Genomic DNA, 144179 nt, shown 5'->3' with positions numbered 1-144179 from the left:
GACTTTCTACAGACAACGGGGATCCCCAAGGACGTTTCTGTCATCTACTACAGACGTGCCGAGAGGACCAGGAAAGAAGAAGACATTGTTCTTTAATTGTTTTGTCTCCTTAGGGTTGCATGTGGCACCCGGAAGGGGAAAATGTGTCCCATGAAGGACGAGATGTATTTTGTGTTATTGAAAACAAAAATCATTTTCTAAGCCAGCTGACACAGAGCTAGGAATGGGGGGTATTTTAGTTATGGTGTGAAAATGACCCACAAAAGGGAAATGTTTGAAAGAAAATGTTTTGTAGCTTGTCTAGGAGGCAGGGGTGTCAAATAACAGGGAATGTCTCACAATTTCTAGGGAATAAGGTATAAGAGCAAATGCGAAAAGAGGTTTTAAGGAAATGGGTTGGTAGGAAATGTGTTAAACAGTAGAGACCTGTTATTTTACAAAAGAAACTCATTCCGTTTTATATTACAGGTATACGTCGAGGGACCTGTATGCCTTGGGAAATTAACATTGAACCGCATGAGGAGAGAGAGAGGTTGTAGAGAAACCCAGTGAAAGCCTGATGCTGAATTGCGTCTGCAAAAAGACTCCCCTAACCCTGCATCCCCATGCTGAACCATCCCCTCTTGTGGACCCGTTGAACAATTAACCCTTTGTTGAAAGAGAGACACTCTGGGAGGAAAAAAAACGGCATGTCTTGTCAAAAGGAAACAACAATGGACTTCTGACCTAAGCATCAAAAGAACCTGGGAGACTGACTGTGAAAACAGCACAATGAAAAGGAAAAAGCGACAGGACACAGACGGTCCACTAACGCCAAACAAAAGACGAATAAAATGGAAGATATGGAAAAGGAAAGAGTGTGGAAAAGAGGGAAGGACAAAGTGAAAACAATATGCGTGGGCAGAAGAAGGTGATCAAGGAGAGACTGTACTTTGTTGGGGTGGGAGTTGCAGACAAGGTGTGACATACGAAGAGACAATGGGCTAATGGGTTGCCTCAAAGCTTGACCAAACCTCTCGACTCTCACAATGGCTGTGAATCGTCCAAGGCATACAGTTAGATTAGAGGCACACAATTACAGGAAGTAGGGCTTGCATGGAAGGAGATGACATGCACATGTTTGTTTTAAGAATGATATTACATTAGTATGTGCCAAATTATAAGATCGTGTTAAGATGTGTTTCGATAAATATTAAGGAGAATGGACATCGAATATGGTTCAAAGTTGTTGTTTTACAAACAAAAAACTTTCAAGACGGGGGGGTGTAATGGAGGACCCGAATTAAAAGATATATTGAATCAACAGCTGAATAAAGTGGAGGGCACCTCCCCACTTAAACCTAAGCAAAGAAATTCATATGGACTAATGTGGTTTTGTAATTATGTGAAAATGGTATCCATAATATTAGTATATACAAGTAGTCAAAACGCATCATGGTTATAATGTCGAAAATGTCCTTATCATGATGTGGTAAGGTGGCAAGGCACAGAATGGACAATAGGATTTTCTGTATACAGACAGATAATAGCGCTGCCTAATGCCTTTCATGAAAATGCATGTAACTGAAAATGTGGCCAAAATGAGCAGAGTATGTATGAGGTAATTTTAAAGTTGAAACATTCAAAGGTAGCATGCAGTCAGACCCTTGACGAATGTGCAGAACCTAGACTCTTAATTAGGCCCTGTCTGGAACCTTATCTGAAGAATCCAGCTGCACCAATTATAGTTGAGCAGAGCACCGAAGAAGAGTCAGGAATGCATGCTATAGCGTATTTCATTCTGAAGGTTTAGTTCGCTTAAAAAACTAATTGCCCAGTGAGCTAATGCTAATGAAGAAGTTGTCTAAGACTGTGCATGAAAGGTGAGGGCAAAGTGCTCCCTCACATTTGGCTATAAAAATGAGCTCTGTGTAATGCTGGGGTTTGGTTGAGGCTGGGAGCTCGACACAGCACTGAGGCTGCTCTGTGTCAGCAGTGGCATGAAACAAACCGTTATGAACTTAACAGTCTCTTTGCCAAATCCTTGAGTTGTCCTTATTGAATTGTGTTGGAGTATGTGAATCCGGCACCCTCACCTCCTCAAGGTGCAGCTGTCTTGTCTTAAGGTATTCGAGGGCGAGCTCTGATTCTATGGGCCCGTCACAGGTCACTCGGTCCTCGTTTACACCAGATCGACACATGATGCCATGGTGCTGCGTAACTCCACGCTACTCCGTCACATGGAGCGACATGCAGGACGACGTGCCTGGCTGCTTGGTGAGTTGCCTGACTGGCCCATGACAGTGCATCAGGGTTGTGATGTGGGGGGATGCAAACTCCACCTGGATGGGAATGGGTGGTGAGTGGACAATGCATTCAGAGCTAAACACTTCTGACCTGAACCTCCCAACCCAAACATGACACATCACTGCCACACATTGGACCAATGCCCTACATCAATGACAACATGTAAGACGCACAACCAGGCCACCATGGGTATGTCAAGCGACGCATGACTAAACATGATTACAACTGTGCCAATGTCGCTAGTGTGATTAGGCACTGTTCTGCATCCACAGTACATCCGCATCAGCATGCAAGTGAACACCCTGCATCATCTGTACAATGCCATTCAGACTAGCAGACCATGCATCCAAATAATCTTTGTGCATACGTACAGGGACATGTGCATGTCAATAGAAAATAGCTGCGGCCATGGCTGTGAATCATGAAGATGGCAGCTGAGAATGACTCACACAGACGTCTTTGTACTCCCATGCAGGGGATGGAGCATATCCCCTGAAGCTGTGGCTACTTGCCCCTGTCCGGAACCCGCTTAACAGGCATGAAGAGGAGTACAATCGGGTTCATTCCCGTACCCGTGTCATGATTAAGCAGACCTTTGGCCTGTTGAAGGTGTGGTTCCGCTGCCTAAGCAGGTCTGGTGGAGCACTCCATTATAGGCCTGAGAAGGTGGCAAAGATCAACATGGCTTGTGTCATGCTGCACAACATGTGCATCCGTAGAAATGTACCGCTACCACCTGACATTGACATGCATGCACCGGGTGAGGATGATGAGGATGAAGATGGAGGAGAAGCAGCACTGTACGTGATGCACAAGATGGCCGTGCTGCATGCCAATCACTGATTGACGAATACTTCTGAACCACATGGATGTTGATGGATATGTGTCAGTGCTACACTGAGCACTGGTTGCATGTGGACATGCACACAGGGTATGTGGGGAGTTGGGCACTGTGCACTGTCATGAATAAAATGAATACACACGAAATTAACAATGTCCAGGCATTAAATGATTTTTTACACAATGGGTGTATTAATGAAAACTACAGAAAAGTGCCTCACCCCTCCCCTTTCTTCCTCCCCCAACACACCAAAACTCCCCATTCCCCCAATGAACTCCCCATTCCCCCAATGAACTCCCCATTCCCCCAATGAACACCCCCTTATTCCCCTATACACCACGACACCACCTCCCCCACTCCCATTGTTGTCCAACACTATTTGTGTGACTTCTTTGTGTCCGGGGGCAGCATTTCGGACTGCCTCACACTCCGCCTTGTCAGTCGCACAAGGCTGAACGGTGCAGAGGATGCGGGTGTGGAGGATGGGGTGGATGCCGTAGGGATTGGCACAGCTGGCGCAGTTTGTTGTTGCTGCATGTGTTGCAGTATGCCGGTCAGGACCTGTGTGACTGCCCCCAAACTGTCACAGATAATTGCAGCACAGGCATTGATTGCGGCAGTGTTCCCTGCAATGGCCTGATGGATCTCCCGCCTTGTCTCCTCCCCGTCATCCACATATTGGCGCACTATGTCAATCATGCTCTCCTGCCTTGCCTCCACCCTGGGCAGCCTTGCCTCCAAGTCAGTGGGAGCAGCAGAGGTTGATGGTGTTGAAGCAGGGCGTGGCATTGCAGGGCTGGCCTCTGGGGTGGTACTGAGTTCGGGGATGTGCAGCAGAACTGCAGATCCCAGCATGTGGCTTGTGAGTGAGGCCTGAGTGGCATGTTGGGGGATGGACGGGGGGCTTGGGTGTGTGGACATGCCACTTGGATTTGCGCCTTCTTGGTCCACGTACTCCTCCGCTCCAATGTCAACGTCACTCAGTGGGGCTGTGGCTGCTGCCTCACCCACTGAACTAGTTGCAGCAGAATGGGTGCCACTGGCCTCCCCTTCCACTGTTTTTGGCAGCTCTGTGCTTGCAGTCTGATCCACAGCTGTCAGTCCCTCATGTGCTGGCATGGCCTGTGCACTCGCCCTGGCTTGTACTGCGGGCCGTGATGCTGCCCTGTAGGTGGTTTTGCCAGTGCCAGGTGGTTTGGCCGGGGACGTGGATAGCCTTGTGGCTGGGTCTTCACTGCCATCTTCTCCATCGGTGCCTGGGGAGGAGGGGGGAGAGATGCAGACCATCAGTGATGGTGTTACATGCAGGATGCATGAAATAGTGCTATGGAGTTTTTCATTTCTCATGCATTTATATCTTAAAGGTGTGTCACACAGGGTAGTATGAAAGGGGGGGCATTTTGGCATTAGCCGTGACATATTGATTCGGCAATGCTGAATGCCATGTGGCATGCTGTTGTATTGGGGTTTGTGTGATGTATGACATGGGAATGGTCCCTGTGTTGGCTGTATGTTGGTAATGGGATTGGCACTCAGCATGCATTTCAGTGTGGCAGGGTTTGGGCGTCCATCTGGACATGGATAGGTTAATGAGTGTGGGATGGGACATGCATTGCCTTTCCTAGGCTCTATTCCACATCACTTGTGCTACGTCATGGTTTGCCCTACTGGGGTTTGCACGGTCACTCACCTCCATCTCCAGATGTTGCGGCACCCGTCTCCATCTACCCGAAGCCCTCTAACGACTCCATCTGGATAGTAGCGCTGCATGTCTCCTCCCAGCACTTGAGTTTGACCGGGGAGTGGGCACCCCCACCTGTGGCCATGGCCTCCCGATGATTGCTGGCTAGGATGTTGCGGACCCTGAGGCGGAGGTCATCCCACCTTTTCTTGCAGTCTTTGACTGTCCGTGGGGTGGTGCTGACTGCAGACACCTTGCGGGCTCCCTCCTCCCATATCTCCTTCTTCCTCTGCTGCGCCTCCCTTTTAAGGTTATTGGTGTTGATCTCATCAGAATGGGCAGCAAGGATGTCTGCCAACATGTTCAATTCCTCATCTGAGAAATGCTTCTTGCGCAGGTGGGGGTTGGTTTTTCGGGTTGCCTTAGACATGTTCTTTTCAATGGCCCTGGTCTCTCCTATGCAACACTGGTGGTTTGGGAGGATTGCAATGGATTGTGTTTTTAAAGATGGTCGCCGGCGCATTACCCGTTCCGATGCGATGACGTTACTTCCGGGTCCGGTATTACGAGCACAGTATTTACATGGTGTTATTACTGGGTCGGTATTACGGGGTGTCTCCAGGGTGGAGGCGGTATCGGCGGGTCCCGTGATGCCGCTATCGGGGGGTTGGAGGGCCTTTTGTGGCATGGCGGCATGGCCATTACGGGCATGGGGGTTCGCGTGAAGCTCGCGCACTCGTAATCAGCCGCTATTAGCAGCATCAAATGAGCACGGACCCGCTACTTCCTTCCCGTTTTTAGCACACTTCTCATAATGAGCCCCCATATGTTCAGGAGAAGAAGATACGTACTTCGATCATAGCGAATTATCATGAGTCATTGGTGGAAGGACACCCAGGGATCGCCAAAACCAGAGCCAAAATCCATAAGAATTATTGGTGGCCCTCTTGGAGGAAGGATGTTGCTCAGTTCATTACCACGTGTGGTGTCTGCGCACAAAACAAATCCCAAAAGCTAAATCTTGCAGGACTATTGAGACCATTGGAAGTACCACCAATGCCATGGCACACATTGTCCATGGACTTCATCACCGATCTACCACCCTGAGATGGGTTTAATACAATCCTCGTCGTGGTAGACCTATTCTCCAAAATGGCACATTTTATCCCACTGAAGGGGCTTCCCACCACTGATACTTTGGCCACAGTATTTTTGGAACCGATAGTCCGACTGCATAGTTTCCCATCCGTATTGGTTTCTGACAGGGGAACTCAGTTCGTTTCAACCTTCTGGAAAAGATGTTGTAAGCTCGCGCAAATTGACCTTCGGCTTTCTACGAGTCACCATCGTCAAACCGATGGCCAAACGGAGAGGACGAACCAGAAGCTCGAACAATATCTGAGATGCATGCTACAACAAAGAGGGGGCTCCTGGAAAATCATTCTCTGGTTAAGTGAGCTCGCCTACAATAACTCTATTCATACCAGCACTGGACAAACCCCGTTTTACACTATGAACAGTCGACACCCAAGAACATCTTCCTTTGACCCCCTGGACGAATTGGAGATGCCAGCTGTTACATAGTTGCACAAAATAATCACTCAATCTCTTAAAGAAGCCAGCGAAAACTTAAATCGAGCTAAAGAGCAACAAAAGAAATTTGCAGACCGACACAGGAGAGAGGCTCCACAATATCACGTCGTGGATAAAGTATGGTTGGCGTCCAAAAACATTCCGTTAAAAGGACCTTGTGCCTTTCGGCCACGATACTTGGGACCATATCAAATTAAAGCCATCATAAATCCTGCGTCCATGAAATTGGATTTACCAACCAACAAATCCACCCAGTTTTTCACATCTCTCTTCTAAAGCCAGTGAAACAGGACACTCGAATTTCAACACCACCAGAACCAGAGATCATCACAGGTGAACTTGAGTATGAAGTAAAGAACATCCTGGAATCCAAAAAATACGCTCAAATCTTTATTATCTCATTGATTGGGAGGGCTCTGGGCCCCAGGATCGTACATGGGAACTCGCTGAATTTGTCCATTCCCCACGAATTCTCAAACAATTTCACTGGAACAAACCCACCAAACGGGACCGGAGGGAAGGTCCACCGTGAGACGGGCCTTGAGGGGGAGTGCTTTCATGGCTACTGGGCAAGGGCCCAGTACTTCACTTCTTGCAGGGTCTTGCAGGGTCCCAATTGACCCAGTCTTGGCGCCTATGGCACCAAGCTGATTACAAAGTGTGCTTAGCACACAGGACACAGAAGGCACGTGCAACAAGGCCGGGCGGGGCCCTTTTAGCACTAGTCAAGGCTGTATGTAATTTTCATATATTTTTCACTCATTTTGATTTTCTAACTTTATTCTTTTGTTGGAAATTTGTATTCATTTGTACACAAATGGATGATGTATTCTATCTATGGGTAATTATATTTTATCACTATGTGTAATATGGGACTAATACAGCCTTGAGAATGACCCGTTGATCGAAACACGTGTCGGCTGTCTAACTATCTGAATAAATATCTTCATTGATAAAACTCTTGCTTGATTGGGACAATACGTACTGGCCACTGAATGACTCTTTTTGTAGCTTGAGTGCGACTCTGTCAAGACTTGATGGTCGTGTAGCCGATGAAACCTCCGTCCCCAAGTACCACTCGAGCAAACAAGAAATTACTGCCCGAGCGGTCCTTGAGGCCACAGGTGGTGAATTTTCGTCAGCCGGAACCAGGAATGCCGGAAGATGCCCCCTATGACCACTGCAAGGCAAACACAAAGTTAGGTCATAAACACAGAACCCTAGACTTGTATATGAATATGTAATAAGTCTACAATAGGGCTTACCTTTAGGAGTTGGTCGGGACCCAATATTGGTGTAAGTATGTTTATCGGAGGCAGCCGGCAAGGGCGACGACCAGATGACAGTTTGGTAATGCACTTAGTAGGATGAAATCACCACCTGACGTAGAAGCCAGAAGCTGTAAGTCAATCAGTTGAAAAGTGCGTAATCCAAGAACAGAGTTCATAACAAAAGGGCAATCCAAAAGCAGTCCGGGGACGGAAATGTGGTCCAGTCCAGGAGAGAACAGTTCCAGCAGTATAGCAAAGGAGTAAGTTCCAGGCAAAGGTACCGTGAAGGAAGAAGCCAAATCAGAGTCCAAGATCAATCTGAGGTCAGTGGTAGTAGTCTGTAATCCGTAATCCGTAATGCGCCCAACAGGATCAGCTGTGAAGCGCTGAAGGGCAGTCAGCGCGCCGCTTTTGAACGCTGACTAATGATCACGTGACTCTCATCATCCGTCACGTGATTGAACGTGCTGAAGGAGGAGCTCCCAGGTGCCGGCAACAGAGACGTTGTAGAATGCCCGTGGCGCGTCTCCATGGCAACTGCCAACGCTGGAATAGAAACCAACGCCGGGATGGCAAAAACCGGCGTTGCTCACCTTGTCCCATTCCTTGCCGGCAGGCCTGCAGGGGAGAGTATGTCCTGGCATGTATTTTGGTGGTGATAGTGGGGGCTGGATTATGGGATGTGTCCACGGAACGCGTTGATGAAGATGAGGGCGTGACAGACTCCCCTTCCCATACAAACTACTTTGACAATTATAGATTATGCTAGTGTGGATTTCCTTTATTATAATAAAGTGAATTCCTTCCAAATCATAGAGGTCTAAGAGCGATCACAGTCCTCTGACAATTGATTGGCAGTTATACGACATTAAGGTATCATGCACTCAGCAACATCCCAGACTTGTCAGTATTGATAGAACAGGGAAAGCAGGGTTGGAGGAGCTAGCCATTATTTTACCGAGCTCAGAAGTGCAAAAGCTGAGCATGCTGATCCTGAACAATATGGATCAAAATCAGATAATATCCCACTTCGAAAGCCTTATAGGTTACATTTGAAGCAAATGAATGGTCCCAGGCATTGTGATAAGGAAAAATGGGGGACAGAAGATGAACATTGGTTTGACAGATGGAAGACAGAGACAACGATCTTGCTAGGCCAGGTGACATTGACATTGCACAAGGGGGAACGGGGGAAAGGAACTGCAGTACATAGGACAGCAGTAAATAAATAGAAACAATAGAACAATAAGAAGTGCAGACAGCTGGTGGCAGGAGCAAGGGTAAATGTAGACAACAGGTGACAAGTGCTGGTAGGGGGCTGCTGGGATACAGAAAGCAGCCCCTAGTGCAAGGGTTGCCAGGAGGGCAGTGCAGATGTGCAACTGGTGGGGAGAGGCCAGTTCAGTTTCAGTTTCAGCCAGGAGTTCAGCACGGGAGAGGAGGAGAGAAAGCAGAAGAAAAGAGGAAGGTCTTGAAGTGCTTCCGGAACCGGAAATGGTTACTCATCAATTTTCAGAGAGGAAGGGGAGCTGTTCCAGAGGGAAGCCCCAGCCAAATAAAGAGATCTACCACCAACTCGTTGCTTGGAGAGGTGACTGACCCCGAGGGATTTGGTGGCGGATGAGCGAAGAGGTCGAGAAGGAAGATATTTAGGAAGAGGGAGTTGAAGGTATTCAGGCCTCAGGCCCCAGAAGGCCTTGTAGACAATGCAGAGGGTTTTGAACGTAATCCTCACCGCCACTGGGAGCCAGTGCAGAGATTTCAGTCCTGGAGAGATACGATCCCTGGGTTTTAGGCCAAGGACAAATCTTGTAGTCCTGTTTTTGGATGAGTTGCAGATGGCAGAGAGTAGAGGCAGGCAGATTTAGAAAGAGGCTGTTGCAGTAGTCCAGCCTAGAGAGAACCAGAGCTCTGGAGACAGGGAGTTTCTGGGGGAAGGAGAGGAAAGAAAGAATACCTCTGAGGAGGTGCAGCTGGTAGTGTGACTTTTTAGAGATATCAGAGCTGGGAGGAGAGAAGGAGAGTGTGGAGTCGAAGCTGACCCCGAGGTTTTTAGCCTCACAGGTGGGAGCAGGAAGAGGGCCAAGAGATGCCGCCCAGAGAGCGACAGGAAAGGACGGAGTGTGTGTGCCGATGAGGAGAATCTCAGTCTTACTGTCATTAAGACTGAGATTCTCCTCATCAGCACACCTGCTCCCTCTTGGCGTGGTGTTCTTGAGGGAAGAGCGATGGACAGACCATGTCACAAGGATAGCTAAACAGATGGAAACAAGTTTAAGGGGACTCCAGAAATTCTACCATATGTATGAGGGAAAAAGATTAGATAAATGCATTGAAGTGTTGAATGTAAAGATAAACACAGAAACCCTGTATGGAAGTGACCTCTAGGGTTTTACCCCTTGCCCAAAATTGAAAACCATACAGAATGTCTTTCTGTGTAGGGTGGTGGGCTTGACCCCAGCCACCCCAGGAGCTACATTAAGGAATGAGCTTCGGATTCATAGTCTGGGAAGCCCGGCCTGTATACGCTCGGTGCAGTTTGTTTTAAGAGTCCAGTTGGACCCCCCCACGAATTCCAACATAAAGAATGCTCTGATGGAGAAGAGAGGTTGCACCATGAGGGTCAAATATCGCTGGCTGTCAGAAGGAGTGACATTGTTAGAAAAGTGGGTGCTAGGCAATCAAGAGTACTTAAGATCATTGTCTAATGGACAGCGGAGAAGGTTGATCGCAGAGCAGGCTAGTAAAAAAGAACAGATTAATGTAAGGAAGGACCACTCGAGACGTCCATCCATGGAAATGGAAACAGAGTATTGTACCATGGAAGCCCACTGTAATTTTATCACCAAGATTAATTCAAATGTGTACAGGAGAATTATTCTAATGATTAGAACCTTTCCAGGAGATTCCTTACCCCTAAAGACTGTATCACCCTAGCTAGAGCCATCATAGACAGCAAACTGGACTACTGCAATGCCGTCCTAGCAGGGACCTCAACTAAAACCATCAACAAACTCCAACGGCTCCAAAATAACGCTCTCATAGCAGTATGGGGCATGAAACACTCCGATCACATCCCACAAAGCAGACGGGAGGCTCACTGGCTCCCCATCAAAGCATGTATCAAATTCTAACTCCTCACTATCACCTACCGCTGCTTACACAACACTGCCCCTACCCCACAAACCGTATCACCAAGAAACACAACACGTGAATTTCTGTTTCTCCACCACATCGGCCTTGCGGGTACCAAGATTTGACAGAAAGAGAGCGGGGGCTCCTGCTTTAATAGCAATGCTCTCCTTCAGCATATCCAAGACTCTTACGAAAGAAAGTAAAAACTTCACTGTTCAACAAATATGTGTAACTTGTACAGCCTGCTGTCCACTTTGAACATGACTATCTATCTCTGATGAAATGTAATGACCTTACTGTTTCCAACCATCTTGTACTGGACTATGTACCACCTTCTTAGCGCTGTGATATCTCTGGGTCTGGGTGCTACCAACAAATACAATAAATACAAATAAATAAAATAAATGAGGTTGAATGTTTTCCGGGTATGCACAAGAACACCATGGCTGGCACTGGACAGGCTATGCCCTTGTGGGATACGAAAACAGGGAAATCTCGTACACTTTTTATTGATCTGCAAATTTATGAGATAGCTGAGGCCACACTTTTTAAAGAACAATATCAGATATTGTGCTGAGGCTATGTCCCTAATAATGCATTCAACAGATGAAGATTTTATGTTTGACATGTTCTTGTTTGTGAAGGACTCCGCGGGGGAGATACATATTTTCTGAATAGATGGACAATATATTCAAACCTTTTACCAATTGCAGACAGAGCACACTTTGATGTTTTTGTTGGGTTACCTTAAGTTTAATTGATGTTTATGTAATTTATGTAATTTTAATGGAAAATGGCGAATAAACGTTGACTTCCGGCACGCTCATGTCACGGCCGCATCAAGTGTAGCAACGGCGTTGCACACTGTTCCAGCCTTGGTAGTTCTGCCAAAGGTGTGGCATTACATGCTTTAAGGAATGTTTTCAGGCGATCAGAAATAAGTTGAACCCAGTTGTCATATATGATGTTCTCAGCGAGCCCTTCAACTTCTGAGGAGGTCCTTCAGAATGTTGATGACTGTTTCCACAAATTTCACTTCTGAGAAATTATCTATGACAACGATGGCCAATGTGCTAGCTCCGGGAAGAGTGCTTTAAGTGCATACCAGATCTAAAGTGAGTGGGCGCCAGGCTCCCTCTGCAATGGGGATGGGCATGAGTGGTGACTAGTGTCTTATCTGAGCCAGTGCAAATCAGGCACTTTTTGACACAATGCTCTGTATCAAGGTTAACAGCTGGCCAGACGTGTTCCCTGTTGATGGATTTCTTAGTAAAGGTAATGCCTAAGTGACCCTGGTGCGTGCTTGCAACACTATTTTGTCTGCTCGGAACAGAAGGTCATCATATAAGGAGAACTCACACTGAAACTCAGATATGGAAGGATAGAGTCATGTGGCCACCCAACCTTCATGTAATTCATCATCCCTTGCAGGTGGTGGTCCTAGCTCTGGGTCAATAGCCAATCCACTTTGGTGACACAACCCTGAGAAAAAGAGTTAATTTCACCAATGGTCGCAATGGCATCAATTCGAGGGTCAGCAGTGGAAGACTGTTTGGCATCTTTTTGCAGAAATCGTGAAAAGCAATCAGTGAATACCTTGCTTCTTCTGTGTTTATAGTCTGTGTCATAATTGCATTCCTGCAGGAGAGTCAACAATCTGGCCAGATGTGGAAACACTTTTGAAGTACATGTGCTGCTAAAACCACTTCTAGAGGAGGACTTTGATACATCCTGAGTTTGAAAGGGCGCTCACAAGATATTGTTTGGCATGCTGGATGGCCCAGATACAAGCCAAGGCTTTCCTTTTGGTCACAGAGTAATTGGTCACTGATGGGGGAAAGGCGCTGGAGGCAAACATCAATGGGCTTTCTTGATCTCACGAAAGCACGGCCTTAAGCCCTTGTTGCTAGTGTCCACTGTAAGGATGTACTGTCATTTGTGGAAAAGGGATCAGTGCTGGTGCTTGAGTTGTAAGGCGTGGACTGTTCAAAGACAACTTCTTGTTCCATGGAGAAGGAAAAGTGCATCCCTTTCCTAATTGTTGCAATAAAGTTTTATGTGAATTTTGCATAACATTCCCAGATCCCTAAGAATGATATGAACTCCTCCTTGGCGGCAGGATTGGGATTATGACAATAATTGTGTATCCCTTGATGGGATTAAAATAATTGAGTTTGGGTCAGTCCCATTCCTATGAGAGTGTGTGTACCAAGTAATCCACTTCTGGAAGAATTAACCAGCATTTGTAGGTCTTGAGAGTAAGGCAGTGATCATTAATTGATATTGATATTGATATTTTATTTCTATCGCACTCGTACACAAGTGTTTCAGAGCGCGACAAGGCAAGGGAGGGGAACAGGGGAGAAAAAAACGGCGCTCTCACTAGGCCCAGTGACATTGAGAACGTGCAAGTGCATGGGAGAGAGGGAGGGGAAAAGTGCATGGAAGAGGGCAGAAGTGGAGAGTGTGAAGCAGAGGAGGAACAGATAAATAACAATAAATAAATAATAGAATCTAATTAAAGAAAACAAACAGTGGTAGTGCAGCCAGCAATTTGCAAGTGCTAGGTTTAAGGCAGCAGACAGGGTAGGTCTGATACGTGCAGGAAGAAAAAATGGGGCGGCTGTATGGGTACAGATACAGACCCCAGTGCGAGGGGTGGCCCGGAGGCAGTGCGGGAGGGTAGCAGGGTGAGCAGGTACCTGGGCCCGCAGGACAATAAAGCTGATGACTTGGTGAAGGACAGTAATGTGTCTTTCTGGGGTGCTGGTATAGATGAGAAGGTCATCATAGAAGTTGACGACTCCCTAAATGTCTTGAACATTTTGCCCATCACGCATTTGTAAGACTGCTGCTGTGGAGGCCAAGCCAAATGGGCTTATGAAAGCAGCAAGTTCCCGGTAATCTTCCGTCGGGTCCATCTGGTGGAGGGGCAGAGCAGCGGTCCAGTGTGTAAATAATCGTGACACTGCTTATCCACCAGGCCATGGCTGAAATGTTGGGAAGGGGAGGGTCCACTTTGATGTTGCGCTTTAGGCTGCGCAGGTCCACACACCTCCTGATGTCCCCCTCTGAACCTTTTGTACTAAGACAATTGGGGCAAGCCATTTGGTATCCTCCACTCTCTCTATAATGCCTGCTTCTGTCATATAGGTTCTCCTATTTCCATTGTAAATGAAATTAGACTTTGCGTACTTGATGTTTAATGGGTTGTGCCAACTGCTTACGTACAATCTGATGGCAAACTAGTACTTGACTTTACAAGCTCATCTCATTACTTGCACCAAAAGAAAGCAGGCCCATTGTCAAAGGGCATCTGAAGGAGCGCATCTTGGATCTCCTCTTTCAGACACCGGTTTTCGCCCCTTTGCGCATTTGCGCACATCAGGGGGCGTTTCTGTGCATTCAAAAGAGCATCCTGAATTCACAAATGGGATGCGCTTTATAATGTGCAGGAAGAGCTTTGCGTACTTGATGCTTGATGGGTTGTGCCACCTACTTACGTACAATCTGATGGCAGGCTAGTGCTTGACTTTCCTAGCTCATCTCATTGCTTGCCCCCCAACCCCAAAAGAAGGCCCATTCTTAAAGGGCATCTAAATTGGCATATCTTGGATCTCATTATTCAGGTGGTCTTTTTCTCACCTTCGCTCATTTGTGTATATCAGGAAGCATTTCTTTACATTCAAAAGAGCATCCCAAATTCACAAACGGTGTGCACTTTTAAATGCGCAGAAATTAGTGTCACCCTCCTGCACCAGGAGAGGAGGGGCAAATCATGACAGTATCATTTTTGACCCTGTCATTATTTTTGTATCTGTGACAGCCGCCGTTCAAACAGTGACTGTCACATTTTGTATTCCATCCCCCAAACAGGGATGGAAATGTTATAGAGCATTTTACCTAGACGGGCCCTTTAAGGGACCATGTGGTTGATGATGTAGACAAAACCAGAGTGAAATAGGCAATACGGTGATAAGAGAGTTACTGGATATCATAGAGGTCTGAGGAAGGTGACGGCCTGAAGGGCTCAAATAAATAGAGCCTGTAACGTGCACACTGTGAAGTGGACATTTAAAGACCTGATTTAAAGGATTATGTTGTGATTTTATTGAACAGATGACTGCCAACATAGAAACATATACTGGGGGCCCACCTGAGGCTTGAACCCCTTTCAACTGAAGAAGTTGAAAGGCCCTGCTGCCGTCCCTGGTTATTTGACCAGAGTCGCACAACTTTTCACGAAGTGGAAAAGGTGGGATTGACACTCAGCACCTATCATCAGAACTTCAGCCACTGGACCCTATTGCCTCCATTTTATGAACCCCCTGAACATTCACTTTAAGCCAGTCCTTTAAATGGGATGCAAATGTGAAGGTAGCTAAAATGTCACAATAAATATTAAATTGGGGCATAGCTGTGAGTAATTCGACCATCCGCACGGAGGGTGTGTGCGCTCACCGGGTATTTTTTGAAATGTTGTATGAAATAGAATGATGAGAGATCAACCTCAGAAAATGTGTGGGGCTAATCTGCACACATTTTCCTATGCTTGCTGTACAACAAACACATAGTCAAGTGTACTCCGGGGGGGACACAGCTTACAGGCCCAGTCCTCCCTGTCACATTTAGCTGGACTGTGACAGCCACAGATACATCAAAGTGTCTCAGGAAGGGGGAAGGCAACACCTTCCTACTGCCATGGCCAGCCCAAATAAATATCAAAGGCTCAATGAATCCACCCTGTTCTATTGTCTAAGTTCTGTGTGGTGGCAGTGCATACTGATAAGAGTTAAGTGAAAGCAGGCCTGCGAAGAGGACTGTTCACAGAACTAACAAAGGGCAGGAAACCCCAACACCTTTTTGATATGCAATGTGTCAGCTTGAAGCTAGCTCCCACCCGCTGTATGAAGGGCAGTGAATGTTATGTCTGGGACAACTGTTTATAGTAGGCAGCCCCTGCGCGGCGGCCTCCTTGCAGAGGGAAGTAGCATGTCATTTGAGGGAGACAGAAAGTCTGTTCTCGCCACAATCTTCAAGGGAGAACTGTGCTTTGATCCGGAGTCAGAGAGAGCTCAATGAATCAGAGAGACACTTTGATCCACAACAGACACGAAGATGGGTGGCACATAGAAGTACATGCTATGACCCCTTACCTTTCCTGTTGCAAAGCACTCTGGGTATGACTTCATGCATAACAGAAGATTGATGGTGGGGTCCCAGGATTGGTTCAATAAGGTAGGCTTAGCCTGCACCAATCACTGGGGCCCATTTGGCTTTAAAAGAGGGTTATGCCCCTCTCTTTTGGCAGATTATCCAACTTTCAAAGGAGTAAAAAGAAGGCTCATTTGGACCCTGGCTGAAGGTACAGTTTGCCTTACAGCTTCCGCCAGTGAAGGAAGGGCAGTATTTCAAAGAGGGAAGCAAGATCCCTCCCCTAAACATCTCTGAGGGAACAAAGCCAGATACCAGAATCAGAGAATGTATCCAGCAGCTCCAAAACCGGTACACAGCTAGCACACAGTGTGCCCTAATAGGATCTGCCAGCAAGCTTCCTAGGTGGGAAGTCCCACAGAGTCTCTGAACAAAGGACAAGGCTGTTGCTTGCAAACACTCTCCTCAGCTTTGGGCAGTCTGCCTTAAAGGACAACACGAGCCCTGCAAAGAAGCTAGGAGGAGTGCCACAACAAGCATCAACCAGTATCCAACTACTTTTAAGGAAATTTCGAGGCAGTCGAGCCCTCAAACCGCGACAGGCTGCACCACTGACTGTTGTCATGCTGCAGTCACTAAAGTCGTCCGAGACGCCTAGACCAGCATCCCAGATCTGTCAACAAGCGCAGAAGCAAAACTTCTTTACCCTGAGCTGCTGTGTAGGCTAGCCTGCAGCATTCCATCCAGCCTCACTTGCCGAACTGCCTGCCACCTGATACCTGCAGCAGTCTCCTGTCTTGAACTCTGTTGCAGGAGCTGCAAAGCGTCCTGCAACTGACTCGGCGCTGTCGAGCATCAAGATCTTCTCAAGCACCAGGTACATTGTGATTTTGTCCCCCTGGTCCTTCTCTGAAAGCACCTAGTGACATTTACTACCCCTTGCTCCCTTGCTGCTGAAACCAAATAACCTTAACAGTTTAGACTGATTGCTTTACTGACTACCCTCCTGTCAGGACCCAGAGTGCATCTTTTTTCTTCATGAAACTGTCCTCTGTGCTCCTTTACATGGTGGGCTGTATTTTGTAGTGTTGCTGGAACTGTCTGTTATAATAATTATAAACTAGACATTCTTATAAAACCTTGACTGGACAGTCCTTTTTATCATTGGGTAATAATTGTATTTTTGCTGTGTTGCAACTAACCAATGATCCACAACCTTGCGGAGATAAGCCTGCCATTCCGTGCACGTTATCAAAATTGGACAAGGAGGTTTATAATTTGCTTGTGTTCCAATCTGTTCGGATCCCGTCTGGTGTACTGGAGGTGTGGGGCTGATTGATGGTTTAGAAACCGATATTCATCTCTGTACCACTGGTGCCCCGGAAGTTGATTCGTCACAGTAACCCAAGACGGGTAACTAACGAACCTTTAAAGGTGTAGTGGCCTCTTACAGACACTGTTGAGGTTTCTGTATATTACCAAATATGCCTGGTGTTAAAAGGAAGAGAGGTTGATTTTTTTAAAGATGTGTTACATTTAGTACAATTTATGGACGGTATTGTCCAAAACAAACATTTTTTAATGATAAGAAGATGATATACTATAATCAATCAGCAGACAAAAAAAATCTACTGATACAAAAATATTAAAATTTAAAAATGAAAGGTCACTGCAGGTTCCAATCCACGTAAGAAAGCTCATTGTATATAAGAGGGGGAATGCGGCACGGTTGCGTACTTGCACCCCTACTTTTTAACCTATATATTAATAATTAAGAGGGTAACTAGAGCTGCGTCCATGATGTCCCTATCCTTTCTGTACATTGCTTTCCAAAACTATTATACGTGACGTGGCGCATTACTGCTTGCTCGAACCCCAAAAGCCCTACAAAGACTGGGCACCAACTCTTCCGTACCTTCCCCTGGGGGACGCCGGCAATCCCTTAGTGTCGGGCAGCGGTTCACCTGCTCCTCCCCTTAACCAGACTTTGCCTTTCCTCAAGCTTCTTCCTTCGTGTCAGGTATCTCTCTCTCTCTCCTGCATCAATTGTATGGGATTTAAAAGTCCCGGCATTGCGTGTCTCCTTCTAACACCTAATACCTACTGAGCTGCGACCTGTTGCAGGCTTCTACCTGGTTTGGAGAAAAAAATTTCACTCCTGCTCACTTATAACAAAATGAAATGTGCATATTCTCCCATTAAAGACTTTCTCAAGTAAATCGAATGGGGTTGCAATGACTGGAGATAAATGTATATGTGGGTCAGGCGCAATCGGAGATATAATGCACTTCATGTTGTATTGTACAATATATAATTCCCTACGCAGTAGGACACTTATGCCATTATTACAAACAATGCACTTTAGGCAATGTGGCCCTGCTTTGATATTCTTAGCAATGTGCTTTAATTTACTTTACTTTATTACATTTATATAGCGCGTCCATGGACCCTAAGGCATGAGGGCGCTACAAGACATATATGACAAATAACAAAAATAATGGGAGAAAAGGTGTGAAAGCTGAAAAGGAGAAGTACTCCGGTAAAAAATGTACATAAATTAGTTAAAAAGATAAGTCTTCAATCTTTTCTTAAAAGTTTCAAGTGACTCGATGCATCTCATGTCCAATGGTAGTGCGTTCCAGGCCTTCGGTCCCATGGAGAAGAAAGCTGAGTTAGCCACTCTGGTGGTTAGGCATTTCGGTTCAGATAAGAGGTGCAGATTATTAGACCTTAATGTTCTAGTGTTGTTTCTCATGGTAAGGAGCTGTTGCAGATATTCAGGCATGTTACCAGATCTGCATTTATGTACTAGAGTCAACGTCCTGAATAAAATTCTGGACTCTACGGGCAGCCAGTGGAGTTCGATTCTTGCCATCGAGACGTGATCTCTATATTTAAGTTTCATAACGGCTCTAGGTGCCCCGTTTTGGCATATTTGCAGTCTGTTACAATCAGACTTGTTAAATCCCATAAGGAGACTAGAGCAATAGTCTATTTTTGAGCCTATTATTGCTCTAGCAATGGTCTCTGCGTTATCTTGGGATATAAGGTGCGCTAAGAGTTTGATATAATAGGCACATGATGATACCAGACTACTAACGTGTTGTTTCATAGTCATATGTTGGTCGAAGGTCACTCCCAATGTTTTCACCTTTTTTAAAGGCATGATAGATTCATCTCCCATCTGAAAGCCAGCATATTGTGGGCCGAGTTTATTTATGATGTGTGGGGCTCCTATGACCAGTAGCTCAGTTTTTGATATATTCAGGGCCAACTTGTTGTGGACCATCCAAGTTTCGAATAGGGTAAAAACTCTATTGATGGCAAGTTTGTCTCCACCAAGAGAATCAGAGAGCGGGATGACACATTGAGTGTCATCCGCATAGTTGGTGGATATTATGTTCTCATGGTCAATAATTGCGAACAGAGCAGCTGTGAAGATATTATAAAAACAGTGGGCGGTACAGGCACCCTGGGGAACGCGGCAAGTGAATGTAACAGATTCAGCTTCTTCTGTGCTGCAAAAGACTCTGCTATCACGGTTGTTAAGGAAGGATGAGACCCATTTACATGCAAGGGGGGAGAAGTTAGCTACTTCAGGCAACTTGGTGGCCATGATGTCATGGTCCACCAGGTCGAAAGCCGCCGAGAGATGAAGTAGCATAAGTAATGAGGCTTCCTTACGATCCATACGGGACATTAGCTTGGATTTGAGTTCTAAAAGCGCGGTCTCGGTTCCAAAGCCAACTCAGAATCCCAACTGATGATCGTTTAAAATAGGATATTTTTTTAGATGATCTGCAATTTGAATGTAGGCCACACGATCAAGGATTTTAAGGAGGAATGCTGTGTTAGTAATCAGACGATAGTTGTTTGGCACATTAACTGAAAGGCCGGCTTTTTCAAGATAGGCATAACCCATGCCTTCTTAAGATCCTGAGGGACCGTGCCAGTGTTTATGGCGGTCTTAACAAATTGACAGATGGAGGTGATTAGGGAGGGGGCACAAGTTTTAATTAACATGGTAGTTCTTACATTTTGTGGGCTTTAGTTGGTTGATAATTATTTCTAGTTCCTTTTTCGTTACCGGAAGCAGATTAAATGTTGGAATAAGCGGTGACCTATCTGCAGTCTGCAGGCTTGGTCTCAGTACATTTTAGGTTATTACTTTTTTCCATAATATTTTTCTTGATGATATCTAGTTTTTTATGCATGGCTTGTTGCATTACATTACACCAAGAAGCATCATCTTTGATGGATCTCTCTGGGATGGTATGATTGGTTCTTTCTTGTTCTTTTAATATGTGAAAGAGCTCTTTTGTGTTCTGCTGAGCGTTTTGAATTCTATTGTTGAAGAAACTATATTTGGCTTTAATGATGGCCTTTTTGTAGATGGATACCGAGGCTTTATATTTGCTAAGAAGCAGTGGCGTGTTAAATTTTTTTCATGTATGATAGGATTTAAGGGTTAGTGACTTCAGAGATTGAAGCTCTGATGTCAACCATAGGTTGTGTTTAGTTTCAGGTTTTATCGACTTCATTTTGATAGGTGCCAGAATATTAGCAACAATTTCTAAGTTAGTAGAGATCAATTTTGCTAGGTCTTCCGGATCGTCCGTTTTAGAGGTAGGTATGGTGTCAAGTATTGATTGTACTTTGTTCATATTAATATTTTTTAGGTTTCGGTACGATGTTTTACTTGAAGTTTGACATTTGGGCTTGGTGGGGGGATCTGCCACCAAAGTTCACAAAAAATGATCCGACCATGGACATGGTGATACTAATATATTATTGATATTAATTTCGTGTCTGGCTACCCAATCCAGGGTATGGCCCATGATGTGTGTGGACTCTTGAATGAGTTCTATAAAACCCAGTTCAAGCAGAACTTTTTGTAGTTCAAATGTGGTCTTATCATCCTTGTGGTTAAACCATAAGTTAAAGTCTCCCAAAAGCAAGTATTTTGTATTTGCCTTAAGAGATGAGAGCAGACAGCTAGACATATTTTTCACGAAGTCAGCCATTATTTGGGTTTTTTTATATATTAAGAGTATATTTAGGGGGCTCTCCGCATTCAGACTAGTTTTGATACAAAGAGAGTCAACACCTTCCATTGAAAATTCCCTACTTTTCCCAAATATTAATACCCTATTGATGTTCAATAGGGTGGAAAATGTGTTTATTGGAAAGTGTTTAGAATATGGGAAAGGATTCAAATCACCAGACATGGCTGCAGCAACTAATTTGGCAGCCTTCGACCTTGTTGACCACAAGATCCTCACGGAACATCTGACAGCGTCAGTGGCATTCTCCAGTCAGGCGACTGCCTGGGTCCAATCCTTTCTAGCCGACCGAATCACCCGGGTCTTCTCGCCGGGGGCTGCAGCCCACCCCATCCTATGTGGCTTCCCGCAAGCTTTGTGCGTCTCACCGACCTTATACAATATCTTCAAAAAGCTATTGTTCGACCGCCTTGATAACCTGGGTGTCACATACACAAACTATGCTGACGATACCCAGGTCCTAATCATCCTATCAAGTTGCTATGAAGAGGACTCCACACGGATTAACAACCTCTACCTGGAGATCCAAGCCTGGATGGCAGAACATGGCTTATGCCTCAACGACAAGTCTACTGAGCTCCTTCTCGTTGGCTCCCAACCAAGTCTAAACAAACTAGACCCCCGTTACACCTCTATCAACATAGATGGTAACCTAATCACAGTGGCCAAAGAAATCAAAACCCTAAGGGGTTATTTGGGTACCACACTCTCGCTCAAAAAACAAGTAAACGCTACAGCCTCCTCCACAGCCTACACTAATAAGCTCATCAATGCCTGCAAAGCCTTCCTCTCACCTTCCAGCTGCAATACACTAGCCAGAGTGCTAGTGCTCTCAAAAATCAACTATTGCAATACTCTCTTCCTTGGCACATCAGAGCGCAATTTGAACAAACTGCAGGTGCTTCAAAATAATGCCCTCAGAGCGGCTCTGAGTATCCCACGGCACGCACACATCTCCAGCTTTAGACAAGATGCCCATTGGCTCTCTGTACGAGACAGAATCACCCTTGGATCACTCGTCATCATCCACAAATGCCTCTCTAATGACGCCCCCAAGTACCTGGCAGACAAGTTCAACAAACACACTTCAGCCAGACCAACAAAACGCTGTATTTTCATTGCCTATCCATCCCAAATTCTCCCTAAAAAAAGTGGGTGGCTCCAACTTCCCAGTCCTAGCGGCCAAACAATGGAACGCTATACCTTTGAACCTTAGAGCAGAACCATCCTTTTGGACCTTCAGAGCAAGAACGAAGTCTTGGCTCGCAAACAAGAACTCTCCCATTGTCTGATATACTAACCAATGTCCCACAACTGTATTTTTTCCTGTGTCTGCCCCTCGACCACCATGTAACCTGGTCATTTGCACTTACTGTTATTATCTTGTATGTCTTTCATCTGTTGTAACCTGCTTCTAAGTCTCTGGCTTCCAGTTATCTCAGGGTTCGGCGCGCAGTAAAAATAAAGAAACTAAACTAAATTAAACTAAACCCTTAAACTAATTAGACAGAGCAGTGTGTTTTATTCATTGATTGGTTGATGTATTCTACGTAGTTGCTATTTATGCATTTTGTGTGTTTATTGCATATATGGAAATTAAATTTTCGAAAATACAGCTACCTGAACTGTTAGCTCAGTGTATTCATGCGCCTGCTGCAGACCGTTCTTTTACCCTACTGGTCAGAAATTCCCATCCAAGTAAAGCAACTCACGAGGTTCAAGCGCCTGCTGCAGGTCGATCCTGTACTCCACTGGTCAGAAATTCCCATCCAAGTATATCAGCACATGAGGTTAATGTGCGTCGGCAATGTAACCTGCAGGAATGATGTCCCTCTATAAAAATATCAGGCGACCAATGGTTCCAGGCCATCTGTCCTAGCCCATCCCCCAAAAAGTGAACAACTTACAATCCACCTAGTTACTTGTAAAAATAAGTCTTCTTTTATGTCGAAAATGAAAAAGTCACGTTGCAGCAAAACAACGGTTTGCCTTCTAGCTGCACCCTGCAGTGATCAGTGACCGTGGGGCATAATTTGACACGTTTTGCACCTCCGTACACCAAAGGATAAGCCCTGCCACATGAGAGGCAGCAGCAAGTCAGGAGAGGAGGGAGGCTTTTGCTCTTGGTAAGAGGCCTCAAAGCCACATATCCAGACCAATTTGCTGAAAGTCCTGCTTTAAGCTGACTGGTGGTAGTACTGTCCTGATGTGCACACCCTCCTCTTGATCCCACGCGCCCCACCCTCAAACTCCAGTCAATCACACGAACAACAAACCCAAACGCTGGCACAAAACGCTGACAATGTGTCAGGACCATTAGGCTCCTAACAATGGCTCTTCCTCTTGAGGCTGCCTCGGGAAACAGTGGTTTCCGGTCCAACAGGAAGGAGCCAAGGCGACAAGGAAGCACTCAGTCCAGCAATATAAACCCCAGGCGAGAGGAACAAAAGTGATGAGTGTCGACGCGGAGCTCAACCCTCGCAATATTTCACGCCACGGCCAGTTGTAGGGAGTCCACAGAGCGCCATCAGGCGAGCTACAAGGCAGCATGGACAGGAGCCCCTACGCCATGAACAAGTTTGGCCTGGAGTCCAAGGACATTCTGCACTCCAGGCAGAAGGGCTGCTGGTCCTACCTCAAGTACTTCTTCTTCTTCACCTCAGTGATCCAGTCCCTCATCATCCTCGGCCTGGTGCTCTTCATGGTGTATGGTAACCCGCAGGCGAGCAATGAGTCCCACCTGCGCGAGATGGAGAGGAGCAACGTGGACATGCACGGCCGTCTCATGCACCTCAACAGCGAAAAGCAGAACCTGACACGCATCATAAACCGCACAGCCGTTGAGTTTGCCCGCTACCAGCAATTCTACGAGAAGACCAGGATGGAGATGAGAGCCCTGAACCAGAGCAACCAGAACTACCGCAACGAGAATGTGAGTGTCTGGGCGACAGGCGTGGGGTGGCAGTGCAGTCGAGAAGGTCGGGCCCTGTACTTGAGATGTGCTGCAGTGATTGAAATGTGTTCTGGGCTAGTGGAAGATATGGGCTCTAATAAAGGGTTTTGGTCTAGTGGTGGAGAGCTGGTCTAGTGAAGGAAGTCAGGTCTCGCACAGTGGAAGTATTATCGTGAAGTACAGTAGTCGACTAGTAAATGAGACCTGGTCTAGTGGAGGAGAACTCATCTAGGTGGGGTGATATGGTCTAGTACAGGAGATGTGGTCTAAAGAGGGGGGAGTCTAGTGGAGGAGGTAAGGTTCAGCAAAGAAAATGTTGTCTAGTGGAGTAGATGGGGTCTGGTCGGTGAAGGGGAATGGCTCTAGTAAAGGGGGCATTGCCCAGAGCCGGAGACCTGGTCTCATGGATATGGGCAGGTCTTGTACTGGAGATGTGGTTTGGTGAAGTAGATGAGGTCTGGTCAAGTGTAATAGATTGGCTCTAATGAAGGAATTCTGGCCTAGTGGAGAAGAAATGGTCTAGTGTAGGAGGTCGGGTTTAGTAATGGAGAAGTGGTCTGATGAAGAAAATGTGGTCGGGTGGAGGAGATGTGGCCTGGTCTACTGGAGGAGATGGGCTCTAGTAAAGGGGGTCTGGTCTAGTGGGCAGGAGCAAGTCTTGCACAAGAGATTTGATCAAGTACATGATATGTGGTCTGGCCGAGATATGGACCACTGAAGGAGATGTGGTCTGATCTAACAGAGGAGGTGGGGTCTGGAAGGAAAAATAATGTGTAGTTTAGGAGATGTGATTTTATGGATGGGGGCTATCTAGTGCAGTGGAGGGATACTTATCTAGTAGAGATCTGCTCTAGTACAGGAAATGCGGTCTTGTTTTGGGAGACCTGGTCTGCTGAAGATGAGTGTTGGTCTGATGACAGGGATGGGATCTAGAGGGTGAGGTGATGTGTAGAGGGAAGGTGTGGTCTGATCTGGTCTATTGGGGGAAGGGTTATCTAGTGGGGGAATTGGTGTCTGTGGATTAACTTTCCACCTTGCAGACTTGGCTTTCTCACGTCATCAAACGGTGTGATCCTTGGCATATCACTCTAACTCCTGCTGGAGCATTTCCCCTATTAGTCTAAATTCGAGAAAGGTCATGTGCCATTAATAAGCAATCAGGTGTTTGTCCTGTGGTTTGCATGATTTAAATGGACACACGTGTACTCACTCGCTCTCTTATCCAGAAGCCGTTTTCCTGGATGATGACATGGATGCGATACGTTTTAATCTCCTTTTTCTTTAACAATAAACGCTTTTTGTATTTGCTCAGAGTTGCGATGGGGGACGGTCCCAGCCTTTGAGCCAAGGCAGGAGATCATTTCATCTCTTACCACAGATGGGGATTTGTGGTCGTTTCTGGTTATTATTTGGAGTAGTTTCTGGGTATTATGCGTCAATAATAACTTCCTGAAAAACAGATTCTCTAAAACAAGTGCAGGCTGATGTTGTGATCAGTACGTCGTGCTCTCCCGGGCTATACATTCAGAGTCGGGGAGTGGGGATACGTGCCTATCAGTCATTATTACACAGGGCGCGCTGGCACATTGTTAATGCTCACATGTGTAACATGTCGATGCTGCTACAGAAGCAATGCCATCCAGGGGTCCCTGTACGCTGTACGAGTCGTGTGCGCGGAGGGAAGGCAGCCCCTGATAAGAACCCAGTGGGAGGTTGCCAATGCAGGGAGTGTCAGCAGAGAGGCCATTCATTGCATGGGCATGGAGTATGAGCTTCCCCTCGCACACTATAACGAGCCAGGCCAAGGACTTATCTACGGCATGTATAGAGCACACGGTGATGGAATGGACTGTCTCGAGGCATTGCTCACTGACACGCAGTGTGAGGAGCTGGCGTTACTAGGCAGTGTGAGCATATTGCATTGACGAGCAGTGTGACGAGCTAGTAAACTGGTGGGCAGTGTGAGAAGCTGGCCTTTCTGATCAGTGCGGGGACACTGCTCGGGCAGCTTGAAGTGGCCGGGCCGCTGTCAGTTTCTGGACAATGTGAAACGTTTTCACGTGTTAGCAGTGTCGGGTGTTTGCAGAAGCAGGAGATGAGAGGAGTTGGCCCTGGGGTAGTCTGTCACAGATGCTACCTGGCAAAAACTTAAAATGTAATTTACACGCCATCGTTTCTGCAGAACCTTCTGTGCAAAAGACAGAGACACCAAGCACTGGCAATGCCAACAGTTTGAGGGTACTGCCGTAGTAGAATTAACCGGGCATTGATGGTAGCAGGGGTGCAACGTGGTGCCAATACCAGGCATCTAATTGCAGTGGACGGCAAATGCGAGGCGAAGCTGTTGGCTTTGCCAATGCTTATTTTTAACGGGACTTCAGTGAAGGGCCTTCATAGTGCTCATAAAATGAGTTGCAGACATTTAAGACATTTTTATTACACCAGGAGCCGGTTTACAGCTCCAATTAAGACATTAACTCTCAGAAGACTGCTTTGAAACAACACTGGCCTGCACTTCAAGTACAACGTTTGATGGTAAGGTTTGACTAAAGCATCTTAAAGAGTTCTCACGAGGCTGTGTTTAGGGCGAGGGGGGACGGGAAGTGGTTGGGAATGTCCATTTGCATTAGCATGCCCATGGCAGTCAATGGGTGGGCAAACATCCAAACAATACCCACCAGCTACATACCCCACCTAATATGGCATTCCTCCCTATCTCTACTCTATCGCAATCGTTTTGGCTTATAGGAGACGAAAGCAAGGAGTCAAAGTTATACTGTATAGGAAACAAGGCACATTAAAAAGGGGGTCCGAAGAATCAGCCCGGATCGTGTCGGTGGTGAAAGCTGTTTTTTCCCCACCTTGAACTTTTGTGCAGAATCTTTACTGTTTAAACGATTATTGGAAACCGGCTGCTTTACCCCCTGGCTGGGTTAATGCAATGCGCTCCATCAATGCCTTCTTGAGGCAGCCCGTCACAGCTCCAACGGGTTCAAAATCTGCCGCCCGTCTACTATCTGTCTCGGGAGGATAGCTCAGAGGCAATGTGCTCACCTTGGAAGCAAGACGACACGGAGCTCCACAGGACGATCCCGAGGTCCGCTTAGAATCCTCTCGGTATAAATATATTATAAAAGACCTATCATATCATATCTGTGCAAGATGGGATCTGGTGATGACGTGTTAGTGTCACCTGCCTTTCTCCATCACTGGCAACTGGTGTAGCCATGAGGCTATCTACAGAGCTAATTTCATCACGCTGTGTGTGCGCCCCCTCCAATGACGAGTAATTGACATTCCCTGGAGGCTGGAGATTCTCGAAGCAGGCTTCCAAATGAAGGGGCTCGCTCCCCCTGTATGCTCTCGTAGCTTCTGATCTTGATTACAATGAATATATTTCTCAGATCTTTGATTTAGAAGTTGATTGCAAGTATGTTCTCTCTGCTTCATCGCATTAGCGCCAAGATACTGGATGGAGGATGTCCCACCTTATAGGTGTGGCCAAAGTCGGAATGCATCAGAAATAAATCCCCCAACAGAAATAAAAGGGCACCAAGAGGGTCCTCCAGACCCTTCCTGGGCAGGGTTGGACTGGGGCGCATAATTGGCTCGGGCAATTCAAAAGTGGCCCACTGTTGAAAACGGCAATTCATACCTTTTGTGACAGACTGCTTGAATAGTATCCAAAGGGTTTTTGATCAAATGTGATGCAAATTGTGCATTTGAATATTTATTCAGTAACACTGGTCAAAACTACTAGCCGCTTGATGAAGTAACTCATCGAAACTGGCCCACATTGGCCAAAGTGTCCCACTTTGACCCCAAAAATGTGCCCCATACTAGCATTTTGCGTTTTGGGTTCGGGCATTGCCCTATGGACCAGTATGGGCCTGGCATTATGGATAACCTTGCTGCAGTGCAGACGCACACCTAACTTTCCAGTTTGCACCTCCCACAGTGCCGATACAAGCCAGACACGCTCTTCCACTTTCCAAGTCCAAGCCTGTCCCTGGGACAACATGTGCTGCCTTGTTTTTCTCTTTCACGCTTTTATGTCGGTCAGAGCAGAGCGCGCAAGGCCATCTGTTATTAGTGGGTCACAGCTACACATACCTAGTGACCCTCCTTCATATCCCAGTGGCAGACAGTTGCATCTTGCCCGGGCAAGCAGACACCAATTTCTCGTGTGGATCGCCCAGCGTTTTCACGTGCGCGAACGCTGCACTGCGCACAGTGTGAGTGGGCTTCCTCCGTGGCGGAGCTCCTTTCACAGTCTCCGCGGGCAGGCCGCTGCGAGAGTTCCTAGGCCTCATATTGCCAGATGCGGTCTGCGTGAAACAATGTGCACTCTTTCCTGGCCCATCTCTGAGCTGTGTGGACGGCTGCGTGCGCAGGTGCCGCTCCCTCCATGACCCATGATTGGGCAGTTTTGTAGGGACAGTTGACGCTTCATGATGGCACCTTTTGGCTTACTGCACAAAAACCCAGACTCATTTAAAGTGGAAAAGGTTGCTTTAATGTGACAGGCCAAAGCTTACAATTAAACGCTTACCTGGCTCCATGGCCTTACAGACTAACAAAATATTTTAAACAACCCATTAAATAATTAAACATTTTAATTTTCCCCAACAATTAAATAATTAAATAAATCCACTTCCTCCCTAACTATCCCTTGGACCCTACCGTCTCCTTACCCCTTCTCCAGGCATCCCGCTTTCTCCCCGGGGCCATGCCCCTCCAGGTTCAATACTTGTTCCCCCTGTGTAGCCCGCTTGTGCAAACAGCACCACCACATCCTTTTCCGTGCCATTCCCCCATTGTGCCTCCCTCCCCCCACATCTAAAGGGACCAGGCCCCGGCACTAGAAAAACCCTCCAATGAGGTGTTCTTTCTGCCCCACCCCCCCACCAGTTCTCTTTACCTCCAACTCCATAACAAATCTCCCAGCCAAGAACTCAAGTCCGCCAGATAATGATTATTCCCACAAACCGACAAGTGTACACCATCCTCTCTCAATCTCATGAATCCTTCCTAAACTATCTCCTTATGGTCCAAAACCTGTACCGCCACCGATGCACAAAATTCTACCATCCCTCTGTTTATCCCCTTCCTTGCCCGCTCTATCACTCCCTCATTTCTCACTCCCCTCCAAACTCTCTGCGGCAACCACTTAGTCCCCACTACAGATGCTTGAGGCCACACTTCTCGTACCCATAACAAAATCCCTTTTTATTTTCCTAAGAAGAGCCACACCCGTATCCCTTACCGGATAATTTTCCCCAGCATGAATAATCACCCCATCTGGAGGCCCGTAACTTTCCCTCAACCCAGTCAACATAGGAAACAACTGATCCCAGCGCCGCCCTCCAAACCTGGACCATCTTACACAACATCTTTATAGCTGCAACCCCGTTGTCTTCCAAAAACCCTTCTCTCAGCTTCTTTCCCCACCCACTTAACCATAGAATGTCCCACAAACCAGATTTTTGACATCTGGCCCGGCCTCCTAGCAGCATCTGAAAAAGAAATTACAAAATCACATACAAATCAACAACATTCTACTAAATGCAACACTCCTGCTACCTACTGAAAAATTCTTTAAAAACATCCCGTTTGTCCCGGTCCCTGACATACCATTGTTTATCTCCCTTACTTCCAGCGTCCCAAACTTTTCAGCTACTCCTCTGAATAGCCCAGCCTGCTACCTTCAGATGCTGTACCCCTCCTAAATTAATGAGTTCCGACCTCCTCACCTTACCCACACCCCTAGTAACACCTTCCTCAGGAACCTATCCTTTCCTGGCCATCTCCTTATCCCTCTCCGGAAACACCCCCGGTCCTCTCCTACCTGTCCCCCTATATTTCGCACCTTTCACCTAAACTTTTAAACAATAAACCTAATCCCACTTATACCCCCTTTCTCCTCCAACCTATTACCCTCCTGTTCACCCTTGCCCCCACCTTCCCTCACCTTACTAATATGGCCCTGCGTTGCCCACCCTGCACCGGGGGCTCCAGTGCACCCCCGTCCATGCAGGCCCCCTTTTCTGCCTTACTCCTCTCCACCGCTGCACCAGGGGCCCAACCTGCGCCCCCACCCATGCAGTCTGTTCCATATAAATTCCTCTTCCAGCACCTTGCTTTGTTGCTCCATTTTTTCCCCCAGGTGCACCAGGGGCCCTAGTGCACCCCCGTCCATGCAGACCCATCTCATCACTTCCCCCTGCTGCACCAGAAGGGCTCCCACACCCCCGTCCATGCAGCCTAAAGCTTACTCACCTTGTCGTGCGGCAAGCGTGAGGGCTTCGCCACCGTCCTCCATGCCCTCCAAACGACGGCCACCACCCCTTAACAATTTCCACAGTTACATCCCCCCTGCGGCCCTCCCCTGCCCTACCTAAGTGTCTTCCTCCTCACCCCATTCCTACCCCCTTTGGATCACCCCCAAAACCTCCCATCAAACCTTGTGCCCCCCTCCTTTTCCGATAAACTGAGCCTGACCTACCAGAACACCCCAATATACCTGGCATGCGGTCCTTCACCCCACATCCTTGCTCCGCTCCTCGCCCTGACCCACTGTCCCCTGCCTGAAAACAATCTGTAACCAGATGCCGACCCGCACACCTGTTGCACTCGTGTTTAAATTTGCACATCCACCTCGTGCAGCCTTCTTTATTGAACACCCAACATGCTGCTGAGGGCTGACCTCTGCCTCCTACCCCCACCCCTCCTTGGGCAGGGCGACCAAGAAAGGGCGGTAAGGCACGGGTAAACCACTTGCCGTGTGTACCGTTGGAGCTGGCCTCGTCGGCGCCATCCACTGCAACCAGAGATCCATATCTATCTCCCCCCAAACCGCCTGACTGTCCTGCGCCAACCTTGCTCTAAACTTCTCGTCATACCGCACCCAAGCGAAGCCCCCAAAACTCGTAAATGCCTTCCTAATTATATCCATATATTTTAGCAGAGCCACGCATCGCTCCGGGAATTTCTCGCAATATACGCCGGCGTAAATGATAAATGCTGACGTCCAATTCTCTATAGTCACTGGGACCCTTGGGCGCGAAGCCAGTTCCCTCTCTTGTTCCTTAGACTTCTCCTTTGCTCTCACTTCCGTATGGAGCAGCTTAAAAACATCCACAAATTCCCCCGCCTGAATTTTTTCCCTGGTCGCTGCCATCAAGTGCGCCCCCAAAGGTTTAGTGATCCCCATGTACGGAAGTTTTTTCTCCTTGCCTTTCACTTCAACCTCCTTTTCTTTTGCAACCTGTACCTCGAGTGCTGATGGCTCCACCACCTTGTCCGTTTAAACCTCTACTGAGCAATTGCCCTTCTCATCCCCTGAGGCTCAAATAGCATGTAAACTAACCTCTCTCCTTACCCCTTGCAGACCAGCTCCTTCATTTCCCATCCCCATTCTCGTTTCCCCCCTCTGCCACGCAGATGACCATTCCCTGTCCCGCTCACCTCTTTCCACACAGCCCGTCTGCAGTCTGGCCTCCACTCCAATGCTCCTCATCTCTTTTCTTAACGGGCTCCTACTGTGGGTACAAAACATGTCAGCAGTCTCACCCAGCCAATTGTTTCCCCAACCTCTTGCCACCCGACCGCCCTGCACCTGTCTTTCCCAATCCCACCTCAAACTCCTTCTCTCCTCTCCCCTCTTTCTTACAGCCCTATAAACGTCTTCCTCCCACTGCCCCACATAATCCTCCAAACCAACTTCATCACCCCTTGAATACCATTGTTGATGCAGGCTCATGCTCGGGTTGAGTCGGTCCTCTTCTTGCGAGCCCGGGGCGTCCGCCCCGCCACTCCTTTGACGTCTTCTCTCGGGCGAGGCGTGCCGTCCTCCACCCTGGAATCCTCCTCGCTAGGGGCCGTGCTGCACCCTCTAGACTCTTCTCGCGCCGACCGAGGAGGGGCCTTTCCTGAACCCTCTCCATCCTCTTGAACAGCGCGGGCTGCGCAGCGCCCTCTGCCCCCATTCCTCTTAACCGGGGGGGCCGTTCCGCGCCCCTCCCTAACCTCCTCAATTGATGGGGACCTCTCTCTCCTCCCACCTGCACTCTTCCGCAGGTCTTCACCCCTTTTTTGCTATGCCCAGTCACCCCTTTCCGCACCCCATCACCCCCCACCGTGGTTCCCTTGACCTACCCCTTTTTGCGCACTCCTAACATCCCCTAGCTCCCCTTGGCCCTCATTGACTCCATCCCCATCTGGCTCCCCACCCGAAATCATTTCTCCCCTGGATGCTCTCCTGGCTATCTCCCTCCTCATCTTCCTGCCCTTGGATTCCCAAACCTCCCCTCTCCCCGCCACGGGGGTGCACGCCACCACTGCCGCGAGAGCCCCATCTGCTGCAGCTCTACGCTGCGGCCTACCACCACCTAACTCCACCTCACCCGTGACCTCCACCACCGCCCCGTCCAGCTGGGCCTTAGGTGCCCTGCTGATAATTTCCAGGTCCCCCCTTAGAGCCCTAGCATCCACCAAACCCGTTTTAGCTCCCTGGCCCACCATCGTGCACAAATACTCTTAATGTGAACTACAAATATGCCCCTTGACAGCTCCACTAGCTAAGCAAAGCCCCCGAGCCAGCACCTACCCGTGGACAAATACCCCTAGGGATGTGACACCCAGCCAAAAAAAATTAGCTCTAACAGATAATCTCCCTGATAAGAGACTTAAACTCTAAAATTCCCAAAAATATATATATCTTTTTATTTATTTTTATTTACCCCTACCAAACTTACCCCTGTCTTCAAACAGCCCCCTCTGCTTCTGACCTGCCCCTAGAGAAGAAACACTCAAACCAGAAGCCCACACTCACATGGGGCCAAAAAACGAAAATATCACACTTCCCCCTAGTGGCTTGCCGGCCGCACCGCACTATTAAAGAAATGCAGCTGTCCCTTTAAGGGAACTGCAATGCCCCCTCTGCCGACACGCCGGCTACTGCAAAAAAATGTATTAAATTCCACTACCTTTTTTTTTTTTAAATGCCCCCCCACAACAGTGCCCTTGCCCTGTTAAAACCCCCTGCCCTATCTCCTAGACTACCCCAGGCGCCAGAACACCCAAAAACAGAAGCCCAGTATCACTTTAGGCAAGTAAAACGGCCGAAACACACTGCCCCCTATCGTGCGGGCCGACCGCACTTAAAGGCACCGATAACTGCAGCGGTCCCTTTAAGGCTCTCACACTGCCCCCTCTGTCCTTCTTCCACTACCGCACCAGAGCCACGAAGCCCGCAGCAACTCCCCACGGGCCCCCAAACAGAGGCTGAAATAACACCCACACCCACCGGCAAAATGAGGACCCGGGTCAGGGAGATGAAGGCTCAGGCTAAAACTGAACGTGAGCCGCTCCTGCTGAAACCCACGTTCCCGTACTTTCTGCGTTCTACAGGCGGCCACAACACTTCTAGCCTGTCATGAGAGACCCCGCACCCCCGACCACGGCCACTACCTGAGAATGGATGGATGAGGTAAGAAGGGGTACCTTATCTATGGTACCCCCGACTATGATGAAATTTTTTAAAAATGTTTAAATATGCTATTATAATTAAAGTATAATAACTATGCCTAACCTCCCGCCAATGAAACACTCTAACCCCACCTCACCTACACTATCTCCAGCAACAAAGGTCCAGCTACAGGGAAGGCTCGGGAGCAGGTGTCCCGGACTGATCAATCTCACGTCCAACCGTCGCCTGCCTCCCGAACCTTCCCTGACATCTTAAATACCCCCTTGGAGACGCTCTCCCCCCACGGCCAACTCGCTGGCCGTGTGCAGCGCCAAAATACAACCCGGGGGGGAACACTTTGCGTTCCCCACGGTACCCCCCTTCTAGTGCAGAGCTCTGCAACCTTTGGCTCTCCAGATGTATTGGACAACAGCTCCCATTAGCCCTAGCCCTTATAGTCAATGGCGAGAAATAATGGGAGTTGACGTCCAAATCATCGCGAGAGCCACAGGTTGCAGACCCCTGTTGTAGGAGCCTTTTTGCTCTTTTCACTGATGGAATTGGCTGCCAGAAAGTCAGAAGGCAGATCCTGAGTGGGAGGCTTCTGGGAAGTAGCAGTAACTCTTTCCACAAAGCATGCTGCATGATGTTAAAGGATTTTTCCTGCAAGTTGTTTCCCAGATTTCTGTGCCATAAAATCTGGTACTGCCATTGTGGAGGGTGCGGGGTTGCCCCACATCAGGGCTGTCCCTCCATTCGCAGCACCAGTCTCCTCACACACGGACACTTTAGAAACAGAAATAATTATACTCCTAGACTAATAGAGATGCACTAGTTTGGATTAGGTTTAAAATAGGCTGCAACCAGCCCATTATTATTAAAGTTGGAAGGCCAAATTAATAGAGGGGAAAGACCCTTTGAAGAGAATACCTGCTTTCGCCTGCCGCCAGGATTGTTGCTCCCGTGAAGAAATTCACAGGGCCTTTAGCATTTCTGAGATGAATCTCCCCTTCCAATCCAGGAGTGTGTTCAGCGACTGCCCCCAGGCTCTGATCAGAGTCGGTGCTCATCATATCACCATACTATATAATAAAAGGTCAGATGTATGTTTGTCCGAAGCCGTCATTCTCAGTAGAGGCTGCCCGAATACACAGAATGCTCTGCTAGAGGGAGCTGTTGCCTAAAGTTATACAGTTGTCCAATTGGCAAATCTTCACCTGTTGTCACTGCTAGAGGGAGCCGTAGGCTTAAGATCTATAGCTTTCTTACTGTGTTTATGAAAACCAGCTCTTTGACCCGTGTACACAGGCCTGTACACTAGTTACTTAATAAATTGGTTTATGTTCACTCGACGGTGCAATCCATAGGAGGTGGCCAAATAGGAGTTTGCCAACCTATCTTGGTTGTGGTTCACTCGATGGGCACACTGTAGTGATTGGACAAATAGGATCTGACAGACTCAGTGTTGCTTGACCCTGACATCTTGGTTCCGTTAGCTCATCATGTCTTAACCTGGCCAAGTATGAGCTCGCTGACTTTGGAGAAGTTGGTGTCAGATTGTACCACCAGTTCCCCTTTTCTGATTAGGAAATGGAACTCACTGCTGAGCACTACTGCGTCCTAAGGGAGGTGGGCGAGAAAGTAACTGGTTCCAGCGCACGCCATCACCTGGAAGACTTTGGTGGTACTCAGCATGCATCATACCGTTACCTTCCTTATGTCTCTCTGCTGCGCAAGGTGACAGCAAGGCAGCCCTGAGGGGCGAGGTCCTGGTACCAGGCTGCTTGTTGCCTCCACAGTTCCTCCCAAACTAGAGGCCTAGGTCCAGGGGACGCATTGTGCCTGTAGGACTGTGATAACCCGAACATATCCTGCTTCCATATCCCCTTACTAGGCAAGTAATAGCATTTAGTGCAGCTCCAGGCTTTTAGTTGTCTTGGTGGTATGTGAGCTCCAGACCAAAGGTTGCCAACTATCGCAGCCAGACCACGGTCCGCAAAGGTTATGACAACTTCTAGACTTCTGGCCTCAAATCTGAACGTTCCAGAAGTTCAGAAATGGCAACTATGCCTGCAAGGCTTTTATTGTGTGGGCACTGTGTGGGCACTGAGTGCGGAAGGGTTGAGATGCATTTTTTAATGGGGGGTTCGCCCCAACCCCCGTTTTTTTACCCCTTAAAACTCATTATAGTAAAGAAAAACCTTTACATTTTTTCGATGCATTTTTTTTTAGAAACTTTGGCATTCGAAACTATATATTCGAAGCAATGCCTGGATACCGACTGGGCACTGATGGGTACTGGTAGGCAGTCAGAAGCTTAGACTGGTGGGAAGACTTCTGGCAGCAGTGCTCTAAAAGCTATACTCTCCCCCCACCCCCAAAGTCACACACGGACCCAGTGCCAAGTCAGGTGGCGTTTATGAAGGGTTTTATACTGCAACGATCGCCAGTGCATCCGCGCACAGCGCAAACACATTGGAAGACACAATGGGATTCTGGTAGAGGGAATATGATTCCATTCTTAGGGTAGGAAGTCGACCAGGCGCAATGCTGATCTAGAAAGAGGGGAACTAAGAACACACAAGGTAAGGAGCATTTTCCAGTGATTGTGTTCTCTGGTATCATGAAAGGAAGGAGCACTTGGATTAGTGGAATCATGTCTGTACAGTAATGAAGTGAAAGAGGGGAAGACACCGGGAAAGGCAGGCAGATACAGTGCCATGCAAAGCAGTGCGAGTGTTCCTCGCTCATAGAACAGGTACAACACAGACATCAGAATTACAAGTGTAATGTACACACATAACGGGTACAGGGACGACAACAGCAGTGCAATATTCCCTCAAGCACAGAAATAGTACAGCACAGGCAGCAGCAGTGCGAGCTTCCCTTGCACACAGACCAGGAACAGCAGAGGCAGCAGCAGTGCAAGCTTCCCCCCTTGCACACAGACCTGAAACAGCACAGGCAGCAGCAGTGCAAGATTCCCTCAAGCACAGAAATGGTACAGTACAGGCAGCAGCAGTGCAAGCTTCCCCTGCACACAAACCAGGAACAGCAGAGGCAGCAGCAGTGCAAGCTTCCCCTGCACACAGACCAGGAACAGCAGAGGCAGCAGCAGTGCAAGCTTCCCTTGCACACAGACCAGGAACAGCAGAGGCAGCATTAGTGCAAGCTAACCTTGTACACAGACCAGGAACAGCAAAGGCAAAAGCTGGCCCTTCCGATGCAACAGCAACAAGGGGAGCATGTGCAGCAGTTGTCCAATCTTCACTGTAACATAGAACATGCACAGCACAAGTAGCATCCATGCAATTTTCCATTCCCGGCACATGGAGGTAGAGGACAGGCACAGCACAGGGATCAGATGTGTAATGGACAACGGATTCAGCAGCAGTGGCACCTTGTCATGCACATACCACATAGGTTCCAGCATATCTCTTAAAATCCTAAACCATTGTATGGGTCTATAGATGTCCCACTAACAAATTAACATCTCACGCTCCATCAATAAGCTGATGACTCCCAACCAGTGGTGGCTGGTGATTCCTTTAACTGGAAGGGTGTAAATGTATGTGCCTAATATGCAGGAGCGAAAAAGTGCAGCAAGGGAGCTCAAGCCAAACAAGGGAGGCTCGGCTGGTGGTCCTCCAGAGAACGTGTTTAAAATATTGGGTTTATATGGGCATTTTACAGCACTTCCGTGAAAAACTGGGTGCAAACCCACACAGTTTGAAATCGTTTTTATAATGTAGCACAGGAAAAATACCAATAGATCCAAGTCACCAACAGTGCACAGGACCATTTTACAATGCATATTCATCATGCCTTTGCCCACAACGTATGCAGTGTATAACATTTTTTTTGCTGGCTGTACCGATAGATGTCCATGAAGGCTGCACCAATATATGACATTATCACTATATAATAATAACTAGTTTTTATATAGCGCTACAAACGCGCAGGTATCTGAGCGCTGCAGTAACAGTTGTTACTAGGATTCCCATGCCAAAGAAAGAAAGTATATTCAGACTGGCTATACCAACATAGGCCAGAGTACCATGTAGTCATAACTAGGTTTGCTTTCACCCTTGATGCACAAGTGTAATAATGCAATGACACACAAAGTATATAAGGCCTGACTGGAGCCACCAATATAGGAGAGTCTAGCTGCGCAATGGCACTTGTCAGTTTGCTTTATCTTGGCTTTACCCTTGATGCCAAGTAAAAGTGACAAATGCCATGCCATGGTAACAAAGTAAATGCACACTGACACCATAGGCCTGGCTAGCCACGTAATAACACATATCATGTTTGCTCTACCTTTGATGACAAGCTAAAAATACCATGCCACAGTAAGAAAGTATATATTAGTGTGCATCAATGGTAAAGCAATCTAGATGCCTGTTATTACGTGGCTAGACCGGCCTACATTGAACGTAAGACATTCTAGACACACAATAACACTTGTGTTTGCTTTACCCTTGATGCACAGTTTCTGTGCATCAAGGGTAAAGCAAAAATGATAGGTTTTATTACATGGCTAGACCTGTCCAGCCACGTAATAACACGCCACTTATCTTGTTTGTTTTATCCTTGATGCACTGTGCATCAAGGGTAAGCAAAAAATAATGCCATGTCCCGAGCAGTCATCACCCCTAAATTTAGGGAAAGAGCTGAGCAAGTTGCTAAAGTTACAAACTCCTAAATTCAGAGATTTTAATTTCATTAATTAACATCTTATTTCTTTATGTTATTATTTAATCTACAGATGTTATGCCTTATTTACAAAACCTATTATAGTGCTGATGAAAATGTTGACTGGATTGTAGAGGGTAGATAACAATATATGATACACTCAGGGCCCGATTCTCATCTTGGCGCAGTGAGCATGCTAAATAGCACGACTCACTGCGCCATTTCTTGATGCCCAGACACCACTGCTATTCTCATGTGGGCCTGGGCGTCTTCGCAAAGCATGACAGTGCTTTTGCTGTAATTCACCAGTTTCTAATGGAAACAGGCGGATTGCAGAATCTCAGCAGCATGCTACCGAGATGAAAACAAAAATGCACGTGCAGGACCCACCTGTTAGCATCTGCACACCCAAACAGCCGCATGCTACTTGTGGCACTCCTTCTTTGCGTGTGCTTCTTGTGGCACTCCTCCTGTACAACACCAATTTGGTACCGTACTTCAGCTCTAAATTCAAGCGCTTACAAAATTGGAGTGCCACAGGAATAACCATGCAAAGGGAGAGATAACGAAAGTGCCAGTTGCTAGGTCTGTTTCCAGCCCTTCCTAGCAACCGGCACCCATATTCCGAAAGTGGCGCAATCAGTCCGACTTTGGAAGATTGCGCCACCTTCAGGATAAGTCGTAAATACTGAAAATGTTGTTAGCACTTTTTATGACATTTTCGGTAATTAGCACCAACTTGAGAATCGGGCCCGCAGTGTACATTTGAATACTAAAATATGCTCCTGATTACTTTATGTTACTGAGTCTTGCTACAATGCGTTTTTTTCCATTTTGGGGACGTCTTAGTGCTTCAAGTCCTGCAATAAGTTGGGGTTATGAGTGGGTTAGCGAGAGCAGAGGGAGCACAGCAAACGTTGCCCGTGCAGAGCAAGCTAAGCGTTACTGTTATCTTGGAGTATAGCGAGCCTCTGTGTACGGGTTATTGTAAGGGTGTGCTGAGGCAGAACAAGTGGCTGACAGAGTTGAGAGATGTAGAGAGCGCGTGACGTGTGGGGGATACATACATGGAGGCAGGTAGAGGATGTTGCTGTAGACTTGCGTGGGGGTCGGCTAGGGTAGGAGGTTGAGAGTTACATAGTATGGATCTAGGTTAGTCACAGATTACAGGACTGCCATATACTATCCAGTCCTGGACTGGCCTACCGGGACACCGGGACTTTCCCCGGTGGGCCTTGGGGTCATAGGGCCTCTTTTGGGGGAAGGATACATAAATAAATGACTGGGAATGAACATCCAGGACAGCCTGAATAGTTCGCTATCCACTGGCTGCAGCATTTCTTTTCTGCCCTGTGGCTTGCGCCTGTCCCTTTGTGAGGGGAATCGACTGCACGTGCCCTCTGCTGCGCTCGTATCACATGAGCAGGTGCAGCGCAGTCCGGGCCGACCTGACCTCAGTGCTGACTCAGTGCCTCTGCTGCTGGTGAGTGTTGCATGGCCCGTCCGCCAGCCCACGAGGGAGGGGAGCAGTAAGCGACATTAGGCGCTGCCATTTCAGGTGCGATTACTATTAGAAAAAGTTTTTATTTTTTTATTTTGGAACTGGAACTCACGCACGTTACCAATCTTTCCAGAAGTCCATAACGCCGAACGTGCATCACCGAGTCCTCGCTTGCGCAAATTAGGGCCCTCTTTATGTTGCTCAGCCATGTAAATAACGTTTAGCTGTGTACAAGACTAGGGGGATGTACCGTGTAGGGGTAACTGTCAAAGGTGCGCAACATGTGTTGGCCTGAAATGGATCACAGTGGCTGTGACACACTGAGTGCTCTCCAGTTCCCCCTTTTCAAAATGACTTGTACAAAGTGGGAGCCACAAGTAAAACATGCAGCAGGGCGCGCTGCATCCAGGGACACAGGGAAATGAAGCGTGTTCCTCAATCTGGATTTCTATCTTCAGAACTATTATTACTTTAGGAGTTGTGCATGTCTGCATACTCTCAGTGAGTGTTCAATTCTGTTTGCTTAAGTGACTTTCTCATGGCTTGTTGGCGATGCATCATGGAATGGGTCATTTTGTGCCATAAAACGGTATTTTTGCAGGATTTTGGTTGCACGTCGTTCATGGAGTCGATGATGCGATAGTGAGCCAGGGTGCAAGAGAGAGGGTGGCAGTGTGCGAGAAAAAGAGGGTGCACGAAGGTGGGAGAGAGCCAGGGTGCAACAAAGAGGGTGTATGTGCAAAGGTGCAAGAGAGCCAAGGTGCAAGAGAGAAAGACAGGGTGTGAGAAAAAGAGTGTGTGCAAAAAAAGGATGTGCATAAAGGTGGTAGAGAGCCAGGGTGCAGCAAAAAGGGTGTGTGGTAAGGTGCAAGAGAGCCAGGGAGCAAGAGAGAAAGACAGGACGCAAGGAAAAGAGTGTGTCCACGAAGGTGCAAGAGAGCCAGGGGCCAACAAAGAGGGTGTGTGTGCAAAGGTGCAAGAGAGCCAGGGTGCAAGAGAGAAAGACAGGGCGCAAGGAAAAGAGGGTGTGCCTGAAGGTAGAAGAGAGCCAGGTGCAACAAAGAGGGTATGAGACAAATGTGCAAGAGAGCCAGGGAGCAAGACAGGGTGCAAGGAAAAGAGTGTGTCCACGAAGGTGCAAGAGAGCCAGGGTGCAACAAAGAGGGTGTGTGTGCAAAGGTGCAAGAGAGCCAAGGTGCAAGAGAGAAAGACAGGGCGTGAGAAAAAGAGTGTGTGCATGAAGGTGGAAGAGAGCCAGGGTGCAACAAAGAGGGTGTGTGTGCAAAGGTACAAGAGAGCCAGGTTGCAAGATAGAGAAAGACAGTGGGCAAGGAAAAGAGGGTGTGCACGAAGGTGGAAGAGAGCCAGGGTGCAACAAAGAGGGTGTGTGTGCAAAGGTGCAAGAGAGCCAGGATGCACGAGAGAAAGACAGGGTGCAAGGAAACAAGGGTGTGCACGAAGGTGGAAGAGAGCCAAGGTGCAACAAAGAGGGGGTGTATGCAAAGGTGCAATAGAGCCAGGGTGCAAGAGAGAAAGACAGGGCACAAGGAAAAGAGTGTGTGCATGAAGGTGGAAGAGAGCCAGGGTGCAACAGAGAGGGTGTGTGTGCAAAGGTGCAAGAGAGCTAAGGTGCAAGAGAGGAAGACAGGGCGTGAGGAAAAGAGTGTGTGCATGAAGGTGGAAGAGAGCCAGGGTGCAACAAAGAGGGTGTGTGTGCAAAGGTGCAAGAGAGCCAGGGTGCAAGAGAGAAAGACAGGACACAAGGAAAAGAGGGTGTGCACGAAGGTGGAAGAGAGCCAGGGTGCAACAAAGAGGGTGTGTATGCAAAGGTGCAAGAGAGCCAGGGTGAAAGAGAGAAAGACAGGGCGCAAGTAAAAGAGGGTGTGCACGAAGGTGGAAGAGAGCCAGGGTGCAACAAAGAAGGTGTGTGTGCAAAGGTGCAATAGAGCCAGGGTGCAAGAGAGGAAGACGGGGCACAAGTAAAAGAGGGTGTGCACGAAGGTGGAAGAGAGCCAGGGTGCAAAAAAGATGGTGTGTGCGCAAAGGTGCAAGAGAGCCAGGGTGCAAGAGAGAAAGACAAGGCGTGAGAAAAATAGTGCATCCATGAAGGTTCAAGAGAACCCATGTGCAAGCAAGAGTGAGAGTGTGCGAGGGTACGACAGAGCCAGGGTGCTAGCGAGTGAGAGGCTGTGTCCAAGCAAAGGCACAAGCAGGAGAGCAAGGGTGCAGGACGGGGATGGTGCACAAGATGGAGAGGGGGATATAGGTGATGAAGATAGGGCTGTCTTGAGAGGGACAGGTGCTGCGTGAGCGGAAGCAAGGGATACGTGAGGAAGAGGGGGCTGGACGCAAAAGGAAGATAGTGCATGAGAAGGAGAGTATGTGCATTAAAGGGGGAGTGCGCAAATGGAAATGAAATACATTGACCCAAGGCCCTGAGCTGCCATCACCCATGGTCTATTTCGCTCACATTGTGCTCCCTCTCCTCCGAGCCTGTGATCTGTTAGCCTTTGTGTGTTAACTCCCCTTTTTGCTATGCCCTTCAGAGACTCTCTGCAATCTTACACCCATTTTCACATTCATAAAAAGGGTTTTTTTTTGGTGCTTTTTTAAAAGAAAACATTCGGTTTAACATTTTATGTTGAGAAAAAATAATCTGTCAGTGTCCCTTTATCACAAAATGTGCACAGCATTTACCTTTGTGTTGTTTAATGTTCCCTTTTCATACATTGTGTCGGGTGGAGGGAGCTTTTCAAGAATGCTTGCTGCTAACCATTGTTCTTGCTCTAGCTTGAATGCCAGCAAGGCCGACTCAAACTCCCATCCTTCTAATGTTGATAAATGTAGTACTATTATGTTGGAAAACAGTAAAATGGGATTTTACAGTGCTAAGAAGCAGTAGCAAGCACTAGATACAAAACAAGTGAATGAATCAGTCTACTTTCAACCAACAGTTTTTCCTAATGTTTTATGTTGTCGGGTTCATTTAGCATGTGATTTTGTGCTCTGCAAATCAGCCTTATTAAACACACAGCCATGGTTCTAGTCTTGATCGATGACAATGAAGACATTAATATATGTTGATGCACATTTCATGGACGGATGGGAGGTAATGTGCATAGCTGTATAACATTGGAGACTGAGTTACCCACACACCGTGTATACAATTCCAGGTTCCAGATTTGGCTAAATTGTCAGATTAATTTTACCCAAATGGACCATTTTCGTAACGGCTAAAGATAGATCACTGAGAAGTGATTAATTTCAGTTTTCAATATAAAAAACCCTAAACCCTTTATTGCTAAATTCACCATTGTCACACCCCAGATCACTGAAATTCTGCACGCTCCTATCAACTCCACCAACTCCACGCCCTTTACGCCCAGGCCATTTTTACAATGTTTGCCTATGGTGCCCTTTATCTTGCTTATGCTAGTGATGTTGAACCATGGTAGACCCACTAGCACAGCTGCATAGGCAAATATGGCTACACTTGCCATATGATGACAGCATCAAGGCACGAGAGGGTACCCTGTACCCTGTAAAAGATGACTATAAACTGGCACTCCCAGAGGCTACATTTAGCATATTATGAAAGCAGCTGGGCAAGTGAAGCTGTATTTAGCATTTTATGACTATAACTGGCATCTGAGGTTTTAACTGACATAACCTGATAGTAACCGGGCACAGCGGCAGGACTAGCATATGGTATGATTGCTCGCCTAGGTGTGCCCTAGGTGTGCCCTTGGCATATCTTGACAGCACTCATGGGATATCGCTATAGCATCTTATTTAACATCTAGCTGCCAACTAAAATACCCTTTTTTCTGCTTTAGATATATTTGCTGTTAATTGTGCACACATATTTTAGGCGCTTTTACTTTTGTCACATCACTTCCTGTGGGGTCATCAGGAGTGGGTGGGGTGGTCAAGGGGCAGCAGATGGCCCTTCCAGTGAAGTCATCAGGTGTAAGATGTTATTTTCACTCCCCCTTGTATTCTGGTAAATTAACGTCCTTAATTCCATGAACCCGGTGTTCATTTTTTATTTTGCATTTTTAAAGCTCTCACACAGCCCGGGGGCATCGAGGTGCAGTTACAGGAGTTTTTTATCTTAGTTGCGTAGTTGTTTGTCTTAGTTGTGTATTTATAAGGCGCCTAAATACCCAGAGGTTTCCAAGCGCGGACCCGGGGATCGAACCTGTGTTGCTCCGTGTCGTCTTGCTTCCAAGACGAGCACGTTGCCGCTGAGATATTCTCCCGGGACGACGGTTCATGTTATAATGGTGAAGCTGGTGGTGGTGACAGGGGGGCGGGGGAGGGGGTGTTTTGGTATTTTATGCTTCAGTACCTCGTATCCGCTATGTGCACCATGGCGGTTACATTTTCAGCTGAAAGCTGTACTTTTTAATGAACAGTGGTGCCCAAAATGCCACAGAAATGTAACACAGTTCCATAAAAGTTTGCTCTTTGTGATCCATGGCGCAATTCCCTGGATGTCTGGTATAAATGAGAACCGACTGAATCATCAGTCTCTTTTTTTCCAGCCTAACTTCTTCCATCGCTGACACGCTAATTTCAGCAATTACACAACAGGGTCTGTCAAGCATAATAAACAATGAAGTTAAACAGGAAATAAAAATTGCCTAGAGGTTTAGGTGGAATTAGAAAAACAAAATCTTAGAATTAAAAAAACATCTTGTCCTTGCTGTAGGTTGAAATGACCATTAAGCCCTGTATAGCAGGGAGGTGTTTTTATTGTGGGTTAATGCCCAACACCAAGTTATTGCCGCAGGCATAGCAGAGGGCAATATTTTGGGCAAGAGCATTATCCTAGTTGATAAGGGTATTAGCACTTTGTGGTAAACTAAAACAAAACAGTGTATTTAATGTTAGTTGTTAGGCTTCTGCTGAAGTCAACATATGTGCAAGGAGGTCAATAATTAAGCAATATGCCCTGAGCGGCAGGGGCATTACCGAGTCAGGTAATGCCTCGGGGCCCATAGTTATAGGCCTGAGCGAAGCAAGGGCGTTATTGAAGGCCCCGGGCATTACCAGACTCGGTATTGACCCCGCCATGAGGGGTCTATTGATATTAGTAACCCGGCCCACAAGACTGGGGTACTAAAAGCATTTTTTTATGTCCTGAAACGCTGCAGCGTTTCCGAACGGAAAAGAAAAAAAAATGATGACGAAAATGGCCGCCGGCAAAGGGAAAACGAAGTCCGTTTTCCCCTTCCATGGCGGCCTTCGAGAGCAGATGGGCTGGGAACAGAAGTGTTCCCAGCGCGTTCACTCCTGAAAAAGAGAAATCAGAAGGTAAGTGGGGTTGGTGGGGGGGTGGGAGGGATGGTACGGGTGGGGAGGGGTGAGGAAAGGGAAAAAAACATACTTGAGTCCCCGGTGGGGGGCGATGGCAGCTTCTCAGCCGTGTGGATGCTTGGTGCGGGGATAGCCCCGCCTTGAGCCTCCTCATTAACTGAGGGGCAGCACGCCCCCCCTTCGGGAACAATGGCCATGGAATCCTAGCTGAGGGATTCCCACCGGTAATGACCCGGCGAGAGCCAATCAGAATGTGTTTTACCTTCTGGTTGACTCTTGCCGGGTACTAATAGAGATTTTTGACAGTCAATAATGTCTTACGGATGCTGACAGGTTCCAAACCTCCAATGGGTGTTATCAGCCAGCTCCCAAATTAAGCGCCTGAGGCAAATCATATGGGCACTTAACGAGGGTCAAAGGGCTGAGAACTGTCCATCCAGCCTAGCCATAGTGGGCTAGAATGTCACTGTGATATTGGGAAATACTAGCCACATGGCCAAAAAATGGGGAGGATGAAAAGAAATCTAAGTAAGAGCCATTAAAGGTGTCCAAAGTAAAGCAGCACTAACCTGTGCTCTGGCTGCATGCCACTGATTGCAATGGTGGGAGGCTGGATAGCGGAGAATGAGTCGGACAGGAGACCGGTGGACTACGGAGTTGGGTGAAATAGAAGGCCGTGTCTGGGAGATAGAGAAAAGGTAAGGGGTGCCAGAACACAGAGCAGTCACTGGAGTAAGTGTTAAAAGCCAGGAGGAAAGCACAGGAAAAGAAGAACCAAGGTTATGGTGCGGGTGAGGATGAGGCAGGGAGATGAATTGAGATAAAGACGAAATGGCACAGTGTGAGAGTGGGGAGCAGAGATTTGATCAGGAATCTATGATAAGTGAAGATAATTGCAGAGGAGAATGCACTGGGATCGAGTATACCAACAGGGACCGAGCGACCGCAGAAAGGCACATGAGGGGAGAGATATTCAAGGAAACAGGAGCCAGCAAAGGGCACCGGTGTTGTCACACAGTGGGAGAGGAACATTCACTATGGTGGAGACGAGAGGCCTATATAAGAGGTTAATCCCTTCTCCTGCCCCATTGTTGCCAGGACTGGACTGGACTATAGGTAACTCTGGAGATTTCCCTGTAGCCCTCTGCCCTATGGGCCTCTTTTGTGTGGTAACCGATTTTATTTCCAAATGTTCGCATTGTAAATGGGTTGAGGTTGCTGAAAATGTGTAATATGGGGCCACTTTGAACATTTTTCCAGGGCCTCTTTTGGTTCCCAGTCCACCCCTGACTATGACTTTCACCATGAGAGTCACCAGACACATACTGCCTGTACCTGAGGTGGTAGAGGGACGACACATATTCCTGTGACCCTGTCTGATGTCACTTTCATCTTTTTTGTTCTGACCCCTGGTTGTCCCCTTCTCATTTGCTTCCCTTCACACGGCTAAAGGAATTCCTGGGCAACAAAGCAGGGCATATTTCTTGCTAATTTATGACTTGGTTTGGGGCAGAAGAGGCTCACCCTGTGCTAGTGTGAAACATAACATTCCAGATGGCAAAGCAGAGGCATGGGACAGGAAGGGGCGTTAAGCAAGGAAATCTTTTTGCTATTTTTAATCACAATACTGCAGAACCTTCTGGGAGGACATCGCATATTGCACACCAAAGCAACTTACAGGGTAATTCATAGAATTTCGCAGAAAAGTGTCGCAAGCGGCTGGCGCAGAGTGTCCGCGTGCGATTGACTGCGCCAGGCACGTGTGCTAAAACCGATTTCCGCGCACAGCGTATTCATGGATTTTAGGCTCCCAAACCAGCCGTGGCGCAGAGAATCGCAGCGACCCTGCTGCAGCGCCAGTTACGCCCCCAAGAACGCCCTCGCGCAAGGAAAAGCCATCAAAATCGCGAAATCATTGCAAAGGGCTGCGCTAACCCTGGACCAGTTCACCGGGCTGGCAAACAGCAAACGCCAAGCGGGGAACGTGTATTTCAGGGGTGCGCGGGAAGTTCCACACGCGATTGGCCCAGTGCGAGCAAGGTATGTGTATTTCAGGGGTGCGCGGGAAGTTCCACACGCGATCGGGCCTGGGGGAGCGGGCTACGTGTATTTCAGGGGTTCGCGTGAAGTTTCTCACGCGATCGGGCCTGGGGGAGCGGGCTACGTGTATTACAGGGGTTCGCGTGAAGTTTCTCACGCGATCGGGCCTGGGGGAGCGGGCTACGTGTATTTCAGGGGTTCGCGTGAAGTTTCTCACGCGATCGGGCCTGGGGGAGCGGGCTACGTGTATTACAGGGGTTCGCGTGAAGTTTCTCACGCGATCGGGCCTGGGGGAGCGGGCTACGTGTATTTCAGGGGTTCGCGTGAAGTTTCTCACGCGATCGGGCCTGGGGGAGCGGGCTACGTGTATTACAGGGGTTCGCGTGAAGTTTCTCACGCGATCGGGCCTGGGGGAGCGGGCTACGTGTATTTCAGGGGTGCGCGGGAAGTTCCACACGCGATTGGCCCAGTGCGAGCAAGGTATGTGTATTTCAGGGGTGCGTGGGAAGTTCCACACGCGATCGGGCCTGGGGGAGCGGGCTACATGTATTTCAGGGGTTCGCGTGAAGTTTCTCACGCGATCGGGCCTGGGGGAGCGGGCTACGTGTATTACAGGGGTTCGCGTGAAGTTTCTCACGCGATCGGGCCTGGGGGAGCGGGCTACGTGTATTTCAGAGGTGCGCGGGAAGTTCCACACGCGATTGGCCCAGTGCGTAGCAAGGTATGTGTATTTCAGGGGTGCGCGGGAAGTTCCACACGCGATCGGGCCTGGGGGAGCGGGCTACGTGTATTTCAGGGGTTCGCGTGAAGTTTCTCACGCGATCGGGCCTGGGGGAGCGGGCTACGTGTATTACAGGGGTTCGCGTGAAGTTTCTCACGCGATCGGGCCTGGGGGAGCGGGCTACGTGTATTTCAGGGGTTCGCGTGAAGTTTCTCACGCGATCGGGCCTGGGGGAGCGGGCTACGTGTATTACAGGGGTTCGCGTGAAGTTTCTCACGCGATCGGGCCTGGGGGAGCGGGCTACGTGTATTTCAGGGGTTCGCGTGAAGTTTCTCACGCGATCGGGCCTGGGGGAGCGGGCTACGTGTATTTCAGGGGTTCGCGTGAACTTTCTCACGCGATCGGGCCTGGGGGAGCGGGCTACGTGTATTACAGGGGTTCGCGTGAACTTTCTCACGCGATCGGGCCGGGGGAGCGGGCTACGTGTATTTCAGGGGTTCGCGTGAAGTCTCTCACGTGATTGGCCCCGTGCAAGCAGGGTACGTGTATTCCAGGGGTGCGCGGGAAGTTCCACACGCGATTGGCCCCGTGCAAGCAGGGTACGTGTATTCCAGGGGTGCGCGGGAAGTTCCACACGCGATTTCAGCAGGGTATGTGTATTCCAGGGGTGCGCGGGAAGTTCCACACGCGATTTCTGCAGGGTATGTGTATTTCAGGGGTTCTGGGGAGTACTACATGTGAATTGGCCGTGTGGGTCCTCCCAGGTGTATGCTCCACAACCTCCACGGCCCCTGCAGGCAGCCCACACCACGGGGGACTACCCTGCACCCCTGCTCATGTCCCGCAGGCAGCCCATCCACCATGGGCATGCCCCCCAGCCAACCCACATGTCACCTTGCACTACTGATCAACAATGCATGTCTCCCACCACCCCCACCCCCCAGCAGTGCAGGGGCAGCCTCCACCAGGCCCCCACTCATGTCTCGCACCACCCCCACCCCCCAGCCACCAGGGGCACCCTCCACCAGGCCCCCACTCATGTCTCCCACCACCCCCACCCCCCAGCAGTGCAGGGGCAGCCTCCACCAGGCCCCCACTCATGTCTCCCACCACCCCCACCCCCCAGCATCCAGGGTCACCCTCCACCAGGCCCCCACCCATGTCCCCCTGCACCCCCACCCCCCAGCAGTGCAGGGGCACCCTCCACCAGGCCCCCACTCATGTCTCCCACCACCCCCACCCCCCAGCCACCAGGGGCATCCTCCACCAGGCCCCCAATCATGTCTCCCACCACCCCCCACCGCCCTGCCACCATGGGCAGCCCCCACCAGGTCCTCACAATCCCCAATCATGTGCGTAATGGTCAGCCTCCACAGCCAAAAAGCCCTACCAAGTAACCCATTCACCCACATGTAAATGGAAATCACATGTTACACCCCCAATGTTCATGAAGCTAATGAAGCCATGTCCGTCACACACAATGGTTGCAATTGAATGGGAAAACACACAACATGACATGCATGAAACCAATGAGATGATACCACACAGTGAAGTATGCAAACAAAATTGTATTGAAAAAAAATAAGAATGCTAAAGAAAGAAAACTAACTACAATGTGAATGAGAAAAAAGTAAGCTGCATGTCCGTATGAAAAAATGAAACTTGAAATCCAAATAGAAAAAAATTTTGTCCAAAGTCAAATGTAAAAAAATCTCCATGCAATAAAGAACTATGTACAAAAATAACAAGGGTCCATGAGCCCAACTGAACAAAGGAAAAAATCTACCTAAAAATCAACTATATACAAAAAGTGGAGCAGTGTCCGTCGACTCCAAATCATAATACGAAAGAAAGGAAACCTAAAACTAAAGAACTATATACAAAGGCGGCGGGCAAGTCCAGCGGCTCACTCTGTGGTGTCCCGGGCCAGGGCATCATCGAACTCCTGTTCGATGTCCCGGAGGCGGTCCAGTTCCATGGCCCCGAGGGTCCGCAGGGACGACGCTGTGTCCTCCTCCAACCCCCTGCGGATTGCCTCGAGGCACTCGGCCCGCCTCAGGGCCCTCCGCATGGAGTTCTCCGCCCTGACCATTGTGAGCCGCGCCTCTTCCGCCCGCCGCCGCTCCGCACCTATGGCATGGCCCAACCGCTGCCACACGGAAGACACTCTCTGTCCTGGGTCCCCCTGCCCTCCGGCCGATGCCTGCCCCTCCGATGTCGAAAGCCCCGAGCCTTCATGGCTCCCACCATGTTGCTGCTGCTGCTGCTCTGCCTCTGCCCGTGCACTGCCTCCTGCTGCCTGCACATCCTCCGCCGGCTGGGGTGCACTTGTTGATGTGGCCACCCCTGCTGGACCACCGACTCCCGACTGTGGCAGGGATGCCTCCTCCACCAGCCTGGCCGCACCGTCAGAGGCAGCTCCACAGGGCACCCAGGTTACTGATGGGTGGGAAGATGGCACAGAGGACGACTGGCGCGTAGGGGGTCCAGTTGAGGAGGGGGTCGGAGCAAGCCCCATCAGACGGAGGAATCCGGCCTGGGTGACCTGTCCCAGCAGGCTGACGTGGTCAACGAGCCATTCGAGATGACGTGCAGTCTCTCCATGAAAAGACTGCAGGTCACCTCGCATGGCCCGTTGACGCAACGCCACACCAGCCAGGACAGGCTCAACCCGGACCTGGATAGCCACGTCCGCAGGCAGAGGAAGGCCAGTTGACGTCAGCTCATCCCCTGCCTGGAAATGGGTCTGGACGTAGGCATCCCTGCTGGTGCAAGATGATGCAGGGACAGGATCGGGGACAGGATTGCACACAGGCACCTCCGCGGCGGCCTGTGCTGCCTCCTGTCCCTGGTCCTGGACTGCACCACTAGCACCAGTGGGATCCCCACCTCCAGACCCCGTCTCTGGTGCTTGCACGGCCTCCTCCTCCACCAGACCCCCCACCAACCTGGATGACTCCGTGCCATCTTCCCCTGTTGGGCCATGTGGGGTCCCAGCTGCCCCTTCTGCTGCCGAGGAGTCCAACTCCAACCTCCGCCTCTTGGACCTCCCCCCGGCAGCTGCGGCCTGGGACGCGGCACCGGACTCCTCACTCCCCGACGAGATGACAACACGGGAGGGGAGCCGGGCCTTGCGTCTCCGGCTGGCGGTCGGATCCCCGCCGCTGTGCTCCACAGCACCTTCTCCGCCCTCTTCATCAGTTGACGCTGCACACAGGGAGAAACAAAACACAGGCATCAGGGCACTGTACAATGGACACATACACACATGACAGTTGCACATGAGTGGCATTGGCAAACCTCAGACATGTCATCACAATCCCCAACACACATGTCATTGCAACTCGCACACATGAGCCATACCACAGGCATATCGCAACTGCCACCACCATCCATACACATACAACAGCATGAGCAGCCAAAGGTGACCCAGACATCACATGCAACACAGGAAGTGCACCACACATGTACACACACCACCACACTTGCATGCATGTGTACACCTCGGCCAAGTGTCGCACTGTTCAGACGGGCATCCATGTCACATCTGCCAATCAGGCTTACACATACCGCAGTCACATGCATCCATGTTGCATCACTGTTGCACCCTTGTCAAATACACACACATGCGCATGTACACAGTGCTCATACATGCAGCCCAATACAACATACATGCGTGACATCACGGACATGTCTACTTACATACACATACATACAAACATGTGTGCACGCACAACTGCATTTGCCATGCAAGCCTACACACACAAGCACCATCCATGTCTCACACATTACAGCCCTCGCATGTGTCAGCCCCACGGCCATGTACACCCCCACCCATACTCGACCCCATACAAACAGATGTGCAACCTGCACAATACCGAATAATCACCACACGCACTGCTCACAATCAGGATGCATGTACACTCACCGCTCGACTCCAGACGGGTCTGCTTCTCCAGGACCTGGACGTGGAGCGCTGGGGATATGCGTTCCAGGACCCCCATCTGTTCTTCCGACAAGTGGCCCCGGCGCCCCTTGGCATCCGCTGCCTTCAAGAGGCGCCGGGCCTTGTTCAGGGTCCTGGACCTGAAGTCCTCCCAGCGCTTCCTGACATGTTGTAAGTCCCAGACTGCCACCCCCTCCGCGTTGATGGCAGTCACGATGTCAGTCCAGATCCGAGTCCGTCCTTCCTTGTCGGCGCGGGAACTTCCGAAGAGGGCATCATACTGCCCCAGGACTTGCTCCACCAGGACACCAACTTCGGTGGCACTGAAGCTGGTGCCCCTCTGCCTCTCTGGCCGGGGGTTGTTAGTGGTCACAGATGGTGTTTGCCCCGACATAACAACCCCAGAGGCAGGAGTGGGTGGGCAACTGGGTCCTGGGGCTGGGCTGTGGAGCGATGGAATTCCAGTCGGGAGTCTTCGGTACCAGCAGGGGTGGTCACAGCAACAGCACCCCTGGCTGATGTGCAGGCAGCAAATGGCAGTGCACGTGGGCAGCAGGCAGTCAGGCAGCAGCAGATGGTAGGTGGGAGCGTGCTCGGGGCTCTGGGGGGCAGTAGTTCGACCTTCTGGGCAGGAGCGTGGTCTTCCGTGTGCTTACGCGTGGCCAGCTTGGTACGGAGTGATTTTGCACGTGAAAATCCTGCACGTCAGCGTGAAAATCGAGGAAAGGCCCTTAGCGCGTAAGCGCGTCAGCACGCATAGGCGATTCTATTGGACCAAAGGCCCTCAGCGCGTAAGCGCGTCTGTGACGTGACCCGCACGGGTGTTTCCCACACAGCACGTGATGACAGAGCACACGTGGAAAGACTGCACGTCAGAGTCTCATCGCGTGTGATTGGTGGAAATGGCCCTACACGCAGAAGTGACAAAGCGTGTAATAGGAGGAAATGTCCCTACACGCAGAAGTGACAAAGCGTGTAATTGGAGAAAATGGATCTACACGCAGAAGTGACAAAGCGTGTGATTGGTGAAAATGGATCTACACGCAGGAGTGACAAAGCGTGTGATTGGTGAACGTACACGCCGCGTAAGTGACGCTGTATGTGTGGGCCTGTATATAAGGTACGTGTAGAACACCATTTCCTTGTACGTGCTTTTCGTGGAGAGCGAGTGGGTGAATTCTGTACTTCTTGTCGTTTCACACGCGATTTCTTCACGGCGTTTCCAGTTCGTACTCCCTGTTACCTCTGACAGCTTTTTCTCTTTTTTCTCTTGTACTGGTTTACCTGGGCCTGTTCCCTCAAACAGTGTCCCCTTCTACTGTTGTCCTGTCTTCTCAGACAGCGTACACATCTTCTTTTGGCGGGGATATTGCCAACCAAACGCGCTCATTTTTCACTCTCTTTTACCTGGCAGACGGTGAGTCACGCACGTATCTAACTTCTGTGCTTGCCCCGTGTGTAGCCTACCCCTTCAGAGGTCATTCTAGGCTGCGTGTGACACGCATACGTTCATTCTTGTGTTACTGGGTGCCACAGCATAGTGCAGGTTTTTATTTCTGCACACGTGGTCTAGGAGGGGTTGCGTGCACGTCATCTCCCTTTTTTGGGCCTCCTGTGCGTTGTGTGACCCGTCATCTTTCCCCAGGGGTTACAATCAGCCGTGCTAGAGCACTAGGGTACAATTACTATCTGGTACCCAACCCCTTTGACCCCCAATTGCCCAGGACAATTGTCTACAGCCACTCCCATACGCACATTAATATCAGTGCCATGGCTGGGAGGCGAGGATTCCGTAAGGGTGGCAAAGGTGGAAGAGCCACAAGTGGTGGCCGTGGTGGATCCGGTAGGGGACGTGGTCGTAACTTGCAGGGTGAGCCTGTCCCCCCATGTGTGGAGGACCAGTCAAGGGCACCCATCATCCCCCCCATCCCCCCCTCCCCCCCTCCCGTTGAGGCTGAAGTGGCTGACACCATCCATGCTCAGCCCTTGTTGGACCAGCCCATTGTGGCACCAGACCTGGCTGACTCCATGGCTGACTTCCAGGTCAGCAGGGCTACGACACGTGCGCTGGTGCACGTTGATGCTATCATGCCACGTGGATCTGGGGCAGCAAGGTCATCTGCTGCCCCAAGTAGGCAGGGCGGAGAGGCTGCAGGGGCAGCTGCGGCTCCATCCACCCCAGCTCTCACACACCCAGCCAGGACAGTGTCCGTCCTAGTCCATTCTGCTGACATTCCCCATGACACCATTACACTTGAGCCAATGCCTGCACCAACTCCCATGCTGAGTGTGCAATCCCACACACCTGATACAGAGCCCACCAGGGCTCCTGCCCCTAGTGTCCAGAGCGGCGCAGGACACTCAGGATCACCACCACCTTCCAAGCGGAAGAGGAAGAGTGCTCGTCCGGCACAGGCTGATGCCCCAGACACGGCTACACAGTCCGGTCCGTCGAGGAAGCCCAGCTTCACGGATGACGAACTGAATGCACTTGTCGAGTATGTGTCCGGACATGATAACGAGATGGTCATTGTTGCGGGATCCAAGACCACACCTGCACAACGCCAGGCACACTGGCAGACCGTTGCGGACATCGTAAGTGCCCTTGGAATCGTGAGGCGCACAGCCAATGATTGCTACAAGCGCTGGAATGACCTAAAGCGCAGGGCAAAGAAGAAGCTGGCCTCAAGTCATGCCGCAACTCTAGTGACTGGAGGTGGGTCTCCAGTAGAAGACATGGAACTCACTCCACATGAGTCAGTCGCTGGGACCTACGTCACGGAGGAACAGATCCAAGGCGTGGGAGATCTGCCTGATTACGAGGCATTGTCCGGTGAGTGCACATGCATGTGTGTGTCATCCATGTGCATGGTGTGTGTGTGAGGGCATCTGTTTGTGTGCCAGGTGAGAGTGTGTGCGGCTGAGTCGAATGGGTCAGCCATGTGCTTCATGCAATACATCCTGCGCAGCTGCATTTTGCCATTGCAGTATCCCTTCTGCCAACAGTAGACATCTAGGCCAACAGCACCCAAGTTGGCCTTGAAGTGTCACCTTGCCACAACATTGTTGCTTATTTTCCTATGTTCAATCAGACAGATTGTATGCATTCCACCACTTATACTAGGAATTCCTCAGTCCTCTAGTCACATGTATGGCATGGCCATGGTAAAGTGGAGTTACTTTGTTACCTGGATATCATATGTTCACACATGTCCCTGTGCAATTGGACCATATTGGACTGCCAGCTCCAGGTGATAAAGCAGGCCTGTTTGAATTAGAAAAGCTATTGCATGTGGGAACTGGACAGAATGAATAAGTGCTGCCCTCCTCTCCATCTACACTCAATAGCAATGGCACATGCCATCTGTGTGATGGCATGTGTGTGTCACCTGGCAATCACAGGGCAATGTGTGATGCCACTGCCAGGCAGCATGCATGAAATGTGTTCAACTTCCATCTTTGTGTAATGAGTGTGTGCCATTTGCCTGCCCTTCATACGCAGTGAGGGTGCATGCATGGGAGGGTCTTAGTCATGTGGGACATGTGTCAATCAAGTACTGGTTCTCTTGCTTCTCAGCCCTCATTGTGTGCCATGGTGCTAATGCGGGTTTCCATTTCTTTGTCATTATGTCATTGCAGGGGAAGACGCACCTGATACTGCTGGGGTTGTGGAGATGGTGCAGAGCCAGGAGGGTTCCGAGGGCCGACCAACCACCAGTGAGGGACGTGGTGTGCTGGTGGGTGAAAACCCACAAGTGCTGCAGGTCGTGCTCTCAAGGGGTGTCTCTGGCTGCACCTCACCCGAGCTGTACTCAGCTGTTAACTCGGATGATGAGACCTACGTGCCGTTGCAGGTGAGTGTTCCAGGGAGGGAATCTGTTCTGTCCCACCCACCTGCACCAGGGTCAGAACCCTCAATGGGGATGTCAGTGTTGGCAGCTAGGCCTTTGGTGGTTACGGATGCAGGGTCACACTCCGCAACATCTGATCCTGTTCCTGGGCCAGCAGATCAGAGGGGGAATGCAGTCCTGCAGCCTCAGGCAGTGCCGGCATAGCAAGGCGCAGTCCGCCTTGCCCCAGACAGGTGTGGTGCCCGCCGACGTGGTGGCCGTACGCCACCTGGCAATACCGCATGGGAGCAATCCATTTACGGTATGGCTACCCAACAGGCAGCATCATCCGAGATGATGGCTCAGGCCATGGATAGGGGGGCCACTTCCATTGTCCCCCCTGAAAGGCTGATGGAGCGACTAGAGCAGGCAACCGACTCCATCTGCCAGTCACACAGGGAGGACATGTTGGCGTCCACAGGGACAGGCGGGCGGCACTGGCGACTCTGCAGGAGGCCATCTCCATAGAGTCCCAGGGCCACAGGGAAGCCCTGAGGCAGGAGCTACATCAACTCAGGACGACTCTTGTTGAGCTAGAGGCTTCAACACACCAAAGGACAGAACAGCAGCTGGAGCGTCTCACCCGTACGCTCTCAGCTGAGATGCAAGCAACGAGGGCGGAGGTCCGGGCATCCCGTGAGTTGTTGCATGGGGACCTCCGCACACTCATCCTCCAGAACGAGACCTACCACACCCGCATGCTTGCAGCCATGGAGGAACAGAGTAGGGCCTTGCATGGGCTGCCTCCCATAGTGCAACCACCTCCGGATGCAGCTGCACAGGGTGATAATAGCGACAGCAGTGATACTCCCACAATAGGGTAGCCGTGTGGGCCATGAGCCCATGGAGGTGTTTTTTTTTCCCAGGATCCACACAGGTGGTTTCTGGTGTGCACCCTGACCTCGGACCTCCTGGGTGGCCTCCCCAACCCCCCCGGGCCCTTTAATGGCCATTTTTGATTTTTTTTTATTATTTTTTTTTATATTTATTTTTATATTTTTCCCAAATTTTTTTGGGACAATTTGTTGGCTTCCGTGGTTCCTGTGGGCATACGCTGCATTGTGGCTGGGCACATGCAGGCTTGTCATGTATTAGGTTCAGATGCCTGGGTTTGAGTCACACACACCCCTCCTGCTTCCCGTTTCCATGGGCTTGCAAAGGGTGTGCCCAAGTGACATTGAAGTACATGGTGACATTGGACTCCCACTACATGTGTGGGTAGTCTAGTCAATACTGTGTATACATTCCTAGTGCATATTGCTGTTGTGTTGTACACTGCATGTTGCATTGATGTGTAACTCATCATCTGTGTCTGCCTCCCAATTTGCAGGTCCCTTCCTCATGTCTACACAAGGCCCTCTAGTCTGGAGATGGGGTCCTTGTTGGCAGCAGTGCACCTACAACTCTACATGGCACCAACACTGTTCAGTTGGAAGTGGTGGGAGTGCAGGCATATCCAGGTGGTGAGACAACTGATCTATTACATTACTGAAGTCATGTTAATGGTAGTACGTGCTCAAGTTTGTTGTTTGTCCTGCATTACAGTGAGCATTTCAGGTGTAGGAAGTTTCAATTGGGGACACTGTACATCGCAACACTTGTCATGTTGTGGGGATTACTTTGTTTACCTGCACATAGCATGACATGGCACGGTGTGTTGTGTGGCGGTGCTGGGGATGGGTTGGGTGACATGGCACTGTCCTCTTGTTGCATTTAGCCAGTGGGTATTCATTTTGGCTGCTTGAATATGTTTCTTCACAAAACTGCATTGGTGTTGTGTGTGGGTAGGGATGCACACATTGTAACACTTCCAGGTGAACAATCTCAGGCTGATATGCTTTTCACGGTTGAATCTCCAGACATCCAGGATCAGTGTCAGGTTGAGTCATCATTGATTGTCAGATGGAATGTGCCAGGCCAGTGTGCACTCCACAGGGGAGTGTATACTATGTGAAGTAATTAGCCACTAGCTGTGTACGGGTTGCCTCCCCTCGTGCCCTTTCCCCTCCCATGCGCAGCGGCTGTGCATGTGGTTGGGGATGTGGGGCCACCACCATGTCCACGGCCAGGCCCCGGCGTGTTGCAGCGTTGTGCAGGACACATGCTGCCACTATGATCCTGCACACTACTGGGGGAGCGTATAACAGCTGCCCGCCAGAACGGTCAAGGGAGCGAAAGCGTGACTTTAGCACTCCGAATGTGCGCTCCACTATGCCCCGGGTTGTAATGTGGGCTGTGTTATATCTTACCTCGGGTGGCGTGGTGGGGTTCCGAATTGGCGTCATCATGTGGGGGCTGAGAGGGTAGGCACTGTCCCCTGTGGAGGTGGTGATTGGTATCATTGGTGGGGTTGTGACCTTGCTCAGTATCCAACATGCATGCATGTGCAGTGGCATACATACTCACCAAGAAGCCATGTATCGCCATGCCGCCCAGCATCTATGTCCCGGCATAGGGTGGACATTCGGTAAATGAAGCTGTCGTGGGTGGACCCGGGATAGTTGGCATATACTGAGGTGATGATTCCCTTGGCATTACATACTACCTGCACGTTGATGGAATGCCAGTGCTTGCGGTTCCTACAGATGTGCTCAGATGCCCTGGGGGGACGTAGAGCCACATGGGTGCAGTTGATGGCACCTAGCACTTTGGGGAATCGTGCCACACCGTAAAAATCCAGGGCGGCAGCATGCCTTTCAGCAGGTGTTCTGGGCAGGTATATGTGCCTGCGGACTGATGGGCGTGCAGTGATGATGTCCAAGACCTGGTGTAGGCAGCGTGACTGGGTGGCCTGTGACACCCCACCCACTATGGCACTTGTCCGCTGAAATGATCCAGTGGCTAAGAAGTGCAGTACATTGAGGACCTTCTCCAGGGGGCTGAGTGCTTGGGAGCACAGGGTGGGTGATGTGAGGTCATCCTCCCACTCACTCACCAGGTCCAGTATTATGTGTGGTGGAAACCTGTACCTTCCATACACCTGGTCATCAGGCATCCCGAAAAGGCTGGTTCTGGGTGTGAATATTCTGGCCCTGACTCTCCTCCTCCTCCTCCTTTGGTAGCCCACTGCCACTGCTGCTAGGAACGGTATGTTCATCCTGGCATCTGGCTTGTTGTTTGAAAAGTGCGCAAATTAATGCTTTGCGCGTGTTCTAGGCGAGCGTGTGACCCGCGCACCCCTGGAATCTAGTTCCCAGTCCAATAGCGTGTGGAAATTCCCACGCAGCACGGGATCAAGTGCGCTGACGTACTTGCGTGTGTAAGTGCCCGCGCACCCCTGAAATACACGTACATAGGCCAATCGCGTGTACGCGCACTTTTGTCCAATTACACGCGATGACGCACCCCTGAAATACACGTACATAGGCCAATCGCGTGTACGCGCACTTTTGTCCAATTACACGCGATGACACTCTGACGTGCAGTATTTCCACGTGTGCTCCGTCATCACGTGCTGAGTGGGGAACACCCGTGCGGGTCACGTCAGACGCGCTTACGCGCTGAGGGACTCTGGTCCAATAGAATCGCGTATGCGTGCTGACGCGCTTACGCGCTAAGGGCCTTTCCTCGGATTTCACGCTGACGTGCAGGAATTTCACGTGCCAAATCACTCCGTATCAAGCTGGCCACCCGAAAACACACGGAAGACCACGCTCCTGCCCAGAAGGCCGAGTTACTGCCCCCCAGTGCCCCGAGCAGCCTCCCACGTGCCATCTGCTGCTGCCTGCCTGCCTGCCTGCCTGCTGCCACCGTGCCCTGCCATTTGGTGCCTGCACATCAGCCATCTGCAGGGGTCCAGTTGCTGTGTCCACCCCTGCTGGAACTGAAGACTCCCGACTGGGATTACATCGCTCCACAGCCCAGCCCCAGGACCCAGTTGCCCACCCACACCTGCCTCTGGGGTTGCCATGTCGGGCACTTCCACATCTGGCACCAGTGGCAACCCCAGGCCAGAGGGGCACCAGCTTCACTGCCACCGAAGTTGGTGTCCTGGGGCAGTATGATGCCCTCTTTGGATCGTCCCACGCCAGCAAGGAAGGACGGGAGAGGATCTGGGCCGACTGTGTGGTTGCCATCAACGCGGAGGGGTTGGCAACCCGCAACGTCCAGAAGATCAAGAAGCGCTGGGAGGACTTGAGGTCCAGGACCCTTGTGAAGGCCCGGCGCCTCGTGGAGGGGGGCCGGGGCCGCATGAGTTCCATCCAGAAGAGGGTCCTGGAACGCGTACGCCCAGCGCTCCATGCCCAGGTCCTTGAGAGGGAGGCCCGTCTGGAGTTGTGCGGTAATTGTCCAAGCATTACTGTGTGAGACAGGGCATGTTGCGGTGTGCTGGTTCTATGATACTTGCCTGTATGTGTGCCATGGGCCATGTATGCATGTATCTGTGCAGGGACATCATGGTAATGCATGTGCGACCAGTGATGTGTGACCCACATGGTTGTTGCATGTGTTGAAATGCGGCATGGGGAGCCCTATGCAGATTTTGGACATGAGAGCATGCCAGTCTCTGTACCTGGACATGGATGGGGGTGAAGGATGGGTGCTGATGCCAGGTACATATATGGTAGCCATGTCTGTGTGCCTGACCTGTGTGTCTGTGACTTGTGCATGCCATGGATGCATGACACATGTGTGTGACAATGCACAGATTCAGTGACGCACCCAACTTACCCTTGTTTCCCCTGTGTTTGGTGTGTTTGGGGCCAGATGGATGTGACTGAGGTGAAGTGTGTGCATGTGATATGCATGAGCCATGATGCATGTGAGTTACATATCATTGAATGTTTCAATAGTCCATTGGACATGCATGGAAATGTCCATGGCATGCACCATGCCTGTTACTGTGTGTGTTTTGCCTGGACTGACCCATGTGTTGTGGAGGGACATGATGGAAGTGTACTTTGACAGTGGTGCTCATCTGCTATTGCTTCCTGTCTAGGGGACCATTGTACAGTAGCCTGATGCTTGTGTCCTTTGTCTCCCTCTACGCAGCGGCTAGTGAAGAAGAGGGCGGAGACGGTGCTGTGGAGCAAGGCGGCGGGGATGCCCCCACGGCTGCAGCGGAAGGTGTGGGTGAGCCCCCACAGGGGCCTGCTACGGCGGGAGACGGTGAGGAGCCATCCAGGTTGGTGGTTTGCACAGAAGAGGAGGAGGCCGACACTGGTGCACACATGGGGCCTGGTGGGAGCATCCCTGCTGGTGCAAGTGTTGCAGTCCAGGGCCAGGGCTAGGAGGCAGCACAGGTCACCGTGGAGGGGCCTGTGCATGTCGCTGTCCCTGACCCTGTGAGTGCACCACCATGCACCAGCAGGGATGCCCCGTCCCAGGCCCGTCCGCAGGTAGAGGGGATGTCCATGTCACCTGACTCCCCTCCACCTGCGGACGTGGGAACCCCTGGCCGCGTGGAGAAGGTCCTGATTGGGGTCGCGATGCGCACGGCTGTGATTCGTGATGACGTGCATGCTTCCCGGGAGGAGCACGCACGTCATCACGAAGTGCACCGTGCCGACGTGGCCCAATTGGGATCGGCCATGTTCGGGGGTTTCCTGCATGTGTTGGCCAATCTGACGGCCCTCTCCTCCTCTGTGCAGGCTATCCACCGGTCGTTCTCCTTGCCGTCTTCCGGCCCAGATGCCACCAGGGCCCCCTGTGAACCTGCCCCGACCAATGCAGCCAGCTCGGTGGGGATCCCATCCCTGCCACAGTTGGGAGTCGGAGGTCCAGCAGGGGTGGACAACACAGCAAGTGGACCCCAGCAGATGGAAGATGTGACGGCATCATCGAGCAGGGCACGTGCACGACGGCGTCGGTGGTTTCCATCAGCCTGGATGCCGTCGTGCTGGCAGAGGCAGTGGCGTCGGAGGCAGCAGCGGGCTCGACGTGGGAGGCATCATGGCTCGGGGCCATCAAGAGCAGAGGGGCAGGCATCGGCCGGAGGGCAGGGCAACCCTGGGATGGTGGTGTCTTCCGTGTGGGAGGAGTTTGGCCAGCGGATAGGTGCAGAGCGGCAGCGGGCGGAAGAGGAGCGGCTCACCATGGTCAGGGCGGAGTTCTCCATGCGTCGGGCATTGAGGCGGGCTGAGTGCCTCGAGGAAGCTCGCAGGGAATTTGAGGTGGACATGGGGTTGTCCCTGCGAGACCTCGGGGCCAGGACAGAGTCCCGCCTCCAGGACATCGACATGGAGTTCGATGATGCCCTGGCCAGCAACATCACCAAGTGAGCCGCAGGACTTGCCCGCTGCCTTTGTATATAGTTATTTAGTTAGTTAGTGCTAGGTTTCCTTTATTTTGTTTTATTATTTTGGACCGCTCGGACAATGGCCACTTTTTTGTACATATATTTTTAATTAGTTAGTAGTAGGTTTCATTTATGGTGTTGGGCTCATGGACCCTGGTACATTCCTGTATATAGTTTGTTTTTTTGGGAGATACATTATTTTAATTTCTTATTGTTTTCACCATGACGTAATGGTTTTTCATTAATTTCCTACTACATGATATTGCTTTGGACAAATTTTTTTTTTCATTCCTTTGTTTTCTTGTTTATCACTTTTGTTCTCGGACATGGACCATTTCTTTACTTAGCCACATAGTTGTATGTTTGAAAAGTTAACTTATTTTTGTTATATAATACATTTTTTATATTTTCTTACACTTGTGTTATTTTCTCATTGGTTTCTTACATGTCATGATATGGGTTTTGACATTCACTTGCACCCTTTGTGTATGTGTGTGTGACGGACATGTGTTCTTTTGCATACTTGCCATTGGGGTTGTGTCATGTGATTGCATTCACTATGTGGGTGGATGCAATCCTTGCCTGGGTGTTTGTGCTGGGTATGCTGGCCATTACTGCCATGATTGTGTATCGTCAGGACCTGGGGCCAGGGGGACATGTGTGGGGGCCTGCTGGCAGGTTCCCCACAGTGCTGGGGGTTGGGGGTGGTGGGAGACATGGGTGTGGGCCTGGTAGTGGGTGCCCCTGCACTGCTGGGGGGTGGGGGTGGTGGGAGACATGGGTGGGGGCCTGGTGGAGGCTGCCCCTGGTGGCGGGGGGGTGGGGGTGGTGGCAGACATAAGTGGGGGCCTGGTGGAGGGTGCCCCTGCACTGCTGGGGGGTGGGGGTGGTGGGAGACATGGGTGGGGGCCTGGTGGAGGGTACCCCTGGTGGCGGGAGGGTGGGGTGGTGGGAGACATGGGTGGGGGCCTGGTGGAGGGTGCCCCTGCACTGCTGGGGGGTGGGGGTGGTGGGAGACATGAGCAGGTGTGCAGGGTAGTCCCCTGTGGTGTGTGCTGCCTGCAGGGGCCGTGGAGGGTGTACAGGTAATGCCTGGGAGCACACAGCCAAATCGCGTGTGGAACTTCCCGCGCACCCCTGCAATCCACGTACCCTGACTAATCGCGTGTGGAACTTCCCGCGCACCCCTGATATCCACGTACCCGGCCATATCGCGTGTGGAACTTCCCGCGCACCCCTGAAATCCACGTACCCGGCCATATCGCGTGTGGAACTTCCCGCGCACCCCTGAAATCCACGTACCCGGCCATATCGCGTGTGGAACTTCCCGCGCACCCCTGCAATCCACGTACCTGGCCATATCGCGTGTGGAACTTCCCGTGCAGCCCTGAAATCCACGTACCCGGCCATATCGCGTGTGCAACTTCCCGCACACCCCGGTATACACGCACACGTTTATTTTTTCTCTCAGCGCGTGTCTGTGTTTGTGGGTACCCCTTTGTACGTCATTTATCCTGGAGGGCCACAGTATTGGACATTCATCATGGCTGTATATAGGTGTTATTTGTTGGCGCACCTTTTAGCGCACATTTCTTCCAGACGCAGAGACGCTACCGCCTGCTTTCTTGTGGCGGTCGTGTTTGTGCCTGTGCGCTGGTTTGAGCGTGCGCTTTTTTGCCCTATTCTATTCCATGAATACGTGTTGTAGGCGAGCGTGTGAGCGTTCCGCGCACTTTTACCCTGTGCTTCCCCCGTGACGCCCACATTTTGGCAAGTTGTTCCCCATTCCGAGTGTTACGCCCCGTGTTCCGCCTACTTTTGTTGCGTGCGCCGCGCTATGTGCAATTTTCGCTGTGGACTGTGCCATTTTCGCTGTGGCCTGGCGCACGCCGTTAGATGGCCTGTGCGCCAACGTGCGCCGCGCACTTTCTTATCGCACGTCCGATGGTTTTCTCGCGCACGGCCTTCCATGAATCGATGTGCGCTGCTTTTCGTGCGATTTTCGCTATTCCACTGCGATTTTCGCTATTCCACTGCGATTCGCACGTTTTTGGCCACTTGCGCCGTGCTAATTATTCCATGAATCGGCTTGTAAGTGTTGCACCATTTACAGACAGAAAGGTATTCTAACTGCTTAAATGGGACGAGAACAAAAGGAAACATTGTTTGTAAACATATATACATTGATGTTTGAATATGTTTACTACACAAATATAAGTGTTTCCCAGGCTATAATTCACAGGAATTCTGTTTTATCTAGCTGTAGCCGGTTAAGCATATGAAAATCCAGCACACTCACTCTCTCTCTCGGTTTTTCTCTCTCTCTGTCTTTCTCTCGCTTTCTTTCTGTATCTCTGTCTCTCATTGGTCTAAAGAAGGACATTTAAATAGTCTCCTAATGTACCCTTTCAGAATACCCTTATAAGAGAGGGAAGGGGGCAAATAACACCAGTGAAGCTTTCAGGCTGCTTTGCATAAAAGAGCTTTTTGGGAACATAGGAATTACTACAGATTGTTATATTTGAAAAATATGTCTGTGATAGAATGTTTGTATGGTTTAATTACTAAGTACTTAATGCACATTGGGATTGCTGCTCATTTCATTTTTCACAACACTCACCCTAACATTGAAATGTTTGTTACATTAAAACATATGTACTGATTCAGACAACATCAGAGTTTGGATGTTAATGTTGAATGACTGTGACAGCTTTCTAAAGAGAGATATATAATATGTCATCATAATTATTGAAACTGGTGTAAATCCCCCAAATTATTATTCTCCGTCTGATTTTCTTCCCTGGTACAGACATCGACACTGCTACACATTCCACTTCTGCTCTTCCTTCATTGTTAATTCCTATGGTCTATCCATTTCTTCTTTCCTATCTTACTTCTCTCTTCAATCTTCTCTGCAACTCTCTGCTTTTACATCCTCTTTTAAGCATGCTACTATTTTTCCCATTCTCAATAAGCACTCTCTTGATCCATCTCTTTCCTCTAATGTCCAACCTATTTCTTCTTCTTCTCTATCTTTCTAATCTCCTCGAGCATTGTGTTTATTCTCAGGTCTCTTCTTATCTTAACTCTAACTCTTTCCTTCCTCTCTACCAATCTGGTTGTCATCCCAGTCACGCAACTGAGACTGCTCTTCTTTCTGTATCTATCTCACTTCTTTTGGCTCGCTATGCTAAACACTACTCTCTCCTGGTACTTTTGATCTTATCGGCAGCATTTGACACTGTCGACCACGCTATTTTGCTCTCGTCAATCTATTCTGTAGGCTTTAAAAGTACTTCACTGGTTTCAGTCCTATCTTTCAGTCCTATCTTTCAAATCATACATATTCTGTTTCCTTTCATGGTAACACTTCCTCTATATTTCCTCTCCATCACGGCGTATCCCAGGGTTCAGTCCTGGGTCCCCAACTCTTCTCTCTTTACACTACTCCCGTGGCTTTAATTTTCACTGCCTTTAGGCTGATGATTCACAACTCGTTCCATCTTCCTCCTCCTTCACCCCAGCTATTCATGCTACTGTTACCTCCTGTCTCCTAGCCATTTAGTCTTGGATGTCTGAGCATGTTCTTCAGACTCAGGTTCTTTTCTTTCCTGCTACCACCACCCCCGCTCCTCTTCCAATTTCTCCTCCCCTCTTGCTGTATGCTCGTAATCTTGTTGTAAATATTGATTCTTCCAATACCTTTTCTTTTCATAGCCGTGCTCGTTATCACTCTTGTCTTTTTCGTCTCTTTATTATTGGAAAAGCCAGGCTTTCTCTTTTGTTTCATGCTACTAAGCTACTTGTGTCTTCTCTTATTTTCTCTCATCTCTTCATCTATTCGTGTCTTTTCTTTGGTCTTCCTGCCACTCATCTCGCTCCACTTCGTTCTGTTAATTTTGTCCATACATCTCCTCTTCTCCATATCTTCTTGTGAATCTATCTCGGATCTACGTGAAAATACTGCATCCATCACTGCGACTACGAAAATATCGCATTCTTATAATGAAATAAAGCGAAAATAGATGTGGAGCTCTCACATCCACTCACTTTAATGAATACCCTAACCCAACCCCCATCTATATTTTCACATAATTTTGTGGTGCAACATGCAATATTTTCGCATTTGCAGTGATGGTCTGTGCAGTAATGGGGTGATACCTCTATCTCTCCAGCTATAGCTTCTCTTGGCTGGCTCCCTTTTTACTCTTGCTTGCTCTTTAACCTTCTTTCCCTGTCTTTAAATCTCTACATAATATGGCCCCTTCTTACCTCTCCTCGCGCATACCCCTACACGCTCCCTACACTCTCAATCTTTGTTTCTTCTCTCTGTTCCTCACCTTCCTGGTGCTTCATTTTGCTTTAGTTCCTTTTCTCTGTTGGTACCTCTCACTTATTCTTTCTCTTCGCTCACTTTCTTTCTATTCTCTGTTCCATTCCCGTGTTAAGGATCATCTGTATGTGTGATTCGCCCTCTCAGATGCACAAAATACAGACAAAATGTGGTGCTCTGATTCGTACAAATGCAAACGCATTCACGTGTCCCATATGCATTTTTAACAATCAGGTTCATGAATGTGCAGGCCCTGGGTGGGGACGGTGTTTGACATGTGCACCTAAAGTAGATAGACCGGAAACCTTCCATCGGCGAATCCTCACAGAGTGCAGCAAGTCACAGAAGCACCGAGAGTGGAGTGGTTGGGAAGACTGGTGCGCAGAGAGGACAAACTGAAGCAGGAGATCCAAACGAGGGCCAAAACCCGGAATGCCGCTTATGACTAATGAAGGTACCGCGGTCGAACAAAGAAGCGGGAGGAGCTGGAAAAATCCATGATACGGAAGTTGGGACATTGAGAAAGTATAAAGGGATATATCCAAAGCATCCAAGGAAAGCGAATAACAATATTAAGGATGAGGCTTTGAGAATGCCTGATAGACTATCCTCTGAAGGAGGGAAGAAATGGCTAAATTTAGATATTGAAGAGTGGGGGAATACCTTAATGAAGTATCGTGAGGAGCAATGTAAGACAATGTCGTATGTTATGCCCAGAGTTCAGAGAAAGAGACCAGGACTTTAATAGACTATCTGAAGATGAATAGAATGGGGGAATCCCTTAATGACTGTGGGAAAGAGTATCAGTCAAGGATGTATGTTTCACCCAGGCCTCAGAGAAGGAGCCAAGCAGATAGACCCCAGAAGTGGTGGTTTCTCACCCATAATAAGAATATACCAAAGACCAGAAGGATCCACTGGAAAGAGAGTGAGTTAGTCAAAGTCAAAGTCGAAGGACCGTAAGAGACTATCTTAAGAAGCCCATTACGAAAACTGTTGAGAATACAGATAAGAAGTACACCAGCAGAAAAGCGAGACCTATGAGTAGTTAGCAGAAGCTGTAGGAACTCACAACTCAGACATTGCAAACTAGATAAGACCATCATAATAAACTTGTTTATAGATGATTACCTTTTTTCATCTGATGTATATATGAACTAAGTCAACCCTGAAGTAAAGCCTTGAGACAGGCGGCCGAAGGGAAGCAGCCAAGAAAGAGACATTCTTTTGGTGAACCTCAGTTATTAGGTTTAGTGGTAGGGTCAGGTATATTTTGGACTTGCTAACGACAGACAAACACCTTCGTTAGTTTGGCTGGGTAGGGAACACCCCTATAGCTATAGAGTAAGATAGGAATTTTCTTTATTATTTTGAATAAACCTGATAGAAATGTCCAATCTGTGTCTGGCTCCTTCTGACCCACCACAGTACTTGCCCCCGGAAAAGAAAGTATGGGCATGGAAACCTTACAATTTCACTGAATAAAATGTTATTTAAATTGACATTAAGGTTATGATCCAAAATATGAAAGCCACACAAATTGGACAGTTAAGGAGAGTGGTCCAATGTTCGTTCTGCACAGATATACGGCTCATGACCTCACAAGGTATCCCATTTAAGAGCACCAATGACATCATCAATGACTTTAGATACGACATCGCTAAAGGCCTGTGGCTCTGTACTAGAAGCACCACATTCATGTACTATGCACCCCGTGCACCACTTGTATGTTGTAAAACGAACCCACACCCTTCAGTTGTACTCAGTGGAAGGCTCAGTGCACAGACTACGGCCATGCACCATGTCAGCATTAAAATGCTTATAATCCAGGGGTTGTGTTTTGATATGATCCTTAACCTTCCATTCTGATTCATGTGTCCTATATGTGAGTGGAAAATACAGCTGTGCCTTTTATTCTTATAACTTTGCACTGTAATGTGTGTGTTGTGTTATGTTTCTGGGGTTTGTATCGCTGCCATATGCATGGTCTCCCTGCCCTGTGGTGGATCTAAAAAGGAGTGGGCAGGGCAGTGAGATGAGTGGGAGAAGAGGCAGAGACAAAGAGAGCTTTGCTATTTTATTGGCGCATGCAGTTCCGTAAGTACCCGGGTACTGTGCATGGTTGTGCTCTTACGTGGTCTAGAACGAGGGCATAGAGGCCATTGTGCCTAAAAGGCAGCCTCGTCTGTCCGTGGTGCAGGAGGCATTAGCCTGGGGCGTGGTATGCACGTTGGTGTGGTGTTGGAGTTGTTTGAACGCTAAGAGGGGGGCTGTGTAGGAAATTGAAATTTGTGTGTGCCATATTTGTAAGCATGGTGTAGCAGAGAGTGAATGCAGATGATTATAGTGCAGATGTGTTGGACTACCAGCCCCATGACCCTTCACCATTCACTATTCTGGCTAGCACCAATAGGAGTTATAGTCCAAAATATCTGGAGGGCCAAAGGTTGCATACCCCTGTGATAGTGTTACTGAGGGGGGGACAGAGGTGATTAATATCGACCCTCTTGCCTTTTGGGTGAATGATATTTGGGTACATAGTGTAAGAGGAAACGCATGCCTTGAAGTCATGACGTGTCTCGCATTTAGATGTTGCAATTACAGCTTCAAACTTTAACTGTAATCTTTGAGACACAATACACGGCCTACAACCATGCATTGTGACTTTACTTAACTATAAAGCATAACGCACAGCTTTCAGACTGCAGCTGCAACCTACATCTTATGTTACTGAGTGGACCCAGAGCCTACAACCATGCAGTGTTTCTCCACCCGCATCCTGCAAATTAAATCCGTGAGTGGTTTCTTAACGTGCATCACAGATGTAAGGAGGGGCCCTCATCTCGTGTAGAAGACAGGTGACACTAAGGGATTCCAGACAAGGCCCACAGACGTTTGCTGTGATACCTGCATTGCTTTTCTGAGGACAACATGCTGTGCAAGGCTTAGGGTTGAGTACTGGGTGTTCCCTTCAAATATCTGAAACACATCCCACAGCCTTTAGATCACATCTATATTTTTCACATCAGCTGTGCACTGTGTGTCATACTTACTGCAAATGTGACCACAGTCAACATACAAAAGAAGCACAATCTTCGGTTGGGTCTTTGTCCATCTGTGGTAGTTTCGTGTAACGGCACGAGAAAATGTGCACACTTTTCCATGATCCGTGCCAGTTACGTGCAGCGGCATGAGAAACCTTGCGCTGCTTTTTCATTCGATTCGTGGTAGGTTCGCTCAGCAGCACGAGAATTTTGATTATTTTTTTTAACAGTTCTAAGTTCGCACAGCAACACGACAAACTTTGCAGAACTGTTTTGTTCGATTCATGGTAGCTCCACACAGCGGCACGAGAAACTTTGTGCAGCTCTTTTCGATTTGCGCTAGGTTTACGCAAGGACACGAGAAACCTTGTGACACTCTTCGATTTGTGCTAGGTTCACCGGTGGCACGAGAAACTTTGTGTGGCTTAGTTTGGGTTGCAAGACGGCACGAGAAAAACTTCAAGCCACTCTTTTCGATACACAGTGGTGGTGGAACGTCAGATTTCAATGAAACGGATCAAAATCTTACAGATTTGGCTTCCTCAGCTGGCGGAAAGGAATGCCACAATTTCGCTCAGCCCTACTCTTGGCATAGACAGAAAGCAATACACTCAGAATTTGAAGCATCAGGCATTATCTACGCCTTTGAGTGTGGACAGTGTTTAGTGCATGCGACGAGTTTGCACAATGCATCACATGGAACATTGCTTCTTCATATAACAACAGCACTTCATTTATTGTGTAACAATATTTACAGAAATTATGTATTCAGAAAGAACAGAACATGTCAACACCCAGTATAAAACAGCATCTGAGCATCTATTGATCATGTTTGCTACTATCAGGATGGACGGGGTGCTTCAAGTAACGTGATTCTCGAGGTCAGTGAAACTTTTAAAATCCTGTTCACATGCCAGTGTCGTGTCCCTGCCTTGGGATCCTACCAACTCTACGCACAGATACACCCCAGTAGACCACTGAGGTCACGAAGATCAGGCCTTCTGAGTGAGCCCACCCCAAAAAGTGCCTGATCTGGAGGAAGACTTAGGTCTCACACTGGCCCCAGGTGATGGAAGATAAGCTGAGATTCTGGCACGAAGGAACCTTTGTTTCAGGGAAGCGCTTAAAACGTACCAGTTCCACAAGGCTTTCCCCAAGACCAGCCTTGAAAGTTCTTACTGCCTATGCTCCAATGTCACTCTCAGGAGTCTCCCTCCGGGCATGATGTACCCCACAGTCTCTGATCCGCACCCCCACTTCGTAAACCAGGGTGCACGTGTGTGGATAATTAAGCCACTGGCACTTTTACTCTTAGAAAAAAAAATAAAGAAATGGGTCTTTGGACGTGCTGTGAATGCAGCCTTCTTTCAGCTCTGTCTAGAGTACCTAAGCCTCTCGCAGGGTTTCCTCCCTATCTCTCCCTACCCTCCCTCCTTTCCAAAAGTGGAATGTTTCTACCTGTGGTGCACTACAAAACACCAAAATGTCATTCATGAAAACATTCTAGGAATATGGAAATGCTTTCCAACTGATATACAATGCCCACAACGTCACCATCGCTCTGTTCAGTCCCATCAATATCTCAGATCAGCCATTATCGAAATGACCATTAAAGGAAGTCAGGAACGCATGGGCACTGACATTTCATGCAGAAATTCTATGCCACAGAAGAGGTTTACGCCAGATGGTGAAGCGTCTTGGAGAATGTATTACATTTAAAGACTCGATTTGTAAAGCTTTCAAATCTGCGATAATAGGAGACGTTACTAACTATGCTTCGGAACTATAACAGATAAAATATGAGCAAATAAAAGAAAATGAAAAGACTTGAGCAACTACACAATTTACACAGAGAAGATACCACTAGATAATCAGACAGTGCACATGGCTGAGGTTTCAGTTCAAATAACATCAACCCAAGATGCAGGTAGAGTGGAAGGAAAAAAAACAATAGTGATTCTCAAAAAACGAGCGCTGACATATACCAGCAAAACCGGTATATAGTGTGAATATAGACAGTTCAAAGTAAAGCTTAACAAAATAAAAACGCAATTTCACAAATATGTAATCTAGAAGGAAAAACGAGAGTACAATATGAGTGACTCAAACATATAGCTATCACATTTGATCATGTACTGTACAAAGATGACTAAGAGACAGCCAGGACTAACATCAAATGTTACGTGGGGGAAGTATAACCTTCCTACTCACACACAGCCAGGGAAATACCTAATACTCTGATGCAGGTATTAGGACAACAGAGGAGGCACGCACCCAATAAGAAATCAGCTAGTAGTATTTTCACAGGGCCTTCCATAACTATTATAAACTCTCACGCATGGGCTGATTTGATGGGCTGTGGCTGAAATATTCCTAAATCATAGCAATGAGCAAAATATTGCCAAATCATAGCAATGAGCAAAATATTCGTAAATATTCCTAAATCATACCAATGAGCGAATATTTCAATTTCTTTCAAAGACAAACAATAACTCCAGTTTGTGTGGATCACGCAAGACCCATTTGACTCTCAAATTACACACAGATATGTGCCAACATACACTCTCTCAGATCTTACCTACTACACCGCACAAGAACAGCATGGATTTACAGTAGGCAAAACACACTTCTGAACATATGCACTTGGTAATGGCACTTGCAACTCTGCTGAACATTCTCTAGCAGTAGTGCTGTTGGATGCAGAAAAATCAATTGAATGTATACATTGGGAATTACAAAGGACTGATATGTCAAAATATCAGCCTTTGGTGGGGTTTATTGGTGTGGTCATGTGTCCGAACAAGTCACCGTGAGCATCGATGGCACATGAACTGAAACATTCGCCATCACTAAAGGTACGCAACAGGGCTGCCATTTTCCATCACCTTTATTTTCACCATAGCTACAACCTCAAAATATTCAAGATCAATAATTTGCCAGACGTCCTTCCATTTCGTGGCAGTGGACTGTGCTTCAAGGCAGCATCACCTGCACATAGCACTTTCCACTCCCATCAAAAGTGACCCTCCAGGTCATGAAGGCAACATGGAAAAACACAAATGGTGGCACTTAATTTAACCAAATACAAAACGGCCCAATGCTGTAAAGCAGCCTCATACCTAGGCTTGAATAGTCACATATATGCATCACACATGTTTAAGATTAATTTCAAGGAGATATTATTAACAACTAGTTTGAAACTAGTCAGATGGAAAATCCCAAAAATGTCTATTATGGGATAATGAAACACCCATCTGCAGTTTCTGTACCTCTTTACAATCACTAATATACAGGTATAGCAGTTATTGTAATTGACTACACATTAGTAATGCACCTTCATGTGGACTGGCAAAAGGCCTAGGCAAGCTTTATGCAACCCATAGGCAAGAGGAAGGAGCTTCTCACCCAGCCCCCCGGTGTTTAGATATTACCATTAGGCCACAATGGGAGAGCACATATATTTTGCTAAGTCTAACATGACAAACCACTCTAATAATATTTTAGCATTTATGTAGCGCTACGAGCCCTCAGGTATCTGAGTGCTGCTTATTATTACCCACAGTGTGTGGTGCTCATTTTTTCGACCTCGGAAGGATGAAAGGCTGAGTTTGGCCCTGCCGGGATTCTAACCTGCATCAGCAGACTCTGCACAGATGTCAAAGCGGGCTATCGACCGGCTTAAAGTTGATTATTAACGAAGGGTGTCAAAATATGCTAGAAAAGTTTAATAGCTTTAGATTGTTTTAACAAGTTAGACCAAAGTCTAACCATAGTTGTAGTTTGGTGAGGCATCCGTTAAGAGCTCAAAATTCCCACACTGCCAATTTATACCTCCTCATACAATAAAAGCATCTAGCATTTAAAAAGCTACTTCAAAAATATGGAATAGTAAAAGCATTATATTAAACACAATATTAGTAGGAACAAAATTGAGCAATTTAAGAACTTCAAAATCATTGTGCGATACCAAGTCAATTTCTTTTTTATATCTACCTAAATCTGTGTGAAGGGCCCTTCAACATAACACTGGCGAGGAGCTGGTGTTTCAAAAGCAGGTCAACAGCTGGACACTGAAAATCAAAAACTTAACTCTGAGGTTTTAGCCAGAGCACATTACTCCCCTTATAGCCAGTAAATGACGCATGTACAAACCTGTATTATCTATGCTACCGTGTTGCGAGCATTGGCCCCATTCTAGGGAGATACTCCTCTTATGTTATGCTATACAGTATTTATATTGTGCCCGCCACCACCATAGTGGTTTAACAGCGCCTGACATTGTCCATGAAGTGGCATATTGTGCCCCGCCAGGGTGTTCGCAGACCTTAGTCTGTTTAAAGAAGCAATAGGGTTGGACGCAGTTGATAGGAAAGAGAGATTAGGAAGTAAAAATAACAAATTCAATGGGTGAAACAATTGAGAAGAGGGGGATAGGATATGATTGTGGTAGAAGGGATGCATGTTTCTAACTGCAGTTAGTTGCCTGTTGTGAAAGAAAAGGTTCCAGGAATGTGCAGCTCGGTTAAGAATAGAGTATATTCTGATGGCAAAAACTAGACCGCATGAAGCACAGGACTAGATGTAGTTGGTGGGTGGGTGTGTGATGGACTTGAGAGGTGCTCCAGTGGGCCCTCGTAGTTTGGAGGCTTTCACCAGATTAGTTTATAAGAAACCATCTCTTTATCAGGAGAGGACTGGGTTTGCCAAGCCATCTGCCAGATGAGTCAGTGCCAATATTTAGAATTGTATTGAGGAATGCATAGGGAATAATATGGGGTAAATGCTGGGGTAGGGGAAGACGAGACACGACGGACTGTTGTCCTACACTAATTAGTTGTGTAGGCTATGAGTTAGGTATAATTCATTGTAACTTTTAAGGATGATGAACCTATAAAGAAGTATTGTGGTATCCTGATATGGTGGTATTGCAATGAGGCAGGAAACTCTATATAGCTCATGCGTGTTAGGAAGGTAATTTTTGACACCTAGTTGTGGCGCCCATTGTGTCACACTGGTATGGTGGAATTTAACATTTGTATGAAATAGATAGAATATAAAGTTGATAAAGCCCCAATAGGATTGCCCTTGTGAAGCTCTCCCCCAGTATACCTTTTGGTCTTCTGAATGCTTTTTCAGTTAACAGCAAATCTCACTCTATTCTTGACTTATGTTTCTGTTGTAATTTTCATTTTCTCTGCTTAACTGAAACTTGGATTACCCCTGACAATTATTTTATTCCAGCCTCCTTACACACTGCCTCCACCTCATTCTGGTGGCAACACTAGAATGTTTTATATTTCTTTCTGGACTATTCTAACTCCTTCTTCCAGTCTCCCAATTTTTCTGTCCTTTGAATATCATTGCTCTTCCTTCTCTAATCCCTTCCCTGTTTCGCTTCTTGTTGTTTATCGTCCTCCGGGTCTAGTTACTGATTTTCTTCAACATCTCCATCTCCTCTTATCTCGCATTCTTCCATCTTCCTCACCTTTCTTTCTTCTTGGGGAATTCCATCTGCCCTCATCTAACTCTCGTCCTTCACTTTAATGCTTTCACTCACTGATTCTTATCATTTGCACTTTCTTCCCTCCCCTCCTTCCCTCGATCTAATTTGTTCTTCACTTCCCTCTGCCTCCCCTGTGTCTCCTACTAGGAGTGAGCTGAAAATGGAGGATAGACACTTTTAGGATCTATGTGTCGCCGGTCTTAGTATCGCCGGTCTTAGGGCGGTCTGAGAAGAGCTGCACAGGCCTTGTGATTTAGTTAAACAGCCACACTTCGAGGTTGGGGTTTCAGAAGGCTGAGCTGGTCTTTGTCATAAAGCAAATTGATGACACTGCTGGGAGGCAACACCGGTGTTGTACAAGGTTGAATGAGACTATCTTCATTTAAAAAAAAAAGAAAAAAGTCTACATGTTAAATGGAAGATATAGAATCCCAAAATGTTGAACGGGTACCCTTAAAAGTAGGACACATTTGAATATTGAATGTCAAAATTAACTAAAAAATCCAAAATGAAGAATTTGACAATGAATGGAATTCCCGCAGTAAAACAGATAACTTCCACTAAGAAAACTGCTATCACATTATAAAATCCTAAACAAGACAATCAACTTCAGAAATGGGTGGTAACCTGAGTAATCATCTTACCCTCACCTCCACCGAGCCATGGTATACCCATCTGCCTGGCCACTCTCTAGCCATCACATAGTCTCCCCAAACTTGCCTCCCTCTTAAGTCTACTCTCTCATATGCTTTTATATGCTTTGAACAGCTTGACTTACATTACTGATTGTATTTTTCAAACTTTCCAAGTCGACATTTAATGTTTCAACCTTTTTGATTGTAGATTTTCAGTAGTAATGTAATGTTAAGTTGTTTTGTGTAGGGCAGTTCTGCTTTTTCTTTGGGCCTCGTGGCGCATGTTATCGTGGCACAATGCCTTTGGTTCTTCAAAGCTGTGCTATCATAATAGTGCACAACAGCTTCCAAATCCTACTGGTGGTCTCCGCACTGAGATTGAAAGTCATACCCTCATGATTCATAATTGTATCTTTTATCCAGCAATCGTTATAAGCTGCGATAAAGTAAGTTTGCATTTGTAGCTTGCATTAAAAAAAAGTATTGATCGTTATCCTCATTAGAGGTATTACCGCAACATGTGGCTGCCAGTCCACATGTTACATTTTAGATTTGCCACACATGGCATTTCAGAAGAGAAATCATTTACAAACCTGGGATCATACAAAATTAGAGAATGCAATAATGTTGAAGCCCAAAATACCAAAATTTGAGACCCCTATTTTACAACTCATCAATATGGGAGGTTGGTTAAGTAAATATAAAAGGTGAAGGAGTATGTAGGGGGGTACAGGGGTCTCCCCCTGCATAAATATGTGGACTTTATTTTTACGCAGTATTCACATAGATCCCACAATCCCTAAGCCCCTTTCCTGGGCAGCACATATGCTCCAGGTGCGAGCCAACTCCTCGCGATCAGAGTCAAGGTGTTCTTTTTGGTTTCCTTCATTCTTACCCTACTTCACCTGACTTTATCTTTCTCCCTGCTTCTTCCTACAGCTGCAGATGCGAATGATGATGCAGAAATGCCAAGGCGCAATAGCAACATCCACAAGAATGACCCAGCAAATGAACACACTCAACATGACGTGCCAAGGTAAGGGGCTCCACCGACACCACAGACCAAGCCTGGAATGGCTTGTGGCCAAACGGTGGAATGTGCTATGCTGCCTAGCCCAGGCATCTAGCCCACGGGGAATCCTGGGCTGCAGGAAGGGTCCATGAAAGGGCCACCTCGCCCCTCCCCCACACCCTCAAGGTAACGCTGTGTAGTTACTGCACCACTTGCAACGACTTTATTAATCACACTATGAACAATGAATTGGTTACTCCACCCACCGCACAGACTCTTTGTGGGTGGCCTGGAGAGGGCACACTTGAATTTGGATCTCCTAAATGTGCCATTTTTGCTAGAAGGTGGTTTGAAGCCAATGTAAGCGCAAGGTGAGCTGTAGAATTATTCTTGTTTTTCTGTTCATGTTGCTTTTTTCTCTGCAGGTTTGCCTTATGTTGATTTATTTTACGCACTGCAGCCTTTTTTATAGTCTGCAGGCACAATCGCGCTCCCGAAAGAGAAAGTGGGTGGGTAGGTTAGGGAAGAAAGAGAGGAAAGACTGACGTTGTGCTCAGCTGTTGGCGTGTGTAGAACTATCTGTGGAAGTGGCTTTTCTAGGTGTGTTTTGTTGTGTATACTGGAGGCGTATTGTTGCCAGATGGGAGACATGCAGTGTTTGACTTGTCGAGTGTTTGAGGCTAGTAAGGGGGGTTTTTAAGTTGGTTTGAGAGGTGTGCGGTTTAGGGTGGTTTAGCCAGCAGTTTTTCCCTCGCCGTCTGGTCCGTGTATGGTCAGTGTGTGGTGAGCGAGGGTGGTTGAGTAGGAGATTGTTAGTAGGTGTGGGATTTCAGGTTGGATTTGTGTGCGCGTGACTTATGGGGCTTTCATTATGCCAAAGAAAGGGTGTGGTGGGAGGAGGGTGTCACAAGCCCAGATTCCCCTTTATGTCACAATATGAAAGAGGGAGGGCTATAAGGCCTAAATCCAAATTATTTGTAGCTCAGACAGAACTTCCAGTACAGATGGAACGCCATACAGTGCCCTCATGCAGTTCCAGAGCTGCTAGTGCACTTTGGAACTCTGTCCCAGTCTACTTTAGGTGTACATCTAATCATCTTCTCTTTCATCACCTTCTTATAACCTGGTGAATTTAACTCCTTGTTTGGTTGCTTTGTGTTATCGGTGTATTCCTCGCGCCAAGATACCTCTGGTGAACGTGCGCGTTACAAGTACACATAACATAACATAACATAACATAACAGAGCTCATATGACTCATCTCTGTGAAATCCCAAAATCACACACAGGAAGTTGGCATGAAAAAAAATATATATTTGAGAACACATGATAGTGCCTTGAGGTTGCCTACTGAAAAAGAAGAGCAAATTCAGGATGGTGCTCAGTTGCGTTTTTCCTGTCTTCAACTTGCAAAACTATCTGAAAATTGCTTCTATTAGAGTAAGATGAAAGAAAAAGCTGAATATGGGAGTGTGGTCCTGCTTTTCCCAGTATGTAGGGCAGGCTACGTGGGCTTTGTGTGTTAGGACCTTTCCCCTGAAGCTCCTACGACAGGGTCTGCAACATGCGACTCTCCACACGTCGTTCACTACAATTCCCATTATGCCTCAGCATTGACTATGCTGGCTAGGGCTGAAGGGGGTTGTAGTTCGAAAAACCTGGAAATCCAAAGGCTGCAGACTCCAGTAAAAGTCCTGGCACCTCAGTTGGAAAGCTAGTTTCCTTCTAACTATCTGGATCATCTGCCTTACGATCAAGTCTAGGTTGTTAACCTTTAAGAGATGTTACATGCATTGATAATACTGTATAATTGAGACAAAACATGCTTTGTGACAAAGACACTATTGACAGGGTATGCATTTGTTAACAATAATATCTTCATTATTTTAATATGCGTCGAAAAAGCGTTTGCTATAAAATGTGCCACGGCTTAAGGAAACTAATAACCTGTTTAATGCTGCGATGCCAACCCGGGTCGCAATTCTGCTTTATGATAGCCACAGTGGTCCATATGTGTGGCATGCAAATTGGCATAATCAACGTCCCTAAGAAAGCTCTGCTTGCGTTGGGTAACCTCTCCTTCCAACTAATGCTCTGTCGTGACTTGTGCCCAGAGACACAGTCCACAGTTTGGTTCCTAGGCTCCTTATGTTCTACCATCACATGGCCTGAACACTCCCTGACACATATTGCAACCCCCTAGTCCTGTCTTCTTATGATGCCCTTAACAACATGTGCAGCACGCAGTTGCATTCTAGCTAAGTTTGCATCTTAAAAAACCAAACATCTCTCAGGATAACGCAACCGACAGCAAGACCAATCGTTTAAAAAGCATTACGGAAACCCCAGGAATAATCCCCACCTTTTGACTAACCCTCACTCTCTCTCCACAAAACTCACCCGACATATACGCAAGGCAGCTACTCACACACAGACTTCTCCACAGACTTTGAAAATCACAAGCTTGCACTTCTAACATACTCAGCCTCTGACCAACGCACTCTCACACTATAAAGACAAACCTTCCACTCTCTACACAAAGACGTCTATGCTTGCCACAATTATCACCAAGAAAGCTTGCATGCAGGTAGAGCCCAGGGTACTTCTGATCTGCAACCTCAACACAAAGCACTGCAATAATGACCCCTCTCTTCTGAACTAACCAAAGCAACCCACGTTTTTCCAGATCCGCCAACACGCAGGGAGAGCATGCAAATGGCAGCGTTGCATGGTGCAAATCCTAATAGCATAGCATAAAACCCAAACACAACTACAAAATAGAAATGATGTTAGCAGAGAATGGGAACTTTTATCCACCCCAATCTTCAAAAGGCCCCCGGAATTGACATACTGTGATCACAGCCTTTGTTTTGTATCTTGATTTGCCATATTGGATCTTTGAAGCCAAATCACAGGGAAACGCACACAGAATTCAGGCCCCCAGAATCAACGTACTGTAATCATGTGGGTGGATCTATGTGATCACTGCGACGACCAAAAATGCGGACTTTTTTTAACCCTTTACACCACATATATTTGCGGGGGCAGACCCCCTGCAGTCCCCCCATATTAATATTATACACTTAACCCCCCCACATATATATATGGTGCAAGGGAGGGGTTAAAAAAAAAAGTCAGCATTTTCGCCCGTCGCAGTTCCCAGGTCGACATTTTTGTACGATTCCCATGTGGGCGTGAATTCTGGATGCTTTTTTTGCGTTTTGGCTTCAAATATCCAATATGGCACATCAAGATACAACACAAAGGCTGTGCAAGTTCCAGTATAGGAGTTGGATGTCTTTCTCCGACCTGAAACGATGTTGGTCCCAGGCCCATGTGTCAGAGTTCAAGGACATGACGTCCAAACACTCTACTTCTCCAGCTTCTCATGTTGGCACATAGTGGTTATCAGGATTATTCTCCTAGCTCTCGGGTAGAGTTTGGCGACTGTCCCAGACCTAGACATGGAAGGTTCTATCCTCTGCCATTATTTATCTATTTGATGTGCTTGTGAAGCATCAGGTTGAGCTCTGGTGAGTTGTGGAGGAGGGTTAAGATACACACTAGTACTTCGTTGCATCAAAATAATAACCTTCAAGTAAAAGTAGCAGCATACTTAATAGATGCACAGGGAACTGTGACAATTCATGGGATTCCGTCACAGATCCCTTCCATATGAGGCTATGGAGGTGAGGCCACAACCCAATATTCCCTCTCCCAGTGATAACAAGCGGGAGGACTTCTTAGAGAGAGATTCCCCCTTGGGGATAACAACTTCCTTTCATTTACGGAACTCCTACATAACCTCTTATAGGGCATCCCTAAACCCTCTCATCCTCCTAAGGTATCAGACCCTCAAGTCTCTATGTGTTACTGTGAGGCTTACCCATTCACACTTACACTTTCTAATAGTACTGAGAAGAGGACGAATGAAAACTAGATAAAGAGTGCTTGTTGGTTGGCAGCCAACTGTACTGAGATGAAGAAGAGGGAAGGAGGAGTATAGATCAACCTATAAAGACAAACACAAGAATCTGTGTTTGTGTTGGGGCGGGACCAGCAGCAGTTGAATACAATAGACAAAGGACGAACCTTCAATGTAGAAGGAGCCCGGAAGATTTGAATGCAGAGCAGCAGTGAACCCAGAAGTGAGAGCTGGGAGAACGATGGTCAGGACGGAGAGTGGCGCATTCTGACAATTCAAGTAACAGCAAGGAGGCGAGCCGCCAACCCGGACTGTAAAAGAAGAGCACCAGGCAGTGGCGTGACCCAAGGAGGATGGACCAGCTGGTTCATAAACAACACTGACACTGCCAAGGCCTCAGAGGAAGAGGCAAACCACTAGGAAGAAGATGCAGACTGAGCCGTGGAAGTCCCAGGTGAAGCGAAGCGTCCTGGACCACACAGGATGCACCGTTGATGATCACTCACAAGACAGAAGGTAACAGGCATAGCAGGAAACTCAGGAGGGGGCCAGGATACAATTGCATCAAGGTTGCATATCCTCATCATGGTGGTGACCACTTTGAAACTCAAGAGAAACACAGGAATGAGCTCCCACTTCTTAGTGGTGACACTAAGAGAAGCCAAAGAGAAGAAACACTCGTGAGTAATCTCCCTTGTCACAGTAATAGTACTAAGAGGCGCCAAAGATAAGAAACACTTGAGAGTAATCTCCCTTGTCACAGTGATAATACTAAGAGAAGCCAAAGAGAAGAAACACTCATGAGTAATCTCCCTTGTCATAGTAATAGTACTAAGAGGCGCCAAAGATAAGAAACACTTGAGAGTAATCTCCCTTGTCACAGTGATAATACTAAGAGAAGCCAAAGAGAAGAAACACCCGGGAGTAATCTCCCTTGTCACAGTAATAATACTAAGAGGCGCCAAAGATAAGAAACACTTGAGAGTAATCTCCCTTGTCACAGTGATAATACTAAGAGAAGCCAAAGAGAAGAAACACTTGGGAGTAATCTCCCTTGTCACAGTAGTAACACAGTAGCAACTCCAAGCAAAGCCACAGAGAAGAAGCATTCAGGAGTAGTCCTCCTTACTACAGCTTTACACTGGCATAACAAGGGGCCCGCACCCCCCGCGGTGCGGGAGGCCCTTCCACTACATGCCCGGGAACGGGGACTGCCTTGGACTAAAAAAATAAAAATAAAAAAAACATTTTATTTTTAGTCTCCCTGCCTTCATAAAGACATGATTTCTGTTACAAGGTAACAGCAACTATTTCTTTATTAAGGCATAGTGACTACAAAAAGAAGCTATTTCTTTTTGAAGTCCGAGAGCACCCCCCAACACATGACATGAGAGCCGACAGGATGGAGGCCTCCATGTCATGGGTTGGGGGAGCTCTATGACTTCAAAAATAAATGATTTCTTTTTGAAGTCACTCTGCCTTCATAAAGATATTATTTCCATTATGGTTCAGTCCTTAACGGAAATAATTTCTTCATGAAGTCGGAGTGACTTCAAAATGAAACTATTTCTTTTTGAAGTAATAGGGCTCCCCTCAACCCCATGATGTATGCATGTGTGAGTGTATGGTGAAAGGGTGTACAATTCAATTCATGGGTGGCCGGGTGTGCATGTCAAGTGTATGGTGAAAGGGTCTACACTTAAATGTATGTGTGGCTGCCTGGGTGTGCCTGTATGGTGAAAGGGTGCACACTTAAATGTATAGGTGGCTTCCTGGGTGTGCCTGAATGATGAAAGGGTGCACACTTAAGTGTATAGGCGGCTGTCTATGTGAATGTATGGTGAAAGAGTGCACACTTAAATGTATAGGTGGCTGCCTGTGTGAGTATATTGTGAATGGGTTCACACTTTAATGTATCGGTGGCTGCCTGGGTGTGTGTGCCTGGATGGTGAAAGGGTGCACACTTAAATGTATGGGTGGCTGCCTGGGTGTGCCTGTATGGTGAAAGGGTGCACACTTAAATGTATTGGTGGCTGGGTGTGCATGTATCTGTATGTTGAATGGTGTGTGTGCTTGTGTTCAGGGGCGCAACAAAACCTACATTTCTGGGGGGTGCTAACCCTTCAAATATTGAGAGAGGTGCTACCTTCACGGACGGTGGGGGAGTGCAAACAAATGTGTGTAGGGAATCTAACTTCTTTATGCATTCTAGTGCAGCTTCAATGTTACAAGCAGTTAACTCTCTCCTTTAAGTATGAAAGCACCCACGTATGGACTGTTGTGACAATAAGTGCTCTCCTGTCCCCTCTCTACCCTTCCAATCACTTCCCTGACATGCAAGTACTAAACCCACATCAATATTTCAACAGCCTAAAGAATTATGCATTTAAATGCAGGTACTAACAGTGAAATGCTTTATGTTAGCAATTGTTGGGCCTTTGTTGACAGTGAAACCCAAGTTCTGTTTAACATCTGTGTTCTTTTCTGTCCGGCTGCAGCTCTCTAGGTCAGCCAGGTCGAGCCAAAATAACTCAAAATGTCAAGGGGCATGGGGGAGAGGGCTGAAGCCCAGTCAGCTCAGTGGTGTTGTGCCACTACTTGTGTTTAATCCCTTGGTCACTTATTGGCAATCTTCATTACTCATAGCCCCTTTCTTACTCGTCCCTGTACTTGTCTATGAGGCACTTTGACTCATACACAAGTACTGTAATGAGGTAGAGGGACATGGAGGTAATGCCTGGCTTAGTTACCTGTAATCTTCATTAATCCTACTATTCCTCATTCCACTACTTACCTATGAGGCAAGGAGCCTCATACGTAAGCAATGGGACAAGGAAAAGGGGAGTGGAGGTATTTCTGGGCAGCAAAGCAGATTTTGTGGCTTCGGGTATGGGGAGGGCGAGGGGATGTATGAAGGGGTCTGGGGGTGTGGGGTGGGATGGGGATTATGCAATAAATTGTAATGGTCATCAATGTCCAGGCTAAGCAGGCTTGCTATGTGGTATTAGAGGCCAGAGGGGCATTTTTGTGCAGCCAGTCTAGTCATTTCTTAGTTTGGCGTGATTTCTTTTTTTAACTGGGCATCTCTGATAAAGCATTTGTGCTCAGTGTATTTACCTGGCTATAATGCCAGTCTAGCCATTTCTTAATGCAGCATTGTATATTTTGCTGGGCATCTGTGAGAGAATAGCCATGATAAGTTGTATTGCTTCGACTGGCATTTTGGTGCAACCAGTCTAGGTATGTCTAAATGTGGTCTGGCATTCTTTACTGTAATATGTTATTACGTGTCTAGACTGGTCTACATTGTGCAGCCAGTTGGACATGCTTTCATTGTGGCATGGCATTTGTAATAGAAAGGCATTATATTAATTAAAAAATTAATGTTCCTGTGCACTGTTGGTGACTTGCATGTATTGGATGTTTACATTGGTGTTACCCAACAAAACAATTGCAAACGCCCTGGCCTTTTAGTCATTTCTTCTCAGAAAGTGAGCGGTATAATGCATTAAAACACATATTTATATCTTTCACCTAGTGAAGCGTGCAGATTACCCCTGCAGCAGCACGTTCATGCATATTGCGCAAGAGTGGTAATCTAGGCCGCCCAGAGTGTGGCGCGTGTGACGAATCAACTTCCGGAGCACCAGTGGTTGAGCGATGAATATCGGTTTCTAAACCATCAATCAGCCCGAAACCTCTAGTACACCAGAAAGTATCCTAACAGATTGGAAACACAAGTCAATTATAAACCTCCTTGTACAATTTTGGTAACGTGGACGAAATGGCAGGCTTATCTCTGCAAGGTCGTGGATCGTTGGTTAGTTGCAACACAGCAAAAATACAATTATTACCCAATGATAAAAGGTACTGTCTAGTCAATGTTGTAGATACATATCTACTTTATTATTCCTACAACAGACAGTTATAGCACACTACAAAATACAACCCACCCTGTAAAGGAACACAGAGGCCAGACAGTTTTACGAAGGAAAGGGATGCACTCAGGATACTGACAGGTTGGTAGTTGGTAAAGTAATCAGTCTTACTGTTCAAGGTTATTTGGGGGCAGCACCAAGGGGCAAAGGGTCATAACTGTCTCTAGAGGCCTTCGAGAAGGACCAGGGGGGGCACTCCCTGTGCAGAGGGTCAAATTCCTCACAGCGCAACCCATGATTTGTTGCCGAGTTGGGGGGGTTCAGCATGGCTCGCAGGGGGGCTCCCAGATTTTGTGTTATGCCACTGCAGCAAAGTCAAGAGTGCAAGAAGAGTGATCTTCCTCGTCGCAGTGGTGACAGTGAAATAAATAAAAGTCAAGAGTGCCTCGGGAGTATTCTCCTTCATCAAAATATTTACATTAAAAGCAGTGTAGAGAAGGACAGACAACCAGAGGTGTTTAGAGAGATCTTTCAATGTGGGAAAAGGTCAAGAAGGACCGTTGGAATTGTGGAACAAGTCTGTAAAACTGTTGGAAGAATTAAAGAGACTTTTGAAGACTATTGGGAGTTTCAGGAGAAGGGAGTCATTCTCCTGCCCCAGAACCCTCTGTTGAATTAGAAACGGAAGTAAAAGATTGAAAAGACTAAACTGGATTACCGGGAAAAAGGAGCCTTTGTCCTGGTATTTTGTCTTCTATAGATGCTGAACTATTTTGTAACTTAGTGGTCACATAAGAGTAGGATTGGGACAGAGGACGGAGACTCTTTCTCGTGACCCTCAACCTGACGACAAACACCAGAGTTATCTTAGAATAGGTAGTGGTAAACCTGTAGAGATGGGGAAAGCTAGCCCCTTTTTGCTGATTAGTCAATAAACTAAATTTTAACAATGCCACCTCTTTATCCTATTCCTCACTCCACCTCGCCATAGCATCTAAAATGGTTATCTCCTGGGAGAGAAAGCGTTACATGGTGGACACTTCAAATGTCTAGTGCCTGTGTTCAAGTAATTAACTACTTGCGATCACAGTTAGTTCACAGATGCATGCTTCAATGAAAGTCAACAGTCCACATACAATAGTCTGGTGCAGGTTTCGCTGGACGATCCTCCTCACTGGAGTTCAGGAGAGATATGGCCTTCCCAAACCTGAAACAACTCTGAGGGCAGTCCTTGTATTAGTTGATTAGAGGCCCCAGAATAAGAGCTAAGTACAGGATGAAAAACCCTGCAAGGTGGCAAAAAACTCCCTCTGGACCACAATGGATGAATAATAACTTCACTGAAGGGTGCACTCGGGAGAGGGTTGGAAGGAGACTGCCCTGGAGATTAGTCACTGAAGAAAAATGGAGCTCAGTCCGGCCTGAACGTTGCAGTGTGGCAAAGGGCTGTTTAAGAACACATGAACAGGATAGATGGGTAACACAGGAGATGACACTGGAGAACAGGGTCTAGAGAAGGAAACGTGAAAGCTGGACCTGACGGATGTACATCCTGTGGATCTGGTGCACCCAAGCATTCTAGTGTCCGTTTCTAATAACTTCATGAGGATCTCTGTTCCACCTGCCCTGCCAGGATAAGTCTGGCATAGTGAACATTGCCCACTCATTGTTTCACTGCTTCCACTAAAGATCAGCTGCCATTTTAGGATGGGCAGTCAGACACACTGCCATGTCAGGCATCCACATCTTGCATGCACTCTGGGTAGCCCACCGGCTACATCTCTTTAACTCCACCTCTTCAGTGTTTCTTTTGATGATTAAAATGAACAGTCCCTGCAACATGGTAAAGTACATGTGTGAGGTGTAGCAGCGACCAAAGAGGCCCCCCACACACCTAATGGAGGCTCGGGAAGTAAATATATAGTCAAACAATCGTTTGATTGGACTAATGGGCGATCATAGTATAATGGGTGCATTCCATAAAATATCCAGGTGGTCTACAATATATCCATAAGAGTTCAAGATCACCCCGGGAAAGACTTAACATACTTAAGTCAGCAAAAACGGAATTGTCAAGGCACTTCCACCTTCGGAGCCATATCACTTCATTCCCGATACTGGAACTAAATAATTAGCATTGCGGGGGTGATCGCCTTACAGGACTTTAAATACAAGATTTGTTCTGGATTTGCTTTTTAAAATCGCAAATGGCGGATTCTCTCAATGACCTAGCACGTTTTGCTTACGGACATTTCACTATACATTTGTTTGTAAGTTATCTGGACTAGTTATCCCATAAGGCCAACGCTGTCAGTCCGTTTTCTCTGTTTATGTATATATGATAATGTCAACAGGTTCATTCTTTTTCCACTGATTTTGACAAGCAGCAACACAAGGTTATTGGCACGTCCCTCCCTTGGGAGGAACCAGAGCCTAAATTCCTTTTTTGATTACAGGTGATTGTAACTTTTTTTAGTTCTAGTTATATGAAGTAAGAAAGTGCTTTGTGTCACTGTCTCTACCTTTAAGTTCTACTGATGTGCACTTATTTACTCTGATTTCCGTTATCCAGTTTATTAAGAAATTAAAGACCATTCCAGAACATGATGAGGCTAATGTTCTGAAGTTTAAATGGAATTGCATTCATTAAATAATTTTAAATGAAATCGCAAAACGTAGATCTACTAGTTTCAATATTTTCATTCCTGAGTAGAGACAGGGAGAGCAAAGCAGAGTTTCCAGCCTCAGTTGTGCGGTTATGGGGGACCCAGACCCTGGGTCTCTGGTGAAATCATGCTTCAGTGATGCAAAGGTCTTCTGGAGTCCACGCCAACAGTGCAGGAGGAAGAGATCCTGGCTTGGTTGGAGGTTGTAAAAGGCCAAAAGGTACACTCTAAAGTGCTGGGATGCAGTGCGGCCCCCCTGGTCTGGGGCGTGACCAGGTCTTACGATCTTGCTTTCCATGGTATGAGGCACCCTTTGCCACGCGCCATGGAACACAGGGATAGAACGTTGGGCGCGGGAGTGGGGCGGGTGACAGTTGGGGGATTTGGCAGTTGGTTGTTGGTACCTGTGGTGGCGACTGGCTCTGGCCTGCGTGCAAGCCCCATTAAAGTACTTTCTTGTGAAGAGTGTACTTTCTTTATTCGCCACAACTGGTGAAAAGGATCCACGTTGTCTGGGATCTGCACCGGTGTAGTGCAGTCTGGTGTGCTCGACGCCGAGCAAGCTCGACTTTGAAGAGAGGCGCTGTTGAATCTGACCCTCCGGTGGAGATGAAGTAAGCTGGAGGGGGCGGTGAGGGTTTCGGGAGGTGGAGGCTGTATGTTACGTGATATGAAGAGGAGAGCTGGGGCTGTGTAGCTGAATTCCACACGCTGCACTTACGAAGAGTCTCAAGCACATACTTTGGGAATCTGTGATCAGTAGAGGGCGCATATTGGCTGTGAGGACAGTGAAGGAAAATTATTGTGTGGAGATAAAGGCTTTTATTTACATATCTGTGAAGTTTGTCGGCCACTATAAGGGGCCAGGAGACATTTGAATCTACTGTGCAGTATATTACAGTTCCATACCTGTGTAGCAATGTCCAGCAGTGAGCAAACCCAGCAGCCGCCACCATTTTTAGCCACTCAAGGCAAACCATCAGTGAAATGGAGTGTGTGGATCAGATCATTTGAAACCTATTTAGCAGCCAGGGATGATGTGAACTTTAATCCTGAAAAGAGAGTTGCGCTGCTTGTTAACGCTTTGGATCTGGTAGAACAGATGGTGTTTCACCAACTGCCTGTAGCACTTGCCGGGAATGAATTCCTAGATTAGAATACAGAAGCAGTGATGCGCATGAAGAAGCATTATGATCTGCAGGCTTATGTGATTTTGGAAAGGCACCATTTCTATACTCGCCAGCAAGGATCTGATGAATGTGTGGAGAAACATCTTGCAGCTTTATGGATATTGTCAACTGATTGCGAGTTTGGGCATCTGATTGATCTGCATTTGAGAGACCAAATGGTGGTGCATTGTAATAACAAAAGGATCCAAGAAAGACTGCTAAATTACAGGGCACTCACCTTGGACCAGGCAGTGTACATAGCAAAAGGCATGGAGGTGTTGGCCAGTGGAATGGAAGCTCTGGATAAACATGTCAGTAAGAGTCCATCGTGTTCTTATGTCAACGAAAGGCCTGTGAGAATGATGTTGAGAGCAGGTGCAACTTATGCGAGAAGAGGAGGAAGGGGCATCATGCGAGAAACTAGGGAGTGCTATCGCTGTGGAAATGTTGGGCACCTCGCAACAAGCAGGATGTGTCCTGCAGTAAATAGATAGTGCAGCTCTTTGTAGACATGTGGATCATTTCGCAAAGACATGCTGATGGGGAAGAGTAGGACGGGTGAACATAGCTGCAGAAGGCGATGCAGAGGATGACCCTAACGGTGAACACATTGTGGTCGTGGTTGGCATTAATGGTGAAATCGCTAAGGTGAAGATTAATGTCACGTGTGTCAATTTGGTCACAGGCTCTGGTGCTACTGTGAGCATAATATCTCTGGACACTTACAGAATGAATTTTAGTCAAAATGACTAGCCACATGGTGACCTTTTGTTGCGTAAAGGACGTTTTGTCCCTTTAGCGACCCTTAGCGCCCCAATGCACTGTGGGATGAAGGCAGCATCATAGCTTTCATGGAATCTGTGCTTGGCTGGCCTGCCATTGAGGGAAATGGCTTAGAAATGATGTTTAATGTCCCTGGTGAATTTTAAGGCCATAATCAATGTGTGGATCCAGTTTGTTTATAGTTGCACACAAGTTAATGAGTTTATAACTGACGCACTGATTGCACTTTTTTCGTATATTGGGCTCTTTGCTAATATTATTCTCTCGTTTTGAGTGTGGTAAGTATGGGCATTTTTGGATGTAAACATTCTCGAGGCACCAACCAGCCAGCATTCTGTTTGGAAAGTGGAGTCACGTTATTTCATTGTGTTAAGGACTCAGGTGACATATGTTGTGGCCCTCTACTGGTCGTGTATAGATAGTGCTGCAACCCTCCCTTACGTTCTGAGGGAGCTTAATTAAAGTAGAAATATGGTGCATCAGGCTTCGTCAGGACATTTTAGCACATTCGCTTTTCTCACAGCAGTCGGGTCATGGCTTTAAGCAGAGTGTGACGACCACAGCAGGGGGTATCCATTGAGGCTTTGTGTGGCTGCTTGCGCTACAGCAAGAGAGATAAGTAGGGCCTCTGGTGTCACCCTGGAAGCATGATCAGACATCACCAGGGAAAAGTCATTAACAGGCTTGCCAGAATGAAACACCTACCGGGGTGCTGCAGTTTAGGATTTTTAACCTTACTAGATCACATGACAAATGAGAAGATGCTGTGTTCCCCTCCAAAATGTATGCAGACCCCGAGCCCTAGTAACTCATCGGTTGGATCCAACGTCATTGTGCGCTGCCTTACAATGCTTTCCAAGGCTCAGGCCCCTCTCTCTGGGCAAACCCATTCCAGGGTGCTCTATCCATCAGAAAGAAAACAGAACTCTCCCCGGGGCTCCCACAGACTTCTGCAGGATCGTTTGCGCTACGGCTCTGGATGCCGCGAGAGCACCCGCTTCTGACACACTGAACTCTGGACACTTACAGAATGAATTTTAGTCAAGTGATTATGATGAAAGCTCGAATTGCACCTGAGCAGTATGAAGGAGAGAGAATCACTCTTCTAGAGTGTTTTCATGCTCAACTAGAACTCAAGGGCTGCTGTGCTGAGGACAAGATATATGTGACGAAGAAAGGCATAAGTGTACTTGCATGGGAGATGCAAGCACATCTGAAGATAGTTTTGGACCCATGTAGTGAAGAACAGGTTTTGGCTTTACCCCTCGGATGTGATTTGGTGAGAATTATTCAGGAAAACTGTAATGTATTTGAGGACAGGCTTGGTAGCCTGAAGGACTTTACACACTAGATTAAGCTAAAAAGGAATGTGGAAATCGTCAGACATGGTGTTAGGGCTGTGCCATTCAGTGTGTGAAATGAATTTGCTGAGCATTTGCAGAACAAGGTTAAGGATCAAATAATTGAGACAATTGAATCATCATAGTGGTTGTCACCAGTGGGGGTGGCAAGGAAGGGGAATGGAGACATTCGGCTTTGCATAGACTTGAGGGGACTTAATGCAGCAATTTGGGTGGATTGCCATCCTTTGCCCAAGCTTGAGGATCTACTTGTAAAGGTTGCAGATGCAAAGTGGTTTACAACACTTGATTTAAAAGCTACATACTACCAAATCCACTGCATCCGGATTCAAGACACTTGACTGCTTTTGTGATACCAGAGGGAGCGTTCCAATTTAAATGGATGCCATCTGGACTGGCATCCACTTCCTCTATTTTCCAGCATGTCATGGTTGAAATATTCAGGAGTTTGTTCAGAAGCAGGGCGGGTGACAGTTGGGGTATTTGGCAGTTGGTTGTTGGTACCTGTGGTGGCGGCTTGCTGTGGCCTGCATGCAGGCTCTATTAAAGTACCTTCTTGTGAACAGTGAACTTTCTTTATTTGCCACACCAGGCTATTGCCAGAGGAATAGACTCCACCTAGTGATATGGAACTTGAGATGTTTGCTTTGGCTCGGAGGAAGTGAAAGCAATATGCCTTATTCTCATGGTCAAACCTGTATAGACTTTATAGCTGCAGATCTCTGTAAGAACCAGGTACATCTGGGGCCAGGCACAGCCAGTTTGTCTATTTTGTGTTTAATTTTTTTCCTCACCAGTTTGTCTATTTTGTGTTTAATTATTTTCCCCTTCGGAGCTGTGGACACTGGATACATTTTTCCCAACTTCCTGGACCTGTGTTTGACATCTGTAGGGTTTCATCAGAAAAGCCGCCCTTGATTGCAGTGACATATTCCTCATCTAATGGGGCAGTGTAGTGGCCAGGCATTATGTAACAGGGGCACACCCATTCATTGGAGAATATGAGTGACAGAAGGACAGAACCATTGGCTGCAGGGGCAAGGAAAAATTTGACACTTGGGACTGACAGGTAGGTCCCTGTGAGTAAAGAAGTTAAGTGTAGCATAAAAAAAGCAGTTTGATTTCTGGAAAAGAGGGCCATTCTCGAGGGGAGGTGACTTGTGGATTAGCCCTGTACAGCCCATAGTGAGGTTTTGAGGTCAGGGAGCTTGAAGTTAGAACAGGGGCAGACATCCTGAAAGGAGTACTGATAGCCGTTATTTTACCATCAGAGATGAGGGTCTTTTGCCCATGCTGCCTCGCATCTGGTCTGAGGAACAGGAAGAAGTTCACAGAGGGGGAGGTTTTCACCTGCCAAAAAGCATTTCATCAGGGATTTATTTTCAAAGCACTCACTTATTTATGTTCAAGAAGGTGAGGGTTTCTCAGCCCCCTAAGCACTCCCATATGCATAAACCTCTAAACCTATATATACCTTTCAGAAAAAAGTGGGTTTGCAAGGGCCCTCTAATATTGCCACACATGACGATGTTTTTAATAGCCTGGCGGAGGAAGGTTCATTTAGCCCTCTGAATCTCATTTGGAATCCAGAAAAAGTGGTGTTTAAATGGTGCCTCTCTATTCACTGTGTTCAGGGTCGGACTGGGGCATACAATCGTCTCGGGAATCAATGAAAAAGTGTCCCAAAGTTGCAGCAATTCATTCATTTTGTCACCGACTGCTTGAATAGTACACAACAGGGATGTGTTTGATAAAATGAGATGCAAATTGTGCATTTTAAAGAATATTTATTCAGTAAAAATGGTCAAAATGACTAGCCACATGGTGACCTTTTGTTGCATAAAGGATGTTTTTGTCCCTTTAGCGACCCTTAGCGCCCCAATGCACTGTGGGATGAAGGCAGCACCATAGCTTTCATGGAATCTGGGCTTGGCTGGCCTGCCATTGGTAAACTGCAGGAGGGAAATGGCTTAGAAATTATGTTTAATGTCCATGGTGAATTTTAAAGCCATAATCAATGTGTGGATCCAGTTTGTTTATAGTTGCACACAAGTTAATGAGTTTATAACTGACGCACTGATTGCACTTTTTTTCGTATATTGGGCTCTTTGCTAATATTATTCACGCGTTTTGAATGTGGAAAGTATGGGCATTTTTGGGTGTAAACATTCTCGAGGGACCGACCAGCCAGCATTCTGTTTGGAAAGTGGAGTCACGTTATTTCATTGTGTTAAGGACTCAGGTGACGTATGTTGTGGCCCTCTACTGGTCATGTATAGATAGTGCTGCAACCCTCCCTTACGTTCTGAGGGAGCTTAATTAAAGTAGAAAGATGGTGCATCAGGCTTCGGCAGGACATTTTAGTCCCCCTTGGGATTTTCTCCCAGCAGTCGGGTCATGGCTTTAAGCAGAGTGTGACGACCACAGCAGGGGGTATCCATTGAGGCTTTGTGTGGCTGCTTGCGCTACAGCAAGAGAGATAAGTAGGGCCTTTGGTCTCACCCTGGAAGCATGATCAGACATCATCAGGGAAAAGTCATTAACAGGCTTGCCAGAATGAAACACCTACTGGGGTCCTTCAGTTTAGGATTTTTAACCTTACTAGATCACATGACAAATGAGCAGATGCCCTGTTCCCCTCCAAAATGTATGCAGACCCCGAGCCCTAGTATCTCATCGGTCGGATCCAACGTCATTGTGAGCTGCCTTACAATGCTTTCCAAGGCTCAGGCCCCTCTCTTGGGGCAAACCCATTCCAGGGTGCTTTATCCATCACAAAGAAAACAGAAATCTCCCCGGGGCTCCCACAGACTTCTGCAGCTTTGTTTGCGCTACTGCTCTGGATGCCGCGAGAGCACCCGCTTCTGACACACTGAACCTGACTCCCTTTCATTCGGCTGAGGGCAATGGTGGTCATTGCCCATCCCTTCTGAATGGCGCTCGCCCATCTCTTAGGACCGGATGTCTTTGGGCCCTGCCCTGCTCCCATGGGATACCTTGGCTAGCACATCAGGGCACACAGTATGTACTAGAGCAGGAAACCCATGGCGCTGTGGCCTGACTCAGTTGGCCACAGGTTCAAGGTGCAAGGAAGCCGTTTCGGGACACAATAGGGCCTTAGCAATGGGCTTAACGCATTACCTTGATTCGTGCAAGTAGCTGCTGTGCCGACGGCCCAAGACCGGGGCAGGGCAACTTGATTCTTTTTGTAGTCAGGGGTCACCACTGCCAAGTTTCCCAATTCCATGTGGGACGCCTCCAGCCAGTCATGAATTTTCCTATTGCATGCTGGGACTTGCAATTTCTTTTTATGGTACTTGAAGTTTTGTTTTTCCCATTGTAAGTTTGGGCCTACAAGTTCCAGCATGCAATGGGAAAAAACAAGACTGGCTCGCATGGAACTGGGAAACTTGGCAACAGTGACAGTGGCCTGTTACGGATATTTTCTGAAGCGAAATGGATTGATGACAACTCAGTAGAAGAACATTATTCCAGTGGCGGAATATTATCGGATTCAAGTCGTAGTTAAAAGTTGATCCAGTGAATAATTTATTATATGAATGACTATTATAAAGTATTCACAAAAACAGATTTTTTGGCCAGATTCGTATTTGGCAAGAAAAATGGATGAAGGCTGTGCTCGCACGAGACACTTCGGAGGTTAATAAATATGGGCCCTGTGAAGGTCCTGATAACCTCCCTGCTCGGCCTATTGAGAAGCAAACGGGTTTAGACTTGTTCTGTACTAAGAGCAGAGTGCAGGAGAAGGTAGTCTAGACACACAAAGAAATCGTATTTTAGTGGATCTCAGGCCTGCCAATACAACCCTTCTCTCCCCGCACCCAGCCTTTCGCTCTTGCATTGTGTCCTTCAAGTCTGTCTTTTACAAGCAATACACAGACACACATACACATAAAGATACCAAAATCTCTGTGATTTGTACCTAAAAGCACAAACGCTCTATGTTTATCACAGGAATGCAAATTATGGCTGTCATACTAACACTAAATCAGTCAGTCAGCATACTTTTATTCAATATAATAATCTTCAAGTTAATACATTATATGCACCCTTGTGAAACTAAAAAAGAATAGAGGGTATATTACAGTCGACAAAATTCATATATAGGCTGTATTTCCAAAGCTAAACAGTGGATAAAAAGTTAGTAAGGACATGTTCCCATAAACAATTAATGATCATGTAAATTCATATCTGATCTATTTTTCTCAAACCAAACAGTAAAAGAGAGATTGCAGAGCAGATCCTTGCTTGCAGCCTCTTACCTATTTCACTAAAAATGTTGCACTCCTTTATCGTTTGAATTCAACAGCTTCTTCCTTAACAACCAGGAACTATGGGTAAATCAAGCTGTTGCAAAAATAACATTGGTGTGCAAACTTGGCCGTAGGAACTTCCTGGCTGATCTGGTATCCCTAATTTCTACATCGTTCAAAATTGGTTTCAAATACCTACTCCTCAAGTGCTTTGCTTTAAAGCAAATTAGCATAACATGCAACAGTGATTCTCTTGCCGACCCACACATAACGCATTGGTCCGATGCAGATCCATTCCAAGATTGTGTGAAGGTAGCTACAGAGAGAATCCACATTCTCACTTGAATACTTAGAGATTTTTCATATGGTGGTGTAATAAAATCAAAATAAGACTTTCCGGCTAGTGAGCAGAGTTCTATATATGCGAGCCCTTGTTTCAGTTTCATAGCACCAACCATCAACTGATCCCTTGCCCTTTGGATTGTTCCATTTCTAATAGATATCCTCCTTCCCCTCGGCTGGTTTTGGGGATTATCCCAAAGGTCACCTTCCCCAGCACATTGGAGAGTCTTTTTAACATGGATGAGACAGTCAATTAAGTTTCCTCCATCCATCAACATCAGGTGGCATAGTGCATCTCTATATTTTTCTAGCCCTTCTTGGCTCCATAGTCTCAGCCAGAATAGCACAGGGCTAAGTGACCCCATTAGACCCACCGGGGCTATCTCTAATCCTAAGGCTACCATTGCAGAAGGTGCACTCTTTGGTAACAAGGGCAGATTTTTGAAAGGTTGGTGTATCCCTATATTTCCGCCCTGTATAAAACTGTGTGGACAGCCTGTTTTTCATATAAGTCTAAGGCAGGAGAGATAGAACCCTGGCCATGTCTGGCGTGAAAGGCTTGGATTAATCCCCCAAGTTCTTCTAGTGAGGTGCCCGATTAACCTGATCAACTCAGCCTAAACGAAGCTCTAAGTAATCCGAACTTCTAACTTGTTCTAATTGTGCTTAATCCACCTTCAGCACCATAGCTCTGGTTTCTGCAAACCGTGGTTTAAACACCATCACCTTTGATTTTTCTACATTCAAATTCAAGTTCAGCTTGTTACATTGTGTCACAAAGATCACCAATTAATGTTCTAATTATTTTGGGGTCGTTGACATTAAACAGCATCATCCACATAAAATAATGTGGGATAGGTGTCCATGGCCATCTTTTGGTAATCCTGGAAGCCTGCTAGTAATGCGTTAATAATCTCTTGGATATACAGCTTAAAAAGGAAGTATGCCAGGGCGCAGCCCTGTCTCACCCCTTTTGTGACAGCAAATGTGTCGGTGCTTTCCCCTCCCAGGCCATATCGTAAGGATGCAGTGTTACTAGTGTAAAGAAGCCTAGTTATCAAGGTCAAGTGGGCTAAGGCGTTGTGAGAAATTAATAGATTCCATAGGGTCTCCCTTGATACTGAATCAAACGCTGTTCTTAGATCAAGGAATACAGTGTATAGTTTCATGCGTTTAAAAACTGTGTTTGTTTGTGTCAGCAGGAAAAGCATGACGCGGGGTGCTTCTATTCTTACGGAGACCAGCCTGAAGATCACTTATGTGTAGGAATTTTAGAATGATTTTCCCAAAAATGTGCCTGCGCTGTCCAGGAGGGATGTCGGGTGGTAATTTGCTGGAAGCTTCCTCCCCCCTTTTTTGTACAGGGCGATTAACATGGCCGTACACCATGAGTCTGGGATTGAGCCTTGTTTTAAGATTGGGTTAAACACCTTGCACAAGACAGGGGCCCAGATTTGCACCTCAACAACAATAAAGCACAAATAGACAGTCTAGGCTGCAAGTTATGTGACTGTGTACCTGCAAATAAAATGGATGATATTACCAACTGTGAGCCTTTTGCAAGTCTGAGAATAAGCACACAGGCTTGTATTCACATTTAAAAATGCAATCTTTTAGGCTCAGAAGGTTATAATTTGTCCACCGATAAGAAAAGTATTATGAACATTCTCATTTTTCTTGCGAGTTCTTATACTTTCAGACTTGTAGCACTGTAGTGCAGCTGAAAAACTGTTTAGCGCTGCTGTATCCACTCCACCCACACCTACACCCCAAACCACTCTCATTCTCATTGCAGTGAGTAGTAAGGAACAGTTCAGATTTATTTTGTCTTTGATGATCTTGGGCAACTCCTTGATCCTCTTTCTACTAAACATCACCTCATTCTCTTAGGTGATTTTAACCTACCCTCTTCACCACTTCTAACACATCTGAACTTCAATATTTTCATAGTGACCACACCCTCCAATCTATCCATAACCTAATAACCTACCTAGCCACACATGGAGTAACTCTTTCGATCCCTTACTCATCTCCATCTCTCTCTCAGCCACTAATACTACTGTCACACCATCCGTATATGATCACTCAATTTTTTCCACCACCATCTCCTTTCCACCCTCAGACCTTTCCTCACCACTTGCTTCACTTATCACTAAAAGGACATTTAAACCTTCTGCCATTCGCCCCTTTCTCTCTGACCTACAGCTCTCCCTCTCCTCCTTCATATCCAATGCCTCTTCCACCAACAATGCCTTCTCCAGCTTCTATTCCCTACTGTATAACTCAATCTCCTCTCTATTCCCACTGCTTACTTTCACGCCTAGGTCTCAGCATCCTCAGTCATGGGTCACCTCATTCATATGCTCTCTCCGCACAGACATGCGCTGAATGCTGTGCAAATGGATGCATACCCACTCGCATGAGGATCTGCAACTCTACCTCTCTGCCCTGAACTCTCTCAAGTACATTCTTGATAGAGCGAAAAAATGAATTGTACCTAACCCTCATTGACTCTCACTCTACCCATCCCCACCGACTGCAGGGCACCCTAAACTCACTCCTCACTCCTCACTCCTCCTAAGTCTATGACTATCGACTCCACTCTCACAGCACTGTAAAAACTTCAAAAATTAGGGACTCTCCCCTGGCCTTCCTCTCACTCCCTCCTACTCAACCTTCATCCTCTGCCTCTATCTCCCATTTCAATCACAGTAATACTGACAAAGTGCTATCTCTACTGATGAAGACTAACCCCTCTTGTGCCCCATCAGATCCTCTTGCTCGTCAGCTAGTCAATCCTATTGCCCCTTTGGTGGCCTCTTACCTAGGTGAACTCTTCAACCTGTCCTTTGACTCTGCTTGCTTTCCCTCTGTTTTCAAAACAGCCATGGTCATTCCTCTCCTAAAAATGCAAGAGGCTGACCCGAACCTACTTACTTTTGCCCTGTGTCTCTCCTTCTGCATTACTCTAAAGTGATCAAAAGGGTTGTATCCAACACGTTTACCAATTTCTTAGACATCCACAACCTTTGAGACCCCCAATAAGCAGATTCCTGCTCCTGTCACTCCACGGAAACTGCTCTCATGAATGTGTACAACTTCATCGCCTCTGTTAAGCATTCCAACTTATCCTCTTTGCTAATTCTCCTTGACCTGTCTGCTGCCATTGACACTGTCAATCACTCAGATCTCCTTAATATCCTCTGATTGGGATTCGCAATCGAAGCCCTTTCCTGGATTGAATCCTACCTTGCACCTGACCAATTCTCTGTCTCTTGGAGAGACAACAACTCACAACTCACTCCTCTAACTGTTGGTGTTCCACAAGTTTCTGCTTCTGGAACACTGTTCACCTCCTTTGGGTTCTCGTACCTACTCTTTGCAGACAACACCCACATCTTCTTCTCTTTTCCTGAACTCTCTTCTGATCTCTTTATTAAAGTGTCAAACTGTCACTGGCTTTGCACATTTTGATGTTAAACTCTACCAAAACAGAGGAGCTCTTCTTCCCTGCCAAAATCTCTCTCTTATCTCTTCCTCTGCCTATCCAGTTTCCACCTGACACTGTTTCCAACTCTTCTTCAAGTAGAAACCTAAGCATCATCTATGATGTTTTTCACACCTTCCCTAATGTCATTTCCAAACCTAGAACAGCAGCTCACCGCATCCTCCTACATATTAGGAAAATCAGGCACCTCCTTCCTATCAACGCCGCCAAGCATCTCTTAACCACTCTTGTCTTCTCTAAACTGGACTACTGTGCCAGCATCCTCTTTGCTCTCCCCAACCATGCTTTGTATCCTTGCAACAAGATCATTAACTTCACTACCAGGACTCTCTTTGAACTCCCTCAATGCACACCTACTTCCGCGTATCATCACCAAGCTGGATGGTTCATTATCCCCAGTGACTTTTCTATGCACTCCCAACTACAACCTGCTCATAATGTCCCTCCAACTCACACCATTGTAAGAAGCTCACCCCTTCCTGTCAAATCTGATTTCTTATCTATTGTATGTTCTTTTGTGATCAAAAGAGCATTGTTCTTCCTGTATACAAATACATAAATAAAAACTCCCTAGGTTTTAAAGCTCACGAGGAGCTACAGAAAACTGGGAAACTGGAAACATTCCTCTCCATGCTCCAAAAGCTGCCATTGCCGTAGTGCACCAATTCCTGGTATTTGTTTGGATGAAATACATTTATTTCATCTTTCTTTGAACAAGGAGTTTCAAAGGTTTATGGCATCTTATGAAAGTCAAATTCACCAGAGGAAGTCACTTACCTCTGTAAATAATCTAAACCGCCCAAATAATAAAACAAATACTTAAATGCCCCTAAATGGGGGCAATTTAAAAAATAATAACCCTCCCTGTGGGTTTCTGCAACCAGTAAAACCTATTAGCACCCAAGTGTCAACATCCGATATGAAACGGTGCGGTAGCCATTTCACAGGGTAAAAGAGAAAATAACTATAAGAGAAAAAGTACAGCAGGGAAAAAAGGAGACAGTAACTACCGGTTGTCCCTTCCCGAGTTCCCTGGCGGCCATGTTATCAGTTGCAGTACAGTGGCAGGTGAGCACTAGAGAACAAAAGGCAAGTGGGGTGGAAGGTTGGGGAGGGTGCAATTGGAGGTTCTTATGAGCAGGTAGGAGGGGCAGGAAAATACCAGAGGGTTGGCGCATGGCAGGGTGTACGGAGAGGAAATATCAGTGGTGGTGCTTCCATCACTGAGTCTGTTTCTAGCACAGGCTCAGATCATGAGATACAGCCCGTTTTTGGAGCTAGTTGTTTGGCTGAGAGACCCACCCAGGGTGCCAATAGGAAAAATCATCCCTTATCTATCACTTAAAATGTATCTCAAAATCATAACAACTGAAGTTTACTTTTTAATTCTATTGCAAAGAATACTTTTTAAAATGTCTTTTACACCACGGTTGGTATTACTTCCTAAACCATGCCACCTCACATTGGATTATTTGTATATAGAACACCACCACATCTTATTTAAATGGGCAAAGTCTTGTGATCTAACTGGCCCTTGCAAATACACATTTCATTTGAGGAGGACGTAGATCACCCACGTTTCTGCAGGGAGAGCGCAGTAGACCAGATGCAGTATTGACTCAAAAATAGATTATATTTCAACAATATTGTAACAGCCATCCAAAAAGGATGTTTAGAGTGGTCGTTTTGCACATAGCTACAGGTTTGCCACCTAAAAGCTTAGTGTCCCCACCACCAGTATACAGTGTACACAGGCCTACAGATTGGCAGAGAACCAGCCACCTTTACCTCCTAGAACAGGCAAATACTCCCAACAAAACAAAGAAATGTATTAAGAATATGCTGTACAAAAAAGTACATATCATCGTCTGTCCCGGGTTCCACCTGCACAGCTCCACAGACTCTGTCATCGGATCATTGGTTCCAGCAGTGCACTGCACTTTAAGGTCAAAATGGATGACTTACTAGTTGCAAAGACCTAAGCATTACAAAAAGGATACCAGTTTTAGAGTTCAAATATATTTGTACTTTCAGAAAAAGATTTATTTTTTTAACTCCCTAAAAATGATTTTACTCCCAACTTCAAAAGATAGGGAGTAAAATATTCCTAATTCTAAATCTTATCTGGAGCCCTTACTGTACATAATCTCTTGTTGAGCGGTTGATGCTATTTTAGGTAAACTAAACCATAACCTTTTACTTTTGTCATAGTACACTACTGTTGACTTGCAATGGGGAATGCTTTCAGCTGTCATATGTTTTCGTAATTTCATGGGAGAACATTTTGCATTTCTGGAATCTAACTAAGTTCATGGCTTGGCAATAGAAATGTCAAAATGTCTTATACTTAAATGTCTACTTTCTTCTTTCTTTGCATGTGCAGCTGAGAAGCTTCACCTGAGAATGGAGAAGAACCACCTAGAGATGGACTACATAAAGGCAAAGGAAAATTGCACAACTTCAAAGAGTAAGCTGGTGCAGGAAGCGGAGGATGCAAGCAAGGTCCGAGAAAGGTACTTTCTGGAAATGATCAAGCTACGGGAGGAGAAGCGAACATTGGCCGACCAGCTGACTAACTTCAAAACCACCTGCTCAGCCATCGACGGCGGTTTCCAGGCACAAATGCAGCAGCTCCAGCAGAAAGTTAGTGAGGCGGTGAAAAAAGCCCTGCCCAGCCAATCCTCAAGCCCCTTTGAGATGAACCCAGAATGCAACATGCAGATCAACCAGCTGAACCAGAACTGCAAGTTACTGTCTGCCGAGATCACCAGGCAGATGCTGGATGAGGTGAAGCGCATCAACAATCTATTGCCCACCTACATATCCGAGAACAGCTTGCTCAAGGCTGATCAGGGGAAAGCACAGAAGGATGTGGAGGAGTGTGAAAGGACCAAGCAGTCGATGGTTGATGAGAAGAAAAGAGAGATTGAAAGGATGCAGGCTAAATGTGATTCCGAGACCACCCTCATTTACAATGAGAAGGAGACTTTGAAACGAGAGAAGATGGATCTAGGGAAGCAGGTAGAGGAGAAGAAACAGTCATTGCAGACCGCCCAGATGCAGCTGGCCACCAAGAACAGGGAACTGGAGCGTTGCATCAAGATTCCGGTAGGCAGCCCTTACACCATTCCTACCTCTATTGTATCTGCAAGTCATTTGTTGATATCTATATCTTAGGGAGGGTCCTGCCACCTGTGGCTCTCCAGATGTTTTGAGCTACGACTGCCATGATCCCTCTCCATTGACTATGCTAGCTAGGGATGGTCAAACATCTGGAGACCCAATGTTTGCAGACCCTTTGCTCATGGAGGGGTCGGGAAGAGTGGCTACCCAGTTAAAGAGCAACTCCAGCCTCTGGTGCCATTCTAGGGGGCAAGTGACTACTCACCAAACTTTCCCAAAAATTTCCTAGAAGAGTCCTTCAACGCTGGTCCTTAGGAGGTAAATCATGGTGTAACGAATATCCACACAAATTCCATTTGAATCCAGGGAATTTAAATGATGGTTATGTACATATGTATTGGTTATCCTGAAGATGTTGCGCCTCAGTATGAGTGTGTGGTGCAGTAAAAAGGCGGTGGTAAAGGAATAAATATCATTGTAGAGTTTAAGATGCCTACTGCCAGTAGTTGTTTAGGCTATTCCACTATCCCACCTCTGCCCTACTCACCTAACCATCCCAACAACTTACCTGTAACCCATGAGTGCATCCCCAGCGTACATTGATCCATTTCTTTCCAGCTGAGGTTGTATGTCATAAATCCCATACATAATATCTTTCCTGCTCCAATATGGTTGGAAGTCACTCTTTCTTCCTTTCACTTAGCTGGAATATTTTTGCTGGAGACAGTGAAGAGATGCTCAACATCAGGGCTGTCCAACTCCAGGTCTTGTGGGCCGGAATCCTAAAAGACTTTCTGGAAATCCCTCATTAATATTCATGAGATAGATGTGCATACAATGATTCTAAATGTATGCCCATTTTTTCCCATGAATATTAATGATGGATATACTGAAAACCCAGGATTCTGGCCCTAGAAGCATGGATTTAGACACTCTACATGCTGTACATGCAGCATTATTCGTTCTTCAAATGCCTTATTCTTGTCTTTGAAGGCAGTTTTGCATCTTTATTTACTTGTAATAAAAAGAAAATGATAGATAGGTCGCTCACCTTAGTTCCTCATGCTGTCAGTCATGCCTGGCAGGCCAATGGTTGTGCAGAATGTAAGCACAGAGAGAGTGCAAGATGGAGCACCCGCCCATCCAAGCTATATAAATTGCTGCCAAGATGGCGCCTCATGTCAACACCAATCCCAGGAGCTGCCACATGTTTTAAATGGATATGTAGTGCTGGAATGATGCAAACAAATGTGTTTTGAGTAGTTTCTCAATAAAACCCAACGTTTTTCTACTTCAGACTAATGCTTGGCACAACGTTTCAAGCTACAACATGTAATGGGCACATGTTTTTGCTGCAAAGGGAACATCTTTTCATCTAACAGGTGTTTGTCGCAATCAGTGTAAACATAGCTGGAACCTTCTGATTAAAGAAGTATGTTTATTAGGGATTTGATAACAGGTGGATATTCATTATGAAGTTACTGGAACTGTTAAAGAACATGTTATAAATGTTTTTAGGATTATATACCGTTCCTCTGTGCAAGTGATATTCAAGCGTGTGGCTATTTAAATGGAGACTGTTATTAAGATAAGACAGGTCATAGTGTCCATTGAATATTACAACTGCCCTTTTGGTTATTTTGTTCTCTTGTGCTTTTTCTAGCATGGCTCTTCACCGTTCAACTCACCAATGGGGTTCCCAGGAGGTAAGTGGTTTTACTGTTCTGTCCAAGGCTATTCCTAATGCTGTACTTGATTCTGCCTGCGGCCGAGTAGTCACCAGATCTTCCTGCTTGCCTTTTGCTTGTTCTGCCCGTCATTCCAAATCCTCAGCCTTAGCATCCATGACCAGTTGGCATGAGATGCCTGTAGATGTGTCCCGAAACATCCGGGTAGTAGTCTGAGCGATAAAGGTGGGGTATGACATCCTGCCTGCAAGGACTTTCTAGGGCCAGGTCTATTGGAAAGAAGCACCTGGGATCTCGCCCTATTAGATTTACTTTCATCAACAAGCCAGGTGTTCTTGTGTCTCCCTAGCCACCTCCCTCCTTGTTAAGCCTAGGCGTATCCCTTCAGGAGGTGATGGGACATCAAAATCCAGTCTACATATGACAGCGCACACTTTGAGATAAACAATTGATTTATCAGCTCAAATATAGGGTAAACGTAAGTATCTTCATGATCTTCACCTTACTAACAATTCTAATAGCACACTGAGAATAAACACGCTTTAGTAAAAGGGTAACAATGTAAAGAAAGTAAAAGTGTCCAAGCAGGTGGGAAATTCCTTGTCTCTGTTTTAGGTTAAACAGAAATGTCCTTCACTGCTACAGTAGCCCATGCCATGGGGAGCCAGCTGATGGTGCTGCAGAAGCCCAAGAGGATCTCTGGCTGCAGCAGAGAGGCCTTCTCGATCCTCTCTGGAGAGATGTGTGCTCATGGGCACAATATGTAGTTTGGGACTAGTTTTCCTGTTTGAGGCATTTTACCACCCAAGCTCCTCTGGCCTCCGGCTCAGAATGCCCTAATTCTGGAACCCATGCTTTCAGGGGCTTTACCCTTGTGTGTTCATATACGTTGAGATACCTGACCTGCCACGACAGGGCAATAGGCTAGGGTCAGGCATGGTTTGGTGCATTAAAGGGGTCCTTTTCTCATCTCCTGAACATATGCCAGTTACGGTCACAAGTGCATGTGTTCAGGGGCCTGTTCTCTGTGGGCTCTTTTCTGTTTGAACAGCTACCTGGGTAGCACACATTGAAAGTCACAAATTCAAACATATTTTAGTTTAGAAGAGAGATTCCTTATTCAAGTCTCAGGTCCTGGTGCCGTAATGAGGTAAATAACGAGGACAGGTCAGGCTAGACCCAATCCTGGCTCCCCAATAACCTCACAGCAAACAGCATTCTGGACTGGTCCCACTGGTTCAACTAATTCAAAAGGAGGACTGGTTTATTTTGACAACACAAACAATTTAATACTAACAGAAGGATTATTCAATTCATGTATCATGTGAAAGCTGTGACCCGGTAATTTCATATGAGAACATACACATGACAGAGATCACAAACGCAACATTTTAGTTTATGTGAAGGAATCATGAAGTATGACACAGATAACAGATTCAAGATTCAAAACAAAGTAATTTATTAACTGAAATGTCAGGATAGTAGAAAGCCTAACTTGACCTGTACTAAGGAGGAATTTCCCTACATGAATAAAACTAAGGAAACTCTGAGTCAAAGAGTACAACTTAAGTTGTCTGTCTGTGTCCAAAACCTATACTTGCCCTCATAACTAAAGCCAAACAATGTGTAGCTAAACAATGTGTAGGGATGTCAATAAAAGAAATAGTGTTTAACTCAACTTTGTGAGCTTCTTCCAGCTTCTCTTTCAGCTCCCCTTCACCAAGTTCAAGAAAGGTCAACAAAAGACTAAAATGTACCTTCTCATCCTCAAGGTAATACAGTTGCATACAATCTTCAGGTTTCCCTTCCCCAACTCTAAGGTAACTGTGAGAAACGTGATGGTGTCTCACCTGTTGGTCCCTGGGGATCTGCCATCCAGGTGGCCAGGACACGGCCATTGCTGTTGGATCCAGTTCCTGGTGGTGGACCAGCGTGGGAGGATAACCTGGATGGGGGGGTCTTCGGGGAGTGGACGTGGGACACCAAAGAGTGAGACGCGTTACCCCCTTCTTTATGGCACCATTTCCCCATCCTACCCTGTAGGATATTTAGAAACTCTACCCCCCCCTTTTCCTACACAAACACTTTCTCACACCACGAAAGACAACAAACTAACACCACAGCCATTTACCTGACATGTCCCAACACAAGGGTCAGCCAGAGTCAGGCAATTGTTGATAACTACACACACTTGACAGCCCTTTCCCTTACCCACAGGGATAAAAGGCAGAGCATGAGAGAACTCTTTTAGCAAGGCCCAATGCACGAGAAAGCAGTTATTCCGAGATGGCAGTTCAAATGGAGGAGAAAGGCGGTGGATACCAAAAGGACGACAAGGAGGGAAATGCCCTCGCTCTTTTCAAACCAGAACCGCAAAGCCTTCAATAAAAGAATAGTAAGGCCGGGAATTGCAGTTGGCAATTGTTGTGGCAGATGTCAATGGTACATGGTGCACTCCCGCGTTGATTGCCAGGGTGGGGAAAAGAGCTTGCTGCTGTTGTACCGTCCTTGACTCCAGCAGAAGACAAGCCAATGAGTTCAGCAAAGCTGGTGAGTCAGAGGAAGCTGATAGTGAACCGGACTGTGTTAAGCTCAAACTTGCAGTGGCAACATTTGCGTAAACGGATATAAGCTAATAGGCCAGGGTCTTTTGTGAACAACTGAGGTATTAGGGTCAGAGTGGTCCGGTGCCGCGTGGGCGCTTATTTGAAAGACTCAAACGAATGCCCCGCTCTTGAACAAGGAGAATGTGTTGAGTTGAGAGAACTACAAGATCCAAGAGGCCCTAGGAGAGGCCAGTGAGAGATGTCAAAGTGGTCATACAAGGGTCAAGTCAAAGCCCATTGTATAGTCAAAACTTTTTGACATGTTGTTAATTGAAAAGCTAAGTGAACTGCATTGTGGTGACAAACGTGAGCCCGACTGAGGGATGTTCACAGTCAGTTGTTGGTCTGAGCCTTATTGAAGGAGGTTGATGTTCTGGTTGTTGGTCTGAGCCCGATTGAGGGAGGCTGACATTCTGAAGGGGATCGGAGCCCGGCTGAGGGGGATCCTCAGGTGAAGAGTAATCGCCCAACGTGAAGATTAATAGAAGAAACTTTTGTTTGTTGTTTGTGATACATCAGAGGCTCTGAAGAAAGAGAATTTACATAAAAGAGACTTGGGCACAGAAGGCCCTGATATTGATAAAAAGGAACTGTAATCTTGTGCCGGCGAAGCCCAGGAGTGTGCTGTGCTCAAGAGTCCTGCCTTGTCCCGTACTAAAAATGTGGGGAAGGGAGACCTCAGTCATAACATCCTGACTTTGTGAACACTTCTTTCTTTTCTTGTGAACATTATCCCTCACTAATTTGTAGCATAGAGGTAAGGATTGGCAAGGTTTTTTAGCATAGGCCATTTTTATTTGACTAGACACTACTTGGAATGTATTATCATTATTTGATGGTCGTAGCTTGTTCCCGTCTTAGATTAAGGTTTATATTAGGCATTTATCTCACCCATTTTACTGTTTAATAAACACCCTTGAACAGTGATCACTTGTGTCTGTCTTGCTCTGATACCATGCCTTCCTTCCATACTACAGTTCAAAACACAAAGGTCTTGATGCTCCGTACTCGAGGCAGAAATTGTAGTTCTTCAACTCTCAGTGTTCCCTTTCCCAATATTAGCAACTTGTCTCACAGGTTCAGTCTTTCAAAAGCTCAACACAAATCTAGGTCCACTTGACCCTCCTTCTGGTTTATTTCCTAAGTTCATTTACGGTGTATTTCTTTAGTTTATTTCACAATGTCTTTGGGTTCTCATAGTTCAGGGCTCACAGGCCTGGGCGCAGATATCAAACCACATTGGCCAACCAACGCAGGTCACGCAACAAGATTCACCTTGAACTCAGCTCTGTTCCCAGCGCTCAGTGTACCTTCTCAAGGTAATGAGAAAGACTGTGTGTCCCACTTGTTTCCACTGGTATAGCCACCGAGCCTGAGAGAGTGCCTGCGTATCGCATGTTTGTTGGGCAACACATGTATCAGTTTGTGTCTGCTTCGCCAGGAACGGCTTCTCTTCCCACCATGGGTAACAGGGTATTGTTCTGCTTGGCTTAATCATGTGGGTGAGGACTGCAAAACTGAGTTTTTCGGTCTGCAATTAGTGAGGATTTATTCTGAAGGTGGCTCTTTGCCCCTGGAGTGAAGAATGTTCCACCTGCCCTTTTCCTTGGCCGCAGGCACTGGCCCATTGCTTCGTGCTGCAGAATCTGCATCTCTTGGTTCCTTTTTCTGAGGCATATGGCTTCATGCAATTTCACTACAGTTGTTCCCTGGTTTCTCTCTCTCTCTCTCTCTCTCTCTCTCTCTCTCTCTCTCTCTCTCTCTCTCTCTCTCTCTCTCTCTATAATATATATATATATATATATATATATATATATATATATATATATATATATATATATATTATAGAGAGAGAGAGAGTGTATTGTATTATATATTTTATTGCTTTCCCTCAAGGTTATTAGTATTCGGCTCTTCCAGGTTCCTTATACGTCGCTGAAGTTCCTTATGGTTAGTTGCAATAAGCAGTTGCTAGCTTGTTTTGTGTGACTATTTCTCTCTTGAATTTCTGCGTTTATGCATCTGCCTAATGAAAGAAAAAAGCTTCTGACAGTATGTACCTGTCCTCTTTCTACAGAGCTGTGTATGCATGTTCTTCGTGTGTGCACATGCTTGTCTGTGTAACTTTGTGCAGGGATGCGAGTTTGCTTTGTTGCTAATGTTACTACGTCGTGGTGTCATTAATGATGTCATCATGGCTGGATATTTATCATTAGTCAGCCTGGTCCAGTGATGTGGCACCTGTGTCCAGGAACACTTCAGCTGGATAGGGTTTGAATGGTTGTCTAAGCAAATATCTGCTCACATATGTAACATGTACTGGCCCTCCTGAGGGCTGACCAAACAGCAACTGGCATCTATTGTTTCTCATTCTTCGGGCTGTTGTACGAATGGGCGACAGGAGGGTTTATTCCAGGGACCTTCTCTACACCCTCCTGGTCTACACACATGCCTCCCTGTTTCTCCTCCCTGCAGTGTTTTCTGACTCACTCATTATACACCAGTAACCTCCTAACAGGTTGTAGGTGTGAATCTCTAGCTAGATTTGCCTGACTACAATAAAGTGGACATGCCTTACTCTTACTGACATTTGAAGGCATCTTCCTCATCCCAGTACCAGAGTGGTAAAATGAAAATGCAGTCTTAATTCCTCTTAATCTCATCTTCTTCGTCCTAGTACTTTTAAAAGTTGAATGGGGAGAAGTGAGGGAAGAGGTCTCACAATAAGCCATAAAGGTCGGGGAAGGGGTTGGTTGGTCATAATTAGGGAAAGGGGGATACCATGTCTCACCTGAGGGTACTCCACTCCCAAACTCTGAGGACCCTCCACCCAGGTGATCGTCCCTTGCTTCTCCACCCCCAGTGTCAGGATCCATGAGTGATGGCCTTTCCCTGGACACCTGAGAAGAGCATCCAGGGGGCTTAGAAGTGAGAATATACTCAGGTTTCTGACAGTTAGCTAACCTTCTTAGGGAGTTCTGTTAAGAGGAGGAAAACACAATTTGATAGATAGATTCACAAATTGCATACGCCTATATTCTAATGCCTTCACAGACATGGTCACTTGTCCCTGCATCGCGTGGTCATGGTTACTTACAACCTCTCTCTCTGTCAATGCACTAAGCTATCAAAAGAGGAAAAGGCATTTTCTTTGATAGACTGACCAACCAGCAACCAGTTCAGTTTCCTAAATTTAGACAAATATAAATATAGAAAAAAAGAATTATAAGTCAAAGAAGGAAATACTTATTTTGAATCTAGAAAACCTGAATCTAGAAAACCTGTAAAACTTCAACTTGATGCAGAGTATGTAAAATGCAGAGGTCCACGCAACCACTCTGAACAGATTGTAGAAAGTCTGTGTATCTAGTATTTATTTTTAAATGTATATTTTGCCCCTTGAAGTAAAACAGGTTGAGAAGGCTAAAAATAAACAGAAAAAAAGGTGGAGGAAGCATTGCAGGGGATTACGTGTTTCAAGCGTTAGGAATGAAAGGTCCTGCACAGTCTTCTGCAAAGTACTGAAAACCAAACTTTTCAATTAACTATGACTGCTAACTCTCGGCCACCTGTCTGTAACTTACAACAATTGACCCGTCTTGTTATCCTGTTCCACTGTAACCAAGGAGCTTGTACTGTGCTTTCTCCTGTGTCACTATTGTCTGCACTGTCGTTTAACTGCAACAATCTCAACCAGGCAAGAATTCTGTAACAGCGCCACGATGCCCCAGTGCGCTTTATACATTTAAATAAATAAATAGGAAACACTTTCACAGTGAAATACATTTATGATGGGGAAAAAGAAAAATATAGGGAAAAACATGCGGGATAGAGATGGTTGTAAATCATTCACAAGAACTTGATACATTTCTGATTAACAGAAAAAGTTGTTGCTGTAATGGTAGAACATGCAGTATTTAAAAATATAGCATGATTTCCCGTTCCAACAAATTCTGAGACAAATTCTGAGTCTTCGCTTGGAAATGCTTCAAATCAGCTGGTTTGGAGGGACTTTGCACACAAAGAAAGAATGACTGCAGGCTGTCATCCTACATGCAGCTATATTGCTTTCCACCATTGACCTCTATAGATCTCCAAAATCGTGAATATCTGAAGAGTTAGTATGATTGTGAACATGGTAAGAACGCGGTAACAGTGATTCTGTTTTGTGATCATACCACAGTTAATATAACTAAACTCTTGAGAAGGGCCATAATGTTCACAGTAACAGTGCAGGGTAAAGTGGTTATTTTTGTTCAGGGAGCGCTCAATAGGAACAAGGTCAAGAGCACACTTATGAGTGGGGCACAAAATCACCTGTTCCTTGATTACGCAGAATAGGCAGTACATCTCTAGTTGTTTGATCTGTTTTTCAGTATCCTCTCCTGGGGCGCGGACGGATGGATACAACTCCATCATTACCGTGAGAGAAATGTGGAAAATACCAGGTTCCCTCTCCCCACAGCAACCCAAAAAGTTGGAAGGATCTGTGACCCCGCCCCCCTCACAGGTGATCACGCAGCACTTGGTTAAGGATTCCATAATCCTCGGCCATGACGTTGCAGTAGGAAGAGTCAGGGAAGAATTTGCTAACACACAACACACAAATCCAGGTTGAACCGTGGCTTGGCAGGAGCTGTTGATGGGGTTTGAAAGAATGGCCCAAGAAAGTAATGACATGACTGTTATGAGTTAGCAGAAAGGGGGCAGAAAGGGGGCAGGTTAACAAACGCGTGTCAAACAGGAGGGAAATGTGGGGGTTGCAGGCAGGCGCTTCTCACTTGCATGATGACTCTTAAGGAACTTCTGTAAGCTGCATGTGACTAGGCGGCCAGAGTGGTGAGCGGAAGGGAGGCTTGGCTGTTCTATTGAGAGAGACATGTAAAAGTCTTGAGTAGCAGAAGTGGTAAAAAAGCTTTGCAGTGTATTGGGGGAAAGAGGTTGGAGGTGTTTGCGACCAAATGTCCGGATTCCACCCAAGGCACTTTCTTCTATGGAGCATGCAGAGAGGGTTACAGTGACATAAAAACGAGGGTCACAAGTAGGGAGTCTAGTCTTCCTCATATGTTAGCCTGAACCACGTGTGCACAGCTCCGTTGAGTCCTAGCTAGGTTTCAGCTATATAAATATCAAATACGAATACAGAAGTAGAGAGCAAGCAAATTATTTAAACACATTGGTAAAGCTGGAATTAAACCCCATACACCTATACACAAAGACTAATGCAAATGCACTGTACATTACAACTCAGTTCCCACTGTGCGTGCACAATTTGAAGAGCTAAACCACTAGCCAAACATAAAAGTCCCTCGCCCTTTTTTGTGCGCACACAAAGTGCAGTGCATTATGCGCATGGTGGTGTGCACAAAAACGGCAACAAAAACGTTTGCCGGTCTACCCACTCTAACCAATTATGATAAGTATCATTTTTAATGCAATAGGGCCAGGGAGAAACATGGAAATGCAAGTAAGAGTACTTTACTCAAGTAAGTAACGCTCCTACATTTTTGATTCGTGACTTTTGCACATCACTCTTTTTTGGTAGAACTCTGTGGGTACCCATGTGTGCCTATTGCAAAACTGTTTGAATAGCAGGGCCATCCTCCAGGTAGGCAGGCCTGCATGCTTTGGTTTTAAGCAGTAGGTCCAGCCATGCCCTCATACACAGAATCCGGGTTTTCCCTCAGGCTGCACAAATTGCGCAGGTTCAATTTACACAGATCACACAGGTTCAAAAGGCAGATCAATCTCTCACGATGCACAGATCTTGAAGGTGCATGCTTTAGCATGATAACCTCTCACTTGGCACAGATCACACAGGTTCAGACAGCAGAACTCTCTTACATGCTAAACAGATGTGAAAGCCTTCTTAGATATCTCTGGGCGTGCACTAGTTGCAGAGACATGTAGCTGCAGGCCTCAGACAACAAAGTTGTCCCTGTGACCCTCCTAAGGACCCACCCACCCGTGGGAGCTACATCCTGCCAAAGGACCCTGGAAAGAGAAATAATATTCCATTGAAACAGATATTCAGACTCAAACAAGAGTGCTTCCTCTAAGGTTACACAGACATTCATGGTAAGTTTTCTGTACAGCTGTTTATACAAAAGTGCTGAAACAAATATTCACAGCGGAACAAACACTCCATTAACACTCTCCTTTACTCTCACATATACCAAAACGCTTCCTCACACATATACAGCCTTACTCTATTCTATTTCACACAGACACCGTGCTTTCTTGCACACGCACACCCTATCCACCCTTGGTATTTAATTACTCTTGCCTCTCCTATAGTTTTTAGATTCAAGATTCCAGCAAACCTCTAGGATATTCATGCTCACTGCCGTTCGTTCACATCTGCCCCCGGCTGTGCATGTCAAGCTTTCGCTATGTAGCAGGCATGGGGGTCAGGAGTGAGTAGAGGATCTAGAGGCGCCGCCATGCTCCTGCAAGAGCTGCGTCATTAGGGGCTGCCTCGTTGGCCATGGCGGTGGCCTTTGAGGCCCCAACTGCTGTGGCTTCCAGGGGGCATAGGGACGGGACAATGAGGAGAGGCCGGGCGTGGTGGCGGAAGTGAGGGTCTACTTGTCTCACCTGCATCTGGTGGGGCCAGCTTTATGTAAAGGGGGAGAGCTCCAAAGCCCTGAGGATAGCGGCTGGCGCCCAACGTTTTGCAAAAACAGCTGACCTGCACAGGGATCTGTGAATCGAGTTGTTGGATGAACATCTAGCGCAGCTAAACAGGAATTTCTGCCAAGGACTGGATCAGAACGCAAACCCTGTGATCAAGAAATTTGCTACGTTTACTGCAAATCCTTTTTACCGCTATCAGCGGCCCGTCAAAGCGCTGCCCGTGTGAAACCATCTCTACTGTGACAAGAACACAGATCAAGAAGCATTTCAAACTGCAACTAGACTCTCAACCCGAGGCTTAAACCACAAGCTTAAACCTAGTGCCATGTCAGCGAAACAATGGGGAGGTAGGTTCCAGATGCAGGATAAACTGTATCATAGTTCCAGTTTCACTTAGTAAAATCAGTCATGGAAAAAGAGACAGAAAAGGAACATTGAACAAATCAAGAAACGTACTAAATACAAACACTTTCTACAGTCAATCCAGGGGGGGCAAATGAACATCTTTATTTGACACGTCACATATACAAATTGCATAGTTCATCATTTGAAAGTAGTCTTTTTTCTTTCACCCTTTGCTCTTCTTTAATGTCTGGGAATCTCGAATTCCTCATGGTAGGTTTTGCAATCCAGCTTAGAAAACTCTCTCCCCCCTTCCGGGAGAGCAGCGCATTGTGTGAGTAAGTGAGTGAGCAGACGACAATGGGCCTGATTTACAAAGGGTTTTTCGATAGGATTTTCCCATTAAAACGATTTTGTGAATCTGACCCTATGTCTGTTTCGCATTCGACTATTGTTTATATGAATACTGGTCTGTCTGTCTCACTGTTTGCAAAATGGGTGAAATTTATTTTGTGAAAACTATTTAAATTTTGTTTTTTGTCCACATTTCCAAACGTCTGCGAACCAAAATCTTAGTTGCGACCCCAGTCATGAGGATGTGATTTGATCGAATTACGTTAATTGTATTGCAAATTCTGCTACAATTTTTAAAAGCGCTGTGTTAACCACATAATTAGTGTAACGTGATAGGGAGAGTCAGTGAATGCATTCAAAGGTTCAATTGAGGGTGGAACCCAAGCATTACAAATAAAAGAAATCATGCAGTAGTCGCTACATTAGAACGATTCCCATTGGTTGCTAAGCTTACCTGAGTTAAGGCCTTGTGTGTCACAGGCACTGGTAGCTAGTAGCAAGGGTTTCTGTAGCACACCCTGCCTACCAGCCTCTGCTACGCATAATAAAATACAGGAATGGAGAGCGTGGGACGTTTGTAGTTGGCAGAACAGTTACTTGAAGATGTGAGTGTCGTTTTCCACTCTCCGGTGAAGTACGTTTTGGAAGTCTGTGCCAACGCAAGATACACACAATGGAATAAAAATAGGACTGTAAGGCATAGAGAGGAGCCTGGGGTGGCACGTGCTACCAATGGAATCTGATTGGCCACCCCACGTGCCACCCCAGTGTGTGTGTGTGGGCGTGGGTCTGCAAGCTCGAACTTCATGCAACCCCTGCATAAGTCAGTGCCCCACTTGGGCCTCCTGTTATGTTCAAGTCTCAGGGTTACTCACAAAGGATACATGGGTGGGCCGCAGGTATTCTTCAGGTTACTTTATTCATGTAGCATAGACCATCAGGTCTCGTAAGGTACATTTAGGAGATAGGGAAGTACATAGGGGACACCACTGGCTCCCACCACCCAGACTACATCTTCTAACTGCCCTGGGTGGAATCACATTCACACACAAACATTCCAATCATTCTCCTAGCATTCCATTCATGACCTCATACCTTGCAGACACACCGCATGCAACCAGACTGCAGGGACCAAGAAGGAAAGTCAATCACAACACCTCCTTCCATTACCACAAACAAGCACACCTCACAATCAACACCTCACATCAGAAAGCACAGCACTCAAAGTCACAACACCTCCCCAGTCAAAAGAGTCTGGACATGCCACTGCTATAAGGTTATTCAAAGCACTGTGTATGGATGATCTTTACAAAGCCATCACTGGCACACCAATTATGCATACCTTGGAAGGTTTAAAACTAGATAAAGAGTATGGGATTCAAGTTCTGTGGCACTATTTACAAATAGAAATAAGCACATTCCTTAATGGAGGCAGGTCAAGGATGTTTGAGATATAAACCAGCAGGTTTAGGTTTGAACATTTTTTTTTATTACAATAAAAATAAGCATTAAACTGCTGCCTCCAAGATTGCTATTACAACATGATTATAGAAGTTGGTACTATCTTGGCAAAACAAATTACTTTCAATAACCTTTGTGTACCAAAAGGCCATCCCAGCCCAACACTAATTGTCTTAAAAATATCAGACCTGCCACAAAGTTTTGCAAACATGTCACAATCCAGACTCGAAAAAGAGATCAGCCAGGTAAAAAGTGAAGTAAAGTGTCAGACATTCTGTATTCTTGGCGCACTATGCAAGAAACCCTTTCTAATGGCACTGTGTCACAGCTATTTATTTATGTATACTTTAATGTGTTACAGTCAAAGACTTTACACTTGAAGGAAAATAAAAATCATAATAAAATAGAAACAAATACAGAAAATTTAAGAAGCACCATTGATGCATACAGTACCATTCATTATTCATAAAATGCACGAGATACATAGATAAAAGTTCACACATAATTCATACGAAGTTTACAGTCAAAATTTCAAACAAACAAACAAAATTACAATGTTTCAGGCAAACAGAGAATCCACAGGCAAGACAATCACACACAGGCCAGCAGGAGTTTCTTGACTGACCTCACTAACGACAGTAACTCTACGCATGTCAAGGCTCTACGTGAAACACCAGCAGCTGTTCAAATGATAACCAGACACAATAGAAGGCCAACTGCAGAATATTTCCTACCCAAAGGACTTCTCACCAATTGAGGACAGGTTGTGAACATAGTCCCCCAGGTTTAACTTAACCACAGGAAGCATAATGGGGCACTCTGTCAATATATGCTTTCCAGTTTCAGGGCAACCATGATTTTTGCAGAGGCGACAAAATATTTCAGTCTTCTTCAATTTCTTAGCAGGCCCAGTGTTCGCCAATACTGGCAATCTGTTTATATGGAAAAGCAATAAGAACCTGCAAAGATTTTTTGAGGGACATAACATAAGGTAACGCTGCACTCTCCCAGTGGTATATCACACATATGAAGTAAACCTGTATTACTTCAGACTCAGAAGATGTGCATGATCCTTTAACCTATCCCAATCGAGCATGTATCCCTTCAGCTCCTTCCGGAGTTCCCAATAGCCATGTTCCCAATCAGGGGCCCAGTCGAGAGTACTGAAAAGACTTAGGGTGGACTTAGCAAACCCTGTCTTTGCTTTGTTTGCTATGTCTGAACTCACCAATCTTAATAGATCACACTGTGGATTGGTAAGGGCCTTCACGTATAGTAGGCCACATTTCAGCAGGAGCATAGTAGCCATCGAGCAGATGCCCAATTCCAGGAGGATGATTTCCATCGGTGTACAGGGAGGGAGTCCCAGTATTTGGCACCAGAAATGCGCCTCAGCCCAGGCAACCCAGGACAGATCATCTAGAGTTAAAGATTCTAGACCGTTCAAGACAGCCAGGCAGAAGCACTGTTTATATAGTTTCAAAAGGCCATTAAGGCTAAACCCCACTGAGCTCTTACTGAAGGCAGCAATGCTGGTAGGTGTGTTGCCTTCCATTTTCTGGCAGCTTTACATGAGGTATAGTTTCTTCTACTCTTCAGCTCCACCCCAAGTACCTATAGCTATCAGTGTAATCAACACAAGTCCCCTCTATCAGCAAAACCTGGCGGCTACTCTTTTTTGAGTAAAGGGCATAACCTGGGTCTTTTGCCTGTTAATGACTAGATTTATTTCATTTTCATAGCTCCACAGCCCCTCTGCTAACTTTCTGATACCCGCAAAGGTCACATCCATCAGGACCAAGTCATCGGCATAGGCAAGGTATTTGATAGGCGCCGATCCAATCCTAGGCGGACAGGTGTCTAGCCTCTCAAGATATTCTGGGAGATCTGCTAAGTACATGTTGAACAAGAACATGGCCAGTCTACACCCCAGTTTGACCCCTCTGGAGCTAGCCAGTGTCCCTTCATTGTCCAGCCTAACCTGCACAGTTTTATCAGGATGAAGCAGTTCTATGAAGTAATACAGGTGGGCAGCCCCAGGCTGCAAGTTTTGCCCAAAGCCTTTCCCTGGGAACCAGATCAAAATAGGACGTGAAGTCCACAAACAGTGCATACGGACCATGGCCACCCCTAGTTCTTGTGCCCTAAATTAATGAGTCCATAGCCCTCTGGATGTGTATAGTGGAGGAACCTGGGCGAATGCCCCTCTGGAAACGATCCAGAACTTATTGGAATCCGACCATGACTGTCGACGATCTAATAGGAAGGAGACAAACAACTTTCCGGGAACATCTAGCATAGCTTGTTGGTGATAGTTACCCTGTAACAACCAGTCTCCTTTCTTATACACCGGAATAAGTATTGCTGACAGCCATGAGACCAGGATCCTACCTTCCCACATCACCTTCTCAAACAGTGTTTCCAGAATTGTAGCCCAGTGCTCAGCAGCATTTTTTAATACCACAACAGCCAGTTGATCAGGAGCAGGGGTTTTACATGATTTAAGATTCCCGATCTTAAGGGAGATGGCTTCCCGATGTATCCAGAATGGACCCTCATGCCAGTTTTGTATCTCAGCATGATTCTGTACCAGAGAAGTCATCTCAACATGGGTGATCCATTGAGCTTCGCTCACAGGATTGATGACTTTTTCGCCCAAACTTCCTCTTGCCGCCCCAGAGCCTGCCATATTTTCCTCATATCACCCAATCAAAGCACTGCAGCCATTTTACGCCCGCCTACTTATTTTTAGGAATAACGCCACCGTATAACCCATCATCGGTACCGGTTTTTAATCATTTTAAGTTGGTCAGAGAGACAGAGATCTTACTTTTAGCCTCACAAATTTCCCTTCTCATTTACGTTTTTCCGATCTCTGAGCCTTTTGTCATAGTGGTGGTATTTGTCAGATGGAGTACTGTGCATGGTGAACTCTTTTTACAACTTCTAACATGTTAGTTGAAAACCATCCCTCAATTTCGTCCATCGTCATATTTGTTAAATCAACAGGGGTCATGAAGTGGCCAGGACAAAAGATGACATTTGCAAGCAGGCTATTTTTCTCCGACCAGCTCACTCTATTACCAGCATGGTTAACCCGCAGCTTCGCGAGCTGGGTGTGAGTAGCAGTAGACACATTCATTTCAACCTCTGAGGTTAAGATGGCATGGTCACTGCGCTCATTAGACTGAATTCTCCTCTGAAGGGAGCGCTGAATCAGAGCTGGATTGGCAAAGAAGTAATCAAGCGTAGTTTGGTTATTGCCCGCCTTCCATGTAGTCAGACTCGGCATATCACCCTTCAAGCGACCATTCACCATACACAAGTTCCAATCAGTGAGGAAATTCAACCATTTATCACCCTGTACATTTTGTTTAGGTAAGGTAATTCTGGAAATGTTAGCAAAATTACTGCTAGGGTCAATACTATGGGGGCATCTATTTAGTGCATTGAAATCCCCCCCAATGACGATGAAACCCCACTTTCCTGCATAACGATCTGTCACTGCTATCCTATATGTGCAAGGAGCAAACACTGAACCCAGTATAGGCATGTTTGACCTTATCATTGGCCTGTCACAAATGGCTTCTAAATAAATGAGGATCTGACCCCACTGAAAATTCATGGTAACCCTGGTCCGAAAATGAGAAACACAGGTGGACATAAAGTGTCATGGAACATGAAAACAGTGTGGTGTGGCGCTGGAGGAGAAGGCACGCGTAAAGACTTACATGTGTGGTCAAAAATAACTCTAAAATTAAGGCTGTAGAAGATTGGAAGAATGACTGAAAAGTAAGAGTGCTGCCCATGCACCAAACTAATTTGTGTTTTTTTTTTAGGCAGCCAAAACCTGAACGACTTAAATGATCAAATTACCAAAATATTGAATTAAAACGTCCAGAATCACGCCATGCGTTGATGGTAAGTTACAGGGTACTGACATATAAACCTCCACCCCTTCCTTCTCAGCCCCCCAAAAACAGAGATGACATTGAAATGAATGCACAGTATCTCATGTTTAAGGCTTCCTGATCCTGCAATATCTGTATCTTGGTATCTGTTCTTTATTTTGCCCAGTGTACCTGATAAAAGATTCTGAACAAGGGTTTTCGTTCAGAAGAACGGATCTTAATGTAAAGTTTACAGCTAAGTAGATCATGCTTAATGCTGGAATTCAGCCTGTTTCCAGGGCTTGAATTATAGAGACAATGAATCCTTGGTAAGGGGAGTTTGGGCCACAGTAGGTTTCATCGAGGTAGAATTGGTTGAAATCTTGTCTGCCGCTTTTTACCACAAATGTATGTGGGGGTGGGTTAGGAGTAATAACAAAGGTAGAGGGGTTGGGGGCTTTATGGGGCTCCCCCGCATGCATTTGCAGTAAAATGTCCGTAAAAGGAAAAAAAGAAATTCGACCAATTCTCGCTCGATTAAAAAAAGTCGATTATATCACATACAATCGAATCTTGTATAGATTAAATAATCCCTTAGGGGGTTTGACTTTTTGCGAAATAATTTTCCATGTGTGAATATTGTAAACTAAGTTTTCAAACAATATCCCAGGCAGGAATATTTGAAAATTGTAGCGTGTCGATGATACTAGATTATTTTGAAATGTACATTATAGAATACACTACAAAGACCATATCCAATATACCACGCTGTGCGATTGTGTTAATTTTTCATCAAAGAATAATACATGTTTCTAATACAGTGTTATGTTATGTTATTTTATGTTGATTTATACCGCGCACTGCTACCACCCACGGGCTATGACCAGGTGCTCGCATGGCTCTGCAAGAGATGGGGTTGGGGTGGTTAGTGTGGATAGGGTTAGAGGATAGGTTCAGAACCAGGAGGAACTGGCGTCTGTGAGTATTGTTTTGCATGTGGGAGTTCATGTGAGAGGTCTTGTGCATTGTTACCATAAGGGTAAGATTCAGTGCCTCGGGTGTGTGGTCTGGTTTTTTGTTGGTGTTCGTATGTTGTGTGGAGTTCTAGTGGGTTTGGTAGTGTGCACTGGTTAGATAGTGTGCATAATGGATCCAGAGTCACGGGTGGTTGTAGCTGTAAGATAATCTGTTATCTTGGTGTAATTGCATTGTTGATGGTTTTATGGACTATGTGGGTGGTTCATTCTAGGTGCGCTTCAGCATCTAGAGATAGTGGGTGTGAACGTAGTATTGATTCTTGGTTTCTTTATTTGTAATGTGGCTAATCCAAGGTCTGGTGTAGTGGCGTCAGTTGTGTTGGTGGAGCAAGAAGGGGAAGATGGGTTAGTAAGTCAGTTGGTTTGTTGGAGGCTATGGTGTGGCTCTTTTTTTGCTGCTTGATGGTATCTAGCCAGGTTCTTGTTTGTGATTCTTTGGCCCATCTCATCTCCTCTCTAGTTGTTTGTTTGTGGTGTTGTTGTTGCCAGTGTCCCTTCGAGGTTATCATTGTCTGCTGAAAAAACAGGCTTTGAGCAGTTTCCTGAAGGTGATACAGTCTTCTGTGGATCTAATTTCTTTGGGCATGGTGTTCCAGATGTTAGCAATTAGACATTAGAATGCTGTTCTGCTGAATTTCCTTTTTTTGTAGTATTTTGCCTCTATTTTTAGGTCATTGCTGTATCTTAGTTCCCTTCCTGGGTGATACCAGCTAATCTTGTCTCTGAGGAATTCAGCGCCTTGTCTGTGCAAGGCTTTGTGGGCGATGCAGAGTGCTTTGAATTTGATGCGCTTTTTCACTGTTACTAGTGTAGGCTTTTCAGTGCTGAAGTAATGTAGTCTCTTCTGTTTAATGTTAATAGGATCCAACTGCTGTGTTTTGCACCTTTGGAGTTTCTTGGTAAGTATTTTCGGCATTCCTAGGTAGAGGCTGTTAGCATAGTCAATTCTTGTGAGTATCGGGATATGATTGTGAGGGTTCTATGGGGGAAGGAGAGGTAGGGTAGTAATCCTCTGAGGAGTCGTAGTAGGAACAAGCATTTTATGGTTATTGCATGGACTTGTGATTTCTGGGATAGTCCGTTGTCCATGAGTATTCCTAGGTTATTTCCTACGTCCTTATTCTCTGGTTGTGTTCTCATGCTGATTGGCCCGTCCAGTTGTGGTTTCCCCCTGTCGAATCCTGTGGGTGAGAGCATTATTTCCGTTTTTGCCAAGTTCACTTTAAGGTTGTTCATTGCCATCTAATTGCAGATGTCTGTGAGGCCGCAGTTGGGGCTGTTATTTTGTTCTTGGGTTCTGTTTGTTTCCACAGTCAGTTGTGTGTTGTCTGTGTAGTTGTAGGCAGAAAATCCATGGGTCTGAATGATTTTCATCAGTGGTCACATGTAGATGTTGAAAAGCAGAGGAGAGAGTCTGGATCCCTGTTGGACTTTGCAGAATATATTTTTGGTGTTTGAGGTGAACGGTGGTAGGTAGTTTCTTTCGGTTTGTTTTTTTGGAATGAGGTAAGCCACTTTAGTGTGGATTTCTGTATGCCACATTCCAACAATCGTTTATTAGTGTTGCGTGGGTGATTGTGTCGAATGCCGCGAATCTATCCAATAGTATGAGGGCCGATTGGGCATCGTCATCTGTGTTTATTTTCAGGTCGTCCCATATCGATAGGAGTGCTGATTCTGTTCCTCTCATTGGTTTGAAGCTAACTTGTGACTGGTCAAGTATTCCGTTTGTTTCGATGTATTTAAGAAGGATTTTGTACATGTGGTTCTCCAGGATCTTTGCTGGGTAGTGCACGTTGGATATCGATCTGTAGTTGCTCTGGTCTTCTGCGCTTTCGGATTCCTTTTTATCAGTGGTTTAATGTATTCTGATTTGAAGGAAGACGGTACTATTCCTCCTTTGAGTGATCGATTTATTAGGTTCTGGAAGTGCGTGCACAGGGTTCTGTGGTTGAGGATTCCTTGGAAGAAGGCAAGGGTCTCTTGGGGATCCTGCAAGGTTGGTGTCCTTGATCAGTGTTGCAAAGGTTTCTTCTGTGATTGGTTCTAGGCAGGTGAGTTTCACTGTAATCTGTGTTTCACCTGGTGTCTGTGGCCTGGCAGTCATGGTTTTGTTTGCGCAGGCTAGGCTGATGGTCTCCTGAATTGCTTTTATTTTTGATCTCAGGTGGTTGGTGATGTTTTTCACAAAGTTCTTGTGTTGAGATGAAGGAATTCTTGCAGGAAGGTTTTTTAATCTCTTTGATGATTTTGAAGAGTTCTTTCTCTGGATTGTTTGCCGATTCTATTCTTGTGGCGTAGTAGAACTTTTTTGCTTTGAGGAGTGTTGATTTGTATAGTTTGAGTTGTCTTTTGTATTTTAGTTTGTCTCGTCTGACATATTGTTCTCTCCATTATCTTCTATTTCGCTGTTTTTTTAGTTCTTTCAGTTCTTCTGTCGGTGGGCGGTTTTGGGATGCGATGTAGAATGGTATTAAGTAGTGGTCGCTCCATACCGTTGTATCCAGGGTGTGTCTGGCATCGTGGCTGGATCCATTTACTATCTGCTTGAAATGCAAAGTTTCCTGTAGTGCACAGAGTGAGTTTGCTGTGCACTTGTTTTCTTTTTCGAGCCATATGTTGAAGTGTCCCAGTATGACTAGGTTGTCATGGTGGGTTGATAATATGGCAGGCGGCGTCTGCTAGTTTTGTTATAAAGTTGTGGTTTGTAAGAAGGTGGTCTGTAGATCAGTAGGAGTACTATTTTGGGTTGGTCATTGAGTTCTATCTTGATGCAGAGGGATTCATATTCTTCTGCATGGGTTGTGATAAGTTGAGATGCTCAGGTGTGTTCTTTGTGTATGATTGCGATTCCGCCCCCTCTTAGGTTTTCTTTGTTGGCGTGTATTCATTTATAATTGTCCTCTGGTATTGCTTCGTTCGTGATGGCTTTAGAGTTGTGTGATAACCATGTTTCTGTACCATGTTTCTGTAAGAAAGGGCACGTCAGTGTCTCCTTCGCTTCGAAGGTCATAGATTTCTTTTGAGTGTTTTGCCATGAATCTAACGTTGAGAAGGCAGCAGTGCAGTTTGTTTGATTTTCCTTTCGGGTTGTTGTTTGTATTAATCCAGTGTGTTGCAGGTTGGGTTTCCATTGCTGGTGGATTTGTCCTGCTTGAACCTGTTGAGCAATGTGGCTTTTTTGGTGATCAGTCTCTCGGTCGAGTAGACTGATAATGTTTATGACAGAGTTGGTTGGTTTCAGTTTGTTATGGGTGATGAATTGTGTAGATACCCATCCATTGTTCCAGTCTCTGGTGATGTAGTGTGTGTTGAGGGTGATGGATTCCAGCTTGTCCCTGATTCTGGTTGGGGTATTGTCCATGGTGTAGACCGGGTTGGGATGGTTTATTAGTTGTTGTGTTGCATTTGGTGACTTGGTGAGGTCTGTATCTGCAGCGCTTATTGCCAGTCGGTTCGTTGTTGCTGGCCCATTTTTCCTTACCACGCAGTCACATGTGCATGGTAGCAAGCGATGTAGTCTGTTTTTGCTCTCTTCTTTGCATGTCTCCTCGGGTTGTCTGGGCAGTTTTTTGTCCAGTTTTTCAGAGTTGTGGGATTATGCTAGTCGGCACCTTCCTGAGCTGTTTGGTTTTTCTTCGTATTTCTATTGTCTGTTCTGGCTTCTTTGTATTTCACGTGGTGAGGGTTGTGGGTTGTATTCCTTTGAGTGAGCATCCTCTTTGGATTGGTGTGTTACCTGGTCCTAGGGGGTTACTCTTTGCTGTTTGTGGTTAGTTTTTGCTTGTCGTTGGTGAGGTTGTGGATAGTTGAGACCTCGGTTGGAAGACCTTTGTGTTTCCATTAGTTTATTGCTCCTTCCTTTCTGGCTCCTATGTGATTTTGTTATTTATCCTGGGGGTCCTTTGGTTGTGGTTGTTGAACCAGAGGTAGTAAACCATTGTGATTCATTATTTTAGTGATCTTTACTTTCTGGCTCTGATGTACAAACCTGCAGTGTATGGAGGTGTCTGGTTGGAGACACAATTTCTCAAAGGGCACCTGTACCTTAGCTACCGGGGATTGTGGGCATCTGAAACTTAGCTACCAGGACTGTGCCGGGTCCAACAGTCAATGCATTAACACCGAGAACTCGGGACACCTGGATAGCGGGAGAGGGCTCAAAGGGGCAAGACAGACAATCCAGTCACACCTAGTCTTGGGACACCTGGGCAGAGGGAGAGGGGTCTATGAAGGGCATTACAGTAACATCTAGACTTGGGACAACTGTCTAGGGGTAGAGGGGCTAAAGAGGGGCACAACCATCAAGGCAGTCACATCTCGAGTTGGGATACCTCGGATACCTGGACAGAGGGAGCGGGGCCTAAAGAAAATGGTACAACAGTCAATGCAGTCAAACCTAGTGTTGGGACACATGGATAGAAGGAGAAGGTGCAAGGAGGGCACAAAAGTCAACGCAACAGCACTTGGGACACTTGGACAGAGGGAGAAAGGCCTAAAGAGAGGCACATCAGTGAATGCAATAACACTTTGATCTGAGATGCCTGGGTAGAGGACCATAACAATAAATGTAGCAACTTTAGACCTGGGACACCTGGACAGAGGGAGAAATGCCCAAAGAGGGGCACACCAGTCAATCCAATAACACTTCCACAAAAGTAAATTCAGCCACCTTAGACCTGGAACACCTGGATAGAGGTATAGAGGCCTAATGAGGGGGTACAAGAGTCAATGCAATAACTCTATGGTTTGGATAGTGGGCACAACAGTGAGTCCAGCAACCAATAACACAATGCTATAACACTTTTATTTGGGACACCTGGGTAGCGGGCCACAGTAAACATCGACTTTATCATGACAAAAGAAATTTAAGTTGAATTGTACAACATAAAAGTGTATAATGGATAAAAAATAAAAAATAAGAACAAAATTGTTGTCAAATACACATAATCAAAACTTAGGAAAAAGAACTAATTCTCATAGCTTACTGATTTCTAAGCAGATCTGCTTAGAGAAAAGAGATCAGTAAACTATGTGAACAAGTTTAGATACTCATTAAAAAAGTTGTGAGCACATTCCGTGTGTTTTTTCACTGTCATTTTTTCTTTTTCCCTCTTTTTGATTATGTGTATTTGACAACAATTTTGTTCTTGTTTTTTATCCATTATACACTTTTATGCTGCACAATTCAACTTTAAAAAAATAAAGTCGATGTTTACATTCGGATCCTTAATGGGAAAACTTTGAAGTGATATCTGTTTTTTGGATACACCCAAGAGAAAAAAAGAGGCTTAGATCCTAAATTAATTTTGTAGCAGCTTTGCAACCACTCGTATTGTACGCTTTGGCATATGGTGGCAGCACTTGGGAGGCTGCATCTTGCATATTAGGACTATAGCACCTGGCTGTGATCATTCTTTTGGGTGTGACCCTTGCTTAGCATGACATTACCCGTGGCATATCTGGCATGCGAGTGGGATCCTGGCCTATCATGACTTAACCTGTGACATATTGACATACCTGGCATGTGAAGTTAAAGCTGGCAGAAGATGAAGGTATGATGGCTATATGTATCTGCAATAGCACAATAAGACAGAGTCCCTGGCCTGTGATGGTTCTTTTAAGTGGGACCCTGGCGTTTCATGACTTTACCCGTGGCATATCTGGCTTGTGAAGCTAAATCTGGCAGAACATGGCAGTGCTGGCAATATGAATCTACAATAGCATATGAAAGCTGAGCCCCTGGCCTGTGATGGTTCTTTTGAGTGGGACCCTGACTTACCATGACATTACCCGTGACATATCTGGCATGTGAGTCGGACCCTGGCCTCCCTCCTTCAGGCTACTGTAACTCACTCATATCTGAATGTCTGTCTGCAATTTAGTCATGGTGTTCCGCAAATGACCTCTGCCTCAAACCCAGTCAGACTGAGATCGTTCGCATTGGGACTCCTGCTCCCGCATTCCCACTCTCACACTGGCCGGCCTCCCTTGGCCCTGTGCTCTAACAAATATGCGAGGCAAAGGCAAAAACCTTTGGGGTCATCTTCGACTCCACTCTCCCCTTCTCCACTGACATTTCAGACATCTCTAAAAAGTCCAACTAACAGCTGCACCTCCGCAGAGGTACTCTTACTTTTCTCACCTTCCCCTAGAAGCTCAAAGTCTCCCGAGCCCTGGTTCTCTCAAGGCTTGACTATTACAACAGCCTCTTTCTCAACCTCCCTGCCTCTACTCTGTGCCCTCTTCAACTCATCCAGAACAGAACCACAAGACGTATCCTTTTTTCTCAAGCCCTGGGACTGCATCTCTCCAGCGCTGACATCATTACACTGGCTCCCTGTGGCTGCAAGCACCAATTTCAAGACCCTCTGCATTGTCCACAAAGCTTTCTGGGGCATGGGACCCACCTATCTTCAACAATGCCTTCCTAAATACTGTCCCTCCGGAGCCCTCCGCTCTTCTACCTTCAACCTTCTGCAAGTGAGCCGGTTCTCTAAGCAGAGATTTTGAGGGAGATCTTTATCCTTAGCAGGAGCCGCCCTTAGCAACAGCCTCCCTGCCGCCCTGCGTCTTGAGCCTGATCTCCTTAAATTGCGGAAACTCTTTAAGACATTGCTCTTCTCCTTTTCCTTCTCTCTCCCTCGACCCTGCTGACCTCTCTCCGCTCTATTCCCTATCTCCTTCCTTTTCCACACAGCATACCGATTGGCCACCGGGAGTGTCTCACATGTCCCCGGCTCCCTCACCAGTCCTCCAGCACTTGTCTCAGGTCCTGCACTTTCCTCATTGCTACTGCACCCGGTCAACTACGCATTGAGAATGGCATCTCTCTGCACTTACCCAGTCTCTGACCAACTGGGCGCATCTGGATTCCCCCGTTGCACTTGTCCTCCTCCCTTCCCCTCTCCTACGCCGTCTGCGCACTTACACAATCTGAACGTCCCATGCTTTGAAGATAGTATATCTTTTCCTCCTTGTCTCCCTTCCTGCATGGTGGCGCCTTTATGCTTTTGGAAAAACTGCAGAATCATCGTCAGACCTATTTGTTGTTATCTACACTGTTAATTGTACTATATGCACTTACTCTGCTTATGCGGACTGGTTATCATTCAGAAACTCAAGGGCTCTGAAAGACTGTTGTTTTTCTCCCCTGTCCCCTACTCCTTGAGTGCCTTGAAACACGTGCGCTCACCCATACATCTCAATCATTTTAAGCCGCCCAAGTGGATGAAATCAGATTTAGTATAGTGAGCCCGTGGAATTCTATGGATGGTATTCGACTAGCTGTGTTTATGAACTGACTTCATGGTGGGTGACAAGCGCCAAAGCCGTGTGAGATGCGAGGTATGCTTCACTATGGTGTTAAGAAAGGAAGATACCTTGCATCTGATGATGCCGTGAGTGAGACAAGGCACACATCAGCCTGTGGTGCACATCGCAAAAATTATCAACATTATAAAAAAATTGCAGACCTTAAAACTGAGTCTGAGCAATGTTTTGTTTGAATGCAGGATGGTGTATTGTGGGCTGGAAAATCGCCTGACATTTTTCAGGTGTTAGCCAGACACATGGTGATTGCGATATGTTTTAGGAACTGTTGGGAACCTAGCTAAATACCAATGTCAGATAGGGCTAAGTTCTGAAACTTACCCGGGCCATCGTCACCAAGTAGGTAACATACAAGTTGTCTAGACAGAGAACCTGCTTGTTATGGAGCAGGAGGCACCCAAGATCCAGCAAGAGATGAGTGCATTCCTTCCTTTATCTTGTTCCCCTTTTCTGTGTGTAGAGCACAACCTTACCTGATCCCCTTCTGCTGCATGTTCCTACTTTCGGCCAGCATTCTCTGCCTCTTACATCATTTCTATTGTTTTATTCCATTCTGTGCAATAGCACCTTGAATGTTCCAAGTGCCGAATGGGATTACCAAATAAATGATCTCAGGCCCAAATAAGTGTACAGACTAAAGGAATTTGAAAAAATAAGACTTTATCATCAGTTCAATAAAGTAGGGAACATGGCAAACAGACAGATTATAGCTTACTCTCAGCACATTTCCACTACGCAAAAGACATTACACTTTGATGTATGTAGGCTATGCCATCATCCTACGAGGCAAACAGTGAAAACCTGTCTGGCGGAGGAACTGGTTAAGGGAACATATGTACCTATAATTCATATACGTGTTATTATCATCATTGGCTGCCCCTTATCTAGTAGGCACGCCTTAGACAACCTCTAACTACGTAACATATATATAATAGCATAATAGCAGCAGCTGATAGGCATCTGAAACAATTTGTATTTATATTTGTATTTATTGTTTTATATAGTGCCTTAATCCAAGGCGCTTGCCGGCACCATCTTTTCAACATCTGCAAGATCTGCTCCTCTCTTACATCCATCCTTCCAAACTCCTAATCTCCTCCCTTATTTTCTCCCACCTCTTCTACTGCTCCTCTCTCCTCTTTGGTCTCCCTGTCTCTCACCTTACTCCCCTAAAATCCATCTACCACTCCTCTCTTCGTACTGTATGTCTTCTCGGCCCTCAAGACTCTATTTCTTCCTCTCTCACTCAACTTGGCTAGCTTCCCTTCCTCTCACAACTGAAATTTCAATTCCTCTGTCTTGTCTATAAATCTCTCCATGACCTGGCCCCCCTACCTTTCTTCCCTCCTCTCATTCTACTCCCCTCCCGCTCTCTCCACTCAGAAGACCTCTATCTTCTCACGGTACCCCCTGCCCCATGTGCCTCCTCACGCTTCTGCTCCTTCCAACTCTTGGCCCGCCTGCACTGGAATCCCCTACCGCTCTCCATCCGCTCCACTCCTACCTACCCATCCTTCCGCTCCTCCCTGAAATCCCTTCTTCTTCACTCCCCCGTGACTCCCCTTCCCCACCCCTCTCCCCTTCCTTGCCCCCCCTTCCACTGCCCCTTCCCCCTTCCCCAATGACCTCAAACCTGTCACTGATACTACTCAGGGGCATTGATGGCACCAGTCCAATTCCCCTTCCCTTGCCCTCCCCCTCCCCCACCTATCTGACCTCAAAACAGACATTGTAACCCCATCACCTAACCCCTCTCCCATCCCCTTCCCCCACTCTCCCTCCTCTTTTTAGTAAATTGCTCTACCTATTGCTCTAATGACTTGTTTCATGTTGTAATTATGCTTCTCTCACTTGTATACCTGTTGTTAAACCTGTAAAGCGCTTTGGCTTAAAGCGCTATATAAATTTTATAAACATAAACATAAACATGATTCAAACCAGAAAATCGGCATGTAGAAAAATTTGCATGAGAAAAAGGGAAAGGAGAGGAAGGGGGTGTGGAAGGAGGGAAGAGGGAGAGAAAGTAGTGAATAGTAGGAGGAAGGAGAATTTAGAAGAGAAGGGGAAAGATAAGGAGAACAAAAAGAAGGGTACTGGAGGGAGGGAGAGAAGGGTGAGAGGGGGAAGGATGTCAGGGAGAGGTATGTATGGTACATCATTACATAAACCCTCATGATTGGTTGGCACATACCAACCTAAGACATTTTGCTTGTTAGCAGCACATAAGCAATGAAACCCAGGTGCAGGGTAATCACGTCAGACAACTGTCTTTCTGAGCTAATTTATCTACCATCTCTCATCAGTTAGCCTCTAAGTTAAGGCTTCTTCTTTGTAGTTGACTTTACTGGCTGTTCTCTTCTCCGGAACATTAAAGGAAGTGAAGGTACATTACTATCTTTGTCTGGAGCTTTATGAATAGGCCTTGTCATCTGATCTTAAACCACGTGTGATGATTTTGTCCATTCTGACCTTCTATTTAATGCTGTTGATTTCATTATATTTGGTATTATTACTCCTCTTGTCCTTTGGAGACTTGGTTGCTCCGTCTTACATGACCTTTCTGCATCTTTGGCACTCATACTTATACACCTCTTTACTTAATCTAAGAGTAATATGTCCTACGCACATGGCTTATTCTCTTTGACTCCTTTCGTTCCTTGCAGTTGCTTCTTGCTGGGGCATCTTTGATCCTGAGTCAAGCAAGTACCTTTTGTTCTTGCATGAATCTGTATTCCAGCGCCTGTCAGCTCTGCAGCCTTGTTTTTTCACCTCGAGAAGTCTCCTCTTACTATTATCCAATGGCAACATCCATATTCTCAACATGGCTGCTTTACTTTATGAAAGGTACGCGCTGGTGGCTCCAGCTTCCCCACCCAAGCAGCCACGCACTGGAACGCACTGCCACCTCAGTTCAAACTGATTGAGTCACCCCTAGCCTTTCGTAAGGCTATCAAAACTAGGCTCTTTGTCTAAAAAGGCCTCCCAATGTGATTCTCCATATGCATTATTCTGTACCTGCATACCACTGTATATCTATGTGTAACTATGAGACCTATGGTCACCCGCTTTTCTAATCACATTCTGTAACAGCGCCTCAATGCCTTTTGGCTGCAAGTGCGCTTAACAAATGCAAATAAATAAATACTCTCATTATATTTCATACATTAGCAAGCTTCTACGCTGTCTCATTTATCTTGCGTTTCTGCTTATATACGGCTACTGCATCTTTTGTTACTTATCTTCTAAATGTACATTGTTTTCTTCATATTTGCATGCATATTTACTTCGCTGCTTCAGTTACTTCTTCATTCTTTGGACATCCATGCATCAGAATTAGTGCGTCTATGTATCGTCTCTTTCAATAACGCCACTTCTCTCCTGTCTGACTTAACTTATAATTCTTCCATGTCCAGTTGTGTCTGCAGACTCATGTCTACTGCCTAAGTTCGAGGGTACATTTGGTGCGGTTGTCGGCGTGCATAACGTCTTTCATACCTTTAATGTGGTATTGGGCTTATACCAGTTGTCATGCACAGTGTTCTCTTACTGTTCTTCCAGTATGACAGAGTTGAGGGAGTGGGCTCTATAGAGGACGTGTACATCTGCCTCTCTACAATTCTGTAGTCCTTTTGTTTTTTGTTTAATTCCATGCCTTCTTTTGAACTTTTACCCCCTTTTCTTTACAGTTTTTTTCTCATTTGACACTTGATTTGCTCTCTTCCTTGTTAATTATCTTTTGTTTTCCACGCAATGTTCACTTTCTTCCTTTCCCCCACCTCTTTCCTTTCATTCTGGCATTATTGTACATTTTCTTTCTGCGTTTTCTCCTTTCATTCCTGTGTTCGTGTTCTTTGGCCTTTTCCATGCACTAACTCCATCCTTGATCTTTCTGCCACTCGTTTTCTCACCAAGCCCACCTAGCACCTCAAGATCCCCCGCACCCATCCCGCCGTACTCTTTAGTTTTAGTTGAATTTGGCTTTTATTGTCAGACGTTTCAGAACCCACTCAGCCCCGGCAATCCCCTTCCTTTGGGGGGGACTAATGATCCCAATTTGACGGCAATCCCCTTCCTTTGGGGGGGACTAATGATCCCAATTTGACGGCAGCGAGGAGGGGATGGCATGTGGGCTTCAGAAGGATATCTGGATTTTCAAGCTGTGGAAAGGTATTGGATGCGGGACGCAGGCTGTTCAGGGTTAGACCTAAACACCCGACACATAGAAGGGCCACTGGCTTCGAATTGGCAATGGTGATTTCTTGTATGGTAGCCCATAGCATGCTAAGCCTGCTTCAAAGTGCTGAGCTCGAAAGAAGTAACAGGAGTGAGGATTCTGATGAAAGAGTCTGTCTGTATCGCACATAAACAGGGCCAAAGTCGTGTAATATATTAGGGCGATACAGTGAAAAGAAATTCTGGCATATAAACATTCATGATTAAGGAAGAGTGACTATTCTTTAAAAGGGTGATGTTGGCCACAGGAGAGGGTGAACAGACAAAAACGTGATCCCCCTGTACCTCTAGCTATCACCTGCCCACCCTGCTGTCACTATAAACAACTATCCTGATCTCTCTCCCTCTCTCTCAATCTTTCTCCCTCTCTCCATCTCTCTATCTCACTCTATCTTTGCCCCTGTTTCTGGCTTTATAAAAAGTCACAGTGCCCTGATATTACATTATTTCCCTAAAGCTTTAGGTGTCTAGAAGACACGTAATAGGGGAGTTTGATGATAGAACTCAAGCAAGGTGCCCAACGCTCTCTGACAAAGGCCTAGCTCTTTGATTGGAAGGGGACTCTGATGAACTTCAATATGGGTCCTCCTCACCTCCGCACACACAGGAAGAGCCATTAAGAAATCATGGTTGGTTACAATTCTTCCTGCATCCTGCACCAGGCCAGACCACACTTTTCAGTGGCCTCTGCACCATTTATTCATAAACCGGAAGGAGCTCCCCAAAAGCCAAGTAGGAGGGGCTGCCATCTCGTCTCACATTGGTTCTTGGGTGATTATGTGACTGGGACCCAAAGGGACACCGCACCATCTTGAGTGCCTCCATTGCTCCTTAACTGTTGTCCTCACCTGTGCTTGGACATGAAGCGCATTTAAGCCATCTAAGCTAGTTACTCTCCTCCTGCCATCCTACCTCAGTTAAGACTGCCCTTTCCAGCAGACCCAGCACACTTTTCAGCTGTAGCCCACAGGAGATCCCCAAAAACCAAAGAGGCATGCCATCGTATCCCATGTTGAGCCCTGACCAGCCATGTTATCACCAGGACGTCCAGCTCGTCGGGCGGCAGACAAAGGATAGTGACAAATAGTCTGACATGCAGCCATTTTGTCCCCGACCCAAAATGGCTTCTAGGCAAAAACGAATCTGTGGAACACGGCAATATGCTGGTGAACACACGCCAAGGGAGCAGAATAGAGGGAGCCTGATAATGGTTTGTAGAGTGAAGGAAAAGAGGGTGTGAAAAACTGATTGGAACACGCTAGTTTGCCAAGGAGCAGAAATGGAAATCGGTACGTTACGTGTGAAAATGGGGCCCATGTAAAAGTGCTGGGAGGCAAAGGGTCAGTATTTTACAAAACCTGTGAATTACAAAAAGCAAAGATCTTTGACTCTGATGCCCGATGTTTTGGACAACAGCGCCCATTGACCTAAACCAGCGTAGTCAATTGTGTGGCTCATGGGAGTCATAGCGCAAACTATCTGAGGTGCAGACATTTGCAGGATATGACTGAACTTCCTATACATGCATAGAAGAAATCACAAGGAGGTCAAATGTTACACTTGGGCAGCAAAAAATCACTGATCTTAGAGTGTTTTGTTGTTTAAAGGTAGTGGCGCTCCAAATGCTCCTTTCATATGACAACCATTCCGCGATTGGTTGAAAAGTGAAGCGTTCCAATGTGAATGGTACATGGCAATGGTGGCATTTGCCCAAAAGTCACACAGTCCTTTTTGGAACCTGGCAAAGTTCTTTGTGCAGATTGGCTATTGTTCATTTTTTGCATTTAGGTTTCATATTGCTTCCAATGACTGCCAACCAATTCAGGGCAGGATCTGGGGGGAGGCAGGGGTCAGCGCCCATCACATATTATTTCTATAACAGTTTTTATTAGACTAATAAATCCCCTGAGGGGGAACTCTCAACACTTAACCACTCCATAACCGACCCCCAGGAATATAGCTCGTATGCAGAAGGAATGTTCCATTGTGAAACTCGCTAAAAAAATCTTAACCCTCAGCATGAATAAGAAGGGAGTCATGTTGGTGTGGCCTGGAAGAGCAGAGATAGTGTGAAGCCATAATGGAGACAGTGGCATGCTTGGAGCACACAAGACAATTCACAATCTTTCAGCCCAAAATGTTACCATCATACCCCTTTTTTTATTTTAATTTTTTTATTGAATGTAGCCAAGTAAACTCAACTTTTTCAATAATTTAAAACAATTCGATTACATTTCCAAATTTTACAACTCAACAAAACCGTATTTACAGTAATTACCGAGCACCCAACTGAGGCAAGAAATAAAATAAAACTAATGTTACTTTGTGAATATTCCTGATCTAAATGTTTTAAATTGTGTATTTTAAAGGTTTGTAATAAACCAATAAAATAAAAAATAAAAATTAAAAAAAATAAGATAAAATAATATGAAATGAAATGAGCTATCGTGAAATAAAACAATTGTGTGCCTACAAGGTCGTTAACTCCAATGAAAGTAATAGAAAAAATAAGCCTCGCCCTTACCGGTGTTATTAAATGTTGGATGGTATGCTTTGGAGATATAGCTAGCACAGAGAGAGAGAGAGAGAGAGATATGATCACATATACTAGTGGGAGGGGGAGGGTTGCTATGATAGAGATACATATTCAGCAGATAGTGGGCGATGGGAGGTATGATGCCCCTAGGTCAACACCGCTGGTCACCTTACCGCAGAATCACATACCGGAGGTCAGACTTCTTGCGGCACCCGATGCACTTACCTCCACTTCCCGCCCAGCCCACAGGACCATGTCCTAGTGCTCTCTGTGCCTATATCCCGCCCTTGGATCATGCTGCCGCCATGCTCTGCGTCCCCCTACACCTACTGTTCAGCTCTCCCTGCTGCTGTGGTTCTTCCTCCTCAAGCACACACCTGCTTCCAGGCAAGTCTATTTTGTACAGTAACATTGACAAATTCTGCTTCTGCCACCTGCTGCTACCCCCCTCCAATAGCATTGTTGCCGCTGGCGATGAAACATTTCATACTTGGTCTTGTTGAAGGCTCACTTGTCAGAGATCTTGCCAAATGTATGTGGGCATCCCCTACTTCTGTATAGTACCGTATCCACTTCATTATTTTGTCCATGCCCCTTCTCCATCCGTGGACTGAAGGAGAGTCTGGTTTCATCTATTGCATGGCAATGCCTCTCTTAGGCACATTGATGTCATTATTTATTAACTGTTTAATATCTCTAGACCATTTTCTATCCTCCCATATACCCAGAAGCACCAGCTCTAGATTTCCCTCCACCAGCCCCTCAAAGTATTAGCTGATCCCTACAAGACTTTGTTCCAGAAACCCTGCAACATCCAACACCCCCATATCATATGAAAGATGGTGTCTTTCTCGGTTGCACAGTTTGGGTAATGGGATTTATTGTGTCACCGATTTTCGTCAGCTTCACTTGTGAGTAATGTACTCAATGTAAGTAGTTGAATCAACTTAAATAGACATCAAATGGCCACCTCCTTCTGGATATTGCTAGGCCCCTGCCTCGGCTAGTTCCCTAATATCTTCCACCCCGTACTGCAGTCGCGTCAATAGAGGACAAACTCTAAAGTTCATTAATGCTATATACGCGGGGCTTGACTGTAATCTCATTCTCATAAACATTCATTTCCAATGGGGAGGCGTGTGGTAGGTTTAGATTGCTGCCTAATTGTTTAATAACGAGATGTCTTAATTGCAGATATTCATAAAACTCGTCTCCAATCCAATTTCCTCGTTCAGTGGTTGGAAGGATGAGAAACCTCCATCTTTAACAATTTGCTTGAACGATATAATGGCCAATTTTTAAATCGTGTTAAGTGGTTGACCCCAGTAAGTACCCATTACCCCACAGCAGGGAGTCCAGGCTCAATATGCCCCTTCAAGCCAATCTGATCGGTACCTGCAACCAATCTTCACCTGCTTCTTTTGTCACCTTAGTCACTTACAGTACGACCCCGGTAAAGAGGTTTGACCACTCCAATCTAACCTCACGCTGCCAATTACACACCCATAATGCAGTTTTTACCTTCTTGAAATCTCAAACTGTTGCCCACCGCCAACTGAGTTACCCAATAGAAGACATGCAGGTTCAGATGTCCCAAGCCACCCTCCCAGGGACAGTGAAATTCGGGGGGTGTTGTCATGCCATAGAAAGGCATACTCATTTCTGTCAATTTCAACTCTATACATTCATAAAATCCTTCAATTTCTCAACTTTATGGCTAGTGAAACGCTCATTCTCCCTTTGGTGCTCTGACAACTTGACTGTTGTTCTTCTCGTCTTATAGGCCTCCAGGCCTACGTACTCGCCACTCTTGAGTCTATCTTTACCTCTGCTCTTTGCATTGTTTCCTGCCTTCCCCCACCTTCCTATATCTCGCCGTCACTCACCTCTCTGTTGACTCTATTTCCCCTCCAGTCTGCTTTGTTTTCAAGTGTGTCCAGGGTTTTTCTGCTTCCTGTCTTTCATCTCAGCTGTTTCTCTGTACCCCTAGTCATACTCTTCGCACCTACTCATTCTTTCTTCCTGCTTTTCCAAGCCCTGCCTATGCGCATTCTCGCTATCGCTCATTTGCACTTCTCGCTGCTAAACTCTGGAGCGCTTTCACTGACTGTCCACGCTGCTTCTACCCTGTCGCCTTTTTGTTTTTCTCTGAAAGCCCTTTTTCTTGCTACTTCCTGACTGGATTGTAGCTCCACGTTGCACACCTGCGGTTCTCATACAAATTTTAGCCATGGTTATTGTTTTGGACACTGCTTTGGGGAAAGCGCTATATAAAGCATATAAAGTTGAAATAGGTATTAGAACCACCACATTTGAAAATATTACAGTGGTTCTGTAACAGTAAAGAATATATAAAAAAGGTAGCAGGAGCCCCTCTTTAGAAAAAGCATGGCATGATAACCTGTTCAGTGGTTTTTCCCACTTTGAGAGTCGCTTTTGCTCACTGTACTTTTCACAAAGGAGGAATATGCATTTGCATATCAGTCTTTGTCCTGCCCACAAGGGCAGCCCAGCACCGAAATGCCAGGCAAGCCTCCTTTGACCAAGAGTACTAAGAGCAACCCTAGACACATGTTTCACCCTTGTTGGGCCTCATCAGTGAGGTGGAGCTGTGCCTCTCTCAGCACAGTGAGCAAGGGGTGCACGTCTTTGTGAAAAGTACAGTGAGCAAAAAGCGATGGCTGCGGACTCTCAAAGTGGGAAAAAAACGCATTATTTCTTCCAGGTTCTTTCTAGAGAGGGGCGCCTGCTACCTTTCTGTTTTTTTTAGTTTAGAATATATGTTTGCTTTGTTATGTTATGTGTTGAATTGCTGCACTTGTTTGAGTTTCTATTTGTTTCATTTATTGTTTCCGTAATGTCATAGACAATTTTCTGCAATTTCACTTGATTTGATAGTGATTATTAGCCTAACACTTGCTTTCTTTTAGCATACAGGCATAATAAAAAGATATACATATTTTTCTAAATAATATGTATTGGTGAATATAAAATAATAAAAAAAGAGAAACAATGCAAAGGCTCTCTTTAAGAAAAAGTATCTTGATTTTTGGCCCCATTTGTAAATGTTAAGGAACTGAGGGACGTCATTTGGGGGTCGCCAGAGGTCGCAACTGCGACCTCTGGTGATTCCCTTGCGACCTCTGTGATCTTTTTGCGACCTCTGATTAAGCCTTGCTGCATAATTCTTTTTAAAATAATCAGGGGTCGCGAAAAGATTGCAGAGGTCATGGAGCTTGCCTTGCGGGCTACCGTGCGTGCGAGTCAGCCTGCCAGTGCCTTCAACCTCTGATTATTTTAAAAAGAATTACAAGGCAAGTCACTGGCGGGCTGAATCGCGTGCACAGCGACTTGCAGGGCAGGCTCCATGATGCCTGCTTGGGGGCGGGCGCGGCTCCACTAGGTCTGGAGGCTGGCACGCGAGGTCATGGTTGCCTGGCAACCATGAACTTTGTCCGACCTCGCCTCCGCTGTTTCCTGCATCGCAGAGTTCATGGAGTTTGCCATGCGGGTTGCCGTGCGCGCGAGTCAACCTGCCAGTGCCTTTCGAACTCCGATTATTTTAAAAAGAATTATGAGGCAAGTCACTGGTGGGCTGAATCGCGCGCGCAGCGACTTGCAGGGCAGTCTCCATGATGCCTGCCTGGGGCGTGCGCGGCTCCACTAGGTCTGGAGGCTGGCACTCGAGGTCATGGTTGCCTGGCAACCATGAACTTTGTCGGGTCTGACCTCGCCTCCGCTATGTTTGTTTCCTGCATTGACCGGCTTTGATGTCATAGCTAGACACACAGACAGAATACCGGCTGCCGCGCACACGCAGACCCCCAGCACACCTATTCTCCCTCTCAAACACCCCCCAAAGTATGTGCCCCCACTGCTGGCTGCTGATGGTGCTGCTGCTGGAGTCCAGGGCGTGGGGGCGAGGGGATGCCCCGGCTGCACCGGCGGAGATCTGGATGCGCGGAGGAGCAGACCACGCACCCCGAGGAAGACCACTCGAGCGACCCCTGCAGAAACCCCTCCTGCCACAGAGCCCGGAGGAGCACTGCGACCAATCCTGCTACAGAGTGGCTCCTGGGGAGCCCTGCAACCCAGCCTGCTACAGAGCCCTGGGGGAGCCATGTGGGGTCTACACTCCCAGCTGCGTGTGGGGCTGCGCTGCATCGGCCGGGCCAAGGAGAACTTACCGCTGCAAGCACTGATGCACGGCAAGGGGGTCTGCCGGAACCACACTGCATCCGAGCAAGGTGAGGGCTGCATGCAGTGCGCACTGTTGGTACCACGGTTACTGTAGCACAGCGTGCAAGAGAGTGCGTGTTTTGTCTCCGAGTATCAGCCACTGTTGAGAACAGCCCACCAGAGAATCTGCATAGTGCCACAATAACGAGAGAGACAGCATTACAGCGCGACCAGGAAAGCAATATCAGCAGACGAAGGACCACACTGCGGTACCGGAGTGGGTCTTTCTGCATTGTAATGAAGTACTCCAAAAGACCTACAACTATGGTGAGTAGCAACATTTGGTTTAGGGAGTCTCGTGCTCTTGTACTATGATCCCGCCTAAGTGAACATTATTCTCTGCCTTGTGCTTTACCCTTCGTTTAGGAAGCAAGGCAGCAGGGGGGGAATGTGTAGGAATTCTAAAAGTGCTGGGCAGCTTCGCAGTATTTCCTCAGGCACCTTCTCTCCCCAATCCTGTAATTTGTCACTCCTGACAGGCACAAATATCGCTTTCACATCTGCAGGCTTGAGTGTATAGCAAAGACGTCCCTCTGCTTCTGTCCAGGTGGCAATAGGATTTTAGTGGTTTCCATTTAGCAAGAGTCAAAGGCGCTGTTTTTGTCCCTGGATCTTTGATATGCACATGTTTTGTTTCAAAGTTACTGCAAAGTTACTGCAAGTGCAAGTGCTTTTCACTTCCACGTGCCTTTTGTCTTGTCTTCTGTGGAGCCAGGAAACGGTGTCCTGCAGGCATGAGGCATGAGGCACAAGCAGTGCTTAAGTGCTATATATTAAAGCATCATTATCGTTTGGCCTTGGACATCTGCTTGCAATCACTGTGATTTGGTAATATGGGCCAATACGCAATGATATTAACGATACATATGGTGATCCATTCTTGTATGAAATGTACATCAATTTACAGGGTTATCGTGACCATATTGTTCGTAGTGTACTTAGAAACAATGCTATGTGAGGCCACTTCCTGTGATGGCACGTGGGGGCGTGGTCAAATGGCATCACTTCATGTGATGTCATGTGGGGCGTGGTCAAATGACATCACTTCCTGTGATGTCACTCTTGGGGGCGTGACAGTGTGATGTCACTTCCGCGACCCCTGGCATTTTGGTGAAATGACGTCCCTGTAAGGAACACAAACAGTACACGCTCAAAAAGACATAATGATGCTTTTAAAACACGTAGGCATGTGTTGGAAATCCGCCCATGTATTTTGTCTAGAACTATTAGTGCCACTGTCACTTCTAAAGTATGTTGTTCGGTCTTTACAGTAGTTCATAAATCCTACATGTAGACCTCTTGAGATACGAGTGGCTGGCAGTGCCCGGCATGGCCCTTCTCTATCCCTCCCTTCCTATTTAACCATTTGTATTGCATAGTTGAGGCAATACCTGCCATAACACAGATTTCCAAATCTATTTTGATGATATGAAGCTATTTCTCGTTCTAGAAGGGTGGGGATCTGGGCAGGATTCCACTGCTCATTACCCACAGGCAATGCACACTAGCCCACTAGACAACACCGCAAAAGAAGAATTGGCCTTACCAAGCGTCGGACTCAGTTGACTCTTTGGCATAAAACCTTCACTGGCTTAACATTGAGTAGATGATGGACTTCAAAGTCACCTGGTCTAGTGCATGGCGTCCTGCAAGCCTGGGTCCGCAATACCTCGGAATTCGCAGCAGTCAGATACATAACCATGGGACTCCTGAGATGACCAAAGCTGGTTAAGGTTCATCTATCAAGGTTCAGACAGCTGAGAGGTGGAGTTAAAACAAGTAATAGCAAATGACAAACCTAACTGATCCCCAGCCAGTCAGATCATCCAGTTACAGCAACTGCCCTCTGAAGTCCCCAAAGGCCGCATTTAGAGATTGTATTAAACCACTTTATATAGGGAGAGCATGTCTAGGGGTCCTCACATACCAGCAAGGCGGTGGATGGGGAGCTTAGGCATAACCAAAAGCATTTGTGCCAGAAAAGGTGGTAGGCATATGGCCTCCTTGCAGCCTGGACAGGAGGCTTCCCTGTAAAGGCAAGCGCAGAATATTGCAAGGACATGTTCGCTGTCTCTTTTCATGACTTGTGTTATTGACCCCCAGTGTTCTTTTAACCCTTTCACTGACGCGACGTCAATCCCTTCCTATAGAAATTAGGTTATAGATACAAATACACATCCCAAGGGCAGGGACAATGTCAGTAATAGATTTCTTAAGGAAATAGGCTGTCGTCACGAGGTGTTTTAATAGCAATATGGCTTTCCTGTCCTTCCTGGCGCCAGCACGCCTGGGCCATGAGGGTCCTAATAACAGCCATCACTTAGCCTAGAAGGGGTTTCAGAGTGCATACCATGGCACGCTCAGTCACTTTCCATGACCAACAGGGCCCTGTTTCAAGGTTCGGGGAGGGCAGACTGCGAGTTCCCAGTGGGTGTGGTGGGGACAGGAGGGAGCCACATCCTGGAAATACTTGAATACAATGGGGAAGGGATTGCGCAAAACGAAAAGTCATTTGTAACATCCCTTATGACAAACACATTGTTATGGAATCGTTTGGTGGTATTGCTATTTAACAGTTCTATGTTTATTTTCTTTCCCACCTTAGGGGCCACTTAAACAATCAGACCATGAGACAATAGAAGTAAAATGTGTTTCCATCAGCAGGCAACTGTGAAGAGAGACTTATCTGGAGCACGGATACAGGAATAAACTTGTTTCACTTCGCCTGAAGCGTGTGCCCAGCCAGAGGGATAAGGCTGAAGAACACCCTTCCACTGCCACTGCTTCCAGATTCTGCATCTTCCACAACAGTCCAAAAAAACAACTTCTCCCTCTAATGCGATTGTCTCTGAGGGGCCTGAGACATGCCAATCTTTGATGGAGACTAGCCCATGATATTCTAAGAGTGCAGGGAGGGGGTTGGGGTGGATGAAGAGGGTGTAGGGAGGCAAAAGTAGCATCACTTAGAAGCCGTCACACCAAACAACATTGCAGAAACTCTGAATGTACAATATATGTATACTCGTCAATTCTGCATGCAGATGTCATGCGAAAAGCACCTGGCGACATACCTATCAACCTACCACTGCTCAGTCGCACATTTGTCTATACCACAGGGGGTGACTAACTGTGCAGACCTTCAAAGGGGGTACTCGCTTCTCCCTGATTGGCTAGGTCTTACAGTTTGCTCCTTCCACACATGGGATTTGTCGAAGGCACCAGTGGTTCCCAAAGGTAATGCAATAACTTGTGCGCCTATGCCAACCATAGCGTTGGGCTTTGGCAGAATGGCTTCACGGTATTTGATTTGTTAATGGACCTTTTCAATAAATCCAGATAATTCATCGTGGAATATGAACTCATGCCTAATAGGTATTGATTGTTTTGTGATGTATTATGCATACACTGCTAACCTGATCTTCCCTAGATGGAAAAATGTGTTGTTTGTGTTTTGTTCTGAAATTAACTTCTCAAAAGGATGTCCCTCATCACGAAAATCCATATCTTGATCTTAAACAGCATTCCCAAAAATGCATATGGAACAAGAGTGAGGGTTAATAGGCATTGCAGCTTGTAAATATGTTTTGTAATGGCACTGTTGTTTTTTTCAGGTAAACATTTGATGTAAAGTTGTTTTTGATTGCCATGCTACAATTTATATATTATTTTTGTAAATGTTGCTTTGATCTAATTTAAGTTGCCAAATTAACTAAAGTACAATTCTATATCTGTAATAATTTCTATCACTATGTCTTTCATGCTGTTGATTTTGTTTTCCAAAAATATTTGCAGTAACATTTGTGGATGCCGTACTTAATGTTAATTCAATTTGTTTTTCATTTTAAATTCTTGATAAATATATAAGAATAAAAACCAAAATTGGTAATCGGACTTGTAAATATTGATATGAGGATGTAGATTTTCTTTATAAAATAAACATTTTATGTACAACATTTGAGTGTGCATTCATTAGGTTTGGTCTTTGTATGAATGCATGTTCATTTATATGTTTGGTTGTTACTAGGGGTGGATGAAAGCCTCCAACCCGATCTGCAAAGTGTAATGTTAGATGTTGCTCCCAGAAGTCAGGTTGTTTACATGGGGATCTTAGATGTTAGTTGTATACATATGCAAGAGCTATTGAAGGAGGACTAACAAGGTAGGAAACGTGGTACTTTAAACATAACAGAAGGACTAGCCAAAGGAACCAAAACACATGAGGAGACTGAAGAAAGAGTTAATGTTAATGTTAATGTTAAAGGATATTTGTACCGCGCACTATCACCACCGGAGTGGTTCCCTGGCGCTCTGGCGGCTCTGAAAGAAAAAGGAAGGGGGGTGAGTTAGTGGGAATGAGCTGGAAAAGTGCAAGATAGCAGTGAATTGCTGGTGGCAGCCTCAGCCCGGTGGTTCCGTTGGCTGGGCTTGGGGTGTTTTTCGGTCGGTTGTCATCGTGTGCTGTTGTGCAAGTCTATGTGTGGTTTGTTTTATTGTTGCAGTGTAGTGAAGTTTGTGCGGTTTGCTGAGTATAAGGCTTGTGGTTGTGTTTGGTTCGAGTTTGAGAGGTGTATGCAGAGGAGTGTGATTGTTAATGGGTTGGTTATTGATTCATGATTGCACTTTTGGTCTAGGATTGGCAGGAGAGTCGTATATCAATCATTGAATAACATTTCTATCTAGATGTGACACAGGCTACGTTGAGGATTCTATTTAAGTGCGGCACATGCTAACATCCACAATTCTAACTAGATGTGGCACATGGTAAGCTTAGGAGTTCCCTCTATGTGTGCACATGCTAACATTTACAATTCTATCTAGGTGCGACTCAGGCTACGTTGAGGATTCCATCTAAGTGCGGCATATGCTAACATTTACAATTCTATCTAGATGCCACACAGGCTAACGATTATTACATCTGTCAAAGGGGACATAGGCTGATCTTGACCATTCTCTATAGGTTAGTTAGCATTGGCTTTGTGGACCTAACAATGATATATAAAGCGCTATACAAATGCCAGGCAGTATAACATAACAGTATGTTAGTGCATAGTGCAATGCAGCATTTATAGTCCAGCCAAGAATGTATTTCGGTTGGTGGTCATTTATCTCTTCAGTATGTATGTTGAAATTATATGATAGTCAACGTTATGGGAAAGCAGGTAGAGTGGCTAGGGCTTTCTGGAGTAGAGTGATTTCTCTACCCCCTACCCATGCCACACTTACAGTTTTGTTGGTGTCTGTTGTCTGCTGGCTTCCCCTGCTGACACCTGCAGACATGTCTTGGAGCCGCCAATGTAGAAGCCGCCCTTAGCCACAGGGGCTGCCGGGAAGAGGGCTGCCCAGGTCTGGTCCTGGATAAAACAGGAATTGACCAATAAGGGCCTGGGGGTGGACTTGGGAGGTGGGACAATGGAGCAGGAAGCCTCGATGCTTCCAGGGAGCCCGCGAGGGTCCCAACGTTGTTGCCAGCGCCATGATGGAAATGGGGGGTTTTGGGGGAGCATGCACACGCGCTCACATGCATGCCTGGATGGAAGATGGCACATGGAGCGCATGAGCTGGGGTGAGTCTGGCAAAGGCTGCCTCTGACTCAAATGACCAATAAGGGCCTGGGGCGGGCTCGGGAGGCAGGACAAGGGAGCAGGAAGCCTCAATGCTTCCAGGGAGCCTGTGAGGGACGCAACGCTGTTGCCACCACCATGATGGAGATGGGGGGCCATACACACGCGCTCACCTGCATGCCTGGATGGAAGATGGCACAGGGAGCGTGCAAGCTGGGGTGTATCTGGCAAAGGCTGTCTCTGACTCAAATGACCAATAAGGGCCTGGGGGCTGGCTCGGGAGGCGGGACAAGGGAGCAGGAAGCCTTGATGCTTCCAGGGTGCCCGTGAGGGTCCCAACGCTGTTGCCAGCTCCATGATGGAAATGGGGGGCTGGCGGGCCCTTCACACACGCGCTCACCTGCATGCCTGGATTGAAGATGGCACATGGAGCGCGCAAGCTGGGGTGAGTCTGGCAAAGGCTGCCTCTGACTCAAATAACCAAAAAGGGCCTGGGGGCGGACTCGGGAGGCGGGACAAGGGAGCAGAAGCCTCAATGCTTCCAGGGAGCCTGTGTTTATGTTTATGTTTATATATGCTTATTACGCACCAAAAGCCCACGGGCATCAGGCATCCGGCATCAGGGTGCGGAAACACAGAAAATAATACAGTTTAATAGAAAACCTATTAGATGTAAAACACCAGTTCCGCATTTAGGTGTTATTGTAACTGCCCTCCACTCCCACCCGCAATAATTTGAGGGAGGCAAGACAACTTACGTATAAGTTTTAATACAAGGGAACACACTGCAAAGATGCACCTAATCAAATGATTGTGGCATGCAGGCAGTTTGAAGGACACTCTGGCTCATCATTCCAGGTCCCACGAGGTATCTGTTGTTAAAACTGCCCTACAGAACCCCCCTGACCCC

General features: G+C 46.6%; 1 protein-coding gene across 1 annotated transcript; it reads left to right on the top strand.

Annotated features, from left to right (window-relative positions):
* The first annotated feature begins 23466 nt into the window (after positions 1 to 23466).
* On the top strand, positions 23467 to 141661 carry PLVAP (plasmalemma vesicle associated protein). The gene is made up of 6 exons (XM_069649017.1): positions 23467 to 23956; positions 76254 to 76350; positions 100615 to 101339; positions 103018 to 103060; positions 118281 to 118362; positions 140314 to 141661. Exons 1-5 carry the CDS (start codon positions 23573 to 23575, stop codon positions 118331 to 118333), a joined length of 1302 nt encoding a protein of 433 aa, XP_069505118.1. The 5' UTR covers positions 23467 to 23572; the 3' UTR covers positions 118334 to 118362; positions 140314 to 141661.
* The last annotated feature ends 2518 nt before the right edge of the window (positions 141662 to 144179 follow it).

The sequence above is a fragment of the Ambystoma mexicanum genome, chromosome 1p, assembly GCF_040938575.1.
Source record: "Ambystoma mexicanum isolate Mex_15411 chromosome 1p, UKY_AmexF1_1, whole genome shotgun sequence".
In the NCBI taxonomy this organism is placed as follows: Eukaryota; Metazoa; Chordata; class Amphibia; order Caudata; family Ambystomatidae; genus Ambystoma; species Ambystoma mexicanum.
The sequence above is the reverse complement of the archived record's forward strand: the minus strand, read 5'-3'. Positions and strand labels throughout refer to the sequence as shown.

Coding starts and splice junctions, on each gene's coding strand:
- PLVAP (XM_069649017.1), top strand. CDS start 23,573: ATGGACAGGAGCCCCTACGCCATGAACAAGTTTGGCCTGGAGTCCAAG. Junction 23,957..76,253: donor AGAACTACCGCAACGAGAAT/GTGAGTGTCTGG, acceptor TTCTTCCTACAG/CTGCAGATGCGAATGATGAT. Junction 101,340..103,017: donor AGCGTTGCATCAAGATTCCG/GTAGGCAGCCCT, acceptor TGCTTTTTCTAG/CATGGCTCTTCACCGTTCAA.